The sequence below is a fragment of the Sturnira hondurensis genome, unplaced genomic scaffold (assembly GCF_014824575.4).
Source record: "Sturnira hondurensis isolate 20B ecotype Veracruz unplaced genomic scaffold, ASM1482457v3 Scaffold0002638, whole genome shotgun sequence".
Classification (NCBI taxonomy): Eukaryota; Metazoa; Chordata; class Mammalia; order Chiroptera; family Phyllostomidae; genus Sturnira; species Sturnira hondurensis.
The window spans coordinates 10,216,247-10,360,425 of record NW_028075269.1 but is presented as its reverse complement, the minus strand read 5'-3'; the positions used below and the strand labels follow the sequence as shown (position 1 = coordinate 10,360,425).

General features: G+C 38.1%; 1 protein-coding gene across 1 annotated transcript; it reads left to right on the top strand.

Moving 5' to 3' along the window:
• The first annotated feature begins 56,886 nt into the window (after positions 1-56,886).
• CSTF3 (cleavage stimulation factor subunit 3) lies at positions 56,887-132,253 on the top strand. The gene is made up of 21 exons (XM_037040472.1): positions 56,887-57,087; positions 73,348-73,449; positions 73,570-73,665; positions 111,674-111,706; positions 112,284-112,381; positions 112,511-112,577; positions 112,660-112,694; positions 112,781-112,907; positions 114,708-114,785; positions 115,556-115,718; positions 117,572-117,681; positions 118,313-118,429; positions 118,689-118,763; positions 120,512-120,655; positions 121,251-121,353; positions 125,257-125,326; positions 126,474-126,669; positions 129,228-129,381; positions 130,082-130,176; positions 131,362-131,422; positions 131,853-132,253. The coding sequence occupies exons 1-21, from the start codon at positions 57,061-57,063 to the stop codon at positions 132,053-132,055; spliced, it is 2,154 nt and encodes a 717-aa protein (XP_036896367.1). The 5' UTR covers positions 56,887-57,060; the 3' UTR covers positions 132,056-132,253.
• The last annotated feature ends 11,926 nt before the right edge of the window (positions 132,254-144,179 follow it).

Here is a 144,179-nt window from a genome sequence, read left to right as displayed (position 1 = left end):
CTCAGAGCTGTACCATCTCCCAAAGCTCTTCCTAATCAATTCTCAGTTCTCCGCTTGCCCCTCTTAGACATGTCAGACTTTCATCACAGACTGACTTCTCCTGTTCTCTCCCTTTTACCTTTCACAGGACTTATCCCTAATAAATCTATGGCACTTCTAATCTGTCTTCATGTTTGCTTCCAGGGGACAGGAACTGAAATATGTATATTAAAACTATAATCACTATCTCTATAATGTATTTTAATTCACCAATATCAAACACATGATCTTCACTCATCCCTTTTTAACTTTCTTGTTTCTTTGCAAATAATCTAATTTATATAGCCACACTGATATGTTGGTTCCCTGTTGCCACTCAGTTCATTAAAAGGATGCTACCTGATAGACCAAGGTTGTAGGTTTGATCTCTGGTAAGGGCACATACAAGAGGCAACCAATGAATGCATAAATAAGTGGAACAGCAAATTGATGCCTCTTTCTCTCTCTCCTAAAAAAATAATTTAATCAATTTATTATTTTTTTAAAGAGGCCCTGAACCTATGCTCTTTTTGGTGCAGAATGATGTCCAATCCACTGAGCCATTCATGGTGTGGCTCAGTTGGTTGGGTATCATTCAGCAAGGCAAAAGGTCAATGGTTCAATTCCCAGTCAGGGTTTGGTATCTAGTCAGGGCACATAAGAGAGGCAACCAATTGATATCTCTCTCTCACATCAAGGTTTCTCTCCCTCTCTTTCTTCCTCCCCCCCACCCCCCGTCTAAAAACAAATATAAAAAATAAAAATCTTTAAAAAGTGAAAAAAAATTAAGTATCTATCCTGTGCTTAATCTACTTTTTAAAAAGGTTGCTACCTGTAAGCATTTGCAGTTTCAAGAATCATTTCCCAGATAGTCCATTCCATTTTAGCATTACTTTATAGTTCTTTTCTTAGCAAAGATACCTAAAACACTATACCATTTTTTAAACATATTTTATTTATTTACCTTTAGAGTGAGGGGAAGGGAGGGAGAAAGAGAGGGAGATACATCCATTGGTGGTTGCCTGTCACATACCCCCAACTGAGGACCTGGCCTACAACCCAGGCATGTGTCCTGACGGGGAATCGAACCAGCAACCTTTCAGTTTGCAGGCCAGCACTCAAGCCACTGAGCCATAACAGCCAGGGCTCACCCACCCCCCACTTTTTTTTTTTATTATGAAAGTGATATAGCCAAGATTTCCTATAAGCAAAAAGTTTCTTTTCATTCCAGACAATAGCCCAATATGTTGAAACAAGTGCTTACTGTAAATTCAAAATGTTTATTACTTTTTTAAAATATTGGACAAATTTGCAAAGATGATTTTTTTATTTGTTGGCTGTGAATTCCACATTTTAAACTGTCAAATATTTAAGATTCAAATAAAAAACAGAATGCAAAAATCAGCAGTAATTGAACCAGTTTAGTCAACATTTATCAGTATTGCTTACCAAGCCTCCACTTAAAATAGAAATTTCCAGCTCTTCCCAAAACTGCAAACTGTGAGACATTGAAGCATCCCTATGAGATCCATCTGCCTGCCATGTTCATTACAAGTAAAGTACTCATTTCCCAGGAAATGGCCTCATAGAGCTCCAAAAACACAAGAAAGAAAAAGTTACATCATCCTTTCAGTGGTACCCTACCAAAAACTCAGAGATAAATTTCATGTGAGTTTGTTTTCTGACTGTCGAAAATAGGCTGGTTGCCACAGAGGTGTCAGATTTGTTCTCTGTGTCAACTTCAAGTTCAAATTTAGGAAGTTATTCTGCCATCAGAACATGCTGTGCAAATTAACAATAGATTTCTAAGCCAAAAATATATTTTCACAGATCTAAATTTTGCCTATGTTGCTCTTTCTCCCATCCCATCATAGGTGCTTTGTAAAAGTGATTGTTCCTCCCACGATCCACTGGGGGTAAAATCATCAGAGTGGACATTTGAAAGAATTTTCCAAGAATGACAGAGTATTCTTGGTTTTCAATGTTTTGAATACTCCTAGCAATAGACAGTCTTGCCAGTAAAATACTGGAAGGAAGTAACAGTTGATTCTCTATTATAATTATTTTATTAAATAAGGTAATTTGTGTAGCAGGACAATAAAGGAATAGGACCAGGGACAGATAAGTTTTGATGCGCAGAAAGTATGAAGCACGCAGCAGTACTTGGAGAGGGAACACAGTCACAGGAGTGAGTAGAGCCCACAGTGGTAGGAAAGCTTGGGAGCATGAGGTGGTTGTGGAAGTTGTACAAACTCACTAGGAAACTTAAATAGGGCAGAGAACCTTTTTTAAAAGCTGGAGCTTTATGACAGAGAGTGTAGCAATGTGCTTTCTCTGTTTCTCGACTTGTGTGGGCCTGATCCTGGGAATCAAACTTGAGGACATATTATGCTCCCACTTCATAAGTGATTTGGTGATGAAGAAGGCACCACCACCAAATGGTACCCCAGGGGCCTGGAAGAATTAGTGCACCTCCCTGAATTACTTAGTTTCCTAATTTAAAACAGCTGAAGACAAGTATGTTTACTCAAAAGAGAAACCTCTAAATCAGATATTTAAATAACGAATATACATAAAATATTTTCTAAATCTGTGCATCACATACAATTTTATTGGCAAGAACATACAAAACTATGCCTAAATAAGTCTTTTGAAAACTTGTATTTATTCACATTAGTAGAGGTTAAAAGTCAAATCCCAGCTTCTGTAGACTATGTTTTTATGAGAAAGCACTATGAAGTGAGAGAGAAATAACTGTTATGCTCAAATACTTTCAAATGAAATGCCCAAGCTGAACTCGTTTCCAGCGTGTTAGTGAGAACTTAAACAAGGTGAAATTGCAACTCCATGTACATAGTTATACTGTGGTTATTGGTGGAAAGGGTGAAAAAAAGCATAACCCAGGATTGCATATTTCCAGAAGCTTGTTGCTGCAACACATTTAGATCATGTTCTATTTTTAAAGGAGCCTGAGGGAATCAGGACCGGGAAATATGTCTCTAAGGACACTTACCAGAGTAAGTTGTTCTCAAGTCCGTAAGTCCTTACTGAGTCTTTTGTGAGCCAAGCGCCATACTAGACACTTTGGGCTTTACAAAAAGAAGCCTGAAATCTAATTTTATGTAAAAAGAACAACAACAAACCCCCAGAAACTTAATGGTTCCCAAAACCCAAGTTCCCTTTTTAGCAGGTGACTCCTATGTTGTAAAGTTTCCCTAAATGTATGTGTTTGTTGCTGTGTTTATCAGCATTGAATGTTATGTAACCTTATGTGGCAGTCACCACAGGCCAGTGTAAAAATGGGGCCAGAAATGAGGTTCTGCGATGGCTTAGAGTGCTGTGATTCTAACCAGTATGGAGAGTCACCTAAAATGTAAATGTGAACATACAGCCTATGACTTTAAAACACTGCAGAGAGCAAACTGCTGTAAATACGTTACTCAAGAACATATTCGAGTTCTCAACACGTCTATCAGATAAAAAAACAAAAACAAAGGTAGTTGCACAACTTTCTGGTTTGGTAGAAAACATTGTTCTATGGTTTTAAAATTCCCTCTTCCTCTTTTTTTTTCTTCTTTACATTTATAACATATACTCAGTAAAACTGAGAGGAACTTAAATTCTAATCTACTGTTAATGCAAAGTTCAGAAACAGTTATTAATCTTATGGACTCATTAGGAGTTAGGGGAAGGTCAGACTTTCATTTAAAGTTAGTATTTGCAACATAAGCCCCTCCCAACAGTGTGTGCATTCCTTTTTGTTTCTTTGTTAAATATTTACTGATTTCTTTCTTCCCCGCTCTTCTGAGCACAACATAGCAGGTCTTCACACTAAAGACGTTGTTTTGTTGCACTTCGTTATAATGTCAATGAGATGCCACAGCAACTTAATTCTTGTTTCTATCCATTAGCCTAAGGTAAAATAGGTTCCATTATCCATCATTCTGCCTCAAACCCTCAGAACTTACAGACAAAATTAAGTGAGGATGCACTGTACAAGAAAGCTCTCTTCAATCAAGAACATAAAAATTCCCTAGCACCTGTGAAGGGAAGCTCAGAGAAAGCATACAAAAGAAAAAAACATCAGTGGCTAAGCTCAGCTCCGGTAAGGGTGACTGACTCTCCAAACAGACTCTATAGACAGAAGCAATATTATAATATCATAGTTCTGCAGTAGGAGTAAAAAAATCAGTACATATTTAACAAAGAAACAAAAACAAACGAGTATACGACTGGGAAGGGCTTATATTACAAATATTAAATGTAAACAAAACCCTGAACTTCCCATAACTCCTTTAAAATCTTTTAAAACCAGCAGTCTGGGTGCCTCAGAGGGCCAGAAATATTGTTTATGACTTGCGGCTTCTTGAAGTTCACTCATTTCAAGTTAGGTCCTTTTTTTTTGCCCTGGCTGCTGTTGTGACTCAGTGTATTGAGCGCCCGCATGGGAACCGAAAGGTCACGGGTTTGATTCCCAGTCAAGACACATGCCTGGGTTGCAGGCCGGGTCCCAAGCTGGGGGCCTGCGAGATGCAACCTATTGCTGTTTCTCTCACACATCAAGGTTTCCCTCTCTCTCTCTTTCCTTCCCTTCCCCTCTCTCTACAAGTAAGTAAACAAAATCTTTTTTTTTTTTTAAGTTAGGTCTTTTTTCTTCAGAGGTACAGCTTGACTATTTTTTTCCCTTTTCCAAAAGTTTCAAAAGCTTATAGAAAATATCTTCAGGTCCCTCTTTAGTCCGTCTCCAGTTTATAATTCACTCCTCAAAATTAACCAGTTAACAGTTTAATGTGTATCTTTGTTACTGAACGGCAGCTGGGGTCCTGCTGCCCACCGCCACCCTCCAGGCAAAATTCCAGAGGCAAAGCTTTGGTGATAAAGGAAAGGAGTCTTTATTCAAAAGCTTCACAATTTTGTAACAACAGTTTTCCTCATACAGTAGTCACTTAAGCTAACAGTTAAGGCTAAACTCTTTAACTCTTTAGTTACAGCACTAAGTACCTAAACCTATCAATTATGGCTAAACTCTAACACCTGAGTTCTATCATTTCCCTGTTAGTTTTAATTATCTTTTTTTCTATAGGGTTAGTTTACAAATTAAAACAACATAAGATACAAAAGCTACACAATTGGGGAAGAATGGAAAGCTTCTGCCTCAGAGCCTGTTCTCTCTAGGACACCCAAAGAATAAGCCTGCCATCCTCTGCCAGGCCAACCTGACCGTAGACTGTGCCTGGAGTTCCTTCCCATCCAAAATACCGAGTGCTGGGAAATGCAGGCGGCTGCAGCATGATCATCCAGGCAATGTCCAGGAAGAAGAGCTTCAGAGCCAAGGCCAGCTAGGCTGAGAGCCGGAGAGGCTGAGAGTGCTTCTTTTATTTCCAATCTTCTCGGCCATACTTCCAGGCACTCTGGAGGCATTCAGCTTCTCAGCCTATCCCATCCTAGACTATTTACCATTGCCTTGGGCAACCTCCTCCTAAGGCCCCTTCCTACTCCTCCCCAGTGTTCTGAACAGATTTTTCTGTATCATTTAGAAGTTTCTTCTCTACTTATACATACACACATATACGAGGTCTTTCCAAAAGGTATCCAGCCATATAATATGAAAAAAAGAGACATTTATTGTAGAAGATACAAGATACTGGTAGATAGATGAGATGGCTAAGAAAAGACTGGGCATCAAAAGGTCCAATTAGGGGCTTTTATTCAAGGCGGGACACTGTGATCAGGCAGGCTGAGTCCAAGCAGACTACAGTGGCAAGAGAGAGGGTAGAAGGGTTTCTAAAGGTGTGTATCAGACAGCTGGGGAGGGTGAGTCACCCTGCTGATTTGCCCCAGGTGTCCAGGGTATAGGTGTTTGCAACACAATGTCCTCTGATTGGGTTGGCTGATACAGCGATGGAAAGCTGGGGAGATTTATGGGTCTTGTTTCTGGGAAGAGATGGTAGGGGCAGTGAGGATTCAACCTGTTTCCAGCAGGATGCCTCAGCTGCTTCTGATAATGGGGGATCTCGTGATCAGGTATTTAGCCAGTGGCACATAGCTTCTTTGTTCCAGCATAGGCCATGGCTTAGGTCCTTTATGTCCCAGTACATTCCAACTGCACCCAGGACAATGATGCCTCAGTCCCTTTCAACGTAGGCATATTGAGACCTCACACAGTTCTTCCAATCACCATCAGCTCCCCGGTCCTATTTTCCTGAATCTCATCCACGGACTGAAATCTCTTCCCTTTAAAAGGTGATTTTTTTTATTTTTTAAAATATTTATTTATTTATTTATTTATATTTTATTTTTAGAGAGAAGGGAAGGGAAGTAGAAAGAGAGGGAGAGAAACATCAATGTGTGGTTGCCTCTCACATGGTCCCCACTGGGGACTGTGACTGCAACCCAGGCTTGTGCCCTGACTGGGAATCGAACCATGACCCTTTGGTTCCCAGCCTGTGCTCAATCCACTGAGCTACACCAGCCAGGGCTAACAGGTGATTTTAAATTTGGGAAAAGCCCAAAGTCACAGGGTGCCAAATCTGGACTGTAGGCTAAGTCACCTGGGTGATTTGCTGTTTCATCAAAAATTCTGCATGAGACATGATGTGTGAGTGGACACATTATTGTAATGAAGCAGCCAATCACCAGTTGCCCATAGCTGCACCCTTCTGAATCATCCAAATTCTTTCTGAGGAGAAATGTTCAAGTCTAACACAAAATTTGATGCAGATATGTTGCTCTAGTCATTTTGTGTGTGATAGCCACTCAGTACACAGCAACAGCATCTACCACCCCTCTGACAAGTACAGTGAAATAATCATTATTTACACATGTGCACTCCAGTCCGCTCTCTGTGGCTGCCAGGTTACATCAAGGTCATGCAAACCATTCTCATTATATTAATAATAGCTGAACTTTTTCAGGACAGACCTCATCCTTTTTTCACTTGCTTTTTTTCACATGTTATTTATTTTTAAAAAAATTGAAATTTAGAGGAAACTTGCAAGCACAGTACACAGAATTTTCCCCCTCAATCGCTAGAGAGTAAGATGCTAAAATAATGCCCCATTACTGTCCCCCCAATACTCAAGTGTATATATTTCCTACTAATAAGGACAATCTAAATAACCACAACTCAACATTTTAAAAAATTAGCATTAAAACATTACTACCATCTAATTCTTAGACCCCATTCAAATTTAACAAGTTGTCCTTTTTTAAAAAAAAATACACTATTATTTTCTTTTATGCTTTTTTTTTTTTTAGATTTTATTTATTTAACTTTAGAGGGGAAGGGAAGGAGAGAGGGAGAGAAATATCAATGTATGGGTGCCTCTCATGCGTCCCCCGCTGGGAACCAGGAACGGGCCTGCAACCCAGGCATATGCCCTGACTGGGACTCAAACCGCGATCGTGTGGTTCGCAGGTCCGCGCTCAATCCACTGAGCTACACCAGCCAGGGCTATGCTTTTTTTTTTTTAAGATTTTATTTATTTATTTATTTATCTTTAGAGGGGAAGGAGAGAGGGAGAGAAACATCAATGTATGGTTGCCTTTTGTGTGTCCCCTGTTGGGAGTTGGCCTGCAGGGAACTAGACTATAACCCAGGCATGTGCCCTGACTGGGAATCAAACCGTGATCCTCTGGTTCGCAGGCCCGTGCTCAATCCACTGAGCTACACCAGCCAGGACAAGTTGTCCTAATAATGATCTTTATTGTCAAAGGAACCATTTCAGAGTCACATGTTTTCATTTAGTTATGTTTCATTAGTTTTCTTTAGCCTAAAACAGTTTCTAAATCTTACTTTGATTTTCATAATTATTACATTTTTTAAAATTACAGGACAGTTATTTTGTCTTTTTCTGTTTTTCTACAAATAGCTTCAGATTATGCATCTTTGATTAAATATGACTGAAGTAATGCTGTATTCTTCTGTTGCAACCTATCAGGGGGTACACAATCTTGATTTTCCCATAAATGTTGATATTCACTGTGGTCAGTTGACAAAGGTGGTATTCACTAGACCTCACTGTGAAGCTATTCTTTTCACCTTTGTAATAAATATTTTGCTGGTGTTTTTTGAAACTATGTACATTTCCCATTTCTTTCTGAAATTTTCAATTTATCCATTTATTTATAACAATACAGACTCATGGCTTTCTATTTATTCAATGGTTGCTTCCTATTTATTCAACCTTTTGCTATTATTATTTTACCTAGATGCTTAATTTTTCCCAGTAGGCCAATGGGAGCCAATTCACACTGGCTTCCTTGTCTTTTGACATGTCTCCATTATTCTTTGAACATTTCCTTCTTTATGACCTAAAATAGTCCAGGCTTATCTATTACTTCCCCTGCACCATCCCTGCAACCAACCATTTCCTCAAGGAACTCTGGTTCCTTTTAGTAGACAATGGTGAAGGGAACCAAGTTTTGTTACCCTGAAGCTGCCTTGTGGGGACATTGATTTTAAGCTTTTTATTAAGAAACAAGACTTGGAAAGAAACTTTTCACAGCCCCCCTCCCCTTTACTGGTCCAGAGCTTCAGCCAGAAAATCCTACTTTAGGAAGGAAATCGTAGAATGTAGAGTAGCCTAATTTGAATTAAGTATGGTAAATAGCTGGACTTTAGGCAAGGGCCTGTGAGCTAGATACCTGGTGTGTTCCATTGTTTCTAAGTAGCAGAGCTCAGGCAGGGTGGCTCTGGGCAAAACACAGTTGTGCGCTGACCCCAACCAGCACCACCCAGGAAACCCCAGAACCTACGCACCCAGTGGATAGCTACAGACCATGTCGGAGCACCACTACTTGATCCCTGCACAGCTGATCCTTCATGGAGGGTGGAGATGGGTAGTCAGTGGTCACAGCCATTCCTTGCAGTAGACTAGCCTGGGTAAATCCCTCCCACTGACCTCCCAACAGCAGTCAAGGCTTAACTACAAGAGGAGGGTGTACTCAGCCCACACAAAGGGCACACCTCAAGTACCCAGCTTAGGCGATAGGGGAAGCTGTGCCACTGGACTCTATGGGACACCTACTACATTAGGCCTCACTACTAGGACAGGGAGTCATAGCAGCTCTACCTAGTACCTAGAAACAAACACAGGGAGGCTGCCAAAATGAGGACACAAAGAAACATGGCCCAAATGAAAGAATAGATCAAAAGGTCGGAAAAAGAGCTAAACAAAATGGTGATAAGCAATTCATCAGACGCAGAGTTCAAAACACTGTTTATAAGAATGCTCAAGGAACTTAGTGAGGATCTCAACAGCATAAAAAAGACCCAATGAAAAATGATGGATACACTAATTGAAATAAAGAAATATTTACAGGGAATTAAATATGGAGTGGATGAAGCCAAGAATCAAATCAATGATTTGGAACATAGGAATTAAAAAAGAAGCAATAAAAACAAGAAGAAAAAAGGATCCAGAAAAAATGAGGATAGTGTAAGCAACCTCTTGGACAACTTCAAGCATTCTAACATTCATATCAAAGGGTGCCAGAAGGAGGAGAGAATGAGCAAGAAACTGGAAATCTATTTGAAAAAAAGTAATGAAAGAAAAATTCCCTAATTTGGTGAAGGAAATAGACATGCAAGTCCAGGAAACACAGTGAGTCCCAAACAAGATGGATGGAAAGAGGCCCACTCCAAGACATATTATAATTAAAATGCCAAAGGTTAAACATAAAGAGAGAATCTTCAAAGCACCAAGAGAAAACCAGTTAGTTACTACAGGGGAGTTCCCATAAGACTGTCAGCTAATTTTGCAAAAGAAATATTGCAGGCTAGAAGAAATAGACAAGAAATATTCAAAGTCATGAAAAGCATGGACCAATAGCCAAGATTGCTCTACCCAGCAAAACTGTCATTTAGAATCAAAGGGCAGGTAAAGAATTTCCCAATTTTCTCAGAAAACTAAAATTGGACTTGCCTTTTGACCCAGCAATTCCACTGCTGGGATTGTATCCTAAGAACCCTAAAACCCCAATCCCAAAGAACCTATGCACCCCAATGTTCATAGCAGCACAATTTATAATAGCCAAGAGTTGGAAGCAACCTAGGTGCCCGTCAGTAAATGAATGGATCAAAAAACTATGGTACATATACACAATGGAATTTTATGCTGCAGAAAGAAAGAAGGAGCTCCTACCTTTTGCAACAACATGGATGGAACTGGAAAGCATTATGCTGAGTGAAATAAGCCAGGTGTTGAAGGACACATACCATATGATCTCACCTCTAACAGGAAGCTAAACAACAAAGCAAACAAGCAAGCAAAATATAACCAAAGACACTGAAATAGAGAACAGGCTGACAGTGACCAGAAGGGAGAGGGGAGGGAATTTCAGGGGAAATAAGGGAGGGATTTAGAGGAACCTATATAAAGGATACATGGACAACAACTGAGAAGGGGGGAAATGGGAGGGAGGGGGGAGGATGGGGGGTGGGATGGGATGGGAGTAATAGACAGAAAACTGTACTTGAAAAATAATTAAATAAAAAAATTGGAAAAAAAAAAAAGAATTTCCCAGACAAGAAAAAACTAAAGGACTTCATCATTACCAAACCATTATTATATGAAATGTTAAAGGGAATTATTTAAGAAAAAGAAGAAGATCAAGACCATGAACAATACAGTGGCAATAAATCCATATCTATCCACAATTGGATCTAAAAACCAAATCAAGCAAACAAGAAGAGAGACAGAATCATGAACGTGGAGAGTGTTTTGATGGTTGTCAGATGGGATGAGGGTGTGGAAGAATGAGCAAAGAAGAGAAGATTAAGAAGTACAGATAGGTATTTACAGAATAGCCCTGGGAATATAAAGTACAGTACAGGAAATGGAGTAGCCAAAGAATTTATACACATGACCCATGGCCATGAACAATGGTGTGGGGATTGCCTGAGGGAGTGGGGAATGCTGTGTGGGTTGGAGTAAAGAGAAAATTGAGAAAACTGTAATAGCATAATCAATAAAATATAATTTTAAAAGTAAAAGATGAAGTTGTTATTGAATAGACATTGAGTTCATGGGGCATATTGCCTAAAAGTTTTCAAAAACTAATGGTAGGTTAATCACATGATTGAAATAAATTATGCTATTGCAGTCATCATGTTTTACAAAAATCAGAACCTGGTCACACTAACATGATCATTGCTGTTTGGTTTCAGTGCTCCAAGATTCTCTCAAAGGACAGAGTTGGGCAGTATATGTATGCATATAGGTATGTGTGTACATATACACACATTTACATCTATATTTTCCACTCATATCTAAATATAATATATTCATATCACTGAGATATAATACACATAACAAAATTCACCATTTTAAAGTGCATAATTCAGTGGCTTTTAGTATCTTCTTTATGTTGTACAACCATCACTACTATGTAATCTAATTCCAGAACATATATTCATATCTATGTGTATATATATAGACATGTATTCAATATAATATATATTTCTACATGTGTAACACGTCTATGAAATTGAATAAAATTCTATTATATTATAATGTATAATACATTAAAAACCATGAGTTTGCATTGATACTTCTAACTCCAGTCTGATAAATAATACAGGATTTATTCAATCTTTCTTCCTTTCTATGGTTGTTCCTCCCTTTTCCAATAGCAACAAACCATTCCCCCCCCCCCCCCCGTTGTCTTTACTATCAGCATTTTATGAACCCCCATGTGTGACCTATTCCTCATCCCTTTCACCAGCCCCTGCCCTATAAGAAGCTCTCCTACCCTGCTCAGACTCTGACCCCCCACTGGCCACACCCTAAGTGGACATCTTCACTCTACTCAGGCTTCAGCAACCACCCTACTGTGTCAGCCAGGGCTTCCCCAAACAGCCGGGCATAGGTGTCACCTTGCTCAGTCCTGCCTGCAAGCTTTAGGGAAGGAGGGAAAGGAAGAGAAGGGAGGAGGGGGGAGGAAGAACAATGATTGGGGATTTAACCACTGAATTTGGGGGGTACTTTGTTAAGTGATGTTATTTTGGCTTGCTACTCCTGCTCTTATGGTGTAACCTGGAGCTATAACCTACCCAGTCTGAACCAGCTTACCTGGTTTTTCTGCTTCAGTATCCAACTTCAGACATGCCTCTTTTCACCCTAAGAGAAGGAAGATTAGATAGTCAGTTCACCACCAAGGCCAGTTAATTCTACCTGTTAGATAACTTTGAACAGGTAACTCAGGCCATGGCAGTGGGGGTACTGATACAGGGTGCAGCCAAGGGAGGGGGCCCCAGGAAAGATTTGGAATGGTGTCCAGAACTCAAAGTGTAAAGGAATATTGGAGGAAATATTAAGATGTCCTCAGCCTCCGCCCCCCAGGTGTCAGTTGGGGGAAGGGACAAATGGAGCAGGGCCATTGAGAGTTGTTTTGCATAGCAACAGTTTTGCAGCTAACCCCTGGAATGGTCATTTAACATATCTATAACCTTTAACTGGTTTCATAGATATGTTAAATAGCTGTGGCCAAGTTTTGGGCCAGGGAGAAGTGAGTGGCTGCTACCCAGGATGGAATTGGGGGCTGCTTCTCTGAGAGAGTGCCTGCAAGAGAGGCATGTGGCTTTAGCAGAATGTGGACCCCCTCTTGGCCAGGTGAGGGGGAGAGCCACGGTTTTGGAAAGATGTAGACCCCTGTAGCCATTAGGAGAGAGAGCCACGTGGTTTCAGCAGAGTGCAGACCCCCTCTTGGCCAGGTGAAAGGGAAGACCACGCAGCTTTGCCAGAGTGGAGATCCCTGCGGCCAGGTGAAGAAGAAAGACACGCGCTTTTTGGTGGAGTGCGGACCCCTGCAGCTTTAGTAGAAGAGGCCCACGCGGCTTTGGGGTGCTCCCTTTGGTGGAGTGGCCTGGAAAGCAGGAGAGACTTTGACTAGAACTTGGTACAAAGAACTCTTGCCAGTGGAAGGTGCTGCATGACTTTGGATTAATTGGAGATCCTGCCTGGACAGGTGACACAGCTCACGTGCCAGTGACCTGAAAAACGGACGTGTGCTCTTTTCCTGATTTATGGTACCTGGAGTTGGGACAGTGGGAGAAAGGAGCGCTGTGTGTGTGTGTGTGTGTGTGTGTGTGTGTGTGTGTAGGTGTATACCCTTAAAGACTTTCAAATTTTAATGAAGGCATTAGGCCTGAATAGCATTAAATAAACAGTTTGTTTCCTTTTCACAAATCTCTAGCNAAGACACGCGCTTTTTGGTGGAGTGCGGACCCCTGCAGCTTTAGTAGAAGAGGCCCACGCGGCTTTGGGGTGCTCCCTTTGGTGGAGTGGCCTGGAAAGCAGGAGAGACTTTGACTAGAACTTGGTACAAAGAACTCTTGCCAGTGGAAGGTGCTGCATGACTTTGGATTAATTGGAGATCCTGCCTGGACAGGTGACACAGCTCACGTGCCAGTGACCTAAAAAACGGACGTGTGCTCTTTTCCTGATTTATGGTACCTGGAGTTGGGACAGTGGGAGAAGGGAGCGCTCTGTGTGTGTGTGTGTGTGTGTGTGTGTGTGTAGGTGTATACCCTTAAAGACTTTCAAATTTTAATGAAGGCATTAGGCCTGAATAGCATTAAATAAACAATTTGTTTCCTTTTCACAAATCTCTAGCATTGGGAGATGTCTCTCCAATTGGCTGCGGACAGAAGAGCCCAATAGATATTAGTATACCCTCCTTGGGAGGGGCCTCTGTTTTCTGAAGCAGTTTTTGGCATCCCTCGGTGGGCCAAGTATTGCCCCCCTCCCCAGACCCTTGTTCGGTAACAGTACGGCCAAATTCAATCATGTATTATCCCATGGTGCATTAAATGGGCTGAAGTCCGACCAAATACTAGAACATCTGACTTAGACAGTAAGGATATAAAGAGGGAAATACGAATCTTTTAATTATAAAATGATTTTCAAAAACAATTCTCAGCCTTGGCTGGTGTGGCTCAGTGGATTGAGTGAGGACTGGTGAGACAAAAGGTCACTGCTTCAATTCCTGGTCAGGGCACACGCCTGGTTGTGGGCCAGGTCCCCAGTTTAGGGTGTGCAAGAGGCAACCGATCGATGTATCTCTTGCACACTGATGTTTCTCTCCCTCTCTTTCTCTATCTCTAAAAATAAGTAAATAAAACCTTTTTAAAAACCAGTTCTCAGTACAAGTAACAAAAAGATTATATCAGAGCACTCATGATACCCAGTGGCAAGCCAAGTCCTAACTCAGGATAAAATTTAAGTATAACATTGAGATCAAATAGGCTAGAAACATGAGCTGAGGCTGTGTAGCCTAGCTAAAAACATCAGTGGGTGGAGTTTCATTTAAATGGAATCAGAAAATTTATTTTCTAAATGACTCTAGTTTCATGCATTGGATTTTATTCTTTGTTCTCTTTTTCCTTATGAAATAAAATCCAACCTTTGGCATTATAAGTTGAGACAATGCTTTCACAACTTGGCATTATATACTGATAGTTTTTAAAATGTTTATGCCCTTTGATCCAGTAATTCTGCTCACTCTTGGAAAGATGTCCTAGAAGGAAAAAATCCTAAGTGCATGGGATTGCGTCCTAATTATGAGTGCTAGGTTAACAAACAGTGTAAATGAGCAACAATAGCAAAAGGCACAATTAAATATGGATTATTTTGCCACCACAAGAATTTGCAAATATGGAAACTATGGAGCCAACTTGGAAAAGAGCTTATGAGATAATGTTATTTGAAGTAACCAGGATACATATGTATATATACACCATGATTTAACTATTCTCAGTTATATTTTCTGTTGGTAACTGCCCTGCCTAGTTTCAGAAGCTGTAATTCCCTGTGACTAAGGCTCAGTAAAGGACCTTAGGACCATAAGCCACTTAGGAGACAAAGCTTATCTTCCTTGTAGAGGCACCACCTCTTCACCCTGCTTGGCCCCAGGTGGATGACTGGTTAGCCAAAGACAGGTAAGATTCCTAGAAAGAGGAATGACCTAAGATAGGTGTGGTCGAGAAGGGGCCCTCAGGGAAGGACTTAAGGGGCTATAGCAAAAGAGGGTGATGGACCCTTGCCCCTCAGCTATGACATAGCATGAGTCTTCATTCTCTGCAAGAAGTCTCCTAATCTCTTGCCTGCCTGACTTAAGCCCAAAACAGTGCCTTAAGCCTGAAACAATGCTGGAGGTGAGTGCTGCTCTGTGCTGGAAAGGGGGGGGGGGGTTCCCTAGGGCAATCAGGCCTAAGAAAGAATGCATAAAATCCTATGAAAACTGCTTTGCTAATAACCTCAATTTAAATGATAAGGGTCTAAGCAGGAAGTGAGTTTGTTCCCCAAAGTTTGGGGAACAAACTTTGGGACATAAAGTTTTATGGCCCTTTAACTGTCTGACCCTGACTCAAAATAGGCTCTCAGAGTTCTTTGTATGCTATCTGTTGTTTGATCCTTACTGCCTGACAATGATTAATGAGCTTTACCTGTATTCCTGTGCAAAATGAACCCAATAAAAGCCTGTTGAGGCAAGGGTTGGGGCGCTTTCCCCTTGAGAGAGTGGCCATGCCATCCCTTTTTCTCTACGGGACTCAGTAGTTCATGTGAATTGTCTCATATCTCATACACAACGCCTCAGACCCCAGGAGCCAGGGATCTGCGTCAATTCTCAAAAGGGACACACATAGAAAAAGAAGAAAATTTGGTTACATAGTAAGATTATTAGGATTTTTATTTTATTTTATTTTTTAAAGATTTTAGCCCTGGCTGGTGTAGCTCAGTGGATTGAGCGCGGGCCTGTGAACCACACGATCACGGTTTGATTCCCAGTCAGGGCACATGCCTGGGTTGCAGGCCAGTTCCCAGCAGGGGACACAGGAGAGGCAACCATACATTAATATTTCTCTCCCTCTCTCCTTCCCTTCCCCTCTAAAGATAAATAAATAAAATCTTTAAAAGATTTTGTCAATGTATGGTTGTCTCTCGTGAGTCCCCTGCTGGGAGCTGGCCTGCAACCCCGGCATGTGCCCTGACTGGGAATAGAACCTCGACCGTGTGGTTCGCAGGCCCCTGCTCAATCCACTGAGCTACACCAGCCAGGGCCAATTACAAGGCTTTTTAAAAACAGTTTTGCTCTCTTGTGTACTAATTTGTTTGTGCTGTATATAAAAAAATGTGGAGTGGTGGGAAAAGCAATTTTAGTTGAGCTGGATTCAAAGGATAGGATGATTAAATTGGGAGTCAGAGTGCCCTCAGTAATGAGTAATGAAAATTATCATCAGCAGCACCGTAGCTAACATTATTGAGCATTTACCATTTTCCAAGCACTGAGTTAAGGGTTTTTACATGCAATTTGTGTAGCTAGTCAAAATGTGTCTATAAAACTACAGAACAATGTAGGAAAATACTTAGTCGACATCTCTCGTATGTCTTATAAGCATCTCAAACTTGCGCCCAAAATTAAACCTCTGATATGTCTTCCCAGACCTGCTCTACTCATAGTCTTGCCTGTCTCAGTAGATGGCAACTCCATCCTTCCAATTGCTCAGGACAAATCCCTGGGAGTCATACACCCAGTTCACCGGGACATCCCAATAATCCTACCTTCCGGGACTTCCGCCAAGATGGAGGCATAGGTGGAAACACTGTGCCTTCTCCCACAACCAAGTTTCAATACAACAAAAGTTTTGGAGAACTAAGACACACCCAGAGACCAGAAAACGGAATTATACAGAAGTCCGACAACTACGAACCGTTCAACGAGGACGGTAAGAGAGGCGGAGCCAGCAGCGGAGCTGGGTCAGGCGGGACAGACCCAGGAACGCAGGCAGCCCAGAACTAGTCGGGGTGCGGAACAGACTGACCAAGGTCGCACATTCGCGCGCAGTGAGATGGACCACGCAGGCCCCAGGGGTCGAACCTGTCAGTGGTGGAGGGCTGACAGCAGTGGCACACTCGCGTGCAGTGGAGTGAGGCACGGGGGCCTGGTGACAGTGGTGGCTGCGGTGCCAGTGGGGGTCGCGGCAGCAGGCGGCAGAGGGAAGCCATTGTCCCTCTTTGACCCTGCCCCCACATACAACGTCACAACCCAGTAACTGAGTTGCCCTGCTCTGGTGAAAACCTAGGGCTCCGATCCTGCTACTTAACAGGCACAAACAGCCCAAAAGATGGTGCAAGAAGAACTCAAAGTCCCAGAGCCAATAACTCTAAGCGACCAACAGATTGCCAGCCTCTCAGAAGCCCAATTTAAGACACTATTTATCAGGATGCTCACAGAATTGGTAGAGTACAGTCACAAATTAGAGGAACATATGAGGGCTAAACTAATTGAAATGAAGGGAGATGTCCAGGAAACCAATAGCGATGGAAAGGAAACTGGGACTCAAATCAATGGAATGGACCAGAAGGAAGAACAAAACATCCCACCAGAAAGGAATGAAGAAATGAGAATTCAAAAAAATGAGGAGAGGCTTAGGAACCTCCAGGACATCTTTAAACGTTCCAACATCCGGATTATAGGGGTACCAGAAGGGGGAAAGAAACAGCCACGAGTGGAAAACTTATTTGAACAAATAATAAAGGAGAACTTCCCCAGTCTGGCAAAGGAAATAGACTTCCAGGAAATCCAGGAAGCTCAGAGAGTGCCAAAGAAGTTGGACCCAAGAAGGAACACACCAAGGCACATCATAATTACATTAGCCAAGACTAAAATGAAGGAGAGAATCCTAGAAGCAGCAAGGGATAAGGGGACAGTCACCTACAAAGGAGTACCCATCAGACTGTCAGCGGATTTCTCAAAAGAGACCTTACAGGCAAGAAGGGGCTGGAAAGAAGTATTCCAAGTCATGAAATCCAAAGACCTACAGCCAAGATTGCTTTATCCAGCAAAACTTTCATTTAGAATGGAAGGACAGATAAAGTGCTTCTCAGATAAGGTCAAGTTCAAGGAGTTCATCATCACCAAGCCCTTATTATATGAAATGCTAAAGGGACTTATATAAGAAAGTGATGATGAACAATATTAAGAGTGAAAGGACAGCAAACACACAGCTATTAACAACCACACCTAAAAAGCAAACCAAGAGGACAGCTTGATCAGGAGTGGAACCATAGAAATGAAGAACACATGGAGGGTTAGAAACAGGGGGGTGGGAGGAGGAGAAGGGGGGAGAAGGCACAGAAGATAGCATAGATGGTAGGTAGAAACTAGATAGGGGGGAGGGCGAGAATAGTGGGGGAAATATAGAATCTAAAGAAATTGAGACACGTGGTTATAAACTAAGGGGGGGGGAGAATAGTGGGGGAGGGAGTGTGCGGGTGAAGGGGAATGAAGGGGGGGAATAGAACAAGTATAATGGTATAATCAATAAAATATATTTTAAAAAAATAAAATAAAATAAAATAAAATAAAATAAAATAAAATAAATCCTACCTTCAAAATACACTCAGAGTTTGACCACTTCTCACTGACTCTACTGCTAACATGCTGGTCCAAACAATCTGGCCGTTCCCCAGTCATGTGGCACTATAGTAGGCACATAACAATCTTCCTGCTTTCACTCCTGACCTTTCTCCACTCTATTCTCAACATACGGAAAATATTCAGAGGGGTCCTTTTAAAACCTGTCAGATCATGTCTCTTTGCTCAAAACTCTCCAGTGTCTTCATACACAAAATAAAAGTCAATGTCCTGCCCTTCCCAGGTAGCTCAGTTGGTCAGAGCATCATGGATGAGGCAAGGTTGTGGGATTAATCCCCAGTCAGGGCACATGCAGAAGTCAACCAGTGAATGCATGGATGAGTGGAACAACAAATCAGTCTCTCTCTCAAATCAACCAATAAAAAGTATTTAAAAAGAGTCAAAATCCTAACAACAGCCAATGAGGCTCTGTATCCCCTATGTTCCCCTCACTTCTCTGACCTTTTCATTTTCTCCCTTTCCATCACTTCACCCAGCCACTGCACATTAACATCTCTGATGTTCCTAAAAATACCAGTCATTCTCCCGCCCTAATACATTTGCCCTAAGCCCTAGCTGTTCCTCTGTTTGGAATAACCTTCACCTATATGCCCACATGGCTCACTCCTTCACTCTTTTCAAATCTTTGCTCACACGTCTCCTTCTCAGTAAGACTACCCACCCCCCCGACCATGGTGCAACGCTGCAGCCTGCCCTCATCCTCCCAATGTACAAGACCTTCCTTACTCTAATTTTTTCAGTAGCAATAATCATTTAACACACTACATATTTTATTTATTGTATTTTTCTCACATCCCCATTACAAAGTAAGCTCCATGTGGGCAGAGACTTTTTTTTCCAGTTCTTATACATAAGGAAACTTAACCACATTGCTGCTGCTGAACAGAACTGGGCATTTCCCAGAAGGCATAATCCAGGGCCATTCTGCTATACCACTTCAACTACTCCAGCTCAGCCACCTGGGAGAAAAGTAAAGCTAGGGCAGACACAACAAGCAAGAGCTGCAGACATGAATCCTTGTCTAGAGTGTGGTCTGCAGGGGGGAGTCATCATTAGTCCTCATGCTCTTTCCTTCTGAAGTTCTTGAATCAATTGATTATAAAAAATGGAATGGAGTATGATAAATTAAAAGAACAAAAAGCAGTAAGTCACGGAAACTTCCTGGACCACAAAGACTGCCTTGACTGGGAAGACAATTCTGTCCTTCTCTTCAGTCAGCTCTGAAGACATTAGAATGTATTTTGTGGTTTATGTAAATAGCTCATTCCTCAGTGTACAGACCAAAGTGACTCCATCTTAGAGCTAATCTGCCATCTTGACATCTAGGTGAACCTGGGTCCTTGACCCCTTCTCCTACCCCTGGGGTGAGCTCTGGAATATGAGCACGGAGCTCTGGGCTGATCAAAGGACTCCCATGAATTCTGTGTCTGGGATAGGCACTGGAGATGTTCTTGACTCTGGCACCAGAGCCCTCCAGCACCTTATTCCTCTGATCGCCCACACATTCTCACTGCTTTTAGCTATAAAGTAGAGTCTGGTGGAGGGAATGGGGATCGATTCAACTTGTTACCATCCTAGACTGCTTTCAGTACCTAAGTTCCCTATTAAATTCTTTAAACTGACAAGCTGGACTTGCCTGCCTCATTCTTTGGTCTCTCAGCTCCCTCAGCATTTGGGGGCTGCTTTGCTTAAATGGCCTTTTCAAAACATTCATCAAACTTTCAGTTTATTTGATAAATTTGACTACTCTGGATACCTCTGTAAGTGGAATTATACAGTATTTGCCCTTTTAGTGACTGGCATATATCACCTATCATAATGTCCTTGATAATCATTCATGTTGCAATATATGTAAAAATTTTCTTCCTTTTTAAGGCTGAATAATATTTTATTGTTTATGACACATTTTCTTTATCCATTCATCCACTGATGGATACCAGGATTGCTTCCATTTTTTGGCTATTGTGAATAATGGTGCTATGAACTTGAATACAAATATGTCTTCAAGATCTTGCTTTTAATTCTTTTTTTTTAAAAATATTGATTGAATTTTAGACAGAGAGAGGAGGTAAAAAGAGAAAGAAGGGATGGGGGGAGAGAAACATCGATGTGTTGTTCCATTTATTTATGCATTCATTGGTTGTTTATTGTACGTGCCCTAACCAGGGATTGAACAGCAACCTTGGCACATGGGGACGCTGCTCTGACCAACTGAGCTATCTGATCAGGGCTTGCTTGCAATTCTTTTGTGTATATAACAAGAAGTGGAATTGCTGGATCATGTAATAATCCTACTTTTACATTTTGGGGAACCATCATACTGTTTTTTAATAGCAGCTGCAGCATTTCACATTCCCACCAGCAACCTACAAGACTTCCAATTTCTCCACATCCTTGCCAGCTCATCCTTCTTTCTGTCCTTCCTTCCTTTCTTTCTTCCACCCCAGTAAGTGTGAGGTGTTAGCTCACTGTGACATTGATTTACATTTTCCTAATAACTAGTCATGTTAAACATCTGTTAATGTGATTGTTGGCTATTTGTATATCTTCCTTGGAGAAATATCTATTCAACTCCTTTGTCCATTTTTTAATTGAGTTATTTGGTTTTCTGGTTGTTGTTGAGTTGTAGGAATTCTACATACAGGGTCTGGCAGAACTAAGACCTGCTTGATTGTGATTGGAAGTGAAATAATATGGGTGTCATAATTTATAGTTTTAATTTGAACATTTCACCTAAAATGTTATATGGTAGGCTTGAGTGTGATTTTGTTATTTCACAGAATTACATGCTTATGATTTTCAATAACAGATTTTGTAATAAAAGGGGTGTTATTTGTGCCAGACCCTGTATACACTGGGTACACTATTGTATCCTTTAATACATGGAAGTTTTTTTATTTTGACATAGTCCAATTTATTTTTTATGTTTGTTGCCTGTGCTTTTGGTTTCATACACAACTAATCATTGCCAAATCCAGTGTCATGAAGCTTTCCATTTATACTTCTAAAAGTTTAGTAGAGCCCTGGCTGGTGTAGTTCAGTGGATTGAGCGCGGGCCTGTGAACCAGATGTTCACGGTTCGATTCCCAGTCAGGGCACATGCCTGGGTTGCAGGCCAGTTCCCGGCCCGGACCAATTCCCAGCAAGAGATGCACAAGAAGTAACCATACATTGATGTTTCTCTTCCTCTCTCCTTCCCTTCCCCTCTAAAGATAAATAAATAAAATAAAAAAAATAAAAGTTTAATAGATTTAGTGCTGCATTCTGGACTTGGATACATTTTGAGTTTATTTTTGTGTAGGGTGTGAGGTAGGGATCCAGCTTCATTCCTTGAATGTAGATATCTAGTTTTTCTAACACCAGTTGTTTAAAAAAATTGTACTTTGTTGGGGACTGCTCTGTGTGGTTTTGGAGACTGTAGGCCTGCTAAGGAAAGCTTTGGAAGAGGGCAATAATTCTCCCTGGAAAACCAGGAAAGTGAGTAGCAGACAGGACCTGAGACTAACACTGAGGGTTCCTGTGGAAATCAGACCTGAAATATACACTGAACCCTTTGAACCCTGCTCTGCCTAGTGATAACCCTGTTGGTATAAGCCAGATGTTTGTGTTCAAAGGATAAGGAGTGAACTGCTTATCTCATAAACACACCCCAACAACCACCTGGTGTCATCATGTCCCCAAGACCTGAGATCATCTCTGTGTTCCTTCAGTTGTTATCTATAGATAGTATCTCTTTTCTATTAATTATACCCTTTGGGCATTGATTGATGAGCTATGCATGCATGCTGTATACCCATTTACATACTGATCTCAATAAAAGCAGTTTCAGAGAAGGATTCAGGGCATTCTCTCTCCACCAGAGGGAATTGCCACTTCCTTTCCTTCCAGAACAACAGTTTGTATCCAGGACAATTTCTTTCTTTTCATCTGCCTGGGAGAGCTGTGCTGGGCGGAGACAGCCCACACCCAGTACTTTCCTCATTTAATGGTGTTGGCACTCTTGTTGAAAATGATTTGACTATATATGATAGGGTTTATTTCTGGGCTCTCTGTTCTATTCTGTTGGTCTAGATGTCTGTCTTTAAGCCAGTACCACACTGTTTTGATTACCATAGTTTTGTAATGAGTTTTAAAATCAGGAAGTGTGAGAAGTCCAACTTTATTTTTCTTTATCAAGACTATTTTAGCTATTTGGAGTCCCTTGAGATTATATATGAATTTTAGGGTTTTTTTTCAATTTCTGCAAAAAATGCCATTGAGATTTTAATACAGATTGAATTAAATCTGTAAATCAATTTGGTAGTATTGACATGTTAACAATATTACATCTTACAATCTATGAACACAAGATGTTTTGTAATTTATTTGTGTCTTTTAAAATTTCTTTCAGAAGCCCTGGCCAGGAAGCTCAGTTGATTAGACCATCATATCTACATGTCAAGACTGTGGGTTTGATCTCTGGTTACAGCTCATATAAGAGTCAACCAATGTATGCATAAATAAATGGAACAACAAATTAATGTCTGTCTGTCTGCCTCTCTCTCACTCTCTTTCCCTCTTTCTAAAATAAATAAATAAATAAATAAAATTGTAGCAATGTTTACAGTTACTATCTTATTTTGCACAATTATGGAATCTTTTTCCATGTCATTAAATATTCTTGGAAGATATTAATGATGCTATCATAACTTATTGTGTGAATATACCATAATTAATTTAACTAGTACCATACTTTGTATAGTTGATTATTTCCAAGTTTTCTCATTATAAAGAATCCTGCCATCAAAAAATCTTTCTGCCATCAAAAAATCTTATCACTTCTCTACAATAACTCTGAGTCAAGAGCATGGAAATATTATTGCCAAATTGCCCTCAGTGATGCAGTACCAATGGAGTACCAATGGAGTACTGCAGTACCAATGTTACGTATTCACTATGAATACGAACACACTGCTCTTCCCCCCGCCCCCCACTGTGGGCAGCTAGGGAGAAAGGGGTCTACAACCCCTGAGGGCTGTTGACGGCTACCAGAGCACCAAGCACTGGACACGGCAGACCAGCCTCTACCATCCTCACACCATGTTTTATCCTCTCAAAATTTCTGTCAAATGAAATGCTGGCGATTGGCATCCATTATTTTAATTAGCATTTAACTAAATGGTGAGATAGAGCTTTTCCTTACAGACCTGCAAAAAGTATTTTATTCATTCATTCGTATATGTATTTAACACATACTAAATGCCAGCACTGCATTTGGTTACAGCGTGATATAAATATAAAATAAGTTCAGGCCATGCCCTGGGGTTACATAGCAACGCACCCTAAAGTGAGAGGTAATGATAGAGAAAAGACCCTTTTCCGCTAGCCTAAGAACGCCCCCGTAGGAGAGTCTAACTTCCGCATTCCACTTCTGTAACCTGCTTCTGCCCCGCAGCCAATGAGAGCCACAGCACCTCAGGTATCCCCAAATAAGGAAACAGACCTAACTTCCGCATTCTGCTTCTGTAACCTGCTTCCGCTGTGCAGACAGGAAGGTCCTACAGGTTATAAAAACCCCAGGAGCCCCTCGTTCGGGGCTCAGAATTTGGAGATCACCCTCCTCTGGGCCCGTGCACGTAAATAAAGATCGTGCTCCTCAACCCTTGGTGTCTGGTCGCTTCATTTTTCTGTAACAGTAAAGCAAGACATCGTAGAATGCACATGTTTGGGTTGGGAATGGAGGAGTTGGGGAGATCAGTAGATTGTTAGCATAAACACTTGATTACCATATAAAAGATGTCTTTAGCGAGTACTGCTCCAACTTTTATCTCTAAGACAGGAAATTCAATGCATAGTTCGGATGGTCTGAGGCTGGGATAGAGGAGGGGAAAGGAAGGAAAAGGGTAAGCATACAAGAACATCAAGAACTAGGAATCTCTGTAGGTCACAAGCTTTATCCCAAACATTTGTGAATATTTTGAACTCTATTTCATGAAACCTCCAAACTTGTTATAAAATTAAGGTGTTTTAAAATCACCATTCAGAAAAGTTGAGGGTCCCAGGAGCTACTCGCTGCTTGCCCTGTGGCTTCTCCATCACGCTGCTGCACGCTTCAAGGGATATGACCTCTAAGTGGCCAGCCAACTCCACTTGAAGAAGCGTGAGGTTAATATTAGGCTAAAAGAGCTGGAATTTCCTTCAGGGAGCTACTGAATAATGCCCTGCCCCGCCCCCTTTTAAGCTCCCACACAGTCAAGTGATTGGAACAAGGACTCACTTGGAGGGGGTAAGAGTGTATGTAGTAGCATCGTTGGAATATGGAAGGGAAGGACACTATTGAGTGAGAGGTGACGGCCTTCCTGGCCAGCCCCAGGTGCCCATGACAGATTTCCAGAGACAGTGACCTGGGATAAAGACCAAATAAGGTGTTCTCCCCCTGGGGAACACTTTTCCCTTCTCTCTTCACCCCAGGTACGTCACCTTTGCCTTTCTCTCTAAGCTCCAAGAGCCCTTCTTCTGCCTCTGTAACTTGTTTCCTGAGCTTACACAGCCCAGCTGGCTCACTTTTACTGCCTCTGTCACTTTCTAAATAAACTTTCTCTTATAATTTTGGGGGTGGGGGAGACCAAATCAAATCAAATAGCTGCTGTCCCCTTGAAGCCTTGTAGGAAACTGGAAGCAGAGTCACCCCAAAGGGGACCTTCTGCCCCCTCAGCCAGGCCGCCCTGTGAGAAAACCTGAACCGCAGCCAGTGGCCATGGAAATAAGGCAGGGAGCGTGGCAGGGGTCTTTAGAGAGGGGCAGAGCAAAGGCAAGCACCACCAGCAAGGCAGCTGAGCAGAGTCCCTGGAACCAAGATTTAGGGGATTTCTAGGGGATGGAGGTTGGGGGGCGGGGGCTGAAGTTCTAGCAATTTCACTGTTGGGCCCTGAGCCAGAGATGTGAAATTTTCCAATGCATTCCCAGTGGAAGGCTATAATGAGCAGGGTGGGGTAAGGCCAAGAGCTGGAACTATTCAAATCTGATACTTAATGGCTGTGTGACCTGGCATAAGTGACTTAAATCTTAATGAACTTGTTTCCTCATTTAGAAGATGGGGGTGGTGCGAAATAATCATTATATTGAAGAAAATGTTTCTGGGAAATTTCGAGTTCCCCTGCCTTGATATAATAACATTTTCTTTAAACTTGTGATTCTCAAAGCAGGTGGAACTTCTCTAGGGGCATTTTGGTTTCTGTGGGAGCTTGTTTAGATGTCCTAATGAGAAGCACCCCGGAGATTTAATGGACAGTTGCCAGGGATGCTGTCCACTCCAAGGAATTGTCCTGAGTCCCTCACAACTTTCGATGTCTCTCCAGACTTATCAGTGACACAAGTATTTACAATGGCCCAAGTCTACAAACCACCTTCATTTTTCATATGAACACAAATTTTAATACACACTGAATTTTCTGAAACACACCTTGTAGGTATAACGTGGGAAGGCTGTGTTTTGTTCTGTTTGGAATTTTACGAAGAATATTTCATCATTTCAGAAATCAATGACAGCCACAATACTAATGACACTCAAGTCACCCATTCAACACAGTTGTAGCACTCTGAATTGTTAGCTAGTACAGGCATACTTCTAGGCGTAGGTGTACCTGTAAAAACATTCAACTGCTTTATGATCTCATAATGTAGTTATGCCTAAGCATTGATATGTCAAAACACATATTTTAGTATAAAATGCTTTCCCTTCATTTTTCTTTTAGATTCAAGTTAGGACCTTGATAGTTTTTTTAAAATTATATGTGTGAATGGGTTATTGTATCAATGAATTTTATTTCAGGATCATAAAGTGGATGTTATGAAGTATTTGTATTTGTGAAAGAAGGAGAGCCCTATCAGAACTACTGCCTTCAGTGAAAAACTGCCTTCCTGATAACAGTGGTAAAGACACTTGAGGCGCAAATGAACGGTCATCTGTCTTGTGTAGTCATGTCCACAGCTGCTTTGTGTACATGCTGGATGAGACTGGAGGGAATCCCCAGGCAGTACATATCAGGGCAAATCACAGTGTTCTCCCATCCATCTGCCAGTCAATGTTTTGAACTTGAGTAACCAGATTAAAATGAACTCTCAGGAGTCAAGTTTCCCTGGTCTGAATGGGAAGCTAAAACTTAGCCGGTCTGAGGATAAGGGGCGGCAAAGAGGGAAACTCCTTAGAGCTCCAGAAGCCAGGCAGAAATAATGACAATGCCAGCTAACATTATTAAGGCTTATTATGTGCTAGGGTTTGACCTCATATTTCACTTGTTATTCTGTTTTATGTTTTTATCAACCTTATGAAGCAGGTACCGTTCTTACCCCTATTTACATACAAGGAGACTAAAACTCAAAGAGCGTGAGTAATACCCTCAATGACACACTGTTAGTAAGTGCTGGAGACTCACTACCCCTGAGATGGAGGCCACAACCTTTATTAGAGAATAAGCAAAACTTTACCCAGCACTAGGGAAACACAGCGAAGAGAGTGAATGAAGGGAATGCTAAACTGGCATTCAGGAAGCCCAAGTCTCAGGCTTGTTTTTTGCCACTGACCTGACCCCTGAATATGGGGAGGCAATACCACACCATGATTTAAGAGCATGAGCTTTGTTTGGAAAGTGGACGCTCTGGGTTCACAGCCCAGCTCTGTCACTTGCCATGTAACCTTAGACATGTTATTAGCCAGCTGTTCCGTACTTTTCTCTCTTGGGACACAGGGATCACAGAACAGCGCCAAACAATGGATAAACACTCAGTGAGTATGAGCTACAATGCTAAGGCTGGCTAGCTGAAACAGAGGCTCTGTGACACACAGACCACTGGAGCAGAACAGAGATCCAAGAAATAGACCCACACAAATATAGCCAACAGATCGTTGGCAAAGAAGCAAAAGCAATTCAATAGAGAAGGAACAGTCTTTGGAACAAGTTTGTGCTGAGACAAGTGGGTGTTCAGATGCAAAAAACCAAAAAACAAACAACAACTCTGGTCAAGACAGCCACGTAGGCAGACATGGCTCGCCTCTTTGCACAGCCACATCAAAATTACAATTAACATACAGAACAACCATCACTCAGGAATGTCAGAAATCAAGTTGAATGGAAGTCTGGCAACTACAAAATTAAAGGAACAACATGCATTCAGACTGGTAGGAGGGGTGCGGACACGGAATGGGCTGGCTCCACAGCCATGTGGATGAAAATTCAAGGGGATGTCTTGGGAGTGAGGAGTCCCAGCCCCACACCAGGGCTCCCAGCCCAGGATTCCAGTGCCAGGAAGATAAGTCCCCACAACTTCTGGCTGCAAAAACCAGCTGGGATTGAGTTGGTGGAGAAGGCTGCTGCAGCCATCAGCCATTCCTCTTGGGAGCCCACACACAGACTCACTTACTCAGACTCATATCCTCTGAGCTCCAGCACCAGGGTGGCAGTTTGAAGGGCACCAGTGGTGTACCGGGAGAGACTGAAGTGTCTGGTATCAGGGCTAGCAAAAGCCATTTTCCTTTTGCTGAGCCCTCCCCTGACAAAGCCAGTAGGCTGGTGCCATGTCTGAGACTCCATCAACCTGGCCAATACTGTGTGACCCACCACGAAGATCCACAGAAGCTGAAGTTGCTTTTCCGTAAGAATGGCTGGTCTTGGCTCCTAAATCCCATCGCACAAGGAACAGCTGGCTTCAGCAAGCCATAGCAACAGCCAGATTAGAAGAGTTTGGCTTCACCTGGGAATCTCCAAACCCAGCATGAGTAGCAGCCATCTCAGATTGCTTTATAGGTCAGGGAGGATGGCCCCAGGCAAATCACAGGTGCGTTCTGACCTTGGTCTACACTACCTGGGAAACCCCAGGGCCAGCGCACCCAGTGGACAGCTACAGACCACGTCCAGTAAACCAACACCCTGCCCCCGCACAGCTGACCCTCCACGAAGGGCAGAAGTTGGTAGTCAGTGGTCACAGCCAGTCCTTGCAGTACACTGGCCCGGGTAAATCTCTCCCATTGACCCACCAACAGCAACCGAGTCTCAACTATATGAGTATGGCGTAGTCAGCCCATACAAAGCACACGCCTCGAGTACCCAGCCTGGGTGATGGGGAGGCTGTGCCAGTGGATCCTAAGGACACCCACTACGTTAGGCCACACTACCAAGACACGGAGTCAAAGCAGCTCCACCTAATACACAGAAACAAACACATGGAGGCTGCCAAAACAAGGAGACAAAGAAACATGGCCCAAATGAAACAACAGATTGAAACTCCAGAAAAAGAGCTTAACAAGTGGAGATAAGCAGTCTATCAGATGTGGAATTCAAAACACTGGTTATAAGGATGCTCAAGGAACTTAGTGAGGACCACAGCACCATAAAAAAGACTCAGTCAGAAATGAAGGATACATTAATTGAAATAAAGAACAATTTACAGGGAAACAACAGTAGAGTGGACGAACCTGAGAATTAAACCAATGATTTGGAACATAAGGAAGCAGAAGACAACCACACAGAGCAAGAAAAAAGAATCTAAAAAAAAAAAATAAGGACAGTATAAACAGCCACTGGGGCAACTTCCAGAGGTCCAACATTCACTCCATAGAGGTGCCAGAAGGAGAAGAGAAAGAGCAAGAAACTGGAAATGTGTTTGAAAAATAGTGAAAGAAAACTTCCTAATTTGGCAAAGGAAATAGACATGCAGGTCCAGGAAGGAGAGAGTCCCAATTATAATGGATGCAAAGAGGCCCACTCCAAGACACATTATTATTAAAAGGCAAAAGATTAAAGATAAAAAGAGACTCTTAAAAGTGAGAGAAAAGAAGTTAATTACTGGAAGGTTGCTAGATGAGAGTGGGGAGGTATAGAATGGATGAAGAGGTAAGGAATTGAGAAGTACAAATAGGTAGTTACAGAATAGCTGTGGGGATGTCAAGTACAGCATAGGAAATAGAGTAGCCAAAGAACTTTATAGGCATGACCCATGGACATGAACAATGGTGTGTGGATTTCCTGAGAGAGGGAAGTACTTGGTGGAGGGGGGGGAAAGGGGAAAAACCAAGACAACTGTAATAGCATAATCAATAAAATATAATTAAAAACAAAATAAAATAAATGAATCCAGACAAAGACATTACACTTTTCACAAAAGTTATTTCAAAATAAGTCACAGAACTAAATCTAAAATGCAAAACTATAAAACTTCTAGAAGAAAGCATTTCTAATTTCTAGGTGGCTTTGGTTTGGCAATGAGTTTTTAGATACAACACTAAATCCATGATCCATGAAATATATAAATTGAGTTTGATTTTATTAAAATTAAAAATTGCTTGTCCTGGCTGGTGTGGCTTAGCAGACTGAGCTCTGGCCTGCTAACCAAAGTGTTGCCGGTTCAATTGCCAGTCAGGGCACATGCCTGGGTTGCAGGCCAGGTCTGGGGGTGCGCAAGAGGCAACTATACATCGATGTTTCTCTCGCTCTCTTTCTCCCTCTTCCCCTCTCTCTAAAAATAAATAAATGAAGTATGTTTTAAAATTAAATTAAGTTAAAAATTTCTCCTCTGCAAAATACATCTGTTAAAGAGTGAAACAAGCTACAAACTTGGAGAAAATATTTGCAAAATACATATCTGATAACGAAGTTGTATACAACCCAGGCTGGTGTAGCTCAGTGGATTAAGTGCCAGCCTGCAAGCCAAAGTGTTGTCAGATCAATTCCCAGTCTAGGGCACATGCCTGGGTTGCACCAGGTAGGTCCCCAGTAGGGGGTGCGTGAAAGGAAACCACACATTGGTGTTTCCCTCTCTCTCTCCCCTTCCTGTCTCGAAAAAATAAACAAATGAAATATTTTTTTAAAAAAAAGAACTTGTATCTAAAAGACACAAAGAAATCTTTAAACTTAATTAAATAAATAAACAATCCAATTTAAAAATGGGCAAAGGAGCTATGTAGACACTTCACCAAAGAAAATATACAGTTGGAAAATAAGCACACGAAAAGATGCTCAACATCACCAGTCTTTAAGGAAAGCAATGTAAAGCATGATGAGATATAGTTATGCCCTCCATTAGAATGACTAAAAAACAGCCCTGGCTGGTGTAGCTCAGTGGATTGAGCATGGGCCTGCGAACCACATAATCGAGGTTCGATTCCCAGTCAGCGCACATGCCTGGGTTGCACGCCAGTTCCCAGCAGAGGATACACCAGAGGCAACCATACATTGATATTTCTCTCCCTCTCTCCTTCCCTTCCCCTCTAAAGATAAATAAATAAAATCTTTTAAAAAAAAAGAGTGGTCTTATGAGACCAACAATACTATGAGGCCATTACCCCCAGAATATGATGATTTTTTCATTATCTATCTTGACTGGGAGTTTTAGAATCATGTCCTTCTTCACTATGATAGCTCTTATCAAATCAGGGTTTATTCTGGAGTCTTCCAGAGATTAACCACATGGAAGAGTAAAGGAGGCAGAATTAGGTAGAGGGAAAAATTGAGGCACGATGACGCAATCACAATAACCCAAGAGAAAGCTTGGCAGCTGCAATGATTCTTTAGAGTTACCCCAAATTGGGGAAGCACTTGCGCGGACCCCTGCATCCACTGGATGTAAAATGGCTGGCCCCGGAAAGACTTTGGGCGAGTTATCTCTCTTCAGTCAAGGGCAATTTCTGGAGACAGGAGCTCAGTCAAGGCTGTCATCTGCCAATAATCTTTCCAGCTGAGAAAAGGGTTTAGTTATAAAGGAGGGGAGTCTGAGCAGTCCACCCCAAAACACAGTGACTTAAATAAGTTAGAGGTTTGTTTTCTCTCCATCTCTTTCTCCCCTTCCCTACCTTCCTTTCTCACTTCCTCCTTCTCTTTCTCTTTCTCTCTCTCTTTCTCTAGCTCCAAAGTAGGTGGATCCAGCAAAAAGTAGAATGGTGTTTACCAGGAGTTGGGAGAAGAAAATTGCAGTGATTTTCAACCTTTTTTTAATCTCATGGCACACATAAACTAATTATGAAAATTCTGTGGCACACTAAAAAATATATATTTTTTGCCAACCTGATGAAAGAATAGGCATAATTTTGATTCATTCACACCAGATAACTATTGTGTTGGGTGTTGTCATTTTTTTAATTTGACAATCTAAGGGAAAAGAAGTCAGTGCTCTGACTAAATAGTCAGGTTTGCATGTTTTAAAAATTCTTGGAGCACACCAGTTGAAAATCCCTGAGGTATTGTTTAATGGGTGTAGAATTTCAGTTTTGCAAGGTGAAAAGAGTTCTGAAAGTGGATGGTGGTGATGGTTGCGTAACAATAAGTTATGCAACCATGCAATGGTTGTACTTAATACTGGTTAAGTACTTAATTGTTGTACTTAACAATGAATGTACTTAATAACCGAACTGTTCACTTAAAAATAGTTAAGATGAGCCCTGGCTGGTGTGGCTCAGTGGATGGAGCACCGGACTGCAAAGCAAAATAGTTTAAATGGCCCTGGTCAGGTAGCTTAGCTGGTTGGAGCATAGCTGCGATGCACTGGGGTTGGCAAATTCAATCCCAGTCTCGGCAGAAATAGGGAACCACCAATGAATGCATAAATAAGTAGAACAACAAACTGATGTGGGGTTTTTTGTTTGTTTGTTTTCAGATTTTATTTATTTATTTTTAGACAGAGGGAAAGGAAGGGAGAAAGAGAGGGAGAAAAACATCAATGTGTGATTGCTTCTCACATGCCCACTACTGGGGATTAGGCCCACAACCCAGGCATGTGCCCTGACTAAGAATCAAACTGGCGACCCTTTGGTTTGCAGGCCAATGCTCAATCTACTGAGCCATATCAGCCAGGCAAATTGATGGTTTTTTTTCTTTCTCTCCCTTCCAATTTCTCTAAAGTCAACAAATAAAAAAATAAAAATAGTTAAGATGGTAAATTTTATGTTTCGTGTATTTTACCACAATAAAAAATCTGCAGAGGTAAGGGGCAGGTAGAAGGTAGCTATTAGGGTACTTCAGCTTCTGACAACCAGGGACACTAATTCCTTCTATCTTATGACTCCATGCAGGGGTACTGGTCTGGGCCTGTTGGTAGCTGAGCCACAAAGCAGAAGATGAGCTTGAATATAATGTGCTTGAGTGAATCATCCCAAAACCATCTGCCCCAAAATGGTCTATTGAAAAATTGTGTTCCACGAAACTGGTCCCTGGTACCAAAAATGTTGGGGATTGCTATGTAGTTCTTTCAATCTTTGATATAACTGCAAATCATATGGGTATTTTGTTAAGTAGTCTGGGGTGGGGCTATTTTGCAAGTTCTTTCTGAGGAGTTCTGATGCTGATGCTACCAGCCCACGGACCACTCTTAAAGTAACAAGATGCTAGGGCATTGTTTTTGTCTGAATGGTCCAAGTTGTGTCACTATCAAGTCAAGAGAAGCAGGGAAGAGAGGAAGTGAAAAATAAGCAACTTCCTTTTTAGCAAGTGATCTGGAAGCTGCACAAATGACTTCTGTTCCCGTTCATTGGTAAGAATTTAGTCATGTAGCCACACCAAGCTACAAACTTATTACTGTGAAAGATGGGGAAACAGATTTTGGAGGGTAACTAAGTCTTCCATGGATCTTATTCTAGGTCTCAGTTTCTTCATCTCTTAAATCAGGGCCTTTAAGCCTCTCGTATTTGGGGGTTTTGTGGTACCAAATGTCCTCAATTGTATAAACCTGGATTCTGTGTTTATTTACTGCTTTTTTTTTAAAGATTTTATTTATTTATCTTTAGAGGGGAAGGGAAGGAGAGAGGGAGAGAAACATCAATGTATGGTTGCTTTTCGCGCGTCCCCTGCTGGGAGTTGGCCTGCAGGGAACTGTCCTGCAACCCAGGCATGTGCCCTGACTGAGAAACGAACCCGATCGTCTGAGTCGCAGGCCTGCGTATTTACTGCTTTCTTATAATGTGACAGGACAAATTTCCATCTTTTTAAAAAATATTTTATTTATTTATCTTTAGAGGGGGAGGGAAGGAGAGAGGAAGAGAAACATCAATGTATGGTTGCTTCTCGTGCATCCCCTGCTGGGAACTGGCCTGCAACCCAGGCATGTGTCCTGACTGGGAATCGAACCGCAATCTTCTAGTTTGCAGGCCCGCGCTCAATTCAGTGAGCTACACCAGCCAGGTCCATCTTAAAACAAGTAGATTTTAAATTGTGTTTATTATTTACTTTCTTTGAATAAAACTACATTATTAGATTAACAGGGCTTCATATGTGAAGATGCAAAATTGAAGGAACTGAGAGAATTGAATTGCTTTGTAGGAGAAATTTAAGAGTTTGAAGAGAAGACCTCAATGACTGCAAAGCTGATTGTAACAGGATAGACTGCCTGAAAAACAGGCTAGAAGGGAGAGGAGGTATCTGGTACCCAGGGATGATCTTGGGGAAGAACAGAACTGCTTAATGGGGATTTTTATTAACTTTTACTGTACATTTTATGATGTAATCTTCCAATCCATTTTCTCTACAAAATCTTCCCTCTAGTTCCTTATAGAGTGGATTTTCTTTTTGAGACATAAAGTACTGACTCCAACCCTAAGGGTAGCACAAGGCAAGAACAATGGCTGCCACTGGCTATATAATGCAGTAGATATTCTCATTTATCTTCAACACTTGCTTCAAAAATTAAAAAAAAAAAAAAGCCCTGGCTGGTATAGCTCAGTGGATTGAGCGTGGGCCTGCGAACCACACGATCGCGGTTCGATTCCCAGTCAGGGCACATGCCTGGGTTGCAGGCCAGTTCCCAGGGGGGGACTCACGAGAGGCAACCATACATTGATACTTCTCTCCTTCCCTTCCCCTCTAAAAGATAAATAAATAAAATCTTTAAAAAAAAATTAAAAAAATTAAAAAAAAAAACCTAGCTGGTATAGCTCAGTGGATTGATCACAGGTTGCAAATCAAAGAGTTGCTGGCTCAATTCTCAATCAGGACACATGCCTGGTTTGTGGGCCAGATCCTTGGTAGTAGGGGGCACGTAAGAAGCAAACATACATTGATATTCCTCTCCCTTTCTTTTTTCCTTCCCCTTTCTCTAAAAATAAATAAATAAAATCTTTAAAAAATAAAAAAAGATACAAATACAAAAAGACAGACCCCCACACCAGGAAAGCAGGGCGGCTCCAATGCATTCTAAAAGCTTGCTTCAGTGTCTTCTGCCGTGATGACTTACTTGAGGGGCCTAAGTTTCCTCATCCATGACCTAAGGAATAGGTGGATACTAATTTTTAAGTTTCCTTCCAATTTTACACTTCTATGACTCAAAATCAGATGTTAAACAGAATTTAAATAAATTAAGTCAACCATAATTTATCAGTTTGGTGGTACCAGAAAGGTAGAAATGAGCAGTGGAGAACTAAAACAATAACATTTGGTCCAAACAAAACAAAATGCAGAACTAAGATCTATGGAGAATTAAAGGTATGGTTCTTTTCTTGGCTTCAAAAGCTATACAATTGCATCAATTCTTCACTTTGTGCATTGAGTTATTTTGCTTGTAAAAAACAAACATTGTTCTTTAGTGTGTTTCTGCTCTGACTTTACAGGAGGAGACGTCTTAGAACAAGATTATTGTATAAATGGAATAGATAACAAATTCACTTGATCTAAAAAAATTTAAGATTTTATTTATTTGCTCTTGCTAATGTGGCTCAGTGGACTGAGCTCCGGCCTTCAAACCGAAGGGTTTGATTCCCAGTCAGGTCCCCAGTCGGGGGGGGGGGGCACGTGAGAGGCAATCACACATTGATGTTTCTCTCCCTCTCTTTCTCCCTCTTCCCCGCTCTCTAAAAATAAATAAATAAAAGATTTTTTTATAAAAAATAAGATTTTACTTATTTATTTTCTTAGAGAGAGGGGAAGGGAGAGAGAAAGAGAGGGAGAGAAACATTGATCAATTGCTTCTTGTAGATGCTCCATCCAGGGTCCAAACCCACAACCTATGCATATGCTCTGAGTGGGGATCAAACTGGTGACTTTTTGGTTTGTGGTACAATGCCGAACCAACTAACCTCACCAGTCAGGGCAGTCTAAAATTTCCAAAGTACAAGAGGCTCTATAGTGACATATTTCCCTCTGTTCACCTCTCCCCCGGCTCCTCTGGAGGCAAGCACTTGTTTCTTGTATATCCATGAAGAGGTATTCTCCGAATAGACAGGGTAGGGTAAATGTAGGTTTACACGGACGAATATGCGGAACAGCTTGTTCTTGTATTATTATTTATCAATTATTATATTATTTTCCATATGAACAACTGTAAACCCCACTCTGTATGCCAAGTAGGATGTTATAATGAGGTCCTTTCTGTCTTAATTTCAGCGGCAGCTCCTTAGAATTTGGAAGAAAACAATATATACCACATACACTCATATTCCAAAGAAAGTGGCCAAACAGGACTTAAAAGGCAAAAATAAAAAAACTGGCTTTGCAAACTTTAGCTAATCTCAAGGGTATTAAAGTCTTTAAGTTGAACTGGCCAAAGAGGGGAATTTTCTATGGAGAAGATTGACTTATTTCTGTTTTTTCCTTGTGCCCATGGGGGTCAATAGGACGGTGTTTTCCCTTACCCTAAACCCAGAAGAAGCCTTCAAAGAGCCCACTTCCAAGGCTAGGCTCGATAGCATCCCTCAGGGTTTGGGGAACATGGGGAAATGGTATCTGATGAACACATGGGGGGATCTAAGGTGAGAAACTATGGCTTTAGGCCTGAAGAGGCAGAGAATGAAGAGGCCAAGCTTCCCCAGGAGTGAGCTGAGTTAATGTGAAGGCCAAGTACATTCATGGGCAAAAACCATGTTGAAGTTGGTTTAATAGCAATATTGCCTAATTGGGCTGCCCAGAGGGGCATGAGATCCCCAGAAGAAAGTGTGTGTATGTATAACCCTAAGACACCCAAGGGCTAAGGATCAGAGATGGGAGTGGCCCACCACATCACAGGAATTGCAATCAGAGGTTCCTAGCTTGGGGATCTCTGAGAAAACCATAGAAGAGGTCTGGAATAGAACCGGAACCTGCTACTCCCAGCAGACCAGAGGAGCTTAGAGAAGGCCAAAGAGAGGCAGCAGAAGACCAAGGCTGAGAAGGTGAGAAGCCTCCCAGCCTGCTCCTTTCCTCATGTTTAATGAAGAGCTGAGCTGGAAAAGGAGGAAGCTCTAATTTACACAGAAGTTTGGAACTGCAACTATTTCACTGACTGGCCAATTTAATTACAGAAATGAAACTATTACTGGAAATAAGAGTGCTCTGAAGACTTTCAGTGTTTTAAAAGTCACCAAGAAAGTTACGATCTTGCACAAGATTTTCTTCGAGATTTAAAGGGATAGTGAAGGGAAAGAATGAAGTTGCTTTTTACTTTTACCTTATTTTGAGTGTGACCCATTTAATAGGATTGTTACAAAAGCATATATGTGCATACCATACATTCTGTTCTACACTTTCCTTTTTTACCATAGTATAGCTGGATGGCTGTTCCGTGTTATTATAGTATATATAAATTTATTGCATTCTTTTAAACAGCTGCTAGTAGACCATTATAAGGATGTGTATGATTTATTTTAATCATTCCCTTTTAAATTCTTTTTTAGAGAAGATTGTATTTATTTATTTTTAGAGAGAAGGGAAGGGAGGGAGAGGGAGAGAAAGATCGATGAGAGAAACATTGATCAGTTGCCTTTTGCATACAGAGCAAAAGGCAACCAGGGACCTGGCCTACAACCCAGGCATGTGCCCTGACTGGGAATCCAACTGGCTACCTTTTGGCTCACAGGCCAGCGCTCAATCTGCTAAACCACACAAGGCAGGGATAATCATTCCCCTTGAAAGTGTTGTCAATATGTTAGTAAGTCTTAATCTGTAAAGGAAAATGTAGAAAGAAATTTAAAACAAACACTTTTAACACTTCTACTGTACTTACACATACACTTTCTAGGTATCTATTTTATGTGAAAGGCATTTCCATTTTATTATTTTATTTTTATTTTAGATATTTGCATTTTAGAGAGACTTTGTAAAAAAAGAAAAGACACTATGGACACTCATTGCTCAGCTTCAGAGTAACCCACCTCATAATTATCCACTGGCTGATTGTTACTAGTGATTGAAAGCTGAAACAGAAAGCATTCAATATTAGGCAAGGCAATTATGATTAAATTTATGCTAGAACTTGGCTGAACCGCACAAAAACATTTTTTTATTACAACATCTTAATACTACCCAAGTGGGCAGAAGTTAATCAGTTATTTTAAAAATTACTTTGTCTTTTTAACCATTTTGCCCTTGTGAAGTATTGAACTCCGTTCTAAGTTTGTTATTAGTATGAACTTATTTAGTCCTCCTAACAACCCTAGATAGTATTGTCATTACCTCCAGTGTACAGATGAGGAGATTGAGGCCTAGAGAAGCTAAATAAATTGACCAAAGTCACATCGATAGACAATAACAGAGTAAGGATTTGAATACAGGAAGTCTGACTTTAGAGTTCATGATCATAGTCCGTATACCATGTTATCGTCTCCCTGTAGGCTAACTATACATCTTCCATGTAAATGCAAAGCTTAAGACTTACGGAGTGCTTTCTTAAAGCAGAACTAGTTGTCAAAGCCATAATATTCAACACCATCATCATTAACAACAAAATTTGGTGATGAATGCACATTATACAAAAGACACCATTTTGGCATTGTGGGGAAAAGATACAACATGGTCCCCGTCCTTGAAGGAATTTAATCTAATTTTCCTGTTGGGTCTAAGGAAATTGCCAGTATTCTATGGAGTCACCAGATCAGTTCCAAGGATAGGGCAGGGGCTGTGTAGAATATGAAACCAGATAATTATATGCAAATTAGGAAAAAATAAGAGAAAAACAAGATGCAAATTCAATCAGCTTGAGAGTGAAGAAGAGCTAATATATGAGAGGGTTCAAAGGAGACTAAGTAAGCAAAGAGATCTTGAATCCTTACCTGGGTGAGAGTTTAGGTGTTGGCCACAGATTGTTTGTTACCAGCGACCTTTGCTGTGGATGCGATGAGGAAAGTCGAAGAGTTACAGTTAAACCAATGGGAAAGGGTCGTGTTTGCCCATCCCCACAGGAAATCAAGGCTCCAACATACTACTTCTTCCAGGGAGTACTATTTTAATAGTACACACAAGAAATTTATAGACATCATTGGCTAATCTTGATAAGCATTCAGTTGAGAGAGATCTAAGGCAAGAAGGGAAAATTTAAACACCTGCAGGGTCCAGGCTGGTGACTCTGAGTGAGTGTAGCAGGTCGAGGAGCCAAGTGGCCAGTGCTTACTCCCTTCGACACCATTCAACAGCCCCTCTGGGTACAGCAGCTTAGGATTTCATTGTTTAACTATTTCATGCCAACAATCACTGTGTTTGCGGTAGGAAGCTACTCTAGGCAAAGTGATACTTAGCTGAAAAGTCAAATAGCTCAAAGAGAAGTTAAATAAACATTCCGGTTTTATTTTTTAAAGATTCTAAGGAGTAGTCAGGAACACAGGGGTTGATGGGTCTCCAACAAAGGAAATGTTCATGACAAAGGTAGAGACAGCTGGATTCTAGGTTTATCCTGGCACTTTGTTTTCTCAGCGTATAAACAGCCTTCATACTTATTTTCAGAGACAGAAAGGAAGGGGCAAAGCTAAAGAAGCTGGGTCAGAGCACAACCAGTCTTAGGTGGGATGCGCTGGGGGAGGAACCCCAGGAAATAGAGCAGGTGGTGACAGCTGTGAGGAGTAGAGGGATGAGTTCTGAATCCCTAGGGAGCCTGCTGAAAGCAAGAACCAGACTTGTGGGGAGGTGGCTTAGAGGTGAGAATAGAGCTGGCACTTCTTAAAAGCCTTGCCTGTGGGGTTCTGGGATAGTGCCCAATGTAAACATTTTTAAAGCAACAAAACTGGAGAAACTAAGAAACTCTGCCTGATTGAAAAAAAATTAGTTAAAATTAGCTGGTGTAATGTTTAGGTTATTTGGTTTAATTTGCCCAAGTTGACTCTGCGAAGGATGTTACCATTTAGCATGAAATCATGCTCCACTTGTCTTTGGGGGTTTCCTTGCAGTCAAGTAAGAAATTGCACTAATGAATAGCTCAACCATTATCTTGTCTATTTAAGACTGTTTGTCCTAAATCGATTTCCTTCATCTCCTACATATCTAAAATTTTTGCCTTCATCTTGTTATGCCAAAAATAAGCTTCTAAAAATAAAGTAACGAGCCCTGGCCAGAGTGGCTCATTGGGTTGGGCATCCTCCTGTGAAGTCAAAGGTCACCAGTTCGATTCCCAGTCAGGGCACATGCCTGGGTTGCAGGTCTGTTCCCCAAGCTTCCCACTCCCTAGCCACCCCCTCACCCCCACCCCGTTGAGGAGCAGACTAGAGGCAACTGATGTGAAAGGCAACTGATCAAGCTCTCTCTTTCTCCCTACCTTCCCCTTTCAATAAATAAATAAAATCTTAAAAAAAAATAAAGTAGTGAAAAGTCTTAAAGAGGAAAAGAAAGAAGATGATGAAATTTGTTAGTTTTACAAGATTACAAATAAGAAATCTTCAGGCCTCTAGTCTAAGAAGTTTAGACTTTTTTTAAAAAAAGATTTTATTTATTTATCTTTAGAGGGGAAGGGAAGGAGAGAGGGAAAGAGATATCAATGTATGCTTGCCTCTCGTGCGTCCCCTGCCGGGAACTGCACCCCCTGTTGGGAACTGGCCTGCAGCCCAGGCATGTGCCCTGACTGGGAATCGAACTGCCATCCTCTGGTTCGCAGGCCCGCGCTCAATCCACTGAGATACACCAGCCAGGGAGAAGTTTAGACTTTTACATTTAACACTTTATTCCTATTTCGTTGGGTTTTGTTTATTTCAAAATTCTATATATAAATTTTAGGAAAATAAGTATATATGGCCACCATAGTTATCCTATCCCATATGCCACAATTTGGAAAAATAAAAGACTTATTATTTCAGAGAGCAGCCAAAAAAGAACTTCAGACAGTGAATAATTTCATAAATGTAGTTCTTCATTTTGGAAATGTATTGATTTAATCTGTAATGCATCTAACAAATTTAAACAATAGACTTAAAGTAGATTAAAATTTTCTGGTAGAAAATAAGATATTTGCAGCTTTCCTCAGTGAAAAAAATACACTGGGCTTCTAACTAATAGTTAATTATATACAAGTAGATTTGCCTAATAAAGCCTCTGCTTCAGAGAAGTCTAGAAGTTTTTTTTTTAATCCCAACTCCCTGTTAGATCATTTCAAGGCACAGTACAGCTTATTAAGTAACACTATTTTCTAAAAAGAAGTCAAATATATTGTAATGATCTACCAAATTACTTAATATACATGGAGTTGCCTTCTTAAAACGTTCCTGTTCAAAGGGTCCACATATTGTTGGCTACCAAAGGCCCCTCTAACTATAATTATACTTAAAGTATAATTAAAAAGAATACTTTAAGATAACTATTGACATAAGTGATTTGGTAATCACCTTTCGAAAATAAATTTAAGCAATACCTTTTTAGTAAATAAATTATGCATAGTAAATAAATTATGTTCAAAATAACTGTGGGTAAAGATACAGATATTCCTTAAAGACCTTCCCCCACCCCTTGGATAAATTTACCCTCTCTAACAAAAAGATTCCAGAACGTGGCAGGTGGGTGGTACATGGAGTCTTACAGCCTAAGCAAAGCAAACTTAGGAACAGATTTTAAAAAATAAATCAAGTGTTTTCCAAGCTACTGCTTGCCTCCACAAGCCAGCTGAAGGCTTTAAATAATCTAATCCCTACAACAACTGCCAACTCCAAGTGGAAGCCTTAGACGAGGCCTGGAAGCACTGAGGACCTCAACAGGTGCAGTCTAATAGTGCTTCCCTAAATCTGCTGCTGACCTATGTTTGCACATGTGTGGGACGCTGTATTCTTAAATTCGACAGGACACTAATTAAATCAATCCAAATGCCTCTTGTGTTGTCCCATCTTCCACTATTACCTAAGACATTCCTCTATTTTTTCTTCTAGAGAAATACTTACCACAATTTGGGGACAGGCATATGAGTTTGTCTTTAGTGCTACTTTTCTAATCTTTTCTAAGCAAGATCCCCGTTATTATAGGTTAAGTTTTGGAAAAGAAATTAACTAGTGAATTACTTTCTTCCTACTGTTATTGCTCTTTCCATCCAGCTAACTTTTATATATTAGCACTTATGAAGTACCATTAGAATGGCTCAGATATTTTTTCTTTTATACATTTATAAGATGTACCAGAATGTATTTGTTGCTTATGTATTCAAATATATTTACAGAGAAAATTCACACATACCTTTTATATAACCAAACTGAGAACTTTTCCTATCAAGAATACCAAACAAGAAAAAACAAAAAAGAAAAGGCCACTGTCATGCCCGCAATAATCTATATGTTATTATATCATAATAAAATCTTTGCCAGATATGCAAAAAAGGAAGTTTAAAAATCAATAGCTACTTGGATATTCACATGCAAAACAATAAAGCTGGACCCTTACTTTCTACCACATACAAAAATTAACTCAAGATGGATTAAAGATCTGCCCTAGTTGGGTGGCTCAGTGGATTGAGTGCTGGCCTGCAAACCAAAGTTTCACTGGTTAGATTCTCAGTCAGGGCACTTTGCCTGGGTTGTAGGCTGGGACCCCAGTTGGGGGCGCGCAAGAGAAAACCATGCATTGCTGTTTCTCTCCCTCTCTTTCTCCCTTGCTTCCCCTCTGTCTAAAAATAAATACATACATAAATAATTTTTTTTAAAAAAGATACCACCTCACACCTGTTAGGATGGCCACTACTAAAAGAACAAAAAATAACAAGTATTGGTAAAAATGCATACATTGGAACCCTTGTGTTCTGTTGGTGGGAATGTAAAATGGTGTGATAACTATGAAGAACAGTATGGAAGTTCCTCAAAAAAATAAAAAAGAACTACCATGTGATCCAGCAATCCCACTACTGGGTATATATCCAAAAGAATTCCAAACAGGGTCTCAAAGAGATATTTGCACACCTACTTTCATCGCGGCATTATTCACAGTGGCTAAGAGGCTAAACAAAGCAATCTAAATGTCCATTGATGGAGGCATGGACAAAGAAAATGCTGTATACATATGACCCAGCTATTCCACTTGTGGGCATTTATCTAAAGATTATGAAAAGACTAATTCAAAAAGATATATGCACCCCTACATTCCTATATTCATTGAAACATTATTTACAATGGCCAAGATATGGAAACAACCCAAGTACCCACTGATAGATGAAATGAGAAAGAAGATGTGGTATATACAATGGAACACTGCGCCATAAAAAAGAAGGAAATTTTGGCATTTGCAACAACGTGGATGGACCTTGAGGGTATCACACTAAGTGAAATAAGTAAGAGAAATGACAAACGCTGTGTGAATTCATTTATATGTAGAATCTAAACAAAACAAAACAAATGAACAAACAAAACAAACTCACAAATACAGAGAACAGACTGGTGGTTACCAAAGGGGAAGACATTTGGGGGAGGGCAAAAGGGGAGAAAGGTATCAACTGTGTGGTGAGAAATGGTAACCAGACCTACAGGGTGAACACTAGGTAGTGTATTCAAATATTAGAATACAAGGTTGTTCACCCGAAATACATATAACCTTGCATACCAATTTTACCACAATAATAGACCAATAAAAAAATGGTGGTATCTACATATGATGGAATATTATGCAGCTTTAAAAAATAAGGAAGTCCCATTATATGCTGCAACATGAATGAACTTCAAGGACATTACACTAAGTAAAATAAGCCAGTCACAAAAGAACAAACACTGTATGATTCCACTTTTATGAAATACCAAAAGCATAGAAACAGGAAGTAGAAAGGTGGCTATAAAAAAGGCTGGGGAAAAGGGAAGGGGGAAATGAATGCTTAATGGGTATAAAGTTTTAGTCATACAAGATGAAAATGTTCTATAAGAGGTCTATTGAACAACAATGTGAATGTAAGTCCTGGAACATTCTAACTTGGGAAGATAAAACATATTCATTCAGCAAAAGAAATAAAGAAGGAAAACCATACAAGTTCAGAATTGTCAGAACTACCTGGTGCTAAATTGCCATAACTGGCAACTGCACGGATCTGGTCTCCATCCCTATAGTTTTTCCCTTGCCAGAATGTCATATAAATGGAATCAACCAGTATGTAGTCTTTTTAAGTCTGGCTTCTTTCACTAAGCATGATGTATTTGAGGTTTATCCATTTTATTCCATATATCAATAGTTGTTCCTTTTAATTGCTGAATAGTATGTCTTTATATAGAGGTACCATAGTTCATTTATCTAACACAAATTGGTGGACATTTGGTTTGCTTCCAGTTTTTAGAGATTATGAACAAACCTGCCAAAAACATTTATATATGGTTTTTATGTGAAAACAATTTTATTTATCTTGGGTAAATACCCAAGAGTGGGATTGCTAGGGCATACAGTAAGTATACATTTAGCTTTTAAAACAGATTGTACTTATTTATTTTTAGAGAGAGGGAAAGGGAGGGAGAAAGAGAGGGAGAGATACATTGATTGGTTGCCTCTTGCACACGCCCTGATGGGGGATCCGGACCCTCAACCTAGGCATGTGCCATGTCCAGAAATTGAACTGGCAACCTTTTGCTTTACAGAATGACACTATCCATCTGAGCCATACTAGTCAGGGCAGTAAACGTTTAACTTATAAGCGATTGCCAAACTGTTTTAAAAAGTATCTCTACCATTTTGTATTTCCACCAGCAACATACAAGAGATCTATCTGCTTTGCCTCCTCATCAGTGCTTGGTATTGTCAGGTTTTGTAGTTTTGCCATTCTCATGGTTTCAGTTGGCCTTTCCTTAGTCACTAATAAAATTGAGCATCTTTCATATGTTTGTTTGACATCTGTTTATATCCTTTTGTCATGCAGCTGTTCAAATCTCCTGCTCATTTTTTAATTGCCTTGTGTCCTTACTGTTAACATTCAAGATTTCTCTTTTAAGGTATTTATTTATTTATTTATTTATTTATTTATTTATTTTTAGACAGAGGGGAGGAAGAGAGGAAGAGAAACATCAATGTGTGGTTGCCTCTCACCTCGCCCCTACTGGGGACCTGGCCTGCAACCCAGGCATGTGTCCCAACTGGGAATCGAACCAGTGACCCTTTGGTTCATAGGCCAGCATTCAATCTGCTGAGCCACACCACCTGGGCTCATCAATTCTTCATATATTCTGGATATAACTCTTTTGTTAACTGCATCACCTGTCAATATTTTCTCCCAGTCCATGGTTTGCCTTTTTAATTGTTAATTGGTGTCTTCCAAAGAACAAAAACTTTAATTTTGACAAAATTCAATTTATCAATATTTTTAATTATTTTTATTTATTTTTATTTTTAGAGAGAGGGGAGAGGGAGAAAAAGAGGAAGAGAAACATCTATGTGGGAGAGAACCATCTGTCAGTTGCTTCTCTCATGCCCTCACCTGGGAATCTGACCCACAACCCAGGCATGTGTCCTGACTGGCAATTGCACCGGCAAACTTTCAGTCCCAAGGCAGTGCTCAATCCACTGAGCCACATTAGCCAAGGCTATCAATATTTTCTTTATGGGCTAAATATGCTTTTAGAATCCTATCTAACGACTCTTTGACTAATCCAAGGCAAAATTTGTTTCTCCTTTTTTTCCCCTAAAAGTTTTATAGTTTGACTTAGGTCTGTGACCCATTTCAAGCTACTTTTGTATAAAGTGTGAGGTACAGGTCAAGATTTAGTTTTTTGGCCCTGACTGGTGTGGCTCAGTGGGTTGGGTGTTGGCCTGTGAACTGAAAGGTTGCTGGTTCAAATCCCAGTCAGTGCACATGCCCGGGTTGCAGGCCAGGTCTCCAGTTGGGTGCATGTGAGAGTTAATAGATGGATGTTTCTCTCCCTCTCTTCCTTCCTTCCCCTCTCTCTAAATATAAAAAACAATTTTTAAAGATTTAGTTTCGTATATGGATTTCTGATAATTCTAACACCATATGCTGAAAGGGCTATTCTTCCTCTGTTTGAATTACCTTTGCACATGGTAAACATCATTTGCCTATACACGTATGGGTCTTTTTCTGGACTCTCTTTCCTTCCACTGGTCTATGTGCCTGTGTTTTTGCCAATACCACACTGTCTAGATAAGTCTTGAAAACCAAGTAGTATAGGACCCCAATCTTAGTTCTTTTTCTGTACAAACTTTAGATCAACTCATCAACATTCTCAAAAAATCCTGCTTATATTTTGACTATAACTGTTTTGAAACTACAAATCAGTTTGGGACAATTGACAACTTCATGTGTACATTGACTTAAACACAACAAAACACATTTGAAAAATTGCATTACCATTAAGATGGATCAGTAATTGTTCATCTAGAATCATTTAGGAATTATCTATGTATATATTTAGGCAGTTCTTTTCTATATGATAGTAACCAGTGTCTGGATGAAGATGGTAACTTAAACAATCTACTGTCAATTGGATACATATTTTATTTTATTTAAAGATTTTATTTGTTTTTACAGAGAGGGGAAGGAAGGAAGAAGGAAAAGGAGAGAAACATTGATGTGAGAGAGAAACATCGATCAGTTGCCTCTCGTATGTGCCCCAATCAGAGACGGAACTGATAACCCAAGCACATGCCCTGACCAGGAACTGAAATGGTGACCCATTGCTTTTCAGGACAAGTCCCAACTGAGCCACACAGGTCAGGGCTGGACAAGCATTTTAAATTATTTTTCCATTATAGTGATGGATTTTCACAGAATATTTTATTCTCTTTTCAGGCCTTCTTGGGACCAACAAGAGACCTTTATCAAGCAGTTGGCTGGAGCTATGGGTGCATACTATGATTAAAGAAGCTAAGCAAAGATAAATAAGCCATATTGGGATGAAAACAATGATCTCACTGACAAAGAGTTCCAACTAACCGGCACACAGATGATAAATACATACTTCTTGGAACTTTGCTTTCTCCCTTTTCTACAAGTGTTTTCTCTTTAGTCACTGAAGTATGGAGATGATTTTTTTGCTCTAAACTTCCAACAGAACTCTTTGTGCCAGGCATAGCGCACCTCCATCCTTCTGTGTACCATTACCAGTAAACAACTAAAAGACCAGCACAGACTCTAAGTATTTGCTGCCTCATAGATGGAATTTAGAAGAGTCTTTGGATGAAAACCACCACACAGAGTATAGGAGAGTATTATACTTTTATGCAGAACATTATCACACCAAAGATTATGAAGCATACTTACTTTACTGAGAGTCTTTTGTGGGTGAAATTCATGTGCTGAAAACAGACATGGCATTTTAGATAATGGAAATTTATGGAGACTGTAGATTTTTTTTCTCTAGAAAATGAATACGTCTTTTATACCATTTCCAGGATAAAGGATACTAGTGAAACTGTGGAAGCAAAGTTCTAAAATATTCATTATTTTTGTGCAACATCAGTTTGTTTTTAGAGTTGGTAACATGTTTTAAAAAGTATTTATGTTTCAAATGAATCATTTGCTGAACAACCTCACATAAAAGGTAAGGGAACAGAAAAAGGAAAAGAAAGAAAACATAAATTGATAGCTTATCAAATTGTGGTTTTGTCATACTTCAGGTTGCAAAGAACAGAAGCTCATTCAGTCTTAAGGAAACAGGGTTAACTGTAAGAACATGTATACTTTTTTTTTAAGATTTTATTTATTTCTTTATATGTAGAGGGGAAGGAGAGAGCTGGAGAAACATCAATGTATGGTTGCCTTTCGTGTATCCCCTTCTTGTAGTTGGCCTGCAAGGAACCGGCCTGCAACCCAGGCATGTGCCCTGACTGGGAATCGAACCCCAATCCTCTGGTTTGCAGGCCCGCGCTCAATCCACTGAGCTACACCAGCCAGGGCAGAACATGTATACTTTTAAACTGTTAAGCCATTTTATAACTGAGATGATTCTAATTCTGGCTACACCAGAACCAGGGTCCACTTGGTCTCTCCATCTCTCTCTGCCCCTTTAGTGTCAATCTCCTTCCAGCTTCAATGTTTCAAGTAAGGTATCTGTGATTGGATTGTTTATTTATAACTATGGAGTATATCTATTGGGTAGTCTCTGATTCTGTTACACATCCTTCACAGAAGCATTCATCTTCTTCTCTTCAGAGGAAAGAAGCAGCAGTATAAAGTCTATGTTCCATGGCGGAAGTCAAAATAGTATATAACAATGTTTACTATAATGGAGAAATGCATGCGTATGCTTGAATACAAAAGCGACTTTGAAATAAAATTTTTTTCAAAGTGCTGAGATTACAATTGCTTATTTCTGTTTCTCAGTTTTCACCAATATTATTGTTCTATTGCTGTGACTAATTTAAGAAAGTTTTAAAACTATTTATTTTTAAAATTTTTAATTTTTTTAATAAATATCTTCAATTTTTTAAAAAAGATTCTTTTAGAGAGAGGGAAAGGAAGGGGGAAAGAAAGGATGAGAAACATCAATGTGTGGTTGCCTCTCACATGCGCTCCCACTGGAGAACTGGCCAGCAACCCAGGCATGTGCCCTGACTGGGAATCAAACTGGCTACCCTTTGGTTCATAGCCCGTGCTCAATCCACTGAGCTATATCAGCCAGGGCTATTTTTAAAATTATATTTTATTAATTATGCTATTACAGCTGCCCCAATTCCTCCCCTCCCCTTTACTCATCCACCAAGCACCCCCTACTCCCTCGGGCAGTCCCAACACCTTTGTTCATGTCCATTGGTCAGGCATATAAGTTCTTTGGCTACTCCATTTCCTATGCCATACTTTACATCCCCATGGCTATTCTGTACCACCAATTTCTATTTCTTAATTCTCATACCTCTTCATCTATTTCCCCCTCCCCACCCAGCTGGCAACCATCTTCTCCATATCCATGAGTCTCCATTTTCTTGTTTCCTTAGTTTGTTTTTCAATTGTTGATGGATATGTCTTTATTGTCATTTTATTTTATTTTATTTTAAAGATTTTAATTTATTTATCTTTAGAGAGGAAAGGAAGGAGAGAAGGAGAGAAATATCAATGTATGATTGCCTCTTGTGGGTCCCCCGCTGGGAACTGGCCCACAACCCAGGCATGTGCCCTGACTGGGAATCGAACCGTGATCGTCTGGTTCGCAGGCCTGCGCTCAATCCACTGAGCTACACCAGCCAGGGCTATTTTTTTCTTATTCAGTGTCAGGTACTGTTTGAAGCACTTTTTGTGTGTAAATGCTTTTAATCATAACAGAAATCCTTTGAGATAGGTGCTATGATTTTAACTTTTTTTAACTCTTTGGGTTCAATTTTTATTTATTTTTAAAATTAATTTATTATTTTTTAAATTGTTGTTCAAGTAGTTTTCTTTTACTCCCATCCCAGCCCACTCACCCAGCCCTCCCCACTCCCTCCCTTTATTGTCATTTTATTGTTCATAGTTTTGATCTTCTTCTTAAGAAAAAGTCCCTTTAACATTTCATATAATAATGGTTTGGTGATGATGAACTCCTTTAGTTTTTTTTCTGGGAAGCTCTTTATTTGCTATTCAATTCTACTTTTTTAAGTTTTATTTATTTATCCTTAGAGGGGAAGGGAAGGAGAGAAGGAGAGAAATATCAATGTATGGTTGCCTCTCATTTGTACCCTACCGGGAACCGGGAACTGGCCTGCAACCCAGGCATGTGCCCTGACCGGGAATTGAACCGAGATTGTGTGGTTCCCAGGCCCGAGCTTAATCCCCTTAGCTACACCAGCCAGGGCTGCTCTTCAATTCTAAATGAGAGCTTTGCTGGGTAGAGCAATCTTGGCTGTAGGCCCCAACTTTTCATGACTCTGACTATTTCTTGCCAATTCCTCCTAGCCTGCAAAGTTTCTTTTGCAAAATCAGCTGACAATCTTATGGAAACTCCCTTGTGGTAATTGCTTTTCTCTTGCTGCTTTTAAGATTCTCTTCATCTTTAACCTTTGGCATTTTAATTATGATGTGTCTTAGGGTGGGCCTTTTTCCATCTATCTTTTCTGGGACTCTCTGTGCTTCCTGGACTTGCATGTCTGTTTCCTTCACCAAATTAGGGAAGTTTTCTTTCATTATTTTTTCAAGTAGATTTCCAGTTTCTTGCTCTTTCTCTTCTCCTTCTAGCATCCCCATGATGCGGATGTTGGAAAGCTTAAAGTTGTCCTAGAGGCTGCTGACTCTTTCCCAGCCTCATCCACTCTACTGTTGTTTCCCTGCAAATTGTTCTTTATTTCAATTAGTGTATCCTTCATTTCTGACTGGATCTTTTTTATGCCTTTGAGGTCCTCCCTAAGTTTCTTGAGCATTCTTATGACCAGTGTTTTGAACTCTGCATCTGAAAGATTGCTTTTCTCCATTTTGTTTAGTTCTTTTTCAGGAGTTCTGATCTGTTCTTTCAATTGGGCTGGTTTTTTTTGTAATCTCCTTTATGCAGCCTCCCTGTGTTTGTTTCTAGGTACTAGGTAGAGCTGCTATGACTCCCTGTCCTAGTAGTGTGGCCTAATGTAGTAGGTGTCCCATAGAGTCCAGTGGCACAGCTTCCCCTATCGCCTAAGCTGGGTACTTGAGGTGTGCCCTTTGTGTGGGCTGAGTACACCCTCCTTTTGTAGTTGAGACTCAGTTGCTGTTGTCAGGCCAGTGGGAGGGATTTACCCAGGCCAGTGCACTGCAAAGATTGGCTGTGCCCACTGACTACCAACTTCCATTCTCCATGGAGGATCAGCTGAGCAGGGGCTTAGTGGTGCTGTGACATGGTCTGTAGCTATCCACTGGGTGCGTAGGTTCTGGGGTTCCCTGGTTATGCTAGTTGAGGTCAGCCTACATCTGTGTTTTGCCTGGAGCCACCCTGCCTGAGCTATGAAGCAATGTGAGTTGGCTGCTACTTCTGCTGGGCTTGGATATTCCCAGGCAAAGCCAAGCTATGAACCTAGGCTGGCTGCTGCTAGCACAGGGTCTGGGGCCACTTAGCAACAGGCATGGGGCCTGGGAGCTTACTGAGGATGGGCTGTTGTTTGTTTGAGAGGATTTAGGAAGCTGTGAAGCATGAGCCAGGACAAGTCATTAATAGTTTGGGTGGGCCCATAATTTGGGTGGGACAGAGTCTCAGGGGGCCTCCAGGGCAGGGCAACCAGTGTTACCTAGGTTGATGGAGTCTCAGATATGGCACTGATCTCCAAGATCTGAGGCTGTGTTGGAGGGAGAGTTCAGAAAATAGATAGTGGCCACTGTCTACCTTTCTGTGATGGAGAAAGCTGCCCCCAGTTCTCACCTTGATGCTAGACACCTCAGTTCCTTCCTGTAAGCCATTAGTGCCTTTCAAGGTGCTACCCTGCTGGTGCTGGAGCTCAGAAAAAGTGGGTCTAAGTTAGTCCATGTGGAGATTTAAGGGGAACTGCTTGAGACTCCAGCAGTTTCTTCCACGGACTCAATCCCTGCTGGGTTTTGCAGTCAGAAGTTATGGGGACTCATCTTCCTGGCACTGGTACCCTGGGCTGGGCAGCTTGGTGTGAGGCTGGGACTCCTGGCTCCTGATATATCCCTCTTGAATTTTTATCCACTGCACATGTATGTGGAACTAGCCCTTTCCACATCTCTGCCCCTCCTACCAGTATGGATGGATGTGGTGCCTTTAATTCCGTAGTTGTCAGACTTCCATTCAGCTCAATTTCTGATGGTTCTGAGTGATAGTTTTTCTACAGTTTAGTTGTAATTTTTGTGGGGGTGTGCAAGAACACAAGCCATGTTTACCTATGCCTCCATCTTGATCAGAAGTCTTAAAAATATTTACAACAATGAAAATAATTTAACAATATTTTTAACTGACTTATTCTAGGTTTTTTTCTTTTTAAAAAAAGAGTTTATTTACTTATTTTTAGAGGGGGAGGGAGAGAGAAAGAGAGGGAGAGAAATGTCAATGTGTGGTTGCCTCCCCCACGTCACCCAACCAGCAACCCAGGCATGCGACTAATCAGAAATCAAACAATTGACCCCCTGCTTCACAGGCTGGCGTGCAATCCACTGAGCCACACCAGCCAGGGCCTGGTTTTTTTTGTTTACTTTTAAAGTCCTTTTCAACTCAAGCAGTAGCGTCAAATTAAATTTTAAGAAATGTGTAAAAGCCTGGCTGGTGTGGCTCAGTAGATTGAGCACGTGCCTGTGAGGCAAAGGGTCGCTGGTTCGATTCCCAGTCGGGGCACATGCCTTGGTTGCAGGCCAGGTTCCCAGTGGGGGACACATGAGAGGCAAGCACACATTGATGTTTCTCTCTCACTCTTTCTCCTTCCTGTCCCCTCTTCCTAAAAATAAAATAAATAAAATATTTAAAAAAAAAAGAAATGTGTAAAAGATGTGTTTAATTGGCATTCTAATTCACAATGAGACAACAGTCATCCCAGGCAATTTCATCATGTACATGGAAAATTTATTGCTAGGAAGTGTTATATATACTTTTAAAAAATATAACCACATATATATTTGTGCCCTTCTTGTACAGCTTTTAAAATATCTGCCCACTGCTACATAGCTGTTGTCATGTACCTATCAAGCCTTTTGTTGAAAAGGTCAAAATATACAGAGCAGAATGAAACGTTAGGAAAATACATCTGGGAGGGTCAGGAGGTTGGGTAAGTTTAATGTATTTATAGCATGTGGGCATATTATATCAAATACAACATACACTCATTCTTTTATGAGCATTTTAACTAACATGAATTTAAAGTTAGAAATAACTAGAAAACTGCAAAGAATTTTAAAAAATCCAATCAATTGGTTAACAGAGCTTTTGCTTTATTATCAGTGACACTAATGAGTTTTTTAGATTTCAAACAAGGACCCAATGTTGGCATTCATAGTCACCAGATACATTTCTAGGTAGTTAGAATGTTGGGTCAGGTGAAATATATATTTATCAGAGTACCTAATTACAATGATTGCTCAGGAATTTAATAATTGTCATTTGTTTCCAATAAAATTGATGTGTGAGTTGTAAAAAGTTAGTTCCTTAATCATACGGCATGCCTGGACTTTAGAACTCTGATTAATAATTCTAATGATTTGCAATAAGGAAGTACTGTTCTTAACTAAATTTGTTACATCAAGTGGAAACTGTATTTGTCTGCCACCTGGGGGATTCATGGAAACACTGCAAGTAGCAAAAACTCAGTAATAAAGTATTACAAGTATTACAATATACGGTTAATAGTATTTGCCTTGTAAGTGAAGTTGGCTAAAACATACAGACACACATACACATGCATATGTAGGTATAATTGTAGCCAATGAGGTAGTGATAAAATCAAGAAACTTTTATTCTGGATGTCAAGTAACAAAATGTTTCCAAAAGAAGGGAATGGTTAGTCTTGTAATTGCTGGTAGAGCAAATAAAATGAAGAGAACTGAATACTGACCACTGCATTTGGCAACTGGAAGGTCACAGGTGACCAGAACAAGAGCAGCTTCTGCTATTTTGCAGTTTTTAATGCTATTATGTGCATATCTTTCCATTTATGATATTTGTCTAATCCATTACTGCTGGAGTATAGGAAACTAGTAATTTTTAATAGTTGATCTTTCACTTTGGCTAGTGTGACTCAGTGGATTGAGCACTGGCCCGCAAACCAAAGGATCACTGGTTTGATTCCCAGTCAGGGCACATGCCTGGGTTGCAGGCCAGGTCCCCAACAAGGGGCACATGAGGGGTGGCCACATGTTTCTCTCCCTCTCTTTCTCCCTCCCTTCCCGTCTAAAAAAAAAAATCCATCTTTTATTTGACCATTTTACTAGATTTTATTGTCTCCAATAGTCTGTCAATTGATTTACTTGTATTTTCTAGGTAGAAGGTACCGTTTGAAATCATTGACAGATTTATCTTACTTTCCAACATTTTGTATTTCACTTCATGTTAGCTGATATCTCTAGTGCAGCATAACAGTAGAATTGAAGTTGACCATTACTGTAATTTAAAGTGACTTGCTGTAGATTTCTGGAAAATATTTAACAGACAGAGAAGTTTCCTTCTATTCCTAGTTAGAGATTTTCCTTTCCTTAAGTCATAAATGTGTGTGGAATTTTATCAAATACTTTTTAATAAATATCAAATGATACATTTTATTTTTTTAATTGTTAATATGACAATGTAGTTGTTAACCCATCCTTATGGATAAATCTAACTGTCCTGTATTTTGTATTCTTTTAAGCTTTTTTAAATCCTCATCCAAGGAGATGCTCATTGATTTTAGAGAGGGGGTAGGGAGGGAGAGTGGCAGAGAAACATTGATTGGTTGCCTCTAGGATGTCCCCCAACTAGGAATTGAACCCACAATGTAGGCATGTGCCCTAACCCAGAATCAAATCTGTAATCTTCGGGTTTACAAAACAACACTCCAACCAACTGAGCCATAATGACCAAGGCTAAACTCTGTGCTGTTTTTAATTTGTTTTTGATTTTGGATTCTCCCAATTTTGTTCATAAGTAAAATTGGCTTTAGGATTAGTTATAAAGTACCAACATTGTACAGTTTTGGTATCATAATTATTTTCAGCCTTAAAATGATGTAGAAGTCAAAGAAAGAAATGTACTCAATACATTCTAAACTACTATAAAACAGGATAAATTTCCAAGCTCTAGTGATGTTTTACACATTTCAAGTGATTACTAAAACAAAATTTTGATTGCTTTTCAATTCAACCAAAAGTACCCATTGGATTCAGTCCACTTGGAAAGTGAGTCATTACTACAGCTAATATCCATGAGAACTTGGCATTGTATCTGGCCGAGTGCTAAAATACATAGCCTCTAGTTCAGCCCTTAATGACCTTCACTTACTTGCGTTCACAGCCTTGTGTAATCCCCATCTCTTGAGTGGATTTATCAGCCAGCTTCTGATGAATCAAATATGGTACCAATGATGGGATGTCACTTCTGAGATTAGGTTATAAAAGACAGTGGTTTCTGTGCTGGATATTCTCTCTCTTTCTTGGACTGCTCATTCTGGGGAGGGCCACCTGCCACATTGTCGGGCAGCCCTGTGGAGTTCACGTGAAAAGAAATGGAAGGAGGATTCTGGCCAACAGTCAGCAAAAAAATAAAATAATTAAGTAAAATAAAAATAAAATGAGGCCCTCAATGTATCAGTCCTGAGGAACAGAGGTCCATAGGAGTGAGCTTGAAAGCAAATCTTTTTCTAGTCGGGTTTTCGGATGAGCCTTCAGACTCAGTCATCAACTTAGCTACAACCGTAGGAGGGAACTGAAGCCAGAGACACCCAGCTAAGCTGAGCCCAGATTCTTCTACTTTTAAATTATCTTGCAAAAAACCAAACTATATAAGTAAATACATACATATAAAGAAACACACCAAAATGTTAGTCACTGGATCAAGGTGTGGTTATACAGGTATTCATTGTATTATTCTTTGAACTTTTAATTCTTTAAAGTTTTTAATTATAATATAGAAAAATGGCATTTGAATCAAACTTTGAACAATAGATATGAATATTATTCCTTTTTAAAAAATTGATTTTAAGCCCTGGCTGGTGTAGCTCAGTGGATTGAGCGCGGGCCTGGGCCTCAGATGATCGCGGTTCGATTCTCAGTCAGGGCACATGCCTGGGTTGCAGGCCAGTTCCCTGCAGGCCAATTCCCAGCAGGGGACGCACGAAAGGCAACCATACATTGTTGTTTCTCTCCCTCTCTCCTTCCCTTCCCCTCTAAAGATAAATAAATAAAATCTTTAAAAAAACTGATTTTAGAGAGACGGGGGCAGGAAGGGAGAGAGATATGTATCACTTTGTTGATCCACCTATTTATGAATTAACTGGTTGATTCTTGTATCAGGTTGGATCGCCCACAACCTTAGAGTATGGCAATGATGCTCTAACCAACTAAGCAATCAACCAGGTGTGAATACTATTTTTTTTAAGATTTTATTTATTTATCTTTAGAGGGGAAGGGAGGGAGAGAAGGAGAGAAATATCAATGTATCCTTGCCTCTCATGAGTCCCCTGCTGGGGACCAGCCTGCAACCCAGGCATGTGTCCTGACTGGGATTCAAACCGTGACCCTCTGGTTCGCAGGCCTGCGCTCAATCGACTGAGCTACGCCAGCCAGGGCTGAATATTATTCTTAAAGAATACGGTTCTTACATTAGTTCCTACTTAGAAAACAGATAAAGAGAAAAAATACTTGACACAATCTAGGTACTGTATATTATACTGTACATCCTACCTTATGTACACTATTTTTATATTTTGCTTTTTCACTGAACAATATCATGGATGTGTCTTTACTGGCTACATGACATCCCATTGTAGAGATGCCATGGATTATATTTAACCAGTACTCTGTTGTTACATGATGTAATATACATCTGTCAATACAAATCTTTTGCTCATCTGATTACTTGGAAGGGTAATTCAGGCTGTGCGAAGGGCGGAGGCAAAAACATGGGCAGAGGTGGGATAGAAGTGTATGGATGGAAAAGTTGAATAGTTTACTTCATCTGGGGTTAGGCCACTATAGGCAAGGAGGGTGTAAGGAGACATCTTATGATGATCCTTGAATGGAAAAAGTTTGAGAAGATTAGCTCTCACTTATTCTCAGACCAGGCCAGGTACTGTTCTGAGCATTTTTTCATGTACAACTTATTAAAATTGCAGGTACACTGTTGTTATTCCTGTCTATAGGCCAGGAAACTGAGACATGGAGAAATTAAATTGCCCAACGCTAGAGATGGAGCCAGGATTCAAAAGAATGCGGTCTGGCTCCACGGCCTGCGAGCTATTATATCCATTTTGCAGACAAGAAACCATGGTGAGATGCCGAGCAAAATACCTGGGCCTTATTGACTTTAAAGCCTTCGACACAATAGTGAATGGTGACGGTATAAATTAACATATGCATGATCTGTCCCTCTCATCCCCAAGAAGCGTAAAAAGCATTAGCTGAGACTATAGAAAACCTCGACAGTGTCCTTACCTCCAAACTATAGAAGGCATTTAACATTTAGCATCGCTCCCTAACATGGCCATTGGCCTGAACTTAAAGGAATGGCAGTCAGGCTTCAAAAGTGAAGAGCCGGGATCCAGAGTTTGATAATTAAATTTCAATAGCCGCGCGAATATTCAAGCAAAAGTTTCCCGCCTCCTAGCCGGTAGCAACCAATTCAGCAACAGTCTCTCCTGCGGAGGGCCGTGATGTCATGGAAGGCAATGACCTCTTCCCTAGTTTCTCTGCTTCTGCGCGGTTGTGTAATCGGCTCGTTGTGATTATAGCCCCCGCCCACTGCCCCGGAAGTTAATACAGAAGCCACACCTCTCTCCACCACCGGCAGGGGCGCAGCCATTTTAATTCATATCTGAGTGGGCGGTGGCGATTCGTGTTGGCTGTTTGCCTGTGTCGGGCAGTGGGTAACTTTATTGGTTTGGGGGTGGTTTTTAGTTTAATTTTTCTTTTCTAGCTTCACACCACGGGCCAGTTTGCACGTTCTAATTATCTGAGACCATGTCAGGAGACGCAGCCACGGAGCAGGTGAGGAAGGCGAGTGGTGGGGCCTCGTGGCGACCTCTTCTCTTCACGTCTCTCTTCGTCCTGCTTCTCCAGCCATGTTCGCTTGAGGAAGGGCTCAGGGGTCTAATGAACCCGGAGGACCTGGTACAGAAAAATTGTGGGGATGGGGAGCAGGATCTGAGATTTAAAATCATGTTTTGGCTTCTGTTTTAGGCGCTAATACCAACACATTTGATTTAGACAATAACCCTGGAAGTTTAGATTCATGGAACTATAATTGGATGTCTTTGATACCATTTTGATGTTAGGGTGGTTAGGAATTGATTGTTCAAACATGTACTCGCCGTTTTCCAAAAAGTAGGCATTATTTCCTCCACCCCTTCTCCGATGTATGTTGAACCCAGAAATAGGTTACCAGCTTGAGAAACAATTTGAGATTATACTAGCTTGGGGAAGTAGATTATTGCCAGAGTGAATGAAGGGAACAGTCTGGGAGTAGAGCATGCTTTTGCTGCGTAAGATTACATTAGGGATTTTGTGACTTTCTCCCTCTCTTTTTTCTTCTTCCTTCTTCTGTTTACATTTTATTTCCGTTTTACAGCAAGACAGATAATGCAGAAATTGATATATCGGAAATGAGAAGCCTGTTTCAGTCCCTGTAAATAAAAGCATCTGATTTAGCACTGGACAAAAGTGACGTTTAAATATTTCAAAATTCACAGATTAGATAAATGATTTTTCTTTTGCTCTTTATTCAGAATTTTGTGGTATAGTGTTTACGTTTTAGTTTGAAAGATGAAACTGATATTTTATAAAAGGTATTACTCAGTTTGTTTTTCGATGTAAGTTTTGGTATGTTTAGTTAAATGGTTTTTAAAATGGAGGCTAGCTATCCTGCAGTCTCAGTTTCCTGAAATTTCCCATTGCCATAGCAACGAAATGCACTTAGATTTTTGGTTTCCAAGTCTGCACCTTAAAACGTGGAGGTAGTCTAGGTAACTAAATTTCTTTACGTCGGGAAAGATTGACTAGCTGAATTTTGTTTGCTGTCAACTGATTTTAGTCCTGAAATTTTGACAGTGTCAAAATTTGAATTTTGAATTTTGAAATTTGAATTCTTGGGCATTTTATATGATGCCCAAGAATTCAAAGTTTTAAAATTAGTATATGTGTACTTACCCTTTTTCTCCCCCACCTCTTTGTGTGTTATCTGGAAATTAAGAGTAATGTACAAAAGTTTTATTGAAAGTTTCCCAAATTCATTGATTTTTTTTATTTCTTTTAAGATTTTATTTATTTTTGGAGGGGGGAAGGGAGAAAGAGAGGAAAAGAAACATCTGTGTGTGGGTGCCTCTTGCGGGACCCCAGCTGGGGATCTGACCCGCAACCGAGGCAGGTGCCTAGACCCGGAATTGAACCTGTGTAACAGGTTCACAGGCTGGCACTCAATCCACTGAACCCGCCAAGGCTCAAGTTCATTGCTAATTCTTAAATTTATCTAAAATTGTAAAGACATTGAAATGTTGCTGTGACCTTGAATATTTCAGAACGGGTGGTGTTTTAAATGGGAGAAATGTTGGTGAAAAATTATAGGAAAAAAATCTCAGTGAAAGTTTTATTTTGCGAAGTTTAGAAAACAAAGACTAAAAGTGCAATACCACTGGCACTACAAATCTTTTACTTAGAATCAACAATTGGTAAACGTTTTGCCATATTTGTTTTATCTCCCCGACATACTTACTTACTTGAAAAAAAATAGACACATTTAAGCATTCTCATTACTAAGCATCAGCCCCACATAATTCAGCATCAGTGCCCTTATATAATCATCATGCCATTTTCCCACCTAAGAAAATTAATGCCATGGCATTTCTAAAATCCAGTCCACATTCAAATTTTTGTCCCAAGAATGTGGTTCATAGTTAGAGTTTTTGTTTTTGTATCAAATCTCAGTTTACATTACATTGTTCAGTTGTCTTTTGAATTGTCCCCTGATATTTTATCCCCTAGGATATTGTCTACTTGAAGCTGCAGGACAGTTTTCTCATTTTCTGGGATGCAGTATCACTAGCTTGTCCCTTCATGTTTTATATTTCCTGAATCGTAACCTAAGAGCTTTGATAATATTTAGGTTATTTTTGGATACAATACTTTATAACATTATGTTAAAAGTGACTTCATGCTAGGTTGTTGCACTGTTAGTGATGTTTAAGTTTGATTACTTAGTTAGGATGATAATGCCCTCTCTCTTAATTGTAAAAGATTATTCTCCCTTTTAGTTAGTTATCTGTGGTGGTTTATTTTTTTTATTTTTAAGCTTTTTTTTTTTTTTTTTAGAGAAGGGAAGGGAGGGAGAAAGAGGGAGAGAAGCATCCATGTGAGAGAGAAACATTTGATCAGTTGCTTCTTGCAAGCCCCCAGCTAGGGACCTGGCTCACAACCCAGGCACCTGCCTTGCCTGGAAACGAACTGTTGACTGTTTGGTTTGCAGACCAGCGGAACAATCCACTGAGCCACACCAGCCAGGGCCATCTGTAGGTTGATACTGTGTTCAATAGCCTTTTACCTCGTTACTTATCAATTGATAATCCTTGAATAAGTTTGTTATTACATTGGAGGTCACAAGTGGCGGTTTGTAAAAAGTTCTAATATTCTGCCTCTACCCACTAGGCTCATATTTTTCTGTCAGGTGTCCTCTTTTTCCTTTCTCCTTTTCAAAGACTGAGACTGTAGACTCAGATTTCTCTGTACTTAGTTTGTTAAAATCTCATAGCCATTTTTCTTTTGGATACTCACCTTGTCCCAACTTTTATGGTGGTTCCTGTATCTTTTTTCTATCAATCTAAAAGCATTTATTGACACCTGATTACCAATAAGGAGTCATAGTCATATAATCTTTTCTTTAACTTTTTTTAAAAAGATTTTATTTATTTATCTTTAGAGGGGAAGGGAAGGAGAGAAGTATCAATGTATGGTTGCCTCTCGTGAGTCCCCTGCTGGGAACTGGCCTGCAGCCCAGGCATGTGCCCTGACTGGGAATTGAACTGCGATCCTCTGGCTCACAGGCCGGTGCTCAATCCACTGAGCTACACCAGCCAGGGCCTCATTTTCTTTAACTTTTTAATGATACTTTTCAAACATTCAAAAAAAGAAAGAATTGTAAAATGTTTCTACTGTAGAGCTTCAACTCATGGCAAATCTTGTTTTCACCATACTTTTCACAGTTCTTCCAGTACCTGTTACTTTAAAGCAAATCCCAGATACTGTATTATTCACCTTTTACTGAAACGATAATTAAAATATACCTTAAAGAGTGGCCTCATTAAAATTATGAACCACCTAGCTTGCTTTATTATGTATAAGACAACAGGCAGTGAAAATTTAGAGGAACAGGAATGCCTGAAACGATGGACAAGAAAAAGAAATTAAATAAAAGTGAAGAATAATAACAATAAAACCCACTCTGAATCATGTATTTGCTTTGGAAAGATGCCAGGGATGGGATAGACAAAGAATACTGCAAGATATGAAGTGTAGGTTTCTTCTGGCCTTTTAGGATTGAAACTTTAAAAAGTATTTCTTGAATAAACCCAATATTTTTAATTTGTTACTCAAAAATATACATTCATTTATTGGTCCTGAATCTCTGGATTTGCGCCCGTCAAAAGAGAGTAATGATTGTAGACAACAAAAGTCACTGCTAAGGCTTATTGTAAAATTTAAGTTTGGTTTTTTTTTTTTACTTACTGATTTTTAGAACGAGAAACATTGATTGTTATTCCACTTATTTATGCACTCTTTGGTGGGTTCTTGGATATGCTCTGACTGGGGGAAGGAACCAGCAACCTGGGTGTATTGTGGGAGGATGTTCTAGTCGGCTGAGCTACCCGGTCCGGGCCTATTGTAAATTTTTACTTTTTTTTTAAATCATATTTTTTGTTTATGCTAATACAGTTATCCCAATTTTTTCCTCCTTTGTTCTCCTCCACCCATCACCCCCAACTCCCTTAGGCAATTCCCACACCATTGTTCATGTCCATGGGTCATGCATATAAGTTCTTTGGCTACTTCATTTCCTACAGTGTAGTTTATGTATCATCATGGCTATTCTGTAACTAGTTTTTACTTCTTAGTCCCCTCACCTCTCCACCCATTCCCTTAAAACCCCCTCCCATCTGGCAACCATCAAAACGTTCTCCATATCCATGATTCTGTTTCTTTTTGTTTGCTTAGTTTGGTTTTTCAGAATTTTTTCTCTTGTAAGGAAGTTCCCTTTTGCATTTCTAGAGCTATTTAAATTACTTTGCAGTGTTTGTGGGTATTCTTTTGGAGCTTCATGTTTACTGTTTCGCCAGTTTAGTAGTGACAAAAGTGTGTGCATATATAGGTTTCCCACCTTGTCCGTCCCCCCCCCAAAAAAATCTGGCTCCTGTTGGGAATTAATGGCTGTATTTTTATCTTGTAGATTTTATTTTTAGCTGCTTGATTCATCTTTTGATTGAATTCTTTCTTAGCTCTGGTTTACCTTGTGCAGTACTCAGTACTCTCTGTGGCATTTAGTAGAGTTCCTGCACTGGGTTTGAGCTTGGGGTGAAGGTGCTGCCTTATTTATTTATTTATTGTTGCATCTTAAAAACCTAGGAAATAACTGTTTCATACTTAAAGGTATTATGTAAATAAATGGATGAATTTGAGCCAGTGCTATATGTGATGTCACAAGTTCTCAAATAACTTACTGTTTTGTATAAACAAGTGCATAAATAATTAATACAAAATAAAATAATTGGGGCATGAGAGGTGGGTGGTTTCTAAAATCTTGTTGGAGAAGAGGAGGGAGAGAAATGAGTTGGGCCATGTCAGTTCATAAGAACATTTAATTCCCTAAAATGTTTCTACATTCCTATCTTTTAGAAATAAGACTTCACTTTTTAGCCCTGGCTGGTGTAACTCGGTGGATTGAGCACGGCCCTGTGAAGCAAAGGGTCACTGGTTCAATTTCCAAACAAGCCACATGCTTGCATTGTAGGCCAGGTCCCCAGTGGGGGACACATGAGAGGCAACCACACATTGATGTTTCTCTCCCTACTTTTCTCCTTCCCTACTCTCCTCTCTAAAAACAAGTAAATAAAATCTTTACCAAAAAAAAAAGTGAAGATCTTAAAAAAAAAGACAACTTCACTTTTTAAATAGTCTGTAGCCTATCTGAAAATTGGGAAAGGCTAAAATAGAGACAGAATTATTCTCACTTTGGAAAAATGTCATGACTTGAAGAAGCACAAATAAATTGCCATTAGTTCTTAAAAGGGGAATTTGAGGCCGTAAATCAGGGTTTTGCCTTTGGTGAAAAATAAGTTTGTAAAGATACAGAAAATATTAAAAATGTGTTGTTACACTTATTTAAAGAGGAAAGAAAGATGAAACAGCAACAATATGAAATCCAAAGCCTGGTTTATTTTGTTGGATAGTTATTAGTACTTACTGGCAGTTAGGAGTTCCAAACAATTTTAAAGCCAATTTTTGAGGGTTTGTGGGTGTGAGGAAGAGAGATGGAAAGGGCCAAGGATATATATATGTTAGATGATGCTTTCTTTGGCCTCAATTCTTTTTAAGAATAGAATATTTCTGTAATAGCCTTTTCTACTCCCCCCCCCCCCCCGACTGTTTTTAAAATATTCAGTATAACGGTTTGGGGCAGGTAGATTTGATTTGGTCTTTATTGTTAATGTTTATTAAGGAAACTGGACTATACAGAATATTTGGGAATGATTATTTCTAAGAGAGATTGATCTGTGTTTGTAGAACTATTGGTTTTTTCTTAGAGATGCAGCAGAGAGGTACTGTTATGAGAGATTGTATTTTTTTTTTAATTTTTAAAAAAGATTTTATTCATTTTTGGAGGGGAAAGGGAAGGAAAGGAGAGAGGGAGAGAAACATCAGTGTATGGTTGCCCCTCGTGCATTCCCTATTCCCTCCTGGGAACTGGCCTGCAACCCAGGCATGTGCCCTGTCTGGGAATCAAACCATAATCCCTTGGTTCACAGTCCTGTGCTCAATCCACTGAGCTTTACCAGCCAGGGTGAGAGATTGTATTCTTTAGCGGTAGAGTTATAGGAGGTTCAGGGAATACAGGAGTTGACATCCTGGATAGGATGTCCCATTCTGGGACAGCAAAATCTATAGTCACAAGTTTGTACCTATTAAGTGGACAGTTGCCAAAAACAATTCATAGTTTTAAGCTCTTCTACCATTGTCCCTAAATTTATTTCTCTTTAGATAAGACCCAGCTGTGAATGTGAATCTTTTTGTTTTGCTATAAGTTGGTAATGATGTGAGAACTAATAGAAAAGGGGATTTGAGTTGGGCAAATGTTTAAATTACTTTTAGATGAATGGATATTTCATAATAAGCAGGAAATATTGAATAAAGCCAGAATGGCAAAATTGTCCTAATTGATGTTTTTCTGATATTTCACTTAATTTATCTAGTGAGTTAGTAGCTTGGCTACTCTTGTTCTAAAGAAGCCACATTTTTTAAAATTATAAAGTATTAAGATTTTATTTTAATTTTTAAAAGATTTTATTTATTTATATTTAGAGAGAGGGAAAGGGAGGGGAAAAGAGGATGAGAAACTGATGTGCAAGAGAAACATTGATTGATTGGTTGCCTCTCGCATGCCCCCAACTAGGGGCCTTGCCCACAACCAAGGCATGTGCCCTGACTGGGAATCAACTGGCAACCTTTTGGTTTGAAGGCCCGCACTTGATCCACTGAGCCACACCAGCCAGGGATAAAAGATTTTTAAGATTTTTATTTGTACTTTGTAACTATTTGTTTCCTAGGGGATGAACAAGCAAATTCAGTAAGCAAATATAATAAGTATAATTATTTGGACCAATAACCTTTAGTCTATTTTTTTTCCCTAAGTTTTTGGATTGTTTACATGTTTAGTAGAGTTTTAGTTTTTGGAAGGGTGGAAGGGATGATATGCCTGGTACATATTCTGGCTCATAACAGACTGGTAAAGGAACACAGAACTAAACTGGCATGGAGTCCTAATATCACTAGTCACATAAAGTGCTTTCTTTTCTGCATATAAATTGGCTCAGTTAGGACTGGACTTGAACATGCTCTTGCAGAGTGCTACCTTGGTCTACTTTTAATTTTGAAAAAGTTATCAATAGAGACATCAAATATATATTCATATACAGTTTTCCTTAATGCTTTAGCAAAAAAGAAAAAGAAAGAAAAAGCTTAGGCCTGCTGCCATTGTATTTTTGTTAAGGAAAGAACATTTGGAAAACATTTACAGAACCAGGTAGATTAGGTAGTGGTTCTCAACATGGAATCCATGGTCCATTGCATCATAATCACTTAGCTGCTTTATAAGAATATAGCAGTGTCCCAACTTGAGACACACTATAACAGATTCTATAAGTGAGGCAGGCTCATAATACTCATTTGAAATGAGCACCACAGGTGATTTTTATGTGAATGAAAGCTTGCAAACCACTTAACGTATTTTGCTGTTCATAATGCACTCCTGTGTGTAATGGGCACCCACATTTTCGTGCCCATTTTACATGGGATTATTATAGACCATGGACATTATATGTTCATGTATATAATATGCATCTTTATTTTCCCCTAAAAATTTTGGGCAAAAAAAGTGTGCATTATACATGGCAAAATAAGGTACATAGGGATTGACGATGCTTGGACCTTAAAAGTTGTTTTTGAATACATTTTTTTCTTTTTTTGTCTTTTGTTTGTTTTTCCTTTTCTTTTTTCCTTTGTTTTCTTTTTTCTCTTTATTTTCTTTTTTGTATAGTTTATTTTCTTCCCTCTTGAATACATTTCTTGATAAAATAAGTAGAGAAAAAATTGCAGAGTATTTGAGTGTGGTTAGCCTTTTAAGATAGTATTTTACTGATTTTCTTCCCTCTACTGTATTTAGTCATTACCCTTAACAGTGGAAAATACTCATAAAACCAGGAATGAGACTCATTTCTGCCTCTACTGGTCATGGTTAAGAGCTTTATGGGTTTAAAGCCTTTACCATTCCCCCCTCCTATCCCATACTTTTGACAGTTAGTTACCACTTGGTTTAAACTTCCGCTGAGCTTTATTTTAACTTAATTTTTATATGATGTCTAGCATAACAACCTCCCCATTTACCACAAAAATAGGTAACTAGAGAACAAGGATTATCTTTTTTTCTGTCCAAGTTTTACTTCCCTAGTGGGAATGGGAAGAAAAAAAGCAGATTATTCTTTTTATCACAAATTTACTAGTGTGTTGCTTCTCTCCCTCCCCCAATTAACAACTTCCTAATAAGTGAGCTGCTGTATAGAAAGTGGTTTGCACTTTCAATAAAGCTTGACTCATAGTTTTCCAGGGTCTATATGACACATTCTACAGTTATATGAAAAGGCTACTAAAAATGCTTTTCCTTTTTCTAAATACATAACTAGTGTAGTCATATCTTCCAAAACAACATATTGCAATAGATTGGAAGCAGATAATGTCTTCAATTCAGCCAGACAATAAGTAATCACCCCGAAATGTAAAGTAGTGCTACTCTTTTCAATTTTGTTTTGTTTTGTTTTGGGAAATAAATAATATGACTTCCTTTAGAATGAATTACATTTTTATTTTAATTTTTAATATATTTTGATAGAAATAACCCACATTTTTTCAAAAATATCTTCGTCTTCTCAGTATTTAAGAGTGAAAAGAAATTTACAAAAAGTTTTGAAAATTGTTGAAATATTTCATTGGGCCTGTGAGGCCAGTGTCTTAAGTTCAGTGTCTCTGAGTTAGCTTATCATAACAAAAGATTAGGCATGGAAAATGAAAAGACAACCCACCAAATAGGATAAAGTTTTCATAAATTATGTATCTGATAAAAGACTTTATCTGAAACATATAAAGGACTCTTACAATTCAATAATTAAGATAACGCAAGTAAAAAATGGGCAAAGAAATAGACATTACTCCGAAGATAGACACATGGCCAATGAGAAAATGCTGAACTTTATTAGGAATTAGGGAAGTATAGATCAAAACCATAATAAGATACCATTTCACACCCACAAGGATGGTTATAATCATCAAAAAGGGTAGGTAAGCCCTGGCCGGGTTGCGTAGTTGGTTAGTGTCATCCTGAACACCAACAAAAGGTTGCAGGTTGAATCCCCAGTTGGGGGCTTATGGCAGCAGCAAGGATCCAAGTCCCTCCCTCCCTCCCTCCCTCCCTCCCTTCCTTCCTTCTCTGAAATCAATGAGCATATCCTGGGGTGAGAATTGGCAGGGGGTGGGGGGGACGGGACGAGTGTTGGTGAGTAGGTGGAGAAATTGGAACCCTCATGCTGATGGGAATGTAAAATGGTTTCAATTGTTTTGGAAAACAATCTGACAGTTCTTCAAAATGTAAAACATAGAATTACCATATTACTTAGCAATTTCACTTTTAGGTATATACCTCAGGTTAAAAAAACAAACAAACCACAAAATCAACACCTAAAAACTGAATCCAGTGTCCATTAACCAATGAATAAATAAAATGTGAGATATCTGATACAATGGAATATTTTTGGTAATAGAAAGTGCTGATACATGATCAGGCATGAACCTTGAAAACATACAAAGTGAAAGACAAACAAAAGAACATGTATTGTAAATCATTTAAAATCATGAAATACCTGCACATCTATGGAGACAAAAGTAGATTGGTGGTTGCCTTGGGCTAGGGAATTGGGACCTGAGAATGACTGTTAATGAGTATAATGTCTTTTGGGGGTGATAAAATGTTTTAAAATTTAGTGATGGTTACACACCTCTGAATATACTAAAAACCATTAAATTGATTACTTAAACAGGTGAATTGTGAGTATGTGTTACGTCTCAATAAAGACCTAAATAAGACATTTTAAAAGGTCAGACATCCAGTGGGTTTCCTCGACCTCTCCGTACTTTTAGCTAGTTGTGCATGTTATTAACAAAGAAGGATTGAGCATGGGCCTGCGAACCAGAGGATTGCGGTTCAATTCCCAGTCAGGGCACATGCCTGGGTTGTAGTCCAGTTCCCTGCAGGCCAACTCCCAGCAGGGGACGCACAAAAGGCAACCATACATTGATGTTTCTCTCTCTCTCTCCTTCCCCTCTAAAGATAAATAAATAAATAAATAAAATAAAATCTTTAAAAAAAAAACAAAGAAGGAACTAAAGTAGTTCATTTCTTAGCAATACACTACTAGAAAAATAATTCATAGAAGAGGTGCTGGAGAGTTCCTCAGTAATATATTCTCCTTATACAAAAACACATTTTCAAATTTATAATTTTTTCTGGTTTTTGTAACCATTGAAATTGTAGATGTTGATACATCGTTGTATACTCCATACAGTTGAATTATTTTTCTGGTTTTTAAAATTGTACAAATCAAAGAAATTCCCGAAGTCCTAATACCATTGGTAACAGGCACACCTTGGAAACCAGTCTGGTTTTTGGTTCCGCTCATTTGGTTTGTGGCCCCCTCTTTACTCTCCATTCAAATCTAAAGAATGATAATGAACCCTGGTTAGAGCATTGTCCCCACTTTGTTTCCCCATATAAGAAGAAACCAGTGAGTGAGTACATAAATAAGTGGAACAACAAATCAATGTTTGTCTCTCTCAGTAAATTTAAAAAAAAAATTTAAGGCTAAAAACCAGTGAAGTGAGAACAGTAGCTGTTGTGTCCGTCCGTTGTCCCCCCCCCCTTCACCCATACAAATAACAGTTTTTGCATGTGTAAGAGCTTTAAAGGCAAATATTTACAGTTATATAAGCTTGATTACAGTACTTTCAGTTTTGAAAATCTTTATGAAAGACATTTATGGTTTGTAAAAATAAACAAACAAAACAAACAGGAACAAAAATGTCGGCTACTTGTCCTTTACAATTTCTGTTAAGATCCTATATGGTCCTGATGCAATCTATACTTCAAGGGGGGTTGGGGTTTTTTATTGTTGTTTTTTTCCTCCTTCTTACAATTATGTTCTTATGTTTTATTTGCCAGACATGGCACTTTATATAAGTGCCCTATTATAGGAATTTAGTGAAGTACTTTCAGAGACCTTTCTGATGCAGAAACACTCTTATTTAAGTTTCATATCTTACTGTCATACAAATCTTGTGAACTGAGAATGGTTTTCATAATGGCTTCAGGAAACTAAGGTATCAAGTCAGGAACAATAGAAGGAACAGAAAAGAATACGTTAAGAAAAAAATAAAGACCTCTTATTCTCATGACAAATTTCATGACAGGTACAGGACAAAGATTTCATTTATAACAGGTTTCCTTAAGAAAGCCAGGAAAAGTAAAGAAAATGTACTTCATAAAGACCTAAAGAGGAAAGAAAACAAGCAGCTTCTTGAATACTCTAATGAAAGGACACTGAATCCTTAGAAATCTATTAGGGCTTCTGTTTGACCACCTCTAATCATTAACTCCTTAAAGTGACACATTGTTGGCTTGATTTTGGGAGATGAACACACAATATATAGTATGCAGATGATGTATTTAAGAATTGTATACCTGAAACGCATATCATTTTATTAACCAATGTCACCCTAGTAATTCAATAAAAAAAAAAATAGGCCCTGACTGCTGGCTAGGTCAGTTGGTTAGCGTGTCATCCCTATACACTGCCAAGGTTGTGGGTTCCATCCTTAGGGCACATACAAGTATCAACCAGTGTATGCATAAACAAGTGGAACAACAAACGGATGTCTGTCTGTCTCTAAAAACCAAAAAAAAAATGATAATGGGATTATAGTTTATTTTTTAAAAAGGTAATGTGATTATAGTTCATTCTAAAGGCAAACAAACACTAGATTTCAGTAGAGTTTCTGGTAATGCGTTTTGGGACGTGTAAGCATGGGACAGCTGTTCTTTTCTATAGTAAGCAGAGTTCTGAACTCATTCCATTATAAATAGGCACTGGAAATTTTCCAGAAGTTTTCTTAAAGTGACCTAGTCCTCTGATGTCATACAATTCAGGAAATAATAATACAACCCCATTCCTTCAGGAGGCATAGGCTCCTTGTGGGTATTAGCAAAACTGTTCAGTTTTTAATTTTCTTTTGCTCTAGCTATAGCAGTATGGTAACCAGGCCAGAAAACAAAGATGTGTTGTTGGCTACACACCTGGTTCATACCTGTGAGAATGAATGACTTTTTATTGTGAGAATTAAATGTGTCCATAATGACCAGAGTATACTCTTGGTCATTTTGGTTAGCTTCCATTGTTAGTTAATGCACTTGAGAATTACCTGTATAGATAATTATGAGCATTTAACATCTTTGGCCAAAGAAAAATATTTAGGAAAGTAACAGATTCTGAAGAGCTGAGCCTTGGTTCTGTTACCTTCTAACTGGACTTTGGGCAGTTTCGTGTAATTTAATTATATTTCTTATTATGAAATGGGATTATTAGTTATTTAACGAGTGATGATTAATGCCTGACAAATGTTTTTTACGTCTGATCTCCAACATCCTTTGCAGGGGTCCTTAGTCCATAGTAATCCCTTCCCCCAGGTGTCTAGATAGAATTTTGGGGGTTCCATGAACTTGGATGGGAAAATAGAACTCTTTAATTTTCACAAATCTCTTGTGTCAAATTGAGCCTTTTCTTTAATCATGAATATAGGCAAGAAACCACACTAGTGTTAGCAACAGCTGTGATTGGAACATATTTAACATAATGTTGCACTCATCACTAGACTTGCTACCAGATCTTATTGTTTATAAAACTTTGTTTTAAAAATATTTCAATACAGTTGGTTTCCTTTGAAATTCCTCATAGTTGGTGTATTTAAGAGCATCATTCTGAGAAAGGGTCCACAGGGTTCCCATAGAAGTTAACTGGAAGGTACTGTGGGACCAAGAAAGGTTAGAAAACCCTGGAAAGCCATGATTTTCAGTTGTACATTAGAACAACCTGGAGAGGTGTTTTGCTTTTGTTTTTAATTTTTTTTAAATAGTGATGTTCCAGTCCCATAAATTAGATTATGATTCTGATTTAATTGATCAAGGGGGGGGGACTTGCACATCCTTAAATCCAGTTTTCCCCAGTTGATTCAGGTGTGCTCCCAGTGCTAAGAGTCACTAAAGGCTTACTTTATTTTAGTAAGGAGATATTTACACGTCTTGCTGCGATTATGCTAATCAAATATTAGATGCAATCTTCTGAATTTTCTCTGTTCTTTTACAGATTGTAGTATGCATTGTTTAGTTTTGGTAGGTTAATTTTCAGCAGGAGGATCTTGAGTGCTTTGCTCTCCCATTAGACTGCTTTGAAATACTAATTGTTAACTTTGACTAAAGCAGTTCAAGTATAAATTAGGTGTTTTTAGTTCCTGATTAAGTGTCTTGTATAAGATTTTATATATTTTTAGAGATGGGGAAGGGAGGGACAAAGAGGGAAAGAAACAACGATGTGTAGGAGAAACATCTATCAGTTTCCTATTACTCGCCTTCTACTAGGGATCTGGCCTGCAACCCAGGCATATGCCCTGACAGGAGTGGAGGACCACACTCAACCCACTGAACTAGTCAGGGCTATTTAAAATATTTTTCAAGTTTTTTCAAGAAGTAAACCCCTTTGAAAGAAGTCTGTTCTATTGTATCCCAAGTGCTCTTCAACAGTGTCTAGCACACGCTCTAGGCATTGAGCAGATATTTCTCAGGTGAATAGCAAAAATTCAAACACCAGAATAGTACACAGTATAAAGTAAGTGCATGTATTTGTGTGTCTCTCCAGTTGACCCACACTTTTTTTCTAAAACCCATGTGGCTAACTATAGACCTGGGTTTTACTGAGACTACAAATTTTATTATAATATTTATTAAAAATTTTCATCCATGGTTATTTAAATTATTTCTAGTGTTACACAATAATAAATGGCCTAGTAGGATACTTTGCCAGAAGTGGAACTCAGGGTAAGATTTATATTAATTTTTTAAAAGATTTTATTTATCTTTAGAGGGGAAGGGAAGGAGAGAGGGAAAGACATATCAATGTATGGTTGCCTCTTGTGTGTCCCCTGCTGGGAACTGGCCTGCAACCCAGGTTTGTGCCCTGACTGGGAATTGAACTGCAATTGTTTGGTTCTCAGGCCCATGCTCAATCCACTCACTAAGCTACACCAGCCAGGGCTCATATTAAATTTTTATCAGTATTGCTACTTGCCCCTGCAAGCAGTGTGTGTGTGAGTGTTTCCACATAAATGCAGTGCAATGTTAATTCCGAAACATTTTTTATCTCTGTTTTATGGATTATATTTATATTTCTGTCAAATGTTTAATGTTCATTTTTACCTTTTTTCTGGGAATTGTTTGAATACTTCAGGATTTTTTTTTTAAGTTGCTGGTCTTTTATTGACTGGACTTATATATTAATAAATTTTAGTACTTTGCCAACGTGTTAAGGATTTTTTAAAAGTTTGTCTTTTGACTTTTTTTTTACACAAATTTAAACTTCATGAATTATGTTCCCTTTTTTTAAAAGCTTCTGGAAGAAGAGCATTTGCCATGCAGAACTAAATTGTAGTATGTTTTTTCCTTTTTGTTTCTCGTGTTTTTGCTTTTAATGTTTAAGTCTTTGAGCTACCAGATTTTTACTTTGGTAGAAAGGGGAAAATAGAAATTCAAGTTTATTTTAACACAGTTGACTTAACAATTGTTCTTTTTTTTTTAAATTGACTTTATTGAGGTGACATTTGTTAATAAAATTATATAGGTTTCGTTGTCTGTATATCGTATTGTGTATTTACCACCCCAGTTGGATATCCTTCTATTACCGTTTATCCCCCTTTTCCTCTTCTCTACCAACTTTGCAGTTATTCTGATAGATGACGATAGTTGATAGTTATATTCTAACATCATACTTTGGATAATCCACCATGCTGATTTGAAATATCACCTTTATTATTTGCTAATGTTTCATATATTCTCTTTCTGAACCAGCCTAACTGGTTTGTAACCATTACCAAACTGTTTTACTGTGCCATTTAATGTTTTAAGATGTGGGTGGGGCCAGTAGTCCTTCATTAAACTATCTCGTCTTGAATATTACTGTGTAGCAACCTATTCTAGATTTCCAGAAGTCTTGCAAAAAGGCAACATGAAACTTTGTATAAGTTAAAATTTATTTGACTTACTGTGTATTATCACTTTCTTTTTGTAGTAGCAGTAGTATTACCAATAACATATGTTTGTGCATCAGACATATGTTCTTGGATTACATATTAGCTACTTATAAAATTATATTTCCAGCCCTGGCCAGTGTAGCTCATTGGTTAGGCATTGTCCTTGAAAGCAGAAGGTCTCTGGTTTGACTCCTGGTTAGCGCACAGGCCTGGGTTGTGGGTTCTGTCCCTGGTTGGGATGTTTGCAAGAGGCAACTTGTCAATGTTTCTCTCTTACATCCATGTTTCTCTCCCTCTCTTCCCCTCTAAGAATAAACAAAATCTTTAGGAAAAAATAAAACTACTTATTAAAGGGTTTAGAAAATACCAAAAGAACCGGGGGGAGTGGAGTCACGTGCCTCCATCATCTATCACCCACATGACTACTAAATATTTTAGTACAATCTTTTAAATCTCTTTTATTGCAGATTTATTTTCTAGTTTTTTATTATGTATATAAAACTTGTGAGTCATGTTTTTAAAACGTTTACGTCAAAATAAAATTTTCATGTCATTTCATACTTTCTCTTTGTGGCTCAGTATGATTGCACTATAGCATTGTTTCTCAAAGTTGGTCTCAGGACCCTATGGGTTCCTAAGAGAGGATTTGTGAGTTTAAATTGTTTTAATAAACTTAAGGCATTATTTGCTCTTTTTCATTTTTAACCTCTTACGAATGTACAAATCCAGCTTTCAGTTTCTAATATGGTAAATATTGAAATAGACCACATAAATAATTTTGGCATAATCACTAATTTTTCAGAATAGAAAAAGGGTCCTGAGACCACGAGATTTGAGAACTACTGTTCTGTAATATTTAATGTAAAAGATGGGTTTATTTACATTTTAAAATGTCTTTTTAATGGTCTTCTAAAAGTATGTGATTACTTGATTTTGTTTTTATCTAGTTGACTTAACATACAGATTACAGAAAATGCAGGCCTCTTTTGTAAGAGGACATTTTCATGCCTCGTATTGTGATAATGTGCTTGAATTAAATTAGGCATGAGACTTTTAAAACAGTAACTTCAGTTTGTTACTTTCTCTCCCCAGGCAGCTGAGTATGTCCCAGAGAAGGTGAAGAAAGCCGAAAAGAAATTAGAAGAGAATCCATATGACCTTGACGCTTGGAGCATTCTCATTCGAGAGGCACAGGTTTAGTGATAATAGGATTACATTTCCTTCTCTATGGGTCCAGTCACACTACTTGGTTCTGCAGTAAATATTCTCATAATCCTAACATTGTAAATGCTGTTTATTGGTTTTCAATTTTAGAATCAACCTATAGACAAAGCACGGAAGACTTATGAACGCCTTGTTGCCCAGTTCCCCAGTTCTGGCAGATTCTGGAAACTGTACATTGAAGCAGAGGTTAATATTTTTTTTTATTTTTCTTATATAGCATCTGATGGGAATTGTAGCATACACTATAGTGGTAAAAACAAGTTAGGAACATAGATAGCACAGCTAGACAAGGAGGATTTAGAATGTCTCTTGCCTTTATTTTGTAAAATAGGTTTAAAGGAGTAATTAAAATGAATTTTTGAAATTTGGGTCTTTACAAGCTGATGATTGTTGCATTTTGCGGTTGCAACAACATTAAAACAGTTTCAATGGTATTGGAGTGCTTTAGCCTTTTATTTACTTGTCATGTGTCAATTTATTGCCTCCTGTGTCATTTATTTAGAACTCATTTTTCTTTTTATTCCTGCTTACAAAAATATGAACTACTGGTATTATAAGCAAATACAGAAATGTTAACCTAGTTCATAGGTTATTTTGAATGTCTGGTGAAATGAAACATTTAGATGAAAAGTTATTTCAGATTTTAATTTTGTGAAAATACATGGTTTGTCAATAAATATGAGCACTTCAGTAATTTAAAGAAATATTTTTTCTGTAGGAGAAAGTTTACATTATACAGTAATAAGCTAATGTGAGTTAAATCTATGTAATCATAATTTATACCAAACTTTTTAAAAATTGTTTTCTCTCTTGATATTTGAAGTCAGGCATGTTTATTTTAAAGAGTAAAACTTATCTCATTCTTAGTTATGATTAGAAAGTAATGTTCATTTTTGAAGACTGGAATTAGCAGTCAAGATGATAATAAAGTGTTAATATGTTGATAACAATTGGCACCAAGTAATCATTTTTAAGGTTATAAATTAATGGGTTGGAAGGGGTGAGATGAGAATAATTGATACCCACATTAAGCAGAAAATGATACCTATTTCTTATAACTTATGAAATACTCTTATTTTGAATATTAATTTTGTAATATAAATCCTCAACATAATCAAGTACACTGCAGCCTCGTCATATTTTCCATAGTAGCTGAAATTTGATAATATGTGGGTCTGTTTTGGACCTATTCAAAGGGCTCTAGTCATCAGTGATATTGAACAGACTTTGGCACAACACAGTGTTGTTACCTGTGATGTGTGCCTCAGCGTGGACTCAGCCAACAGCAGCTTTAAGTGGAGGCTACAGTGTACTCATTGCATTTGTGGTATAGTTTGTATTGTATTTCTTTGGGAGGGGAAGAATTACAGGACAGTAGCAGGAACATTGTGTGTGTGTTAAATATTTTGTGTGGTTGTGTATGTGGTATGTGTGTTTGAATGTTGTGTAAGAGAGGTTGTACCTTATGTGGAGTCTGGTTGTGGTTTTGGCTGAGGACCATATCCTGATGGTTTATCACTTATCCTTTGGGATCATTTCTTTCCTTAATATATTTAATCATCAGAGTAGACTGGCACAAAATTCACCAGGTGAGTGAATAAATAGGTCTGTCCGAAGTATGCTGAAGCCAGTGCTGCTTTATAATACTCATTAAAGCAAGGAACCTGAATCACCTGTACTTGGTCTGCATTCCAGTTTGACTTTACAAACACAGCTTATATGCAAACTCATGAGAAATGAATGTCATTGGCATATAATAGTTTGTGTATAATGACATAGTACTTTCTGAGTTTTAGAAATTTCCTTAAGTTTCTCAAATACTAGATTATTATTATTGTGTTTTACTATAGCATAAGTTAAACTGAAATTGGTAATTAGATAATCCATTCTCTATAAATACAGCGGGTCTGTTTCCCCCATTTCCTAATTGAAAATATGACTGCATTTTAATAAGAACTCTAAGACAAGATGTTATTCCAAGGAGCTGAAAGTTGTCTCAGTATCAGACTTTCAGAGCTACTAGCCATTGCCTGATTTATTTAGTTGGTAGTTATTATAGACACATACACACAAACATGCATGTATGTATAAAACATCTTTTGAGAAAAAGCACAAAAGAATATGTTGTGTATTTTGTAAAATTTGTATTTCTGGTTTAGGAGTTAAAATGTTAAGTTGAATCTTGATTTCAGAAATGCATGTCCTGAGCTGGGTTTTTCTCTTTCCTGATTTACTCTGTATTTAAAATTTTCACATTTTATACTTATTTAGCCTGGGAGAGGCTAAAGTTTTCTTTCGCCATATCACCAGTGTGGCCTTTAGTGTGGTGTAGGCACATAACCTATCATAATACATTAAAATCTAAAGTAATAAGAATGTCTTTACATCAAAGATAGTACTAACAATGTTTGCATAACATCCTGTATGCACTCTCAAGAAAATAAAGTTTTGTTGATACATTTGTGGTAACTCAGTACTTTATGGTGGGAAAATTACGATGTTTCATTTATATATGCTACATTAAACCAACTTCTATGAGTCCAAATACATTTAGTTCTTCGCTAATAGAAACTACATCTTTCATGACAAGAGATGATTTGCTTCCCCAGAGAAATTTCTTGTTTATCCTACCTAAGTTCAAAGTTACATAAAAGGGAGGTTTCTTGCTTAAATTTGAAATATTAATTGCACGTAAGAGCATATAATAAATAATTCTATTTTTTTTAGTTAACAAAACATACATATCTTATTTATTTTAAAACATGTAAACTGTAAACTTTCTTTTTTTTAAATGTATTTCTTTTTTTTTTAAAGATTTTATTTATCTTTAGAGGAGAAGGAGAGAGGGAGAGAAACATCAATGTATGGTTGCCTTTTGTGCGCCCCCTGCTGGTAGTTAGCCTGCAAGGAACCGGCCTGCAACCCAGGCATGTGCCCTGACTGGGAATCGAACCGCGATCGTCTGGTTCGCAGGCCCGTGCTCAATCCACTGAGCTACGCCACCCAGGGCTAAAATAAATAATTCTTAATAAAAAATTAATGACACTCACTAGTCTGATATTTTAAATAATTGCCAGTATTTTAGTTTTTCTTATATCTAAGCATTTAGCAAATACCTGGCTACTTGAATAAATTTGAGCTTTAAAATGTCATTTTCAATTCATTACCTACTTTCTATGCTTTTGCTAAAGCATAGAACCTGTTGGAGCTAAAATTCTATTCTAATGAAAGGGTATTTAGGACCAACATCTTCATCTTTAATGATATTATATAATTTCAAAATTAAGCCAAATTACTTGAGTGTTGAATATACTATACAGTCATGCGCTGTGTAATGACATTTTGGTACGACCGACTGCATGTACAGTAGTGACACACCATAGAGCCTAGGTGCATCTGGGTTTGTGTAAGTGAGCTCTGATGTTCTCACAATGACAAAATTGCCCAAACGTGCATTTCTCAGGAAGTATTCCTGTTAGGCCCTGACCAATATGGCTCAGTTGCTTGGGCATTGTCTTGCAGAGCAAAAGGTCTCTGGTTTGAATCCTGGTCAGAACACATGCCTGGATTACAGTTTTGGTTCCTGGGTGGGGCACATACTAAAGGCAACCGATCGAAGTTTCTTGCATTGATGTTTCTCTCCCTGTATTCCTCTCCTCCCCTGTTTAAAATAGGTAAAATAAAATCTTAAAAAAGAAGAAGGCATGTGTGTTGTAAAGCAGTTCATGGTTATATAGGCACTCACATTTTGCCTCAGGTGCATGAAAGATACTGCTTTACTCTTGAATTCCAAAACACTGCTACTTTACAAGATTTAATTATCATAACAATTATATGATGATTATTAAAGCGCTGTAGTTATCAAATGTATAATTGTAATTGTTACCTAAAAATACTTTTGCTGCCGGTTAAAGTAAACATTTTAATACACCTGTAGCCATTTAGGTGATGTGTGGATATCTTAAATCTGCAATATATATTTGTTTAAGAAATGAGTTTTTAAACACTAGAATTAAGTGGAATACCCTATCAGAGTTTCAGTGCCCCCTTTTTTTTAAGAGTTTTTTTTTTTAGCGGAGGGGAAAGGAGGGAGAAAAAAAGGGAGAGAAGAAACATTGATGTTAGAGACAAACATCGATCTGGATCGGTTGCCTCTTGCGTGCCCCTCAACCGTGGACCGAACCCACAACTTAGATGTGGACCACCCACAACTTAGATATGGGCCCTGACCGGGTGGGTACCTTTTCCTTTGTGGATGACGCCCATCCAAATGAGCCTCACTGGTCAGGGCTCAACACTCTTTAAAGAACCACTGTGTGGAGTGGCCGGAAAGGTCACTAAGAATCACAAAACTGAGAAAATTTACAGTTTTTGCAATATATAGTTTTTTTCCCCTTGTCATGACTCCAGCATTTCCTGTGGCTAGGTAGTCAGTGAGACAGCATGTAAAGTACAATATCTTATTGTTAGCAGTTTGTTTTGAATTAGGCTACAATTATAAGGAATTTTCCTATGAAAGGATGGTATACTTTACTGGTAGCTGAAGGAAGAAATGAAGGTAATGCTGCTGTCTGTGAAACTAATTTTTAATAAACATATAGGGAATTGATTGCTCTTTTAACAACTTTAAAAACAGGAATACTTTTCTTGTAATGGGTTGTAAAGTGTACATTTTCAATTTTTTCAAAATAACATTTCTCCTTGGGAAAAATGACTTAGAAACACCTTTCTTCTTGGAAAGTAGACGTGAACTCAGGATGGAACATGAGTAACCTAAATTGAAATAAACTTCTCTACTGTCTTTACTGTTTTAATGCCTCTAAATAGCAGTTTAAACTGTATTGTTTTGTATATGTTGGGCACTGTGATTTTTTTAAATGCAGATGAAATTGCATTATCATATAGATAAAGTTTTTTTTCTATTCGGCTTGCAATCTTTTTTTTTAACTGTACTATTTTCCTAAAGCTCTGCTCTTTCCTGTTTGTAATAAATGTTGGTCCATGTCCGTGTGATTATTCACATTGTGCTCTAAAACACAATATGCTCTGTAGTTTCTTAAATGCATGTGATAATGTAGTGTAAGGGTGTAAAAGAAAATAGGAATTATTTGCAAACACAGAACTGAGTGATTAAATATCTGAAATGCTTTGAATAATAACATACTATTTTTAAAACAAAGGCAGTATTTGTCTACTTGCAGTTTTATTTTAATTCTTACCAATTTTCCCTTCTGTTGCAGCACAGATGTTGAGGTGTTTCTAACATGGTCTACATCTGTTTTCCCTTGAGAGCCTTTCTCTTCACCCAAGGCATTGCATAAATAAAAGTATTTGCGAAAGGATATAATTAATTTAGATAACAATTTTTGTTAAAATTTTAGTTTTTAGAGAGGGCATGGGAGGGCTAAAGAGTGCCCCTAACTGAGGACCTGGTCCACAACCCAGGCATGTGCCCTAGACTGGGAATCAAACTGGCAACCCTTTGGTTCACAGGCTGGCACTCAGTCCACTGAGCTACACCAGCCAGGGCTTTAGGTATTTATTTTTTTAAGGAAAACTTTGCATTAGTCAACCTGATTGCCTTTATCTTTCTTAACTTGATAAACCAAATTACAATCTTAGCCACCACTGATAAACATACTGAAAAAATAGGGTCATCTTTTTTAATCCAGTTTCTTGTGTTCTATTTTTGTGTGAGTAATAAGAGTTACGGTATATTCTGGAAATGTGGAAAAGGCATCTCTAACCAGATTTTAATAAAAAGTACATATATTCTAAAATTTGTTTTGAAAAAAGGGGGGAGCTGCTTGATCATGTAATTTCCAGTTCTACTGTAGGTAATGTTTTAGCCTAAATCTCTTGAACATTTATGGAATAACATATTTGATACACAATACCTGATAGTTTTTTAAAAAATTACTCTGCATTGTTTTCAATAAGGCTTGGAATATTACCCCTTATGCCTGTCCCAAGAGCCAATAAAGATCTGCTTCAATGTGCCATCAATGAATAATCAAAAACACATAAAAGCCCTTCATAAAAATACAGTGTAAACTTACATATTTGGATGTAAAACTACCATATTTTTCGGACCATAAGATGCATCTAGATTTTAGAGGAGGAAGAGGAAAAACTATTTTTTTTAAAGATTTTATTTATTTATCTTTAGAGGGGAAGGGAAGGAGAGAAGAAGAGAAATACCAATGTATGGTTGCCTCATGAGTCCCCTGCTGGGAACTGGCCTGCAACCCAGGCATGTGCCCTGACTGGGAATCGAACCTCGATCCTGTGGTTCGCAGGCCGGCGCACAATCCACTGAGCTACACCAGCCAGGGCCAGGAAAAACTTTTTGAAGCAAAAAATGTGGTGAAATATTTAGTAACATAAATAACATAATATTTCACCAATGTAAATGTAAAGCTACATTTGGACTATAGGATGCACCCCCATTTTTCTTCCAGATTGGGGGGCAGTGGTGTGTCTTATATTCCAAAAAATACTGTAATCCTAACAAAAAAGTTTAAGGGTGCTCAGTATCTGCACTTGGTTTTACTTGAGCATAAGGGAACCCCAATCAATTAATTGACTTCTCTTAAAAAACAAAAAGATACCTAATCAAAAGCTGAACTATTTTCCAGTGGGTTCATTGTGGGTTTTTTTGTTTTTTAGTTTTGTTTAGTGTGTGCTTTCAATTTGCAAACAGTTCTTCCTTTTGAATGAGTTTGGTTCAAGGCACTTCCAAGAAATGAGGATATCTAAAATAATGATATCTATTAACAGCTGTACTTCTAAATGTGGCAAGACTGCATATTTTTGTTTTAAGTAATTTACTTTTTATATTTTAATTTTTATTACTAAACTGTTTTGCTCTTAACTTTGGAGCAGAAAACAAATAGTATAATGGTGTAATCATTTAAAGTCTACAATTTTTTTTTACATAAGTCAGAGTACACAGCCATGTCACCAAAATTATGAACACTTGCTTTGAATATAACTTGTTGAGAAACTAAACAGATTTTTTAAGTCTCAGGAAAGCATAACCTGGGGTAAGTTTTATGATTTTGTCCGCTAGGAGACTTCCAAAGAGAAGTATTTTCTTTGGAAATACTAAGTCATAGTTATAAAACCAAAGGATCTTCATATCAAAGACAGTATTGAAATGTCATTTTGGAAAAATAATTTTAAATGTGCTTAAGTCCAAAGGTAAAGTCCCAAAGCTTTTTTTAATCTTTCTAATACTGTTATTTATGTGACAGAATATTTTCAGTTACAACCTTTTTTAAGGCAAAATTTGAACTCTGGCATGTACAGGTAACATTATTGTATGTCTTTATCTAAAAATTACTATATGAGAAATGGTCAGCGTTTACCAGTTTTATTGAGATACAATTGACATACAACATTGTATAAATTTAAGGTATACAGTATAATGAATGATTTGATGTGTGTATATATTACAAAATGATTAATGTTTAGTTTTCCATCACCTCACATAGTAAACAAGGGATATGGTCCTTTATGGTGACGATTTCTGTAAGTTTTCATAATGGAAGTTGGAGGGAAAAAGTTGACTATCTCATGATGATGGTTTTCTTGAAATTTCTTCTACTCAACAAACTGAATGTGCAAGTATCACATTTAAAGCCAAGGTGAGCATTAAGTTTAAATCAGAAATTTAAAAGTGGAAGGTAAAATGAATTAGTTTAGCCCTCTTGTTTTATACATGAGTAAAATAAAATAAATTAAGAGATTGTTGTCCAGTAAACCCAGAGTTTACAAACTATACTTTTCTAGGATCGCCTGGGAAGCATTTGTATACAAGGCTTGCATACAGCATACAAAATTGCTGACTCAGTCTCCAAAGAATGGACAACATGGAATCTGTTGTTATGTGTTTGTGGCAGTTGGTTTTAGAACTGAGGCTTTAGAGGGCAGTGTTCAAATCTACTGCTTTCCCATTCCCACTCTCTTTATTTATTCTGCTTCAGAATATTTCATACCTTGAAAAATACTCCCTAAATTTGTCTGGACTATAAGTGATTAGTCTCCCGGCCAATTCTTTTGAATACACCATGTTGCGATTTATCAGTAGTATGTAATCAAATATTCAAATTGACGTGCACTGTGTGCCTGGGAGGGAATGTTCTCAACAGTGTGGTAATAGATCTGCTGGATTCAACTGGGACCGCTTTTTACTTCATTTTATTCCTGAGTTTGACACAATTTTTTTGCCCTATAAACAGTACAGGGTGGGGCAGGTGCAGGTTCACAGCTGTTGGTATGGAAAATACAATAATCAGAAAATAGTATACTAATTAATATATAATAAAACATAAACTCATGTACTAACAACTGTAAATTTTATTTTGTCCCACCCTGTATAATTAAGTATCAAACTCAGACAAGTTGTGAGGAAGGCCCATGTGTTAGGAGAGGGCCACATAGGCTAAAGAGTAACTGCAGCTACCCTTGAGCCAGTTTTTCAATGTGAATATCACATAATTTCAGATTACTGGCTAACATCGATTTATGGAATCAGTACTTGAGTCTCTTTTGGGAGGTAAGGAATGAAGTGTTCTCACAAAGAGCCAGTCACTAGTTTTAGCTATTTGTGTAGTCAAGGTTTTATCCATTTTTGAAATTTTCCCTACACAGATGATTGTATTTATCACCATTTTAACTCATGTTCCCTTAATTAAAATTTTTTTATCCTCGGTGTAGTGGTAGTTTTAAAATCATAACTTTAAAAAATAGTAACTTCATTATTTCCAGTTAATGTCTACCTTCAAGGGAGTTTAACTTACCCATATAATTAAGAATTTAAGCTCAGTGATATTCATATAAGTACTTGCCAAGTATCTTAATTTTATAAAATGTAAATGTCAAAAATGAAATTAGTGAAATATCTTGTGAAAGTAGAGACTTTATGTGATAGGAGGGAGCTTACATGGAGTTGGAGAAGATTGCCAACAAAATTTTGGTACCTGCTTTTGTACATTTAATTTCCTTATTCACCTTTTTTTTTATTACCAGTTTTAACTACTGTGTAATAAATGACTTTCAAGATTTTGTGGTTCTTGAAACAGTATTGAGATTATCACTGTTTAGAGTTGAAGATTCAAGTTCTATGTCAGTCTCTGGTGGGGATCACATGATTTAGTTCTATGTAATGGGTTCACTACAGGTTAGAAACATTTTTATTAAAACAAATTTCTATATACTTAACTGTTTTTTATTTTGAAAGTTTTATTAAACTTACAAAAATGTTGTGAGAACAATACAGAGAACTCCCATATACACTTCACCTTCATTGGCTAGTTTTTAACATTTAGCCTATGCTTTATTCTATTTTTTTCCTGAACCATAGGAGATTGGGTTGTATACATTGTGGCCTTTTAACACTTGTGTATTTTCTAATAACAAGGGTATTCTCATACGTAATTACTTACAAAATTCAGGAAACAACATAAATAGAACTTTAACATATGCAGTCCATGTTCTTTCATTATTCTAATAATCATAGTAATTTAATCTAAAGCCATTACATGTAGTTGTCATCCTCTTTGGTCTTCTTTGATGTTGGCTTAAGCCTTCATTTGTTTGATATTTTCTTACTAGATTCAGGTTATTTGCATTTTAATTTGAAAGGTACAAATTGGTTGGGTGTCCTCTCTCACCACGAGGTACGTGGTGTTCATTTACAATTTAGTGGGGTGCCATTGTTGAGACTTTGTACTGTGTGATTTTTTTTTATAATAAAAATAAAGAAGAGACACACTCTCCCTGGGAGCATAAGCACATCCAAGCCTTTCTTCCCTCTCGGGCTGCATTTCCTAGACTTAAGGGTCCCCATTAGACTGGAGCAACGGGCAGCAGCATTTCATCCCCAGCTAGTCCCCTGACCCTGTCTCTGAGGGGCCCCCCTTTCTCTGACTTTGCAGTAAGCTAAGGCAGTCGCAGTTTGGCTTTCTTCTGTTGCTCCTTACATGGTGGGCCTTCCCTTGTTTCCCTGTCCCCACCTTTAATAATGTGCTCTCAGAATTAAAAAAAAAGGTATTAATAGGGAGATACTTTGTAAAAATCATTTCTCATTCAGTAACTTTCCACCCTAAATAGTAACTTTCCACCCTATTTTAATCTATTAATGGTACTTGCCTGAATCATTGATATTTTCCTGACAAGTAAGTGTTTTCGGTTTATTGTTGAGTGTAAATACTCTATTGACTCAAACTTCAAGCGTATTATACTTGAAAACTATTGGAAATATTAGCTCCTCTTTCCCCATTTTTTTGAACAGCTTACTAATCAGTGTAGTAAGCAAAGATGACTTAAAGGATTTCAGTGAGTTATAGTTGTATCAAGTTTTCCAAATACAAAACCATATACTGTATCAAATGTCTTTACATTTGTCATAAATTCTATGAGGAAGATTGAAAACATTGCTACCTTACTCATAGGTTATCTAGAAACTTAACTAATTTAATGTTTTTGCAAGAACCATTGTAAGCTGTGGCAAATAAATATTGCTTTACTTAGTTGACCAAATGGTATGTTTCAAGTAAGAATTCGTTTTTTAGAAATCTTGGGATCTTTGACTTTAAAACATGTTAGAAAGTCAAATAGATCACCTCAATATTGGATTGTGTTTGCAAATGCTATATTTTTAAAGTAGTACAAAAATAATTTTCTGTTTGAGGTATAAATTGAAACACTATAAATTAGAAAATATTTTCTTTTTTCAAAAGATTTATTTTTAGATAGAGGGGTATGGAGGGAGAAAGAGATGGAGAGGAAACATCGATTGGTTGCTTCTTGCACATGCCCTAACCTGAGACTGGTCTACAACCCAAGGCATGTGCCTTGGGAGGGAATCAAACCAGCGACTTGGCTTTGTGGGACGACGCTAACCAACTGATACATATGGGTCAGGGCAGAAAATAATTTTTGTGTTAACACTTAAACATTGCATAAACCATAAAAGTAGTATTTTCCATAAACAGTAAGTTGTTAAATGGTAAATTTGAGTTTCCCAAGTTCACAGAATACTTGAGATTTGCATTCAGAGAACACTCCAAATCAAAAGAACTATGTAAGTGTCTGATTTAGTTTTTATATAGTGGGGTGGTTACTTGCCATGTGTCTCAGGTGCAGAGTCTGAAGTCTACCCTTACCTGTGTTATTGAAACAGTGGCCTGATCATTTTTTGTAGTGTAAAAAGATAATGTTTAAAGAATTTTTACTCTTATTTTGTAAATGCAGGGAATTTGTAGGTCGCTCTATAAAGGATAGTATGGAGGAATAGGTGACACTATCTGGATGTGGGGACCTATGATTTTCTACTTCTTCCATAGAATTCCTGTGACCCTTAGGGAAGTCGTTTAACCTCTGTCTTCTCCTCTCTCCTCTTATGAAACACATTTTCTTTAAAAGTTTTATTTATTTTCAGAGAGGAGAAGGGAGGGATAAAGAGCGGGAAACATCAATTGCTTGCTTTGTGCTTGCCCCAGCTGGGGACCTGGCTTGCGACCCAGGGCATGTGCCCTGATTGGGGATCGAAAAAGGCAACCTTTTGGTTTGCAGGCTGGTGCTCAGTCCACTGAGCCACACCAGGCAGGGCCGCTGTTATGAAAATTTTAAAACCAAAAAGAGTAGTATGAATATTATCATACGTACCTCTGCACCTTCTACCATGATTTACTAAGTTTTACCGTGCATGCTTGCTTTATCCATTTTTGTATAAATAACATTGTCTTCCACAACCATAATATCACACTGGAAAGGAACAGCAGTGTCCTAATACAATTTCGTATCCAGCTCATGTTTACCTTTTTCTGACTGTCCCAGATTTATTGTTTCTAAACTTCCCTATGTCTCTGATCAATGAAAGCATTTGAATTTTATGTTCTTTTTAATAGTCTTTTTTGTGCTGTGCCTTCTGTATATCAGTTTACTGCACAGATTTCGTTGCTTCTTTCATTCCCTTCCAACTGAATTAAGAAAATTAATGTGAATTTAAATGTTGTTTGCAGCAATTTGTAAATTGTGACATAAATCGAAGTTTTATTAACTGTTCCAGACAAGAGTTGTCTTTAAATACCATAATATAAGCAACAGGGTGGGATTTTTAAAATATTTTTACTACTAACATACAACTTACTCTGAATTTAAATATATTTGTAATAAAACTTTTAGATACTACCCAAAATATTCCCAGAACTAACTGTACTGGAGTTCTTAAAAGTGTTTGTCAGTTACGTTACATTTTAGATGTAGATCTATGAAACCACTGAATTTTATGGAAAATTGTACTCTGTGAACATCATATAAGGAAAAGAAAAGTGTGAGGGAGGCTTTTTTGAAGGTAAAGTATGGTCTACAGTAGAATTTTAGAAGTAAAAAAGACAAAATTTACATTTAAAAAACCCATTGTTGATTTTCACCTGTCTTGTTGATAGTACTTTTTTTCTGAATTCTGATTATTTGCCTCTTCCTTGCCTTTGATTACTTGCTGAATTCTTATTACTTGCAGTAATAACCAAAATTTACTTGGCCTTTACTATCAGTACTGTGTTTAATACCTTACATGAAATATCTGGTTATCACATTGTACCTTTTGAGGTAGGTATTGGTTTTCCCTCATTTTCTTTTGATGTTCAGTTTTTCTGAGATTTAGAGGACTTACATAGCTCTCCTAAGAGCTACAAAATTAAAGTTTAAGCTACTGGGAAGTAAATGGGAAAGGTGGGGGTTTATACTTTGGTATTCCATTCCCTGGGTCCAAGCTCCTAGTCACTAACCACTATACTAACTAACTTAAAGAACCGAAAATAAAGTACATTACAGAAATAACTATAGTAGGTTCATAACTGCCTCTTTTTTCTTTGCTCAAGAATTTCTTGTATTATTTAACTACTAGGATTTTGGGTTACATTTTAAAAAAACATTCAGCTATTCAACCATATAAAATTTCTACAAATCTTTTAGAAGATGACATGGTACATTAATTTCTGTGCAACCTCTCTTAGCTCTAAAATTATACTTTGCTATTGTTATTTTACCCATCACAGTTTTTAAAAACTGTTAGTTCTGTATACTTGGACTAGCAGGAATTCTGAACACAAGCAGAAAGTTTTAGTAATTCTGGATTTCTAAGAACACATTTGTTACAACTCCAAATGCTTATTTACAATCAGTATTAATGTGAGAAGAATAAATTTTACTTTCTGGTTTAGCAATTAAGAGTTTTATTAGAATGGAATTTTCTTAAATCAAAGCCAGAATTACGAATACATGTAAAACCCTGGCTGGTGTAGCTCACTGGATAGAGCATGAGCTGCGAACCAAAGGGTCACTGGTTTGATTCCCAGTCAGAGTACATGCCTGATTTGCATACCAGGTCCTCAGTAGGGCTCACAGGAGATAACCAGTGAGCAGTGATGTTTCTCTCCTCTTTCTCCTTCCCTTCCCCTCTCTCTAAAAGTAAAATAATATCTTTAAAAGAAGAATACAGGTAAAGTATGTTAGCCTTTGAATATCTGCCAGCTAAAAGAGTTTTCTTCATACTTTACATTGAAGTTTTGCAAGATAAGTTTTCTGATAGACTAATACATTGTGAATTTTGGCTTGAGGGGGGCATCTTTAAAATGTTTGATGTCATGAAACAAAACTTCCTGAAGAAATGAAGGATTGAAGTCAGAGGAGCACAATATTTAGATCTCTTAAAAAAGAAAGTTTTGGCCATGATGTGGCTCAGTTGATTGGATATCATACTGCAAAGAGAGAACAGTCACTGGTTTGATTCCGTGGATATCATGCTGCAAAGAGAAGGGTCTCTGGTTTGATTCCCGATCAGGGCACATATGAGAGGTAGATGATCCATATTTCTCTCCCTCTCGTTCTCTGTCTAAGGATGAATGAGTACATAAATCAGATCTTTTAAAATTAATGTGAAAGATTATTTATTTTTAGAAAGAGGAAAGGAGGGAGAAATGGAGAGAGACAGTCTTCGGTTGCCTGTCATACCCCGAACTGGTAAGCTTGCCTGTAACACAGGCATATGCCCTGACTGAGAATTGAATTGGCAACCTTTCAGTCCAAAGGCCAGTGCTCAATTCACTGAGCCACAGCAGCCAGGGCAAATAAAATCTATTAAAAGATTTTGAAGGGGAATCTTCACTCATAGTTAATGAGAAAACCACATTTATTGAAACGACTAAGTTTCAGTTATTTGTATTTTGTGGTTCAGACTTAGATATTCAAGAGATACCTTAGCTCTCCTATTTGAGTGTATCTCAAATACTTTTTGAGTGTATCTTGTCACCGAAAACTGAACTGCCTTCATGCAGCCTCCTGATACTACTCAGTTGGTTCTAAATAAATGTTATGTTGAAATTATTTACCTATAAAACAGTTTTGCAATTCTAAATTCCCCAAAATTGAACTGTAGAAATTTAGTGTAAAGTGGTGCTTATTTTAAGTTTTGGGACAGGAAGAAAGGTGTAAGCTGTATTTTAATTTAACCTTTAGGAGACTTTCCAAATTAAAAAGTGCAGAATTTTGCTAGCAAGCCCTTTGGCAAGTGATTTTGTTTGTGGTGTCCTTGAAAGTACCCTAAGCAGTGGATGTTTAGTGAAATGACAAATGGAAGCCTATTGACATACAATGTGGGCAAAAGTAGGTTTACAGTTAATGTGGAATATAATGAATTAATACAAAAATAAACTCACCCTAGCCAGCGTGGCTGTGTTGGAGCATCATTAACAACCAGAGGTTGTGGGTTAGATACCTGGTCCTGGCATGTATGGGAGGCAACCAGGTGCTTCTGTCCTTGATGTTTCTCTGTCCCTCTCTAAAAACCAAGGGGAAAATAAATGCCTTTCGGTGAGGTTTAAAAAAGAGTGTGTGTTTGTTTTTCTAAGAAATTCTTGTGTACTTAAAACTGTAAGCATACTTTTGCCCCAATCTATATTTGCTTGGATTCTGCTGAAATAAAGTTGCCCAAAGAGTTTTTTCAGTGATGCAATTTACAGTTTAATTTTAGCTTCTCAAAGTCATCTGGTACATTTCCAAGCCCTGCACCATCTCTGTATTGTCATGGGTTTTATGTGGCTTTAGTTTTAGTTTTTCATGGAAAAACTACATGAAGTCTCGGTTCAGGTTATTTCTTTGACTTTATATATCAGAGAAAGATGGGGAATTTCCAAGTATCTACTGAGTAAATGTATGCTAGACACTTAGCTGCTATAGAAACCTCATTGAACAAATTTACAGCTTGTTATGGAGACAATTACAATACCAGGTGGTAGGTGCTGTGATAGAGCAAATACCGATGCTTGATAGAAAACATATTTGCCAAATCCTTAATAAATGACAAAAGAGTGCTTTGAGGTGTTGAAACAACCTGATAGTTTTTAGGTTGAATTTTTTCTTCTAGTTCTTAGTATTTTGAATGGCTGACTTGTGACTATTACATGAAATTTTTCTTACAGAAACATGAGCTTGTTAGTGAACCTGGAATTGTAGCTTAAGTTGTTAGGAAAAGAACTAGAGAAAAGGCATAAATATCTGGTTTTATAATGGCTAAAATAATACGTAGTTTTGCTCTCAAAAATCTTTTAAAAATTATTTTTAAAGAGAGGTGAAGGGAGGCAGAAAGAGATAAACATCAGTGTATGTTTGCCTCTTGGGTGCCCCCTACTGGAGACCTGGCCCACAACCCAGGCATGTCTAAGAATCGAACTAGCAACCCTTTGATTTACAGGCCAGCACTCAATCCATTAAGCCACACCAGCCATAGCTGCTCTAGGAAAATCTTACATTGAAATATTTATAATTTGGTGCCCTTGTTTTAACTCAAATGCTTACATTAATTTAGAAATTAACTGAGGGGAAGTGTCCTTAAAAAAGAAAAATTGAATGTTGGTTAGAAATTATTTTTTGTTTCATTAATTTTTATTTTGTATTTGAGTTAAGGAACATAGAATTAAGAAACTATGAGACCTTTTATTTCTTTTAATAGTCTTTACATAGCTTGAGGAAAATGTTATAGTAATTGACCGGTGTATGTATTTGGGGAGGGGAGACATTTTTCTAAAGGAGGAATTACTTATTTTTTTACATAGAGATAAAATTTGAACAGTTTCCTCAGTTTGATTCCTAGAAAAATTTTTACCGTGAGTAAAGTCTGTATTACATGTCAGTCTTTGGTGCCACATTGCTAGTGGACAGTAATGCAATGTGCAGATTGACTCATACAGAGAAAAAAATGGTCTGCCTTCACTACTTGAATTGTATTGATGAAAAAAATTGAGCCTTGGTGGGGGGGTATCTCATTTCATTAAATGGATATGTAAATGTGGAAATGTACACTAAAAGGGACAAAATTGAGAACCAAGATTTTAAAATACTTAGACTTCAATTGATTATGTAGTATATCAAAGATTGAAACTTAGTTATGAACAAAACCCTGAAACTAATCTGGTGGCTTTGAATGTTACTAGAATTGTTAAAGACAGACTAAAATTAAGAAAAATGAAGGTACAAGAATTGGTTTTCAAACGTCTGATTAACAAAAGATTGGCAAATCTATCTAAGCCTGTAATTTTTTTTTCCAGAATTTTGTTAAGTCTAAAAATTTACTAGGGAGGGAGTATTGTTTATGGCAATATACTAGATAAGTAACGAAGTAAGTATAAAGAATTGTGTCAATATGATAGTGATTTATTGTATATATTTTAAAAGGAATAGTATTACATAGAATACATTGTTTTTGTAGCAGTAAGAGTACTTGAGGATTATAATGGTATTAATCACTAAATTAGTGAGTTCTGGTTCTTGATTTGGTTTGGCTACCTTTCTGGAATCTTCAGCATTAAAATAAGCATGTTTCTATTTCAAGTAGAAATTGGGTATAGTAAAAAAACAATACATCTTAAGTGAAGTTACCCATATTTTGCCATGTATAATGTACACCCATGTTTTTGGTCCAGACTTTCAGGAAAAAGTCTTTCATTTTAATTTTTAATTTATTTATGTTTAGATACTTGTTTTTTGTATTATAAAGGAATTTTAGAGACTCTGGCTGGCGTAGCTCAGTGGGTTGAGTGCGGGCCTGCGAACCACATGATCGCGGTTTGATTCCCAGTCGGCACATGCCTAGGTTGCAGTTCCCAACAGGGGACCCATGAGAGGCAACCACACATTGATATTTCTCTCCTTCTCTCCTTCCCTTTCCCTCTAAAGATAAATGAATAAAATATTTTTTTAAAAAGGAATTTTAGCTTTTGTTTTTGAACGTACTGTGGTACAAGAAATTTTGTGTAACAAATAATTACAAAATACAAGAACCAGATACAAGGTATTTCAGGTACTACTCATGTATAACACACATCCTTATTTTTCCCTCAAAAAATTGGGCAGAAAAATTGCACATTATACACAGCAAAATACAGTATCCTTCTAATGTCTAACATTTTTATGTGTTTAATAATCAGTTATTAGTCACAAATACAGATAGGTTATTTAAACTTCAATAACTAGGAAATGAGTGTAAGAGATAAATTAGATACCAGCTTAAGTATATAACACTTTGTGGTTGCTGTCTTCATGGTAGTGCACACAGTAGTCCGTTCTTCAGGCACGAGGGCTTTCTTAAACATTCTAGATGCGTTGCCACTGAGGTTTTTCTTCCCATTAATTTTATGTTCTGTAAAGAAGTTTGTCCAGTCCTGGCTGGTGTAGCAGTGGATTGAATGTCAACCTGCAAACCAAAGGTTGCCAGTTTGACTTCCCCGTCAGGGCATGTGCCCGGGGCAGGCCAAGTCCCCAGTTGGGGGAATGTGAGAGGCAACCATGATGTTTCTCTCCCTCTCTTCCTCCCTCCCCTTCTCACTAAAATGAGTGAATGAGTGAATGAATGAAATCTTTAAATAAAAGAAATTTGTGCAGGTTGCTGACTGGCAAAATCTTTTGGTTTCTTCAAATTTTTTATGAAAATGTTACCTTAGTGAGATCAGCACAATCTCCTGTTTATAGTTTGTACTTATATTTCCAATACCACAGAACTTTATTTCTTCACCCATAGTACCATCTCATAATACTGTAAAGAGTTTACTGTGCTTAGGGATTGTTGTCTGCAAATTGATATGTTTTAGGAACCTAGAACAATGCTTGGCATTATACTGGTCCTCTAAACATTGTTGTATGAAAAAACCCACAGTGGGAATAAAGTTGAATTTATCGCATTTTCAACTTGAATTTTAATTTCTAAGATTTAAGCTTATGATATCAATTTATAATATGTTAAGTTCTTCTAAAAATACAAACATAGGTCTAATACCTTCACATATTTGAGTATCTTAGAATAACTTTAATTTTTATTTAAAATTATCCTTTTTTTTTAAGAATTTATTTTTTTTAGGGAGGGGGAATGGCGGAAGAGAGGGATAGAAACATCAATGGGTGGTTGCCTCACATGCGCCCCCTAATGGGGACCTAGCTTGCAAACTAGTTGAGTGCCCTGGCTGGGAATCGAACCAGAGATTCTTTAGTTCACAGGACAGTCAGTGCTCAACCCACTGAGCCACACCAGCTAAGGCTATATTTAGAATTGTTCATTTGTTCTAAATTGTTCATTTAAAATTGACGCTAGAGCATCATCCCATACACCTAAAGGGTGCACGTTTGATTCCAGTCAGGGTGAATATGGAGGCAACTCATCAATATTTTTTCTCTCTCATTAATGTTCTCTCTTCCTTTCTCTAAAGTCAATAAACATCCTTATGTAAGGATTAAAACTATATATATTTAAATTAATGTGTGATACAAGAGAAATGTTTTTAAGGAATTAACCAATATAAAGCATGTTTCTAATTTACCTAGCATTTGGAAGGACCTTTAAAAAATGTTTGCTTGTGATTCCAAAATGCTCTGAGATAAAACTTAAAAGCCTAATACAGAAGATATGTAGCCTGCCTGGTTATGATAAACCCTTAACCACATACATTGGAGTAAAACTGCTGAAACATTTGTCTGTATATATAAGAAATAAACACTTGAATTCTGATAATGTTGTTTTGTCAAATTAGTAAAGCATAAATATTCTATCTAACTTCTCCACCTCTTTCACAACTTCTACTAATGTATATGTGTACAATGTCAACATCAGATTGGTGAGTGGACATTCATTAAGTCATCTAGATATTAAGATACATAAATTTCTACTTTAATCCTCAGGCTATAGATTTATTTTTTAATGTATTTATTTTTAGAGGGGAAAGGATGGAGAGGGGGAAAGAAACATCAATGTGTGGTTGCCTCTCATGCCCCCCCCTACTGGGGACCTAGCCCACAAACAAGGTATGTGCCCTGATTGGGAATTGAACCAGCGACCCTTAGGTTTGCAGGCCAGCACTCAATCCACTGAGCCATACTAGCCAGAGCTGCAGATTTATTTTTAAAACATAAAAGATTACTCTAGCTTTAGTCTTAAAAAATAAACCAGTGGAATTCTGTGTTAAATATTATTTATCATTTTTCATTTTCTTGTGACTTTACCCAAACTTTATTTACTTAGATCAAACATGAAAGGTAAACTTCACACTTACTTGGGAATGCCATAAAATACACAGGAAATATATTTGATTAATGGAATTACATAACATTTTTTACCTCTGGAAATTTTGGGTTTCAATGAATATTGGATTTTAAAGTTTTTAGTTGCTTTTTAAGATAGTTTGCATATAATTATTTTTTGAAAGCTATATTTTACTATATTAAAGTTTTGATAACATGGTAAGCTCAGTTATTCACATCAGCTTTCATTAAAAACAACTAGGGTGGCCAGACACGTTTTAAAAACATCTTAAAAGCATTGTAAAGAATTACTAAGAGAAAACCTAGTTGGAAAACAAACAGAAACCAAAACAAAATAAACCTGGAAGATAAGCAGAGTACCTAAACTTTTTGAGAGTTTTCGCCAAACTGAGAGAACTTAAGCTGAAATTTCGAATGATTCTTGAAGTCCAGGCAGCAAAAGTCAAAACCCAAGGTTTACCCAAGATAATACCCTGACCCTTTAAAGTCGTGTGCAGACAGTATTCGGGGTGACTGAACCAGGAATAAATGCATGCTACCTTCCTAACTTTAGGAGACTGAGGAAAGTTTGAAAAAGGAAAGTTGCTGTGATCCTGAGCAGAGCCATTGGAATGGGGAAATCCTGAAATGTTAACATTAAGTTGGTCCTTGGATGGATTTGCAATTCAAGTAAATAAGTGGGTGGTTCAAAAAGAATTTGAACCATGAATGTGAGCTGGACTGAATCTGAATTTTGCTCCTAGGTACCTAATTCCCTTAGACACTTTCTTGAATACATCTTCATCCTAAGGCATAGAAGAATCTCCACAAGTATTTTCCAAGGAAGAGTTTGATTGTTAAAAGCTGAAAATATAAAGACTCACCTATATTAAAAACAGCTGCAAAGACTTCAAAAATTAGAATTAGGTTTGAAATGGGTTAATAACATATGAGACAGTGCTGAAGAGAGAATTAAAGTGTTGGAGAAATCCAGATTGGAGCTTGAAGAGACAATAAGAGAATAATAAATTGAGGATTAAGAGCTACAAAGTGTAGGGTGAAAATGTGTTATTGAAGTTCCAGAAGTAGAAGAGAGATAATGGTCAAAATCAAAATTTGAAGAGAAATACTAAGAATTTTCCAGAATGGCTAATGAATTCAACAGATTTGGGATTCTTGACAAAGATTTCAATCAGGATGTTTAATGAATCACAAGAAAAATTACCCATCTAGACATGAAAATGAAACTATAGAAAATGAAAGACAAAACAGTATTACAGAAGTAGCTGGATACAAACAGATGAATAACCTACAAAAGATTCACAATTGACGTCTCCCCAACAGCAATGACAGAAGCCAGAAGATTGTAATTGCCTCTTGAGTTTATAGAAAGGTGGAAAAATATTCCAGATTCAGTAAAATAATGTGCATTTTGGATATTTCTGATTATAGTATGACTCCCTTAAAACATTAATATGTATATTTTAAAGAATATTTTTATTCTTTTAGTAAGTATCCAAGTTTCTCATTATTTTATTAATAAGCTGTGTCCCCCAAAGTCATTCTGTTCTAATGAAAGCTTTATTAAAATGAAAGGACTTTTATTAGAATGGTAATGGAATTTTTTAGCTTTATTCTTAAGAGTTAAATGATTATTTTAATGTTTAATTATAAATAACTTAAATAGATCTTATTTGATTGGTTTAGTGCCCTAAGTTTATAAAGGTTGTGGCTTCCAACAGTTTCTGAAATGGTTTCCACTCAAATTTTACCCACATATGTCACTTCAATTATCTCATTGATAAATGTTACAAATACTTTTTAACACATTTAAAAAATTGAGTGCCAACATGTCTTGATGCACTAGTCAATATCCATTTGTAGGTTTGAAAGTTTTGTATTTTATCTTTAGAGGGAGAGGGAGAAAGGAGAGAAACATCAGTGTATGCTTGTTTCCAGCGTGCCCCCCACTGGGGACCTGGCCCAGGCCTGCAACTCAGGCATATGCCCTGAGGGGAATCAAACCAGTGACTCTGGCTCACAGGCCAGCACTCAATCCACTGAGCCACAGCAGCTGGGAAGGTTTGAAAATTTTTTGATTAAATGAGTTAAATCCCAATGATAGTATGTACCTCTGTACTTTGTATTACCAGTTTGTGTTAAGGTTGTTTTCTTTTCAGAATGCTTGAATTGCAGGTGTTTAGAGAAACGGCAAAAGTCATCTCCTTGCCTTAAGAAATACTTAAATAATTGAACAATATACCTCTAAACCCTATTTTGCTCATATAGTATTTGGAATGTTTGTTTTCAGAATTGATAGTGAAATACAGAAATATGTTTAAACATAAGAGAAGCCACAAAGGAGATGTATCATCTAGTTTTAAAAAACAGATTTTTGGAAAAGTATACTCCAAAAATCCAAGATGCCATCTTGGAGCTGCCTAGTGACGAATACTTAGTTTAAATATTTATTCTGTCTTCCTTAAATGAATAATTATGTAAATATGTTCTGTTTTCACCTTGCTTTTTATTTGCTTATTTCACTTAAAGCACATTTGAGAGGGTTTTTTTGTAAAACAGGTACATACTATTCCATATTTTGTTTTAACCTGTTTCCTAATGAAGGGCATTTAGATTCTTCCCAAACCCATTTTATTACACATATTACAGCATTGAAATCTCTGTATCTGTCATTTCCATTTGTGGAATATACCTGCTTATGAAATTTTTTTTGTGAACCCCCTCCCTCCTCAGCTTATTAAATTTATAGATGAGGAATTGCTGCATCAAAGGGTTTGTGGGATTTTTAAAAAACTTTATATCCAAATTGCCTTCTAAAGGGGTTGTAACAATTTAAAATCACACTGTAATACTGGAAAAAGCCAACTTCATATTCTCTTTATGTAATTTTTTATTGCACTTTAATTTTCGCCCGTTTTTATAGGTAAATAATTATAATCTCAGAGTAGTTTTGATTTGCATTCATCTTATAAATGACATTGAGCATTCATATCTTTAAAGTCCCTGTAGATTTATTTTTCTGATACCTGGTATCCCTCCCCCATTTATATTTTTATGTATGTACACATATATATGTTTTGTTTTAATTTGGAGAAGTAGTATACATTAGGAAAGTTAAGGGAAACTTTTAACATTAGCATGATGACTATGAGTTCAAGTAATTTTGGTATAATTAAATAATATGTTATCTTTATTGCTTATGTTTTTCACAATGTCAGATTGGAAGGGGTGATAAATATACTCTGAGAGGAAAGACCAATATTTTCCTTTGTTATTTTGGGTTTTTTTTGGTTTGTGTTAAATATTTTTCTTTCAAANTCTAAACCCTATTTTGCTCATATAGTATTTGGAATGTTTGTTTTCAGAATTGATAGTGAAATACAGAAATATGTTTAAACATAAGAGAAGGCACAAAGGAGATGTATCATCTAGTTTTAAAAAACAGATTTTTGGAAAAGTATACTCCAAAAATCCAAGATGCCATCTTGGAGCTGCCTAGTGACGAATACTTAGTTTAAATATTTATTCTGTCTTCCTTAAATGAATAATTATGTAAATATGTTCTGTTTTCACCTTGCTTTTTATTTGCTTATTTCACTTAAAGCACATTTGAGAGGGTTTTTTTGTAAAACAGGTACATACTATTCCGTATTTTGTTTTAACCTGTTTCCTAATGAAGGGGATTTAGATTCTTCCCAAACCCATTTTATTACACACATTACAGCATTGAAATCTCTGTACCTGTCATTTCCATTTGTGGAATATACCTGCTTATGAAATTTTTTTTGTGAACCCCCGCCCTCCTCAGCTTATTAAATTTATAGATGAGGAATTGCTGCATTAAAGGGTTTGTGGGATTTTTAAAAAACTTTATATCCAAATTGCCTTCTAAAGGGGTTGTAACAATTTAAAATCATTAGAAAGACTTAAGACTTGAATTGCCCATATGTAATGATAATAATTTTAAGTAGATTTTATAAGTGTTTGTTTGTAGTTACATTCTTTTTCCCTTAAATTGGTTTGCCTATAAAATATTTTTGAAGAAAAATCTTTTTTCATAGTACACATTTTTTAGTTATTCAGTAAGGCATTGAAAATGGAAAAATAAAGGCACCTTTTAAGGAGAGATCCCTTTGATGTTTTATGTAGTATATAGATTATATTTGTACTATTAAACATGAGACATTTTAAAATCTAGTTTTCCAACATGTATGCCTTACTATCCAACAGTGTATCTCAGCTGTAGCATTTGAAAGTCCATCTTTAGATTATTTTAATGCTTCGTGTGCATATTATGGATGAGGAGGGGAGGGTAGTAGAATAATAGTCTTGTTCTTATTCCTCTGTTCTTTAGATGTGGGAGCGATTGGGAAAGGACTCTGGAGCACAGTTTCTTTGGGGAACTGAGCAGTAGGAAAAGGTTATTTTCCTATTACTATTTATATGTCACAGCTTCTGCTAATCTGGCAGCTCCACTAACCTGTTACATAAAGCCTGGACAAAATTATACCTGCATATTAGAATCCACTAGAAAGAAGGACCAGTTTATTAGATTACAAGAACCTTCCTCCAGACTTCATTTACGGATAGATCATTATTTCTTGGCTTGCTTGTTGTTCAGGGTTTTTCCCCTTCAATTCTATTTTCACAAAGAGGTTTCGTTGTTTTTTTTTAAATGGCAGGAGTTTCAGTCTGATCTTTACATCATTCTAGCCTACTAAAACCTTCATAGATAATTCCATATAGGATTTGAACTTAATTATTTTTGGTGGCACCACTTTGGAAAATATCAAAAACATACTTAGAGGGGATAAAATGTGAAATATAAATCAAACATTTCAAACTATATTTTAGAGCAAATCGTGCATGCTTTTGTTAAGTCATTTAAATGTGACCTTGTTAAGAGAAATGCACTTAGGAACTTAAGGAGTAAGGGAAAAAAATGAGTTAAGTGCCTATGAGATTATTTTATAAACATTCTGGAACTGATAATATTTCAAAGTAGAGGCAAAATTTCACCTTTGGAATGTGTATTATAGAGAAAGGTCAAGAGAATGAAAAATAAAGTCAATTTAGGTGTTTACATGGAATCATCAAAGCCATATAAAAATCTATTTTCAAAATCCATATTAGAGTTTTAATCAGTCCTTATCTATTTTTAGAAATTATCACCTTATTCTGAATTGACTGACCATATAATATGTAGCACCCTTTTAGCGAAGTGAGGTTTTTTAAATTTGAACTTTTAACAAGAATTACAGAACTTACAATGAGTTTTTCATAAAAGTTTTTATATTTTCATTAATAGGAAAGATATTATAATAGTTCCACAAATTAATTTTGAATGAATATGCAATCAGTGATAGATTTTTATCAACCTTTCTTTACCTATTTATTGAATGTCTATTATATGTTGGGCACTATTCTAGGTGCTCTGAAATAAACTGATAAAACTCAGTGACTTTGTGGGATTTTATTATCTGGAGGTCGGGGGAGGTTTATTGAGCCGTATCTCAGAAGAATAACCAGTCCTGGGACATGCAGTCTCAGTTACCAGCTTCAGGGCTAGATGGAGAAGACAAACATGTCCTATGGGATTCTTTGATAATGTGGACTCAACTTGTTTTCAAATGAGTCCATGGAATAGTACCTAGATGGAGTACTGAAAAAATAATTTTTATAGTAGGGTTTCACAAACAGTTGTCACTGAAGCTAAATGCGTGGATAAATGAAAATTTTGGAATTAAATGGCACAATTTTAAAAGGCAGGCATAATGACATGAATTGAATGGAAGTGGAGAAGACATGAGGAAGGAAAAACAACTTGTCAAGACTATTTAAAAAGGAAAAAGAAAACTTCTGTATGTTTCTTATTTAAACAGTAATATAAATAGCCCTGGCTGGTGTGGCTCAGTGAATTGACTGCTGGCCTGTGAACCTAGCACTGGATCAATTCCCAGTCAGGGCACTCGTCTGGATTGCAGGCCAGGTCCCCAACTGGGGGCAGGCGAGAGGTAACTGATCTATCGATTTCGTACATTGTTGTTTCTCACCCTCTCTTTCATCCTCCCTTCCCCTCCTCTCTAAATAAAATTTTCAAAAAGAATGGTATGTTTATTTCAGGGAAATTTGTAAAGTATAAGTATAATGGAAAATCTGTATTTCCACTACATTTTACCACTGTTAGCTTTTTTAGATGTAGGTACCCATAAAATAAAAACATAAAACTTTGTTGTTACATGGGTTTTACACTTGTTGTTGTTATTTACTATGTAAAAATCAACTTTTAAATATGCTAAAGTAGTTTATTTTATTTATATTTTTATTTAATTTATTGGGGTGACATTAATAAAATTGTATAGGTTTCAGGTGTACAGTTCTACCATTCATCATCTGTTAATGTATTATGTGTTTACCGCCACAAGTCAAATCTTCTGTCAACATTTATACTCCCTTTACCCTCTGCTACCTCACCCCAACCCCACTCCCCCTTCTCAACTAGCCCCATGTATATGCTATTTAACCAGTCCTTTATTGTTACTCATTCATGTTTCCATTTTTTGCTTTATAAACAACTAATATAAATAAATTTTACTTACATATCTTTAAACATTTATGGCCATTTCTTTAGAATGACAGTTTAGAATTGGCATTTCACTATCAAAGGTTACTGGCATGATTTTTCAAATTGAGCTAGGAAGTGATAGTTTTTCTTGACAGTTTTGTGAAAGTGGCCAATGTATAGTTTGTCCAAGAGTAGAGATTAAAAATTAAGTAAATATATAATTTTGGTGAAAAGTATGATTTGGAGATTATATGATCAACATTGTAAGGTATGTATTTAAGTCATTTTAATTAAAAACAATATAAGTGAGAAAACTAGAATTGACTCATAATACAAATGCTGATTCTGTTGGATACAATTATAAAAGTATCAAAGGCAGAGTTGCAGAATGTGATTATAGTTTCTGATCTACAGTTAAGAGGTTAAATAGCATTGATAAAAATTTAATATTTTAGTCTGAGGGAAGCATTATAAATCTTATAGAAGCAGGAAATGTATCTTTTCTGCATTCAAAATTACTGGAAATAATGGAAGAGTAAGCAAATTGCTCAAGGAGAGGAGTTTAATCCAGTTTTTGAAAAGTCATTTTAAGAAATGCTTAGTTGAAGCTTACTCATGATAGTTAAGTATGTACTATAAATGTTATTCTTATTTAGCAGTATGAAAGTATAAAATCCATCAGGTTTCTTTTTCTCCCAGTGTTCTTTGACTTTCTAGACAGGATTTTATCGTTTCTTTTATCTCAAATACTTTTGGGGGTTCCTTTTCTCTGCCTGGTAATGGATATTTTTGAGAAATTAAACCAGTGACTGAAATACACATCTTTAATCCTATTCCCTGTCTTATTTGAAACCAATCATTTATCTCCTAGCTTTGAAACATTTCTTTTCTGAAATTTCTTTTTTAAATGTTATTGATTATGCTATTACAATTCCCCCGTTTTTTCCCCTTTGTCCTGCTCCACGCAGCAATGCCCTCTCCCTAAGGCACCCCCACCCATTGTTCATGTGCATGACTTATGTGTATAAGTTCTTTGGCTTCTCCATTTACTGAACTGTACATTACATCCCAATGGCTATTCGGTAACTACCTATTTGTACTTCTTTTTTTTTTATAAGGTGATTTTTAAAAATATTTTATTTATCTTTAGAGGGGAAGGGAAGGAGAGAGGGAGAGAAACATCAATGCCTCTTGTGAGTTCCCTGCTGGGAACTGGCCTGCAACCAGGCATGTGCCCTGACTGGGAATTGAACTGCGATACCATGGTTCGCAGGCCTGCGCTCAATCCACTGAGCTACACCAGCCAGGGCTGTACTTCTTTTTTTTTTTTTAAGATTTTATTTATTTATCTTTAGAAGGGAAGGGAAGGAGAGAGGGAGAGAAATATCAATGTATGGTTGCTTCTCGTGTGTCCCCTGCTGGGAATTGGCCTGCAACCCAGGCATGTGCGCTGACTGGAAATCGAACTGTGGTGGTTTGGTTCGAAGGCCTGTGCTCAATCCACTGAGCTACACTAGCCAGGGCCTATTTGTAGTTCTTAATCACCTATTTATATTTCATAATCCCTGTCGCCTCTTCACCCATTACTCCACAATCCCCTCCCATCTGGTAACCATCATAACATATTTCTTTTCCATGATTCTGTCTCTGTTTACGGTGGTTCAGTTTTTTTTTTTTAGATTCAATTGTTGATAGATATTTATTTTTGCCATTTTATTCATAGTTTTGGTTTTTATTTTAAAATAAGTTCCTTTAAACTTTCATATAATGGTTTGGTGATGATGAACTCCTTTAGTTTTTTCTTGTCTGGGAAGCTCTTTATTAGCCCTTCAATTCTAAATGAGACCTTTGCTGGATAGGGCAATCTTGGGTGTAGGTCCCTGCTTTTCCTGACTAGGATATTTTTTTGCCAGTCCCTTCTGGCCTGTAAAGTTTCTTTCGAGAAATCAGCTGACATTTTTATGGGAACTCCTCTGTAGGTAACTGCTTTTCTCATGGTGCTTTTAGGATGCTCTTTATATTTGAAGTTGGGCATTTTAATTACAGTGTGTCTTACAGTGGGCTTCTTTAAAGCCATCTTGTTTGGGGTTCCCTGTGTTTCCAAGTCCTACATATCTATTTTCTTCACCAAATTAGCAAAGTTTTCTTTCATTATTTTTTCAAATAAATTTCCAAATTCTTACTGTTTCTCTTCTCCTTCTGGCACTCCTATGAAGTAAATGTTGGAATACTTAAAGTTGTCCCACAGGCTGCTTACACTATCCTTGTTTTTCTTGTATTCTTTTCTCTTATTGTTCATATTGGTTGTTTTTTGCTTCCTTGTGTTCCAAATCATTGATTGGACTCTTAGCTTCACCCACTCAACTGTTTCCCTGTAAATTAATATTTATTTTGCCCTAGGTAGTGTGGCTCAGTGTATTGAGCGCTAACCTGCAAACCAAAGAGTGCCCTGTTCGATTCCCAGTCAGGGAACATGCCTGGGTTGTGGGCCAGATCCCCAGTGCAGGTGGGTGAGAGGCAACCACACACTGATGTTTCTCTCCCTCTTTCTCTCTCTCTTCCCTTCTCTCTAAAAATAAATAAATAAAATATTTAAGAAAAAATTTTATTTCAATTAGTGTATATTGCTCATTTCTGACTGGATCTATTTTATGCTGTGGAGGTTCTCACTGAGTGCCTTGAGCATTGTTATAACCACTGTGTTTTGAAATCTACATCTGATAGATTGTTTATCTCCATTTTATTTAGCTCTATTCCTGGAATTTTGATTTTTTCTTCCATTTAGGTCGTGGTTCTTTATCTCCTCATTGTGGCAGCCTCCCTGTGTTTGTTTCTATGTTTTAGGTAGAGCTGCTTTGACTCCATGTCTTGGAAGTATGGCCTAATATAGTAGGTATCCAGTGGCACAGTCTCCCCTATCACCCAAGCTGGATACTGAAGGTACACCCTCTGTGTGGGCTGAGTGTATACCCTCTTGTAGTTGAGACTTCATTGCTGTTTGCAGGGCAGTGGGAGAGATATTCCTGGACCGCAGTGCAGCCATGTGCCCTGACTGGGAATTGAAGCAGCAACCCTTTTGTTTGCAGGCTGGCACTCAGTCCACTGAGCCACACCAGCCAGGGCCATGTGTGGGTTCTTTAAGGGGAAGTGCTTGGGAATCCAGAAGTTTCTTCCACAGACTCATTCCCTGCTGGTTTTTGCAGTCAGATGTTACGAAGACTTATCTTCCTGGCACTGGGACTCTGGGCAGGGGCGTGTAGTGTGGGTCTCTGAGTCCTCACTCCTGAGATAACCCTCCTGAATTTTTTATTCACCACATGTGGGTGTGGGAGCTGCCAGTTCTGTGTCTCTATTCCTCCTAGCAGTCTTAAATGGATGTGGATTTTTAATTCCATAGTTGTCAGACTTCTGTTCAACTCTATTTCTGACAGTTCTGAGTGATGACTGGTCTGTCTCTGTTTCAGTTGTACTTTGGATGTGGTTTTGCGAGGAGAGCTTTGTTTATGTATGGCACCGTCTTGACCAGAACTTCACCTAAAAAGTTTGTATATGAGTTATTTATTTATTTATTTTAAAAATTTTTATTTATTTATCTTTAGAGGGGAAGGAGAGAGGGAGAGAAACATCAATGTATGATTGCCTTTCCTGCGTCCCCTGCTGGGAGTTGGCCTGCAGGTAACCAACCTGCAACCCAGGCATGTGCCCTGACTGGGAATTGAACCGCAATCGTGTGGTTCGTAGGCTTGTGCTCAATCCACTCAGCTACACCAGCCAGGGCTGTATATGAGTTATTTATGATTGTCTCATTAAATCCAATAAAAAGTAAACTTTACTGAGCAGGAATTACCATGTTTTTCATTTTTGTTCCTGTGAAAAAATTACCTGTATTATTTTTCCACTGTATTTTTTTTCTCTTGCTCTCTTGCCTTCCCCCAAATTCCAGACCACTATTGAGGATGACAACAACAGCTTCTTTGTTATTTCTCAGCTTGTGTCTTCTTGCTTCATCTCAGGACACTGAAAGCCTCCTCTCTATCTTCCCTACCTTCATATCCCCTCATCATAGCTTCTGTACTTTCATTATTGGGGGACATTCCATTTTTGTGTCTGTCAGGTTTAAACTCTGCCTGGCTTTTCAATTAGGCCCCCTGTAATGGACCACCACCAAAATTAGCCAACCTATTTTCCTAATACATACTCTTTCTGGTATGGATGTCATCACTATTCTATGGAAAACTTCAGAAACTATGTTAATTCATTGTCTTACGCAAGGTTGTGGGTTCCAAAAACTTTTCCAAAAACTTACGCAAAACTTTTTGTCTCATTAATGACCTGGATTTCATCTGCTCAGTTAAACTCTCCTTGGTAATAATTTGCATGGAATTCTTTTCCTCTGAATTTTATAGGACATGGAGCATATATAAAAATAAATGAAAATTTTAGTCCTTTTTCCAATAATTTCATGTGTCCAACTTGATTATAAGAACTTTAATAAAATTCAGGTTTCCATTCTGATATCCACCTGGTAAATCCAAAGCATACACTACAAATATTTTTTAGTTGGTTCAGAAAAATGGAAGATTCATACCTAATTTGGTTAGTACAAAGAATCAAAGTGAATGTAAACTTAAACTAGAACTGTATTTTTGCTTATCAAATTTTAATTTGAATTATAATTATATTAACAATAGTTTATATTTTCCACTGATACTTAACCAATAGTTCTATCTAACACATTTTAAGAGCCATAAGGAATAAAATTTGTAGGACATCAAGTTTTAGCCAATTTGTTAAATCTTAATCTGTGTATATGTAGAGACATACATTTGTACCTACATTTAACAGGCAAATTATAAATTGTAGAAATAATACAATATGGTGTAGGAAAAATTAGGAAGTACAGATAAAGATTTAACTATGAAGCTTACCTATTTACCTGACTCCCTTGCTGAAATTTAACTGCATAAAACTAAGTTATATATAAAACTTAGTATGGGCCACCACTGTGTTTCTACAGCTAGTAAGAGCCTGCCACATAGGCACACAATTTCTTGTTGATTAAATGAATTGGTTTGCAGACAGTTCTTTTCTGATATCTTCAAAATTGAGACTGGATGGAGGAAAGCAGAATCTTTCGTAGCTACTGTAGCAACTTAAAAATGTTTGTAGGTCTTAAAGCGCAAGTGCCATTCTTTAATATTTCCCAGATTCCTTAAAACTACTTATGTATTGTAATATTTCCAAGACGTATTTTTCACAATTTAAGGGATTAGAGAGCGGCAGAAAAGAGGAGTGAGAAAGACTGAATGAATGGACCACGAGGTTTGTGTTTAGGATGCCATGTGCTGCTTTCAGGTTTCAGAATTGAAGCTAAGCTTTTGAGTTAATCAAGACAAGCAGAATCAGGCAGCTTTTGTGGCTCAAACTCAATTTAAATTGATTGTCTTAAATTCTGCAATAATGCATATGCTATAATTTAGAGTAGAATAGATGTCAGGAATAAATTAGGAGTATGGGTTTGCAGGTCATTATTTATCACAATTTTTGTAATAAGCTGCTATGTAAACTCATTTGAGATGGGGCCTAGCCTAGTAGTGTGTGACGACAAGCATTGGCTTGTCCCAAGTGGTTATATGAAAACGTGAACAAGGTATGTAGAGACTTTTTCCTTTACACTGTTAGGCTTGTTTACTTTCCTCTATAGAGTTATATGGGTTCATTTGTCAAATATGTTTTTGAATTATTTAAAATTGTTCAGTTACTCATTAATGACTTACAATCGATAATTCTAAAAGTAACTTTAAAAATACATTATGGATTTTTTTCCCCCAAGGTATAAGAAAAAATTGATTTTGAGGTAATCAGGTAAAATGCTGTTTACATGTGCAGGTTTCTCTGTTAAGAAAAATGTTAGTTTTCTAGACATTTTCATCAACATTTTATAAAATGTTTGATGAAATATAGAAAACATTCCTAATACTACCTAGGGAAAACTAGTTTGCTTTTTTAAGATTTTATTTTATTTAAATTCATTTTTAGAAACAGGAAGAGAGTGAAAAAGAGAAACACTGATTGGTTGTCTCTTGCATGTGTCCCACACGGGACTGCATATGTCCTGACCAGGAATTGAACCAGCAACCTTTCCCTTTGTGAGATGACATCCAACCAGCTGAGCAATACCGGTCAGGGCAAGGGAAAACTAATTTATTTTTGAAGTGTTAAATACTGTGGCTTCTTTAGATTGTATAAAAATGTTCTAGGTAAAAGGCACAGCTAATCTGGACTGGTCAAAAATGGATGTTACCCTGTTAGTCAAAGATTTATTACACATTTGTTCTGATAAGGTTTACATTTTACAAAATTAAATAATCTAAGTGATCGTTAGTTTCAATAATTTCTCAGAAAATTTTAGTTCTAAAGGATGATTATTCAATTAATGCTTGGGAAATAATTTGGAAGTTAACACAGGACTGGAATTATAAAGTGTTTAAAGGAATAGGCCCTGGCCAGTTAGCTCAGTTGTTTAGAGCATTGGCCCAAAGCACCAAGATTGTGGGTTCCATCTCTAGTCAGGGCACTTACAAGAATCAACTAATGAATACATGAATGGGTGGAGCAGCAAGTTAATGTTTTTCTTCTCCCTCTCTCTAAAATCAATAAAATAGACATTTTTTTAAGTATTGGATTAGATCGTGTTTATTTAGTGTCATACTTGTTATACTCTTCTCCAATAACTTCATTTAATTTAATCAATTGAAAATAATCTAGTCTTGATCTTCTAATTATTTTTCTCTTTTAATAAAATAAAAACAATTAGTGTTTGGATAATTTAAAATATTTTATTCCTTTCCCTCAAAAGCAACTTTTCACATCTTGGTAAAATTAAAATAACTCATCAAAAAATAATATCGCAGCCCTCACTGGTGCGGCTCAGTGGATTGAGCTTGGGCCTGCGAACCAGAGTATCGCAGTTCGATTCCTAGTCACGGCACATGCCTGGGTTGCAGGCCAGTTCCCAGCAGGGGATGCATGAGAGGCAACCATACATTGATATTTCTCTCCCTCTCTCTTTCCCTTCCCCTCTATAGATAAATAAAATATTTTTTAAAAATTATCCTCAATCTTTTCCTGTAATGATTTTCTAAATTATGAAAATAGTATTAACTACACTATAGCCCTGGCTGGTGTAGCTCAGTGGATTGAGCGTGGGCCTGTGAACCAGAGGATCCTGGTTCGATTCCCAGTCAGGGCACATGCCTGGGTTGCAGGCCGGTTCCCGGCAGGGGCCAGTTCCCAGCAGGGGATGCAACCATACATTGATGTTTCTCTTCCTCTCTCATTCCCTTCCCCTCTAAAGATAAATAAATATTTTTTAAAAAGAAAATAATATTAACTACACTATAAAAATTTGGAAAAGTATTCCTTCACACTACCACATAAATTGTTCATATTTTGGTATATTTCTAATCATTTAAAAAATCTTTTTAGAGCCCTGGCTGGTGTAGCTCAGTGGATTGAGCGCGGGCCTGCGAACCAGAGGATCGCGGTTCGATTCCCAGTCGGCACATGTCTGGGTTGTAGTCCAGTTCCCTGCAGGCCAACTCCCAGCAGGGGACGCACAAAAGGCAACCATACATTGATGTTTCTCTCCCTCTCTCCTTCCCCTCTAAAGATAAATAAATAAATAAAATCTTTAAAAAAAAAATCTTTTTATTAGACTAACTTGGAAGTTTCCTGTTATAAAACAATCTACATTTACCTCAGATGATTGCACATTAATGTTTGAAAACCGAAAACAAAAGAATTTTTAAGAGCCCCCGTTATTTATAACTATATAATATTACTTTTAATAGAAATGAGCAAGTTTTCAGTGTGCTTTGTAAGTTATTTGTATGTGTATAAAGGGCTTTAAATGGTGGCATTTTGATAGACTCAAGAATCTTTGATGTCAAAATGAAATTTCAAGCAGTATCAGGAATGAAAAATTGTTTTTACTTACTAATTTTAGAGAGAAGGAAGAAACATCCGTGTGTTTCCCGTTTATTTATATATTGATTGGTTGGTTTCTTGTATGTGCCCTGATTGGGGAACAAATCAACAACCATGGCAAGTGATGGCAACACTCTAACCGACTGAGCTACCTGGCCAGGGCTAAGTTGTTTTATATGTATAAATTAAACCAAGCTTTGGTTATCAAGTAGATCCCTGTACAAATGTACATAACTGTGCTAAATATGTCTAAGAATATTTAACTTAGAGGTAAGTTGTTTTCACATAAATACTAGTAAACAGTACCCAGAAAAATAAATTTTAATAGAAATATGGTGCAGTAGTAGGATGACCCAAGGAAGGTTGTTCACATATTCTTGTCCAGTTTTACCAATAATGGAACTTGAATGTGACCTACACCATAACCTTTGCTTTTCTCTAGTGGGGTCAATTATAATAACAACATTAGTCTTTCTGGCTACTTTGTTTACATAGTTCTGTTTAGAGAAGATGTAATGAAAAGTTTATACTCCTTTAATTCATAATTTTGTTAATTGGTATGATTTATGAGCACGTGGGATGTCTGGATGCTTTTCAATTTTTGGAAAATCATTTATAGTTATTTTCATTCCTATTTTATAAGTAGGAACACTGATGCTGGGAGAGATTCAGTAGGTGATACAAGATGATCAGAGTCTTTTTATTTTATCACACTACTTCTCCAGAGTAGGTTGATACTTTAAAAAATGGAGCGATATTTAAAAATGAGATTATACCTACTGTGATAACGCTACCAGTGTGGGCCGTCAGACAATGAATGTTGGTGAATTTGAGTGACAGTCCATGGCCATGTGTATTCAAGGCCAGAGACTCTTCCTGTATTAGAAATGTCTTTTTCCACATACATATTGAGCCAGTATTGATTAAAGCAAATAATTGACGAATCCAAGATGTAGGGCCAATTTGTGTAGGAAAGAAATATAAAATTCTTTTGATTTATATTTATTACACATATAGTGATATATTTTTTACCAAAATGAATAAATGAAGTCATATAAGTGATTTTCAGTCTTTTCTTCTTGCCTCTATTCCTCCACACATAGAACTCTGCCCATAACTATATTAACAGTTTTGTGTATTTTCCATATTTTCTCCATTCTCAGAAAATCACATATAGACATACATGTATATAAATGAGATATATTTTTATCCTGTTTTACAAAAATGGATTATATTATACACATTTTTATGTATTTTTATTCAATAAAATCTTGTGGAAATTCCCCCAAACTACCTGTTACTCTCCTAATTCATTTCATATGGATATATAATATTCCATGATGTGAATGTACCATAATATATTAAACCATTTTTCTGTTGGTGACTATTTACTTAGGTAACTGTTTTTGTTGCTGGGAAGGTTGCAGTTAATAACTTTGTACAACACCTTTATATCCTGGTGCTTTTATTTCTTTGGAGTATATTCCAGGAATATACTGTGTCAAAATTTGTGTGTTTTTATTGTTTGAATAGCTTTTACCAATGGCTTTCCATAAAGGCCATAACAATTCATATTTCCTTCAGCAGTGTGTGAAATCCCTTTTCCTCATATTGCTTCAGTAGTGTTAATACCCTTTTAAGCTTTTACCATTCTGATTAGTATAAAGTATTTGTTTTTTGCATTTTGTAAGTTTGTGTTGCCTTATTGTTTTTAACCATTTTAACCATTTTCTCTTCTGAGAGTCACTTATTCATATTCTTTGTCAGTTTTCCCACTAAGTAGTTTTAGTTTTCCTAGCCTATTGTAAGAACTGTATATAATCTGTCATTGTATTTGGAAGCTGGTGGCTGGATGCCCGCTGTCTCAAAGAAGATGGCTGGTGGAGAGCCTAGGGCAAGCAAGGCTTAAGACACCCATAGAGGTACTCGGAACCCTCAGCTGCCTTTCTACCCCAAAGGAATGTGGACATCAGGGAGGCTAAGTCCTCCCAACTCTTGAGCAAAGATTTCTTTCTGGATTTTTGTCAGAGTATTACTAACAGCCTGTTTGCTCTATGCACTTGCTGCATAGCTGTCATGGTAGGGGAAGACTCAATTACTAAATGTTGTAAGTCTTAAGACTGCCAACACAGCTTCAGTGACTAGATACTGATTTACCTCTAAGTTAAATATTCTTAGACATATTTAGCACAGTTATGTACATTTGTACAGGGATTTACTTGATAACCAAAGCTTGGTTTAATTTATACATATAAAACAACTTAGCCCTGGCCAGGTAGCTCAGTCGGTTAGAGTGTTGCCATCACTTGCCATGGTTGTTGATTTGTTCCCCAATCAGGGCACATACAAGAAATCAACCAATCAATATATAAATAAATGGGAAACACACGGATGTTTCTTCCTTCTCTCTAAAATTAGTAAGTAAAAACAATTTTTCATTCCTGATATTGCTTGAAATTTCATTTTGACATCACAGATTCTTGAGTCTATCATTACCCAATCAAAAATGCCACCATTTAAAGCCCTTTATACACATACAAATAACTTACAAGTTATCTAGTCACTGAAGCTGTGTTATCAGTAACAAAGATAATTGGACAGTTAGTGATCTGGCAACTGTTGGGATAGGCCCCCAACAAGGTAGAGCAGCTGCAGGAGACAGACACTAATGAGTAAAATAATATGAATGCAGTGGGATTGGAAGAACAGTATTAAAACTCTGGAGTCAGAAACTGTTATTGGTTTTTTTTTTGTTTTTTTTTTAAAGATTTTATTTATTTATCTTTAGAGGGGAAGGGAAAGAGAGAAGGAGAGAAGTATCAGTGTATGGTTGCCTCTTGTGCGTCCCCCGCTGGGAACTGGCCTGCAACCCAGGCACGTGCCCTGACTGGGAATCGAACCGCGATACTGTGGTTCGCAGGCCCGCGCTCAATCCACTGAGCTACACCAGCCAGGGCAGAAACTGTTATTGTTTAACCAACTCCAGCATTAGGTCAAGTGGAGGAGGAGGGTTGCTTGGAGACTTAAATTAGTGTTCTGGAGGATCAAGTGGAACAAATATTTTTACACCTAGAGCAAAAAATCAAAGAATGGGTAAAAATAAGTTTTGGGGATAGAGTAAGGAGATTTAATGTGTATAATAGGAGTTCTAAGAGGAAAATGGGACAAAAGGGAGAAGCAGTAATTTAAAAAGAAAGTCGTCAAGCTCAAAGACTTCAGAGTTCTCATCCGTAGCATCTTAAGCCACAAAACTGGGAAAATTTATATATACTACTGAAAGAAAAGGAACATGAGCCAAGATTTCTCTAACCAACCAAATTATTCACTTATCAGGGTGAAACAGACTGATAATATCACAGTTGAGCAACTAATCCTACCTACCATTTGATGCAAATACTCAGAAAAGAAAATCTAATAATATTTAACCTTGGTCTTTGCACACACTATTCTTCCTTTGGGGAATAACTCTTCCCTTTCTTTACCAATGTAACTCCTTATCCTTAACACCTGAACTTTTTCCAGGACATCTTTTGCAGCACCCCAAGTCTGAGTTTTATGCTTCTCCTAAATGTTTCCATAGCACCCTGTACTTATCCTACCTGGGCATTTATTTTCCCCGTAAAATTATAAGCTCTACGAGAACATGGGCAGAGTATGTTGTGTTCACTGGTATCCCCAATGCCTACACTACTGTAGTTTGCCTGAGTGACTAAAAAATTTATGTGTGGTGAAAATTAGCAAGATTTTTGTCTGTCCTACTATGCCTTGTGTATCCATATTCATCTTGCTGACTATTTTACAGAATTTTAAATTCACAAAATTTTAACATGAGTGCATGAAAATCTTTTCATATGGGGTAGATTTACATAAGGCATACTTACAGTGCATATATGTATGTTGGGTTTAAATGTGTACTATTTGGTTTTGAAAGGTAGAATTAATAGGAAAGTATAGAGGTGAATTTGCAGGATTAATTAAAAAATGAGAGGTAGTATCTTAGTACTCTAAAGAATGATGTTAATCAGATATTTTTCTGTTTCTTTTCAGATTAAAGCTAAAAATTATGACAAGGTTGAAAAGGTGAGTTCTATTAAATATACTTTAACTTTTATGCTGAGGTTTAACTAAGACTTACCACATATATGACAGACATAGTAAATGTTAGCCATTGCTAGATCTAGGTAGGGATTATTATGTAGGACTTGAGTGTGCTTGTTAACTTTTCTTTAGTCTTTAAAATGTTAGTGAAAAAATTGGAACCCTGGCTGGCGTAGTTCAGTGGATTGAGCACAGGCCGCGAACCAAAGGGTTGCAGGTTCAATTCCCAGTCAGGGCACATGCCTGGGTTGCGGGCCAGGTCCCCAGTGGGGGCCACATGAGAGGCAACCACACATTGATGTTTCTTTCTTTCTCCCTCCCTTCTCCTCTCTAAAAATAAATAAATAAAAATCTTCAAAAAAATTGGAAAAATGATTATATCCTGTTGACAAATAATGAGAATGCTTTGATTATCTAAAAATAAATACCAAGGGAATTGATATTTACTGTGTATTTGTAAGAAGATACATGAAAGGAGCTGAGTTTTTTAATATTCCATATCACCCATGTACCTGTGAAATTTAACCATGGATTCTGATAATATTTTTTGTATTTATAGCTATTTCAGAGATGCCTTATGAAGGTTTTGCACATTGATTTATGGAAGTGTTATCTTTCATATGTCCGAGAAACCAAGGGCAAACTACCAAGTTACAAGTAAGTTAAGTCAGGATCTTTGGAATGCAAGTGACCCCCAGGCAATCAGAAGTTATGTTTGTGTTTTAGTTGTAGGCACATTTTAATAAATACAATTTTTAAAAACCATGTGTTTCACATTTATTTCAGAGAAAAAATGGCTCAAGCATATGACTTTGCACTGGATAAAATTGGGATGGAAATTATGTCTTACCAGGTAGAGAGTTAAATATTTTTGAATATATACACTTAATAAATTTGAAAATGTGAAGAAAGTAACGTTTTATTTTATTTCTTAGATTTGGGTGGATTACATCAATTTCTTAAAGGGCGTGTAAGTATTTCTATAGTTTTCCCCCCCCACTGTGCACGGTTGATTTAGCTATAGTTTAATTGATGGCCTCTCTTATCTAACACCAGGGAGGCTGTTGGGTCTTACGCAGAAAATCAGAGAATAACAGCTGTCCGAAGGGTTTATCAACGAGGTTGTGTTAATCCAATGATCAACATTGAACAACTCTGGAGGGACTATAACAAGTATGAAGAGGTAAATTAGGCCAGAGTAGTTATAACCAAGACAGTCTAATTTTCCTGCATTGTGGATTTGTGGATTCTAGCCTTTCTGGTATTAGGTACTGGATATCATTGCCATACATGTCTCTCTTTATGTTAACTATAATGAAAGGACACTTTCAACGATTTTGCGAGGTTTTGAGAGTCATATTATTGATGAGTTGTTTTCAGATGATATTCTGGAAAAATCGAAATTCTAACAAACAACTTTTATTCAGTGCTAAACTACCCACACAATCATATACATACATTGCCACTGATCTCTTATGAAATGGTATTTTTTCAAAAGTGTTTTAACAGCCCTGGCTGGGTTGATCAATTCATTGGAATGTCATCCCATATGCCAATAGGTCATGGGTTTGATTCCCAGTCAGGGCACATACCTGGGTTACAGAGTTTTATCCCTGATCAGATTGAGTACAAGGAGGTAGCCAATCAATGTTTCTCTCTTGCATTGGTGTTTCTCTCTGTCTCTTTGCCTTCCTTTCTCTCTCAAAGCAATTTTAAAAAATCCTCAGGTGAGGATTAAAAAAATAAAAAGGAACTTTTTCCAGTAGTAATGATCAGTTACAATGCACCTCTTTCACCTAGTTATAGATACAGTTGTCGGCTTGCACTTGTGAGGTACGTGGCTACAAGCCAAGGTTTTTGGCTCATTGGCATATCCTTTAACCATTAGAGCTACGAAGTAGACGCACATGCCAAATACACTTCTTCACTAAAAGAAAGTTCTTCGTAAGCCCTGGCTGGTAGCGCAGTTGGTTAGAGCATCATCCCCATACCTGCCAGGGGTGCAGCTTTGATTCCTGGTCAGGGCACATAAGAATCAATCAGTGAATGCATCAGTAAGTGGAACAACAGATTAATGTTTCTTTCTCTCTACCCACCCCCTCGCCACATTCTCTCTAAAATGAATTTTTTAAAAAGTTCTTTATGTGTTCTATGATTTGGAAGAACTATGTAGAGTATTAAAATCATTCTCTCATAGGTATGAGCAGTGGTTCTCAAAATTTTGGGTCTTACGATTTAAAACATATTGAAGGCCACAAAGAACTTTTAATTTTAATGTGGGTGTTATATGTCAAATGTAGCATACTGAAGTTAAAACTGAGAAGTTTTAAATACTTAGTCATTTAAATTTTACAGTAACAAATTCTTTACCTTTTAACATAAGTAGCATTATTAAAACAAACTGTATTTTCCAGAACAAGGAAAATTTTAGTGAGAATAGCATTATTTTGTATTTTTGCAAATTTCCTTAACATCTAGCTAAATAGAAGAGAGCTAAATTTTATCAGCTTTTAAATTTAGTCTGTTACGGTATTGAATGTCATGTAGTCTCTGAAAACTCCACTGTGTGTTTGTAATAGAGGCAAATAATGTCTTAGTATTATTTGAAAATTGTTTTGATATCAGGGACTCCACCGAAAGGGTCTTGGGACACAGGAATTCTGTATATTTTTTGAGAACTCCTAGACATGAATGAAAATGTTCATATCTATCCCCTACCTCTGCATTTATTTTCCTTTATTTTTTTATTTCTTTTTTCCCCCTATATGACTGTTCACCCACATGAATCTGTACATCCTTCTTTATCATTGATATTAGAATTGTATGGGAAATAATGGAGTTTTTCAAAGCCATTCCCTAACTTTAGAAATTTCTGATATATGGAAATTTTATTGCCAGTTCAGTAAATGAATAAGGTTACCATTGTGCTAATATTAAATATAGTTAATTTAAAACTAATATGTTTTCCTTTGTTTTTTCTTAGGGTATCAATATTCATTTAGCTAAAAAAATGATTGAAGATCGGAGTAGAGATTACATGAATGCTAGGCGAGTAGCAAAGGTATGAAATTCTGTTAGGCTACTCGTTTTAATGGTTCTGTATGTATTATTTACATAAGAACTTTTCTTGTCTGGTATTATTCTTAATATTTTCAGTCATTAGCAGTCTTAATGACAATTACATTGTCTGAGCCAATGATAGATTTGAAATGAAATACCTCTTTATAGACCTGTAAAGGGGCAAAATAGAATAAATCAAGTTTGGAAGAAAATTTTCAAATATAGAATCAGGTCATAGAGACAAGGTTCCACCTAGAATTGAAGACGTTCTTATCCTTCCCTCCTGTCTGCTCATACGTATCTGAATACTTTCCCACTCCGTTGTCCGATAACAGCTCTCAGGGACAGACTTTTGTCCTGTGAACATACCTTTTCATTAATTGACACCATGAGAAGTTAGGGAAAATAGCCTGGTAGTACAAACTACTGAAATTTAAAAAGACAGGTAGTTTCTCCACAGCTGGCAGTAGTGATGCCACTGGACCATCAGTTGTGCTGATCTGTCCTGGACAGTGACCTCCTAGATTACCTGTAGAGAGGGCCCGAGGTATTCTCTTCACCCAGTCCTCCTGGTAACCTGTTCTTGGGGAGGTAAATCTCTGTGATCTTACTCCCTGCTCTTAAAGTTTTTAGATTATATTAAACAAAGTGCCATTTGGAAGAAACAGACATTTTAGCAAAGTATTCCAAACTGATCAACTGTACCCTGTTTGTCTGTATATGTGAGTTGTGCCTATGCTCATCACAGAATGCTAAATGTTTGTTGTCTAGGAATACGAGACAGTAATGAAAGGTTTGGACCGCAATGCTCCCTCCGTGCCTCCTCAGAATACTCCTCAAGAAGCTCAGCAGGTAGATATGTGGAAGAAATACATACAGTGGGAAAAGAGTAACCCTCTTCGTACAGAAGATCAGACGCTTATAACAAAAAGAGGTAATAAGATTAGACCTCCTGGGACTCCAGTCACATGTATGTTAGGCCATTTGATATCCCATAGGTTACCGAGGTTATTTTGTACCCCCAGTCTTTTTTTCTCTTACAGTCTTTAGCTTCAGTGATTTTTATAGGTCTCTCTCCATGTTCACTGAGCTTTCTTTTATCATATCTGATGTCCTGTTTAACCCATCCAGTAAATTCCTCACTTCAGATATTTTACATTTCAGTTTTATAATTTCCATTCTAGAAATTTTTGTATTTTTTAGTTCCTATTTTATAGTTTCCATTTATTTGTTGCAATTCTGTATTCATTACCATCTCTTTCTTTACGTCCTTGAACATATTTATACCAGTAGTTATAAAATCTTGGCTAGTTTCAACAACTGGGCCGTCATGGTATTGGTTTCCTTTCTCTTGACTATGGGTCACATTTTCTTTTGGACTTTGTACATATGTACAAATATATCACTGCAAAGCTGGATTTTGTTATGTTCCTCTGAAGAATGTTGAGTTTTGTTTTAGTAGGGAGTTAAGTTACTGGCAGATCACCTGGACCTGGTGGTGGGTTGGATAGGTCTGTTTTAGTTGTGCCCTTAATCTCAGGGTAAATCTCTTAGTTCTGGGACATAGTCTTTACTCCTAAGACATAATGGAAAGTACAAGGTGTTTACCCAGACCATCTAACTTGCTGGGACTCAAATTCCAAACTTGGTCTTCATTACAATGGGTAGCTGCTGAGATACCTGTTCAGCTCTTTCAGCCTTCCAGCTTTGCTTTCTGCTTGGGCTCTTTGTATTCTTTCTTGTGTATATATATTTCGGGGATCAGCTAAAGATTTAAGGGCATGTATGTCCAGATTTTCAGGCTCCACCATCTGTGACTGTCTCTTCTGGGGAATTTCTACCCTAGTTTTCAGCTGCTCTCATAGCTCAGAACTCAGTGGTACACATCTCAAGCCAGTAAGACTTCAGCTTTTGACTTGAGTCCTAGCTATCCCTGAGCTGATACACAGGGACATGCCCTTGAGAAGAAACGCCATATTAAATACTGCTCTCACCCAGTGTGGTTCTGAGTTTTTAGTAGCTCAGTCTTCTCTGGTTTCTGTTGTTTTGGCTGTTCTCCAGTGCCTTTAAATAGTTCCTTCTGTGTTTTTCAGCTTATGAATTTTATTTCTAGGAGAGTCAATCTAATACAAACTACTCTGCCATTGCCAGAACTAGAATTTGGAACTTTCAAAAATTCCTCTCTTGCCTTGCTCTCTTACCTCTATGCCTTTGAAATACTGGCTTTTGTTTTTTTTTGTTTTTTTTTTGCCTACACCGTTTTTGTATCTACTCCTGACACTCTTGGTTTCCGCTTACTGTGTCGTCTGACCAGCTTCTGTCCCTTCTTCAGGTTTCGCTTTAGATGTCAGTTCCTTAGTGAAGCCTTTCTTGAGTCCCTAAACTGTGTTGAGTGCTGCTGCTGTGAGTTTCAAGAGTGCCCTGTACTTTTCTCATCACAATACTTCACTCTGTATGATTGCTCTCAGTGTTTTGTTTTGTTTTTTCAATATACTACAGACTTTTGGGGTGTAGGGAAGTCTTACTGACTGGTGTAATCATGGTTTCTTTCACATTCCTAGCGTATAGTTGATGCTCAATAAATATTAACTTAATAAGTGATGGATGTATGTATGGATAGATGGCGCTTGGGAGGATGATAGTGCCAGAAATCAATAAAGCTTTTTATTTCTAATTATGACTCATTATTGAGTGCCCTATCTTAGCTTAATAATTGAATGATGCCTGTATTGATAGTTTCATAAATAATATTTATTTTAATTGAGTGTTGTAACTGTCTTTTCTTAGTTATGTTTGCTTACGAACAGTGCCTGCTTGTGCTGGGTCATCACCCTGACATTTGGTATGAAGCTGCCCAGTATCTTGAGCAGTCCAGTAAACTGCTGGCAGAGAAGGGGGTGCGTATTCCCTTTAGTTCCTCTTGGGCTTTTCATGGTTTTGGTGTAGCAGTAATTTGCTAAAAATGTGACACTGAATTTTGGTAATAAAGAGTGAATCTTGGCCCTAGCTGGTGTGGCTCAGTGGATTAAGTGCCAGCCTGTGAACCAAAGGGCCTCAGGTCTGTTTCCTAGTCAGGGCACATGCCTGGGTTGTAGGCCAGGTCCCCAGTAGGGGGCACATGAGAGCAGCTACACACTGATGTTTCTCTCACTCCCTCACCCTCTAAAAATAAATAAATACAAATTTTTAAAAAAGAGTATTAATTATGTCAATATGAATTTTAGTAACACTCTTACGTGATTGGACTTCCTTAGTCAGAATTTAAATATAGTAGCTTTTTACACTTGATCTTAGCCAAAAGACCAAGAAGTGATTGATATAGTAGCTTTTTAAATGTAGTATAGTGATGAATCACTTAGAGTGCTTTATGATTTTTCTATTAAAATAATGGAATATGTCTTTGGGATATTTTTAAAATCCAGAAGTACATATGTGTCTGAATGTACATACATAATGAGTGTGTATTTTATTTTCCTTAAGCTATATGAAATTAATTGAGTGTGAGTTTTTCTTTTTTTTTCCTTCTAGGATATGAATAATGCCAAATTATTTAGTGATGAAGCTGCTAATATATATGAAAGAGCCATAAGCACTTTATTAAAGAAGAATATGCTCCTTTATTTTGCATATGCAGATTATGAAGAAGTGAGTAAAAATAATTACAACTTTCTTATAGCTGGATTTTTTACTGCAGAACTGGATTTTTTTTCTGGCTGCCTCTTTGCCAAGAATATCGCTTTGGTAGACAAAGATGATGCAAAATGAACACTTACTAGCCCTTAGCTCATTATATATTTATGCCCAAAGCAGGTACCATTGCGGGATGCAGCCTCTGGACTCCTCAGAGCTCACATCCTGCTTGTTTAGAGTACGTATTTATACCCATTCTTCTCTGCCACTTTAGAGTCGCATGAAGTATGAGAAAGTTCACAGCATATATAACAGACTTCTGGCAATTGAGGATATTGATCCCACTTTGGTGAGTAATGTTACAAATCTTTCTCACTTGCAGTCTGCTTAAACGAAGAAAATGTATTTACATATAATAAAGTTAACTGTTTTTATTGTGTAATCCTATGAATCTTGACCAATCACATTGAGTCATGGGACTGCCATCATAATAAGATATAAAACACTTCAATCACTTCCCAAAATTTCCTCAGGTGACCTTTCATAGGGGTCCCTCCCCCTTCTACTTTCCCAATCCCTGGCAATCACTGATCTATTCTCTACTCAGTTTTCTTTTTTTAATGCAGCAATATGAAACAGCCACAGTGGGGCTTTCTCCATCTAATACCTTCTTCATGATCATGATTTGAAGTCATTTATGCCACATATTTGCTTTATAATAAATATTTCTTTTTAAAAAATGGAGGAAGGAGAAACCAACATCCTGAGAAGGGATTGGACAGAAACTCACTTCTTCCTGGATTCTGCTCTATAATAATGGTTTTCAAAGCCCTGAATTTCTGTAATAGTGCAATGGAGCTCTTTCAGTGAGAGGAAAGGGGGAACAGGCCAATGCATGGGGCTCTAGACCCTCTGCCTCAAGTCAGCTACAGCTATACTGATATTTTGTTTGTTTATATTGGCATTCCACTGCTCTAACTGTTGGCATTTAATAATCATTTAAAAAAATTTTATTTGTTGATTTTAGAGAGGAGGAGGAGGAAAGTGGAGAGGGAGAGAGAAAGAGACACTGATTTATTGTTCCACTCATTTATGCATTCATAGGTTGGTTTTTGCATGTAACCTGATTGGGGATTGAACCTGAAACCTTGGCATATTCGGATGATGCTCTAACCAACTCACCTATGTGGCCAGGGCTTAATAGTCATTTTAAAATTAATTTAGCAAACTGTTCTGTACTATGCACTGTGCTAGATTCCAGTAGTATAATAACAAATTAGATAAATTTTATTTTCTCAAGGAACTCATAGTTCATTCATTTAAGCACTCATCTGTCAATACTGGGTAACAGTTTTATGTTTTAAAAACTGGGCAAATAAGTCCCTGGTTAGTGTGACTCAATTAGTTGGAGCTCTGTCCTGTAAACTGAAAGATCGCAGGTTTGATTCCTGGTCAGGGCACATGACTAGGTCGTGGGTTCATCCTCAGCGGGGGCGGGGGTGTAGGCATGTCCTGGAGGGCAACCAATGGATATTACTCTCTCTCACATCACTGTTTCTCTCTCTCTTTCCCCCCCACCCCTCCCTCTTTTCTCCTTCCTCTCCCCTCCCTCTGCTTCCTCTCTCTCTAAAATCAATAAACATATCCTTGGGTGAGGATTAAAATAATAATAATCAGCCCTGGCTGGTGTAGCTCAGTGGATTGAGCACGGTCCTGCGAACCAGAGGATCTCGGTTCGATTCCCAGTCAGGGCACATGCCTGGGTTGCAGACCAGTTCCCAGCAGGGGACTCACAAGTAGCAACCATACATTGATATTTCTCTCCCTCTCTCCTTCCCCTCTAGAGATAAATAAATAAATAAATAAAATCTTAAAATAATAATAATCACCATAATAATAATGTGAATACCAGAACAAATTGGTTTGTGGATTTAGATAGTGCAACATATGTAATTTACTTTCTGATTTTGGGGTATTCATGATTCCTTTCTTATACAGAACAACATATTGGTATTGGAATAAGGTAAGTCTGTTTTGGATGCTACATGGATCCCATTCTACCTAACTGATAGAAAACAAATACTTGTTTTTGCATAGGTATATATCCAGTATATGAAATTTGCAAGAAGGGCAGAAGGTATCAAATCTGGAAGAATGATATTTAAAAAAGCAAGAGAAGATACCAGGACCCGCCATCATGTCTATGTAACTGCAGCGCTCATGGAGTATTACTGTAGTAAGGTAAGAGCTGCGCTAGAATAGAAAATAATTTCCTTCATTTGAGATACATTAAAAGAAAGGTATTCCTAGTTTGTGTCATTAGGGTTGGTTTTTTTTTAAGATTTTATTTATTTATCTTTAGAGAGGAAGGGAAGGAGAGAGGGAGAGAAACATCAATGTATGGTTGCCTCTCATGAGTTCCCTGCTGGGAACTGGCCTGCAACCCAGGCATGTGCCCTGACTGGGAATCGAACCGAGATCCTCTGGTTCGCAGGACCGTGCTCAATCCACTGAGCTACACCAGCCAGGGCTCTGTCGTTAAGTTTTAATTGCTCATGTCAAAAAGGAAGTCTAAGTGTTAATCTGTATACAATTGCATGGAGCATTAATTCAAACCCCCACTGACTGCAAATTTCTGCCTTATTAAACTGCATATTTCTGAATCTAAACCCCCTTGAGTGGTTTCTACCTCAGCAATTTTTACTTAATATGGTTTTAATTTTCATGTTAATTCTTATTATACCTTGTCATGTTTAGATATTATTGTTTAAATATCCTTTTGAGTATCTTGTCTGTTGTCTTATGGAAATAAATACTTTCCTCTCTTTACTTCTAGGACAAATCTGTTGCCTTTAAAATTTTTGAGCTCGGGCTAAAGAAGTATGGAGACATTCCAGAATATGTTCTGGCCTATATTGACTATCTTTCTCACCTCAATGGTAAGTAGACTCTAGGTCTGGAATGATTACTTAATTTTAAGCCATCAGTGTCATTCTCTGAAATTATGTTGCTGTATCTTTTCCTTTATGAATGTGTTATAATTAGGTCCTCACACCAGAATTAGGTACTTGATAGGCACTCAAGAAATATTTGTGCCCTGTTAACCACAATTTTATATTCATTGGGAAATAGTAGGTGCCTTTGACTCTGCATAAAGAATGGTCTTTGTTGCATCATCAGAAAGTCCCAATAGTAGGATAAAGCCACAAATTTAGAGTTAGGAGGCACAGAGTTGCTGATGGTCATCTCTGATGACTCTGGGCAGATCATCTCGTGTGACCAGTCTGGGGTTGAGGATGATAGGACAGACAAAGCAAACAAACAAAAACTCTAGCCACCAAAACTCAAAGGTGCTCAAGTAGTAAAGTAAAATGCTTTGAGGCTACTGAGGAAGCGATTTCAAATAATAAACCTAATGTTTAGTTAATATCTTTAGTTTTATTTCCCTGTTCTAATAATAGTAGTAGTAATAATAATGGCCATCCTCTTTTGTGTTCCTACCTTATACCAGGCACTGAGCTAGGATCTCCTTACATACATGTATGTACCTCATTTAGTCCAGTTACCCACAGTCAAGGATGTGTCACTTTTTGACTAAAAATTATCTCATTAAAATTGATTTAAGAAAGCAACATACAATTATATGCTATATAAATGATTATATAACTAGATATCACAGGTATATATCAATGAAATGATCGTTTCAGAAAATATGTAGCATTTTATATACCTAAATAGAAGAAAAGAATAAAAGTTAAATATGATTTTGTATTTCAGCTTAGTGATTCTACACCCTGGAAGAGGACTTAACTCTTCAAAAGTGAGACAGTGGAGCATTTAATTAAAACTCTTTTCTCATATGAAATTAATCTTCATCAATTTAAATTTTTTTGCTTTTTTAGAATAGTTACTAGTATGTACAATATTTGCTGTTCTAAAATGGACACTGATATCTGATGTCAGCTTTTTTGTCTTTTAGATATTGCATCATTCATTCATCCATCCCCCTATCTGTCCATCATTTATTCAGAGCCCTCTGGTTACTAGGGTCTGAAAATATGCAGGTGAATAGGACCCCATTCCCCCCCTCAGAGCATTCTCATGGGGGAGTCAGATGTGTAAATATACCATCAGCTGATCCTTAACTGCAGCATGAGTTCTGGGGTTAGGTGTATAAACCTGTTTCAGATTTCTCACCTGCAGAACAGTCATAGTAAGAGTACCTTTCATAAGGTCATTGAGAGCATCATATGGGTTTGCAAGTGTTTGACTTACCTATGGATTATGGTAAGCATATTATATATAAATGTCAACTACTTTTGATAGAGTGGCAATGATGAAAAATATGCTAAATTCCATAATAGATCAAGGAATGAAATACTGAATACTTAGGAAGCACAGAGAGGAGAGTATAATGTAAGTTCTAAGTACTGAGCACTTGAAATGTGGCTAGGCCCAAATGAAATGTGGCACCTGGGCAAAATACAAGACTTCAAAGAATAGGTATGAGAAACAATGTAAATATCCTAATTTTTCAAATAGATTACATATTTAGTTGTTCCGAAGGTTGTGGGTTATTGTTAAGCTGATCAAATAGATTACATGTTGAAATGATAATAATTTAGATATATTCACTTAATTGAAATAGACTAAAGTTAATTTTACCTGCTTTTACTCTTTTAAATATGGCTAGCAGAAAATTTAAATTACATATTTGGCTTGTACCATATTTCTATTAGACAGTGCTATCTAGAAGGTGTCATAGAAAAGGGGACAAGAGATGACTAATAGTTCATTTGCCAGATAAAGATATAAGAAAATGCATTATTCTAGGCAGAGAATCATGTAAAAAGCAGTGAAAAGTTACATGGAATGGTAAAGAATGTGCCTTGACCAAAGCATGGAGCACAGCAAAAAGAATAAAATGCAAGATTTATATACCATTTTTTAAAGTACAGTATGTTAAGTTTAAGGTGAAAGCCATGATATGGTGTCATCTTCTTTGGTTGAATACATAACACTCAATACATACTATTTTTATCCAAAAATTTTTTATTTTTCAATATAAATTGAGTTTACATTCAATATTGTTTTGTATCAGTTTAAGTTACAACATAGTGGTTAGACAGTCACATACTTTCCAAAGTGATCCCCCTGATATTTCCAGTATGTAGTTATTACAATATTATTGATCATATTCCTGTGTTGTACTTTACATCTCTGGCATTCAGTACATTTTTTAATAGATAGATGTTCAATACATTTTAAACCTCTTGGTTTCACTTTGCATGTGGACATATAGTAAAACTGAGTAACTACCCTGAGGCAATAACAACCAGCTACTCTGCTGGATTTTTTTTTAATCCTCACCTGAGGATATGTTTCTTGATTTTAAAGAAAGAGGGAGATACATCAATGTGAGAGAAAGACATGATCAGTTGCCCCTCATACACTCCCTGACAACCCACAACCTAGGTATGTGCCCTGACTGGGAATTGAACCTGTAAACTTTTGGTGTACTGTACGATGCTTCAACCAACTGAACCACCTGGTCAGGGCTCTGCTGGATTTTTTTTTACAACTTTATTTAGGTATAATTTATGAACCATAAATGCACCCATTTAAAATACAGTATTTAGTAATATAATAAATATATAATTAGAGCTTAGCAAAAAGTATCATTTTCCTACTTCAAACTACAGAGGACCTCCCAAGACTTTTAAGTTTTAATCCGTTTCTAGTGACCATTCTTTTTTGTTTGTTTAGAATTTTTATAAGAGATTATTTGAGCCAGACTGATGACATATGCCTGGAAGAAAGATCTCAACTGCTCCTCTGGTGACCATTCTTAATTCATTTTCCATTTGCATATTTATTTACCCATCTAGATATTATTGTACCAATACAAGAATTTAAATTTAAGCCCTGCCTGGTGTAGCTCAGTGGATTGAGCTCAGGCCTACGAACCAGAGTATCGCAGTTCAATTCCCAGTCAGGGCACATGCCTGGGTTGCAGGCCAGTTCCCAGCAGGGGACTCACGAGAGGCAATCATACATTAATATTTCTCTCCCTCTCTCCTTCCCTTCCCCTCTAAAGATAAATAAATAAAATCTTTAAAAAAAAGAATTTAAACTTAAATATAGTGTCATCCTGGTGTTACAAAATAAGAAACTGAAGTGTATCTAAATTTGAGCTTGCCATCCTTCACAATGTATTTAAAAATATCAATAGTTTTACACTTCTAATGCCAGGTGGATATATAATTTTCATTATTTTTAAAAGGCATATAGGGCCCTGGCTGGTTTAGCTCAGTGGATTGAGTCCTAGACTGCAGACCAAAGTGTCCCTGATTTGATTCCCAGTCAGGGCACATGCCTGGATTGCAGGCCAGGTCCCCAGTAGGGGGCGCTTGAGAGGCAACCACACACTGATGTGTCTCTCCCTCCCTTCTCCTCTCTTAAAATAAATATTTTTTTAAAAAGTGGGGTAAAAAAATAATAATAATAAATAAAAAAGGCAAAGAGGATGCCAGACTCAGATATCACAATGTTGTAGTTTTACGTTGCAACTGCAGTGTACTAAGAAGGATTGAAACTGCAGGTGAAAAGACCTGGCTTCTAGGTCTTGTCTTTTCTACCTCTGTTCCTCAGTAACAGCGAGCCAGACCTACTCACCTAGCTTTTTTGAACCTCAAGTTTCCTTATCTATAAAAATTGGGCATGATAACAGTTTCCTTTCTGCATAGGGTTTTTGTATTAGGCAAAATAATGCATGTGCACATATACTGTTGAATTGTAAACAAAACTGATTTAATATTTAAAAAACTCTTCTATTATCCCAGAGGACAATAATACCCGGGTTTTGTTTGAACGAGTTTTAACATCTGGAAGCCTTCCTCCTGAAAAGTCAGGGTAAGCCATTGTGAAAACTTGTTGGTCAAGTTCTAATGTGGCCTGTATACTTGAATTTTGATCTATGGAGTGAACGTTTGCTTGTTGAGTATAAGTTTCAGGAGAAATGCCCCTTCTCTCTTGAAGCTTAACTTACAAATGCCTGCCTGCAATATTTTCATGCCTGTTTAAGATAATTATATTTTAGTTTTTGCATACTGATAAGAATCATTTTGAGAGATGCCTTAGCAGTTTATTATTGAGTATTTTAATATATCTTCTAGTTTACTGTATCTCTAGAAATTTATGTGAAGAGATTAGAAGTGTTCTGAAATTTTTATCTCCCTTGAGAGCACAGATTCGAGTCTCAGAATTAATCTGGGCTGTTAGAATAGTGGCAAGGGCCCTGGCTGGTGTAGCCCAGTGGATTGAGCGTGGGCTGCGAACCAAGTGGTCACCGGTTCGATTCCCAGTCAGGGCACATTCCTGGGTTGCAGGCCAGATCCCCAGTGGGGGCCACGTGAAAGGCAACCACACATTGATGTTTCTCTCCCTTTTTCCTTCCTTTCTTCTGTCTAAAAATAAATAAATAAAATCTTAAAAAAACAAGAATAGTGGCAAGGCATAAACTGATTTCCAGTGATCCATATTAAAGGGAAAAATAGAGAACTTTAATATTTTCATTCATACATTGAATGAAGAATGAACTCTACATTATATGTAATGCTACTCAACGAAAATGGTGGAGCCACATTATTCTGGAGAAACCGAGTATCTATCCAGGTTCCTTTTTCTATTCTTCCACCTAGAATTTACCTTTTCCAAGGTAAATTATCCCTGTGGTCTTATTGACCACGAAGGATAGGGATACATGCTAAATAAGTAAAAACTCACAAAAGGGCTTAAACACAGAAGTATTGAGGGTGAAATATTATGTCTATAATTTACTTTAAATACTTAAGCAAAAACAAAACTATGACAAAATATTAATGATTAAATCTAAGTAATGATATATTTGTTACACTTTTTCTGTAGTTCAGAAATCTTTATAATGAAAAGGAGACATACTTTTTAAAATGGAGAGGGGGGACTTAAGACTTTTTTGTAAATGGACTCCCTGTCTCAAACCCAGAATAATTATAATGAAGTATTGATTATTTTCTTACAGAGAAATTTGGGCCCGATTTCTAGCTTTTGAAAGTAATATTGGTGATCTAGCTAGTATACTCAAAGTGGAGAAAAGACGGTTTACAGCATTCAAAGAAGAGTATGAAGGAAAAGAAACAGCTTTACTGGTAGACAGATACAAGTTCATGGATTTATATCCTTGCTCTGCAAGTGAACTAAAAGCACTTGGTTATAAGGTATGTTCTTAGGATCAATATGTGTGTAGTGTCCTGACTTTTCCGATGTCTTAGAATATCTCATGGATAAACTTTACCCTACATTCTGAAGTACAAATTAATCTAGTTTTAGGATAGATTTGCCCAGTTGTTTGGAACGTCATCCCATAGATAGAAAGGTTGTGGGTTCAATACCCAGTCAGGGCACATACTCCGGTTGCATGGTGCATTCCCTGCTTGGGACACCTACAGGGGGCAGTCAATTAATGTTTCTCTCTCACATGGATGTTTCTGTCACTCCTCCCCCACCCCCATCCCCTCTCTCTAAAAGTAATGAGTGTTCTTGGGTGAGGATAAAAAAAGAAAAAAGAGTTCAGGGATTTTCCTTGGGTTTATGAAACACTGAGTATCAAAAGTACTGAACAGAATATTAAAATGAGATTTAACAGATGCTTTCATTCTGTCCCTGAAATTGTCAATGCCTCTGTGTCTGGTGGGCAGATGGAGGTGTTGGGAGGGAAGCAAAGCAAAGGAAATCTCAGTGTCATCTTAGGTATTACGTTTTTTTCTAATAGTTCTTAAAACTGATGACTGTCCCTGGTGACCAGTGTGGCTCACTTGGTTGGGCACTGTCCCACAAACTGAAAGGCTGCTTCTTTAATTCCTTGTCAGAGCACATGCCTGGGTGTGGGTTTGGTCTCCCGCTGGGGCACGTGTGAGAGGTCATCAGTTGGTGTTTCTCTCCCTCTCTCTCTTCCCCTCTCTTTAATTAATAAACGAATAAAATCTTTTTTAAAAAACTGATGAATGTATTTTGACAGGAGATCTTACCAAATGTAGTTCCTGTTGTATTATTTGTAGGTATAATTAAGCAGTATTACAGCTTGGTAAATTAGTAAGTTTCTTTGAGGAATCTGTATCTTTAAAACAGTGCTTCTTCATTGGGGCCCTGAGGAAATTAGCTTATCTAAGAATGGAACTCCTCTGTGTAGATCACTTCGTCATACAAAAACAAATCTGGCTCCCTGAACCTGTTTGGACCAGGGGGAAGAATTAGTGTTTATGCAACCCTAGAAACAGCCCTTGCTGAGAAGAACCATTGTTCTATTATTTCTTGAGTTTTCTCAGTCATGTTCACAAAGACCAAGATGGAAATTCAAAGGGAAGAGTCCCGGATTGGTCCGTCTAATCTACCCAGCATTGTAATGGGTACTCCTGACCATCATTCTCCATTTCCTCACTGCCCTCTTGTGGCCTGGGTCTCACTGTTCTGCTGTCCAAGCCAGATTAAAATGTTTGAGAAAAAGCACCCATAATGAACCTTTAGACCTTTTTAATAATGGAAGCTTCAGTCCTGTGCCAGTCCCAGGTTCCTGTTCTGAACTCTAAGGGTTACAGCTCAGGGCCGAGCAGGTTCTGCTTCTTGTTTTTAACTCTTTCTTAGTGAAAAGCCAAAGACATTTTAGACTGTGTGGGTTTATTAGAAAAGGCTATTTCAACTTTGCCAAGATGAAAATGGAAATTAAGAAAGTTAATGAAAATAAAGAGCTATTTCCAAGTAGAACCACATCTTGAATATGAATTTTCCATCTTCTATTTCTTTCTACTCTTGTTTATTTTGGAAGGATTAATGTGCTGCTGTGTGTGTAGCATCAGAGAGGAGATTTCCAACAGGCCTAATTTAGATTTGCCACCAACTGCATTTTAGCAAATTTTGAGAAAGTGAAATGCTCTTACTATTTCAACAGTGGCAACATGAGTTCTTGGGTTCTGGACAGGCAGACTGACAGGTTGCCTGTAGCAGAGCATCTTCTCTGGGGTAGGGTCTCAGCAGGTGGATGTACTGCGCCCTTTGGAGAGTTGTTCTCAGGCCTGTGCAAGTGATTTATGTTAGCTCTACTTCTTGGCTGTATGACCTTGGACATAGCAGAGCCTCTGTGAGCTTCACTCCCTTCTCTAAAATGGAGATGTTACATACAGTTTGCCTCATCAAAGAAGGAATGGCTAAAATTGTCTGACAAATAGAGGTTGCTCAGTAAGTGTTCCTTCTTCCCATAATTGTGTGTTGGGGATAATTTTTTATTTAATTAGCAAATCTTATTAACTAGTATAATCAATAAGACAAACTATTTTAGCTTTATGAAGCAGAACCTCACCTAATCTAGTTTCCTCACTTAAACTGATAGACATTGTTCAATCCCAGTGGAAGGGAAGTGTCAGGAAAATATTTTAAATGATAGATTTTCTTCCAAATTACTCCACTCTACTTGGTGCCCAGTTGTTATGCATTTACCCACAAAAGCTTGTACCTGACAGAAGTCTCACCTGCCAACACTGTGTCTAAATGATTGTTAACTGGGGTTGGATAAAGTTACAAAACACCAAATTTTTGGAGCCTCTTAGCTTTCTTTGTTGAGTGTTTAACAATCTTTACCATCAAGTTCTTGCGTATTCCTCTCCATTCTCTTTCTGTGGTTTTTACCCAATTATTCAGTGTATCCTCAAGATTGTAGAACTGCACAATTATACTCTGTAAGTCCCTTTTTCAGGTTTAGGATTCTTCTGTTCTGCATTTTCAGGATGTCTCCCGTGCTAAACTAGCAGCTATAATTCCAGACCCAGTTGTAGCTCCTTCTATAGTACCTGTTCTGAAAGATGAAGTGGATAGAAAACCAGAGTACCCTAAACCAGACACTCAGCAGATGATTCCATTTCAGCCACGACATTTAGCACGTAAGCCATGACTTCAGATCCAGTACTGATTTCAATCCAGAGGTGTGGGGGGCAAGTAATGTCACCTTTCCATTGTAGGTGGTTTATTAGACAAGGGTCACTGAGACAGTGACTGGACTGTAATCTTTCAACCATGTTAAAAATATCTTAAAGAAAAAACAAAAAACTCGGCGGCTCAGATTCCAGTAACCCTTCTTGGCAGTGAAACTTAGACAGTTTTCAGAAATGCTGCTACGTACAGATGACCTGTGCAGCTGGAAACTTACTTCAGTGACGTTATTTGCTATTATTTATGCTTACTAATGGGCACTAGGCCCTCTAGGTCCTATTTGAACCAGGCCCTTCCTTATGATCAAATATGTTGTTGAGTAATTGAGTTTAAACAGGATTGCTGAACAAATGACTTGTGAGGCTTAGAAAGGGTGTTTGACCAAAGTGGACTTCAGTGTAGACCTGGGTTGTCTTATGCAAAGTCACTGGTTTCCTCTTCTGCCTCCCAGTGGCCCTGGGGTTGGGACGGCTCTCACAGGCTAATCCTGTTGAGTTTGGCAAAATGTGTAAACACTAAACACAACTGAAAATGTCCAGAACAAAGCAACATAGACATAGAACATCTTTCTGTGCAAGTGATTTATGTTAGCTCTTAAATGTACAGAAAGTCTTCCAACCCACCTGATCCCCGCTGTTCTCTCCCGTACAGCTCCAGGCTTACACCCAGTTCCTGGTGGAGTATTCCCAGTACCCCCGGCAGCTGTTGTCTTAATGAAACTTCTCCCTCCTCCCATCTGTTTCCAGGTTAGTTCATAATTTTCATGATAGATACTTGCTCTGTGAGTTATAGTACCTGTGTGCTTTTTTCTTTGTATCACGGGAAATACAAAGTAGTGCTATTTTAACTTGTCAGGTTATTGGGGATTAAAATTTATCAGTTTCACTAATCAGAAATGCAAATTAAAAGTGTAATGAAATATCACCTCACATTTGTCAGAATGTCTATTATTAATAAATCAACAAACAACAAATGTTGGTGAGAATGTGGAGAAAAGGGAACCCTCGTGCGCTGCTGGTGGGAACACAAGTTGGTACAGCCACTGCGGAAAACAGTGTGGCGATTCCTCAAAAAATTAGAAGTAGAATTACCATGTGGTCCAGCAATCCTGCTTCTGGATACTTACCCATAGAAATTCAAACACTAATTCAAAAAGATACATGCACCCTTATGTTCACTGCAGCGTTACTGACAATATCCAAGATACGGAAGCAACCTGGGTGTCCATTAGTAGACAACTGGATAAAGGAGATGTCGTACATACATACACTAGAATATCACTCGGCCATAAAAGAATGAAATCTTACCATTTGTAATAACATGGATGCACCTACAGATATTACGCTAAGTGAAATAAATCAGAGGAAGTCAAATACCATATGATTTCCCTTATATATGGAATCTAAAAAAAAAACAAAATAAATGAACAAACAAACTCATAGATACAGTGAACAAATGATTGCCAAATGGGAGGGGAGTTGGGGGACTGGGTGAAAAAGACAAAGGGGTTAAAAAGTATAAATTGGCACTTACAAAGTAGTTGTGTGGCATGTAAAATACAGCATATTTAATCATAAGGGAATATAGTGAATCATATTTTAACTATATATGGCACTAGATAGGTACTAGACTTATTAGGGTGAGGTGATCACCTCATGGGTTATGTCTAATCACTGTGCTGTACATGTGAAACTAGTATGTGGCATGTCAGCTATGCCCTGGCCAGATAGCTCGATTGGTTAGAGCATCACCTCGATACAGTATTGCAGGTCTGATGAATGTATAAATAAGTGGAATAGCAAATCGATGTTTCTCTCTGTCCCGCTCTAAAAATAAAAAAATTTTTAAAAATTAAATAAAGAATGTCAACTGTAATTGAAGTTTTTTCTTAATTTTAATAAAACATTTAAATAAAATTTATATCAAAATAGGGTCCTTTTGTACAAGTGGATGAACTGATGGAAATTTTCCGAAGATGCAAGATACCAAATAGTAAGTGATGGAAGCTCCTCTTCTTAGAGTAGATTCTCATTGCCGTCTCCTATTTGCCACTAAAGTTTCTGAAACCAGCCGGCCCTCTTGTAGAAGTGCAAAGAAATTAGCGGTGATCCAGGCCTTCCTGGGCACAGAGACTTCTTTGTATTCTAATTTCACTAAGGAAAATGTGATAAAAGTTTATCTTTTCAATTCATGTGAACATGCACTATTATATTAGACTTGGCTTATGAAAACAATTTTATTGATTTCATAGCAGTGTTTGTCTTTTCCTTTAATTACTAAGTGTCAGTAGTAACTATCCCATGCTTTGCTAACAGTAGGCTATGAAATGAACTATTAAGTATCCAAAGTAGGCATACGTATTGTTTCATAGCAGTGTAATTTTCAGCATCTTCCAAAAGTCTGTTTTGTTTTGTTTTGGTAGCTGTTGAGGAAGCTGTGAGAATCATTACTGGCGGAGCCCCAGAGCTGGCCGTGGAAGGCAATGGCCCGGTGGAAAGCAATGCGGTGCTCACCAAGGCCGTCAAAAGGCCCAATGAGGATTCAGATGAAGATGAGGAAAAGGGGGCTGTGGTCCCTCCCGTTCATGACATTTATAGAGCCCGGCAGCAGAAGCGAATTCGGTGAAACGGGCTCAAGACCTGCCTCTGAAAGAAAACTGTTACCCAGGATTCCCTTTTGCCTCTTAAGTCATATGTTTAAAAGAGACAATGCTTTGTTACAAAGTTCTTGGAAACAAAGTTGTATTGTCATTGGTGCCTCTATCATATGGGTCTTGAGAAAGAAAATAAACCAACCTGTGTGAATTTTAGAATGTGGAACTTACGCTCTGAGCAAAATCAGGTTTTCAGAAACGTGAGAACAGTACAAAACGGCAGCACTGCATTCTGTTCCCTCTCAAGGGTGTCTTGTGTGTGCCGCTTGAAGACTTGTGAGTTTTCAACAGTTTTATTTTAAAAACTGTATGGCTTATGATTGTAAAGCATTTTATCACATTTTTCTGAAAACAGTTGTTCTCAGTCTGCTTATGTAGAGTCCTGCCTTATTGTTTGTTTTTTATTTATGGCAGAATGTATGGAATCTGTTTTGTAGTTTAAAATTTTAAAACAATCCTTTAAAAAATAAAAGGATCTCAAAAATGTCTTGCCTCCTTCTGCTACTTTCATTCAGAATTTACTTAAAATAGCTAACTTATTTTATGTTATTCAACCAATGCAGTTTACAAATAAATGTCAGCCCTAGCTGGGTAGCTCGGTTGGTTAATGTGTCATCCTGATACGCCACAGCTGTGGGTTCCATCCCTGGTCAGGGTACATACAAGAATCAATCAATGGTACCTGAATAAGTGGAACAACACATTGATCCATCTCTCTTTCCCTCCCCCCTCTCTCCCTTCCTCCCCTCTCTCTCCCTCTCTTGTTCTAACATAGCTATTTCGGAAGGTGCTCAGTATTCCAAAACATGTTTTTCATAGATTGCATTGAAGAAAACTACAGCAAATTAACCAAATTTAATTACAGGGCATAAAAACTTATCATGCAAATAAGTCCAAAGCATTAGGTTTTGCCCTTTGTTAGTTATATTTCCTCCTCTTGACTCATTTCTAGAAAATCTATACAGAAGATTAGTTGAGACTAAGGGTTGTGATTCAGCATAAAAGCAAAAAAATCAGGAAAAAATGAGAAAAGCATGGCTATAATGAAACTCTTACCTATTGGGTACACAATTTAGAATTTTAATTCAAATGTGATTAAATATTATTAATCTTAAAATTTAAAGTCATATTCAAATATTTATGTAAAACTCTTAAAGTAGAATGAAGGTTACTTAGTCACTCTCATATAAACGTGTAGTAAGGTTATATTTACATAAGTTGATCACAAATGTGTGTCTACTGTTTTTCCCCATTAAAGCTAAAACTGCCTCAAAACACAATCAGCTGGTTTTCATTTGGATTTTGTCATCCTCCAGTTCATTTTCAGGCTCTGTGGGCTTTTTATATCATGGTTATCAACCAAACCATCTGAAAGGCACAGGTTGTACCATACAGCGTAGACCTGAAAATAGAATATAGAGGTAGGGAATCCTGCCTGAAGTGCCCTCTGGATAGTGTTTTGAAGAAAACAAAATGGTTTCGAGTACCTATAATGGTCTATAATAGTGTTCCCCTGAATGACAAAACAGAAGGGGCACAAATGGGCCTGAGCGTGTGTTTTCTCTTCGCATCATTGTACTAGAGAAAACACACCTCCACCTACCGAGGTGAGAAGTGCCACTAAATACCTTGTGTGTCATAACTGCTTCTACTGCATTTGTTTCTAAGATGTTTTCCCTAGAAATTATCTGAGCTTTAAAATATAAAAAAGATTATTTCTTGTTAGAAGAAAACATTTTCTAATGTTCTAGCTGCTACAGACATACATGAATTTTTAGTTTTTAATATGCTTCTGTCTGAGTATTTGACACTTCCTGCTGTGAACATAGCTGAACAGTGACATGTTAGAAATCTGGACTTACTTTCGGAAACTGAAGTGCAAACTCCCCGTGGCACAGCCAGCCCCACACGTCCAAGGACCCTCGGGTACCTGTGTTGCTAGACCCAGAGAACTTGCCAAAAAAATCCTTTTTTTTCCTTTTTATAAAAACAATGACAATATCCCTGCAACTCGAACTACATAAAATTTAAGGGCTGTAAGTCCATTATAAAAAATTAATCAAACTGTCCTATGGCAGGAAACTTCAAACAAGAAGTTATAGCTATGTTGCCACAGCTACCTGGTAAATGTAAAACTGAATAACCAAATTATACCACTGGAGAAAAATGAGAAAATAGACCAGTTCGCGGCATTTAGACTTTGGTCAATAATTATAAATTTATTTTGTGATTTTATAACCCTCCATCATCAGCCTTTACTTCATAAAACTAAGAATTTATTTACACAGCAGTAAAAGTATAATAACCATGTTCCTAAATTGTTTTTTACATTTAAATAAACTTCATTAAAGTCGGTAGTTCTTCCTTGACTTTGACATCTGTCAAGTAAAATTATAATTTTTAAAATAAAAATTTCTTAAGTCTTGAAAGAATTCACACCAAGAACAAAACTCAGGTACCATGTTACTGATTTAAGTAAAAATCTTAAATATTCAACAGAAGTGTTAGCTTACCAAGTTTTGGGAATAAAAGTCAAGAAAAACAATTCAGCAGCTTTCTAGATTTTCTTCTCTGTCTCGGCCCTTGCCCAAGTTCTACTCCCAGCACAAAGACAGTACTTTAAAAAGCAGAGGCAGCATCAATGAGGGGGTGGGGGGAAGAGGAGCGTTACTTCCATTTTAAGGTTGCTTTTAAGTCAGAAGTTGCACTTTAAAGGTTCTCAATGTTCAGTTCAGATAAGACAAACCTAAAAATGGTGCAATCTGACTATTGCTACTAACTAAAGACACATCTGATTTCAAAACTAAATGAGCCCTGGCTGGTGTTGGGTTCAGTGAACTGAGTGCCAGCCTGCAAATCAAAGGGTTGCCAGTTTGATTCCCAGTGAGGGCACGTGCCTGGGTTGCAGGGCCCTCGTGGCAGGGCATGCAAGAGGCAACCACACACTGATGTTTCTCTTGCTCTCTTTTTCCCTCTTACCCTCTGTCTAAAAATGAAACAAACAAAAAAAACCACCCCGAACTCTAATGAATAATACTGACTTCTGGACAAGATGGAGGTACAGGTAGATACACTTTGCCTCCTCGCACAACCAAAAGAAGGGCAACAACAAATTTAAAAACAAAAGATAACCAGAACCCTGGCTGGTGTAGCTCAGTGGATTGAGTGCGGGCCTGTGAAGCAAAGGGTCGCCGGTTCGATTCCCAGTCAGGACACATGCCTGGGTTGTGGGCCAGGTCCCCAGTAGAGGACACATGGGAGGCAACCACACATTGATGTTTCTCTCCCACTCTTTCTCCTTCCCTTCCCCTCTCTCTAAAAATAAATAAATATATTTTTAAAAGATAACCAGAAAAATTGAACTGTATGGAAGTCCAACAATCAACCAAGGAGTTAAATAAGAAACATTCATTCAGACTGGTAGGAGGGATGGAGATGGGCAGCTGGGGTGGAGAGGATGCACGGTAAGGCAACGGTTGGTGGACAGGAACAGGCAAGGCGGCAACTGGTGGATCAGGTGGTCCAACATTTGCATGTGGATAACCTGGGAGGAACAACTGGGGAATGAGACAGACCTGCAAACCAGGGTTCCAGCGCAGGGAAATAGCCTCAAAACCTCTGACTGTAACAATCTGTGGAGGTTGTGGTGGCAAAAGAAACTCCCAGCCTCACAAGAGAGTTCGTTGGAGAGACCCACAGGGTCCTGGAATGTACACAAAGCCACCCACACAGGAATCAGCACCAGAAGGGCCCAGTTTCCTTGTGGGAAGTGGGGGAAGTGACTGAATCCAGCAGAGTGAAGCAAGTGGCATTGTCCCCTTCCCAGCCCCCTCCCCCACATATAGCACAACAACACAGTGACATGAGTTGCCCTGCCCTGGTGAACACCTAAGGCTCCACCCCTTACTATGTAACAGCTGCACCGAGACAAAAAAATATGCCCCAAATGAAAGAACAGACTAGAACTTCCAGCCAAGATGGAGGCACATAGGTAGACACACTGTGCCTCTTCACACAAGCAAAAGGACAACAACAAAATTAACAATAAAAAGTAACCATAACTGCCAGAAAATTGAACGGTATGGAAGTCCAACAACCAGGGAGTTAAAGAAACACTCACCCAGACCAGTAGGAGGAGTGGAGATGGGCAGCGGGGCAAAGAAGACAAGTGGCAAGGCGGCGGCTGGCAGAGTGGACGGTCCCACATTCGCGTGCAGATAAACCAGGAGGAACAACTGGCGACCAAGACAGACCGCACCAACTAGGGTTCCAGCAGGGGGGAAAAGCCTCAAAACCTCTGACTGAAAAATCCTGTGGAAGTTTCAGTCCTGTGTGAGGCTAGAAACTCGTAGCCTCATGGGAGAGTTCATTGGGGAAATTCAGAGTCCTAGAATGCACACAAAACTCATCAATTTGGGAATCAGCACCAGAAGGGTCTAATTTGCTTGTGGGAAGCAGAGGAAGTGACTGAAAGCCGGCAGAGAGCTGAGCAAGCAGCACTGTTTCCTCTCTGACCCCTCTCCCACATACAGCACAACAATGTGGCCACGTGGGTTGCCCGCCCTGCTGAACACCTAAGGCTCTGCCCCTTAGTACGTAACAGGTGCCCTGACACAAAAAAAATACAGCCCAAATGAAAGAACAGATCAAAGCTCTGGAAAAAATACAACTAAGCAACAAAGAGACAGCCAACCTATCAGATGCACAGTTCAAAACACTGGTAATCAGGATGCTCACAGAATTGGTTAAGCAGGGTCGCAAAATAGAGGAAAAAGTGAAATAAAGGAAAACATATAGGGAACCAACAGTCGTGAGAAGGAAACCAGGGCTCAAATCAACAGTTTGGAGCAGAAGGAAGAAAGAAACTTTCAACCAGCGCAGAAGGAAGAAACAAGAATTTTAAAAAATGAGGATGGGCTTAGGAACCCCCAGGACAACTTTAAATGTTTCAACATCCAAATCATACGGGTGCCAGAAAGCGAAGAGGAAGAGCAAGAAATTAAAAACATAATAAAGGAGAACTTCCCCAATATGGCCAAGGAAATAGACTTCCAGGAAGTCCAGGAAGCTCAGAGAGTCCCAAAAAACTTGGACACAAGGAAGCACACACCAAGGCACATCATAATGACATTGCCCAAAATTAAAGATAAGGAGAGAATCTTAAAAGCAGCAAAAGAAAAGGAGACAGTCACCTATAAAGGAGTTCCCATAAGACTGTCAGCTGATTCCTCAAAAGAAATCCTGCAGGCAAGAAGGGACTGGAAAGAACTATTCAAAGTCATGAAAGGCAGGGACCTACAACCAAGATTACTCTGTCCAGCTAAGCTATCATTTAGAATGGAAGGGCAGATAAAGTGCTTCCCAGATAAGGTCAAGTTAAAGGAGTTCATCATCCCAAGCCCTTATTATATTAAATGTTAAAGGGACTTACCTAAGAAAAAGAAGTTGGTCAAATATATGAACAGTAAAATGACAACAAGCCCACAACTACCAACAACTGAACCTAAAAAACCAAAAACAAATTAAGTAAACAATTAGAACAGGAACAGCATCACAGAAATGGAGATCACGTGGAGGGTTATCAGCAGGGAGAGGTAGAGGGGAGAGAGGAGGGAAATCGTACAGGGGGTAAGAAGCATAACTGGTAGGTACAAAGTAGATAGTGGGAGGTTATGACTATTATGGGATGTGGAGAAGCCAAAGAACTTGTATGTATGACCCATGGACATGAACTAAGTCAGGGGGGAATGCAGGTGGGAGGAGGGTGTAGGGAGGAGGGAATTAAAAAGGGGGAAATGGGACAACTGTAATAGCATAATCAATAAAATGTATTTTTAAAAACCTAAATGATACTCCATCAGACCAGGCCTATAGATTAGCTCTAGTTCTTAGGTTCAGAAGGCAGTATAATCAGGTGTAACAGAAACTCATACTAGAGGCGGTTTTCAGCGAAATTGTGCCTATTAAAGTTTCTAGTGCTTATTTTCTAGGACTATTTCTGAAAGTATCTGTGAACATTTAATAGGTTAATATAACTTACTGGGCTCAAAGCCTTTGCCCTTCAGTTTCTCTAAATACTATGAATGAAAGGCTATTAGAAATAGTTCAATAATACAAAATCCAGTTTGAATTCATAATTGCAAACTTTCTGTAGTTCTCCATTTAGATTATATTTCCAATGATAATGCCTTTAAATGAGTGTCACAGCCCATCATTTACTGCCATTGTCATCTGTTCATTTGTTCAAATAATAATCCAGAGGTGGAGACGGGGAGAAACCATTGGAGTGAAGTGGGGGTTGGTGATCAGCCAAGGTAAGACTGCAGCTCCAGCAGAGAGACGGCGAAAGAAAATACGTCTTGGGTCAGGAAAGGAAAAACCCCCTATAGGCCTATGACATGGACTCACCTAAAGGGAGGTTGAGTACCAACAGTCGAATCTACCACAACAATAGATGTGCACCTACAGGTAGAGGGTTGTAGGCTCTCCTTTGTTGTTAATAAGGCAATTTTTGTTCTTTTCCATGTACAATGCATTCTGATAACCATTATCAAATTTAATGCTCACAGAAAGTGTGAGTTAGTAAATGTTACCATTTTACAGATGAAAATACTGAGGCCCTAGGGAGAGTGACTGGCCAATCAATATGAATCCGGTAAGAAGGCAACAGAGGAAAGACGCAAATCTAGATCTTCCTCTAAATCGGGAGCTTTGTGCACAATCCTACTGCAGTCTATTAAGTTTCTCAAGTCAGATGTGCCACAGAATGTCACAACTGGAAAGGGGCTTAAAGGTCAAGTCTAGTCCTCTTCCTTGACAGGTGTTGGGAATGCATCCCGATTAGCCCCAGCTAGTACGTAATAGTAATGGGGTCAGAACACTGGTTTCTTGATAGCTCCCATCTTTCCACTCTACCGTCCTGCCCCCAAATTAAGCAATATGAATGTTATACATACAAGTCAGGGCGTGCCAAAAGGCACTGGAAATTCACCAAGAAAACTGGGGGCAGCAGCCCTCTCCACTTCCGGAAATTTTAGGGCTTGGAGAAATGAAAGTGAGCACTGCCACAAAAACAGAATTGCTGAATAGTCCCTTTAGAATTGTCAGACAGTATCTGCACCTTACATGAGTAATATGTCAAACTTATTGGTAACTTTTCTTCACAGAGAAAAAAGTTCTTATACATCTGTCTGCTGCATTTAATCGGTAAGACATCTTATTGTGGTTCTGACACCGTTCCCACAAACCCACTAGGCAGGAAATCATGTCAAACCCAATCTGTATGTAGTAAACAGAACCACTTTAATTCTGAAGGCTAATTTATATGCCACAGGATATTCTGTCTTCGAGGGGAGCAGGAGAGCTGTAGGGAGGAATTCCATGTAGATGCTTAAGAAACATTTCATTTCCTGAGTGACTCAATGAACTAAGTGAATTTTCCTGGCCCTTAGAGATAATCCTGCGAGATTCCAGGAAGAAAAGAGCTCACTTTTCTTCAAAGAGCAACAACAAAATGATGCAATATAAACATTGTGTTTCTGAACTTTGCCTTCTCCATGCTTGGCTTTTGCCACTTGTAGGAAGAACTCCATCAGTGAAAAGCGAGGTGGGGCTGGGCTGGGCATGAGAATCTGTGAAGCTTCCTGTTATATAACATGCATTAAGATTTCAAGCAAACTTTGTCAATGTAGGAATTTATGAGGGAAAACAAATCTTGTGAGTTAACTCTTAAAAAAGAAGGCAAAAAGAATTGTTGAGATTTAGAAAGAATAACTACAGGAAGTGTATGTGGGGTAAAGCTCTCCCTCTTCTTTGGAGCGGGGAGAATAAAACCTCAAATATGTTGAGGCTGAGGCTGGCAAAGAAGTGACGCCCCTGGGCGCTTGGCCTTGAAGCGAGACCCAGCCCATAAGCAACCTTAACTACAGAACCAGTTCCAGAAGTGACCTCATAGGATACACTGGAAAAGACGTGATTTTGTTCTTTAAAAGTTCTACTTACTGAACTTTGATCCTTTCCAATAAAACCAGAGATTTGTCCTTAAGTCTAAACTCTTAAGAATATGACTTCTGACCACATAATGCAGCATACATCTCTGACTACAGTAAAAAAAAAAACAAAAACAAACAAAAAATGGGTAACATGTATTTGGAGAAATTGCGTTCCCCCACAATGTAACCCTGCACTCCTCTGAAGCCTGGTTTTACAACACGGTCGATGGCAGGGGTGTCCAACCTGTGGCCAGCGGGCCACATGCAGCCCAGGATGGCTGTGAATGTGGCCCAACATGAAATTGTAAACTTACTTACACCATTGAGATTTTTTGATGATTATGTGCTGCAATGTATTTAATGTGTGGCCCAAGATAACTCTTCTTCTTCCAATGTGGCCCAGAGAGGCCAAAAGGTAGGAAACCGACTCAGGGTTCCTCTGGCCACTCCCAGCCCTGTCCCTTACTCCACCCCTCACTGCCTGTTTCAAGGTATCTTTTAATTTCTTCCTTGACATCATTGTTGACTCATTCACTGTTTAGTAATGCTATTTAGTTTTTGTCTTTGTGTGTTTTCATTTTTTCTTGTAATTAGTTTCATACTATTATGATGAGAGAAGGTACTTAATATGATTTCAATCTACCTAAATATACTGAGACTTGTTTGTCCTAATATATGGTCTGTCCTAGGAAATGTTCCATGTGCACTGGAAAAGAATGTACACTCCACAGCTTTTGGATGAAGTGCTCTAAAGGTATCAGTTAAATCCATCTGATCTAGTATGTGGTTTAAGGCAGCTGTCTCCTTGTTGGTTTTCTGACTAGATCTGTCCATTGATGTAAGTGGCTGTTAAAGTCCCTTACTATGACTGTATTACTGTCAGCCTCTCCCTTTACGTCCATCATGATATGCTTCACACGTGTAGGTGCTCCTATGTTGGGTGCATAGATGTTTACTAGGGTTCTATCCTCTAGTTGGATTGTTCCCTTTGTCGTTATGTAGTCCTTCTTTGCATCTTACTGTAGCCTTGGTTTTAAAGTCTGTATTGTCAGATATAAGCATTGATACTTTTCTTCCTTCCCATTTGCATGAAATATCTTTTTCTATCCCTTTACTCTTAGTCTCTGTGTATCTTTTGTTCTGAGCTGAGTCATTATAGACAACATATATATATGGGCCTTGATCATAGCATTTAAGCCATTTACATTTAGAGTGCTTATTAATAGGTATGTATCTGTTGCCATTTTAGCCTTTTGACTATGTTCCTCTGGGTTTTGTGTGTTTTTTCCTCTTCTCTTTGTCCTTCTCCAAACAGACCCTTTAACATTTTGTAACACTGGTTTGGTGGTAACAAACTGGTTTAGCTTTTTCTTGTCTGGAAGCTCTTTATTTCTCTTTCAGTTCTAAATGACAACCTTGTTGGGTATAGTCTTGGTTGTAGGTCCTTGCTTTTTATCACTTTGAATATTTCATGCCAATCCTTTATGGCCTAAAGTGTTTCTGTTGAGAAATCAGCTGACAGTCTTACAGGAGCTCCCTTGTAGGTAACTCTTTCTCTTGTGGCTTTCAAGTTCTTTGTCTTTAACCTTTGCCATTTTAATCATGATATGTCCTGGTGTGGGCCTCTTTGGGTCCATCTTGTTTGGGACTCTCTGTGCTTCCTGGACTTGTGTGTCTTATTCTTTCACCAGGTTAGGGAAGCTTTTGGTCATTGTTTCGTCAAATAGGTTCTCAATACCTTGCTTTCTCTCTTTGCCTTTTGGGTACCCCTATACTGATGTTATTCACCTCATTTTTAATTTTTTTTCTTTTTGCTGCTCTGATTGCTTTTTCCTACCTTGTCTTCCAAATCACTGAGTTGATCCTCTGCTTCAATGAACCTCTTGTTTGTCCCTTCCAGTGTATTCTTCACTTCTGACTGGTCCTTTATTATGGTTTCTAGGTCCTTTTTCATGCTGTTGAACATTCTTACAACCATTATTTTGAACTCTATGTCTGATAAATTGCTTGCCTCCATTTCATTTGGTTCTTTTTTTGAGATTTATCCTATTCTTTCATTTAGAGTCTCTTTGTCTCCCCATTTTGGCTGCCTCTTTATGTTTCTATGTCTTAGACAGATCTGCTCTAACTCCCACCCTGTCTTTGTGGACTGGCCTTATGTTGTGGGTGTCCTGTGGCGTCCCAGTGGTGCAGTCTTCTTGATCACCTGTGCTGGGTGCTCCAGGAATGTCCCTTGTGTAGGTTATGTGGGCCCTCCTGTTGTAAACTGAGACTTTTTTAAAATAAATATTTTCTTGTATTAATTCTAGAAGAGGGGAAAGTAGGGAGAAAGAAAGGGAGTAGAACATCCACATGAGAGAGAAGCATCGATCAGTCACTTCTTGCATCCGTCTGGACCAGGGACCTAACCCACAACCCAGGCATGTGGCCTGACCAGGAACTGAACCAGCAACCTTTTGGCTTGCAGGACGATGCCCAACCAACTGAGCCAAAACAGCCAAAGCATAATTGAATCTTGATTGCTATTAGCCCATTTGTGCATGGGACTGACCCTCAGGCTAGCTGACTGTGAGGCTCAACCCCGACCACAACATGCTGTGCAATTGCTCGCCGCACGAAGCAGAATTTGCCTCCACAGGGTGTGGCTCCTGCCAAGATCTCCCTTTGGATATGCTGCCTGTTAAGCTTATTGGATCCTGCTGTAATGCCGACTGAAGTTGGCCACTGGGTGTTTGTTGTGGACCTCTTAGAAGGCACGCTGGTTCAAGCCAATGTAAAACGCTGCCTGTGACTGGCCTTCAGCAATCTGTTTGGAGTTACAAGAGATCGACAGTTTATGGCTGCCTCTGCTGGGCCTGGGTACATGCAGGAAGGACCAAGCTGCACACCAACATCAGCTTTTACCAGCACCGGGCCTGGGCACAGGCCAGCAAAATTCCCAAGGCACTGCAAGATCTGCCTCCACCTCATGGCTGCCTTTTAGGCTCAGTCACTGGAAGAGCCTCTGGCTGTACTCCTCAGCAGGGTGTAAGCTCCACAGGGTGGGGTGAGAGGGAGTTCAAAGGGTAGGGCTATTGCTTTCCCCCAGGCCGATGCCACAGGGAAGGGGGATGTTCCATCCAAGAAAGATGGCCTTTGCAGTGTGGGGAGAGACAGCTCAGGGATCCTGGCAGCTGTCCTTTCAGCTCCCTCCCCAGAGCCACAAACCCTAGACTCTCCTCATGCAATTTGAGTTGACTCTGCCATCCCTCTGCCAGAGCCCAGCGTGAGTGGCTGCAAAGGAAATTTTATGTGTTGGCCCTTTAAGAGGGTGCCTGCGTCTCTTGCAGACTCCCATCTCTCCCCAACAGACAGAAACCCTGCAGGTTTTCACACCAGATGTTATGTGGGCACCTCTTCCCGGCTCTGGTGTTCTGGGCTGGGGAGCCCAGCTTGGGGTTTCGATCCCACACTGAGGGGGAGCCCCCCCACCTCTGCAGCTGAGAGATCCCTCTAGAAGCTCAGCTGCCACCTGTGCAAGCGGGGCCAGCCCTTTCTGTGTCTCCGCCCTCCCCACCAGTCCCAGGTGGATTCTTTGTGAACCCTTGGTATAAGACTTCAGCTAGTCTTTAGTGGCTTGTTCAGGATGTTGTTCTATAATTTAGCTATAATTCTAGTTTTGGTCCCAGGAGGAGGTGAGTGTAGCTTCCACCTACTCCGCCGCCGTCTTGGGTCTCTGTCCTCACCGCCTTCAGTAAAGGGAACCCTTGCGTTATTTTGTCCCCTGCTGCTCTGGCAGTTGGAGGTCACTCCAATGACCTCGTGGCTCTGCCTCTACTACAATGTCTCTGTCTGACATGCACACGCACACATTTAATTTTTTTAATAGAACATGTCATCTGTGAGACCAAAACTCCTCTTTTAGTCACACATTATGTCAGGAATTCTGGACACTGAAATTCCTCAAAAAATACTGCTCAATACCAAGGGGTTTATATATGATTTCCTTATCAAAGAAATAAATGAGTTCAGCCCTGGCTGGTGTAGCTCAGTGGGTTGAGTGCGGGCCTGCGAACCACACGATCGTGGTTCGATTCCCAGTCAGGGCACGTGCCTGGGTTGCAGG

Excerpts from the sequence above, each read along its gene's own strand:
- CSTF3 (XM_037040472.1), top strand. The coding sequence starts at position 57,061 with ATGTCAGGAGACGCAGCCACGGAGCAG. Across the intron at positions 111,707-112,283 it reads ATTATGACAAGGTTGAAAAG|CTATTTCAGAGATGCCTTAT; the intron begins GTGAGTTCTATT and ends TTGTATTTATAG. Across the intron at positions 117,682-118,312 it reads AACTGCTGGCAGAGAAGGGG|GATATGAATAATGCCAAATT; the intron begins GTGCGTATTCCC and ends TTTTCCTTCTAG.